Consider the following 118778-nt stretch of genomic DNA (forward strand, 5'->3'; position numbering starts at 1 on the left):
AATCCTACCGACAATCCGCAATCAATTGCAGGCTTATTAATGTTCTGTTGGCACCAATGCAAAAAGTTAAAAGAGAAATAATAATCCTTATACGCGGGATGAGGCACATAATGCTCGAAACAGATGTCTCGTGCCCAGACGAGCGCGATTATCTGATATAACTTTCGAATTATTTTCTTGAGAATTTTTAATAGTCGTATTAATTTTATATTTATATATGTGTGTGTGTGCTTCTTCAGAATAGATAGAAAAGAAAGATAAAGTGAATATCAAAGATTGTTATACTTATGACATATTGTACGCATTGATTTCCTCTTTTACTCTTTTCTTTGTTTTCCTTTGTCTTTATCCATCATAAAATTTGCTTTTCTCTTATTTTTAGTGGTTCACATTACCAAATGAACAAACATCGCAAAAACAAAGCAGATGAGTATTTTTGACATAAACTAGAAAATCAATTTGTTTGACACTATATCGATTGATTTCATTGCAATCTAATCGATCATGATCAGATAATAGAAAATTGTTGAAAAGACAAAATTAATTGATAGGACAAATATAATCGTTTTTTGTAGGTTCAATTTTTCCTACAAAAAACGATTACATATATATATATATATATATATATATATATATATATATATATATACTTTCTATTTAACAATGCTTGGAAAATATAATTTTTCTAATTTAAGAATTAAAGATAGCAGCTTTGATTATAAAAATAAATACGATCTCTTAACGACAATTTGTCAAGTTAAACATAAAAGTTAATTGTATTGTGTTACATAAACATGATGATGACAAAAATTTCTTATAATATACCTCTTTGTGCTAATAAATCAAAATAATTCTTTTTACAAGAGAAACACGTAAAGATATTCAAAAATTAAATTATCTAAAGATTAAAATATTAATAGATATAATTATTATAATATACCACATATGGCATTTTCATATAATAATTTATCATCCTCGATTATATGATTTATTTTCATATCGTTATTTTTGGGGAGTCAAAGTACACAGCATTATTTTTTTCAGTTATATACGCTTCAGGGAAGACGCGCGTTTATAAACAACTAGGGGGAAAAAAAAGTTAATGTGTTTTCAGACTAATATATTTTTATTAGAATCTCAAACTACGCTGTGAGCGTTATTTGGACCGCATGAAGTCGAGTGTATTACGTGACCGAATTACGAAATCACCAAACAGTTTGCGTCGCGCGTCCCCGACGTGTAGTCGAATCGCGCGATTGGCGTTTGTCGCGTCTCTCCCGGCTAAATTCCTCGAAGGAGAATCGTGTGTCGACAGACGATCGTTCCGATACATCAAGTGGGCCATACGATCGTTCAGTTCTACGTGCACATATTTCGATATTGATTACGTTTTGCAATGCTGTCGGCCAGCTGACAATGAGGAATTTTTCTATATCGCGCGAATGCGCGAAGTCAGGCGCGTCACGTGACGAAATTTCGAAATCGTCAGTCGCCAGTTCGCGTAGCACGTCCCCGGTATGTAGTCGAATCGCGCGATTGTCGCGCGTCTCGTTTATCCCTCCCGGGCGAGCTCCGCGTACGAACGCCAAAGAAAAAGCGTCGAAAGCGTCGGAGCTGATGCTCGCCCCGATCCGTTAAGTGGTCCGTGCGATCGCGATCTAACTAACGCGTATTTCGATACTTCATCGCATCTCGATTACGTCGCACGGCGCAAGGAATCTGCATCGCCTAGCCACGTGAAGTTAGACGCGTCGTTATGTGACCGAGTGTGACCGTTGTCAGTTTACGTCGCAGGCCGGTGTGTAGTCGAACGCGAGCGCGTTGTGTCCTCGCGTGTTTTTCTCCGAATTTCGCGTGCAAACGATGAGCATCGCGAATCTAGCATCGGGCCATGCCGTATGTATTTACTCGCTTATCGCGATTGGCCGTGTCTTCCGAAATTCGCTGTCGCTCCTCGCTTCTTCGAACGCGCGCCTTTTCCTTATCTCGTAACGGTCGCTCATTCGGTGATCGTGTGTGTTATCTAGCATTGAAGAACATCGAGGAGAGTATCGAAGGATTCTTACAATGGGTTCATCAAAAAAGACAGATCATTTACCTGTGATGTATTTATATGACGGCCACTATTGTTTGCTACGAAGACACTTAAACTTTTCAAACTTTACTTTGTACTGATGCAAGTACAAACGTTATGTGTGATAAATCGGGAGTGTTGAATAGAATATCTTTAAGTAGTGCGTTGATTTATTCGCGTCCTATCAGATTTGTTTACGTACGTTATTCGCGAATGTATCGAGAGTGAAATAAAAATTATGGGCGATTGCCTTTCAATAGATTATCAGTCAAAGTTCGTCGAAATAGGGTATTAAAGGGAATGTCGTATTATATTTCACGAGTGTAATCGTGTCTTTAAAAAGTGTCAAGAGAAGCTTGGAATCGCCATATGACGTATGAGATTAATCGAGAGAAGTGATTTCTGTTCATCCGGAGATAAAGGGGTGAGTGTGATTACTTTTTAATTATTTCTTAATTTTTCCATTGCATAATATCAAATTTGCCCAATGCAGAAAAGATAAAAATTCTTCTTATCGCTTTTTAAATCTCTTGTAATTAATACGTGAATAATGAATAAAATGTTTTCAAGTCTTAAATTATGTGGAAAAGATTGAGAATCTCTAGATAAGCGATATGAAAAATTTTTTTAATTATTTTTAAAATTTGTGTATGTGAAAAATAATAAGAGGCTGTTGTTGTTTAGAATTTTTACGAATTGTACGTAAATAACGGAAATAGTCAATCTATTAAGCAAATTAAAATTTCAGGTGCCTATATTTTTAAATAATAATGATAATCGTGTAATTAATTCTACAAAGGGTAAATTTGTATCTAATTTGTATTTACTTAGGACACAATCCAGGCAGGCATGAATAGTGGCAATCAGTTTCGATTAATTCGAATAGATTGATTAGTGAAATTAGTTATACAATTCTAGACGCGCATTGATCGCATTTACGAAATCCGTCAATAGTTTGTCAAATTATCGCTCGGTTTTTAGGCTCGTATCAAATTTCCGTTGTCAAAATAATACGATACTATTCAAGCTTCCATATACGTTTAAAAAGTGTTTGGAAAATTGATGGAAGACTTTAATCGATAAAAAACTCACATGAAAATCAAATGGGCAAAATTTCAGATTTTCGATTAAGTATAGATTAAATTTAAATTAATTCATCATATGCGTGAAAGAGTTTGTATGCAGATATCACCTGTTATCTTCCAATTTTATTTAGCATATTTTTAAAAATATCAGTAAAATAGTAGTATAAGATTTTTTCTGAAATACACATTTTTTACACGTATATTATTTGCACATTATTCAATGTCAGTGGGATATTAATTTTTACACATATTTTTGACGTACTGAACAACATAGAGAAAAAATGATAAAACAAAAAGGTATTTTCGCAGTTTAAAAGAACATTTTTCTAAACGATTGCAATACAATCATAAAAATAAAAATTGAATGATTATTAGCCAATAAAAACATCACTTTTTTCGAAAAAAAAAATATATATATATCTGTGGTTAATAAATGCGATCGCTATGAAAATAATTTTAGCGAGAGAAGAAAGACGTGCAACGCACGATCTCCGGATCGTGACTAAAAACGGCGATGCGAGACGAGCTTCTTTAGCTGGAGGCGGATCGAGATCGAAGTTCCCGCGATGATCAGCTGTACTTATTTTCACGGTCGCCCACGTGTATCGATCGCGCAAGATAACCTAATCTATCTTGTCTTATATGCACTAGATTAGAGATTGATGCATAAGCGATATACTATTATCGATGAAACATTAATAACTGCTTCTTACTTATTAGAAATTGATAATGAGTATACAGGGTGTCCCGAAATTAAATGTCAAAAATTTAGGAGCATGTAGGGGATTGATAAACTAAGAAAAAAATCCTTTAGACATTTAGTCGATTTTCTTTATTTCGAATAAAATCACAAAAAAAAGAAACAATAAATTTTCATCAAAGAACTTAAAACGACACTAAAATTATTAAATTTATCGAAAAATCATAAAATAAAAATTGTAGAGCATGGAATTGAGAAAATAGAGTGAGTTAAAATCCTGCTAAAATTAGAAGATTTATCTCGCGTTGTCGCATTTTTATTTACAATAATTTTATTTTATTTTAGGGAGATTTTAATTCACTTTCTTTTCTTAATTTCATGTTTTACAATTTTTATCTCTTATGATATTTTTCGATAAATCTAATAACTTTAGTGTTGTTTTGAGTTCTTTCGTGAAAATTTTTTGCTTCTTTTTTTGCAATTTTTTTCGAAAAGAAGCAAAAACCATCAAATCTTTAAAAGATTTTTTTTTTTTATCGATCCTCTACACTCTCCTGAAATTTTGGCATTTAATTTCAAGATATCTTGTATAGTCATTTCATTTTTTTTTTTCCTTTAAAGTTTTCTAGAAAACTCTTTGTTTTCCGATCGCTTCTAAATTGGAAATTATCGATATTTTCGCGCGCAGAAGGATGAACTTTAAATTTATAAAAAACTTTATTAAAGAACTAATAATTAAATTTATATTATACGCCTTATATAATATAAAATGAAAAAATTATAAATTTCATAAAATTTAATTCGATGGTAATTAATAATTAGTGACGTTGTGCAATTGCATATTTACTACAGCCGACTACAGATGTAAAGATAACTTTAGGTCTCGATTTTATGCCGCAGGCACAGAAAGAAATCGAATTCCGCGAAATTATCGTCCCGTAGCCTTTCGCATGGTTATACAAATGCATACGCGTATATATGTATGTGATTAAAGTGTATTGCCGATGCACCATCAGTGCCACTTATATTGATCCCTGTAAAAAATCTAGGAAAAATATCGGTATAATTTCCTTTTGCATTCACGTTATATTATAACCGCATCCGGCACAAACCAGTCCGGCATGACTGTCACGGGTAATCTGGTCATTAGTGTGCAGCGTGTATATTTTGATACCACTATCGTAGATGCAAACTAGGACAAGATTCACTTTCAAGAGAATATCAAATTATTACAAGTCGGTGAAAATAGCATAAAATAGGTCACGATATTCTAAACAGTTTAATAAAATGTAGCGAATACATTTATTTTCTATTTTAGAATTTTTTTTATCTTGTAATGAAAATCCGTATTAATTGATAATAATCTTGACAGCGTATGATGCAAAATTTAATTTAAACAGCGTATGTGAAAATTAGCGGTACGATATTCATGAGACACGCACGTATCAGGGGATCTTGGTATTTCGGGGAAATATCATTTTTTTAATCGCGCAATAATCAACAAAGTTGCACGAAGGGGCGGTGCGACGCTTTATGCAAATTTCGGGGAATACGATCGTATCGCAAGTTTTCGGGAAATACAATGGCGCCGATCACGCGATCTTGACATCTTACCGCTTTGACGCGACTGCTCGTTAATCAGGAAGGGCTTCTCGATAAACTTCGCGATTATCGTGATTGCCGGTATGAGCCGGACCGGACTGGCCGCCCCGAGGCTGATGTACGTGCGTTTAATACGCATCATGGCAGAGTTCGACGCACGTATCACAGGTGTGCCACAATGTGTCACAATAAATTACTGGCTTCGATACTCTTGGAAAAAAATGTTTATGCCAATAAGTATGTAATATAATCGATATTAAGATGGCACTAAAATCTTGAGAAACTTGTATTTACATATGTAGATTTCAAAAAAAAAAATAATAATACTACAATTATATTAAATAAATTATATTTTAATTATATATTATAATGATTATAAACATATTTGTCACATGGAAACTTTCATCAAAGCGTAGATTATTTTAATTTTATTATATATTTGAAATATCGCTTCATTTTTGTGGCATATATTGTAAATTACGTGGATGATAAATAAATAATTCGTTACAAGGACCAGATGTCCTGACCGTTTCGTACAGTCTGCCTTTCGTAATGGATTTTCTAGTTTCGATATTAACCTTTGATTACGAAAGCGCATATTATACGGATGCCCGATTCTGAGCATTCATAATTTACAACGGAAATCGCAACTCTGTGAAGGCGAGGATTATAATTACTCCAATAAACTAAAAAATTTTGAGTGAACGAATCATGTACATTATGTATTGTTTTTATTGCCTTCTTATTTTATATGATATTAATATACGAAGTTTATAAAGATCATACAAAATATTATATTAAATTCTATTAACACATCGATTTTGTTAACAAATATTATTTCTAAATATGTATTAGAGACTTCTTTAGCAGATGCGAAATTTTATTAGGAACTCGCATGCAAAATTTAAAATCAATCCGTCGATCATAGCACGAGTTTTTATGGTTCCGTGCATTAAAATACAAATCTGCAAATATTTACATAACTAAAAAAAAAAATTTAAGATGAAAATTTTTATTTAATTACTTAATATATAATATTATGATATACTATAATATTGTATTAATATATATGTAAAAAAAATAAAAAGTTCTTATCAAGTCGTTGCGCTGTAAAAAAATTTATAAAATGTACTTATTTATCGAGAATTCAAACGGTTATGCCCCTTTAAGATTTCGGAGCACTTGTCAAATTCGGCTTATACATACAATGTATTTCTTGGAATGCATATTATCGAAATATTTGCGATGAAATTCAGTTCTCACGGAGTAGGAATATTTAATAAAAACGCGAACAGAAAACTCTCATAGTAATTGCAACGTATCTTTTCCGCGGCGTACATAGTTATCTTTAAAAGCCATCCTGTGGTTTCTTGCTCGAGTTCCCGCGTCTTGTAAGGGTTCTCTTTTCTCGGGCGAATTGCAGCCGGCGCTGTTCAAAGCCGCGTTTTCACATCTTGGCGGCGGCAATTTCTACAGCACAACGTCACTCTCTTCTCGGCTATTATGAGTTCTTATTCGTGGCTCCGATACTGCTTGCCACTTTCCTTTTTCTTCGTTCTCTCGGACTCATCGTCCAATGAATGAAATGAATACTTGCCTCCGAAATTAAAAGCGAGATACCTATATAATTGATTGATGAGCAAAGCAATTGCTGCTATTCATGCCGTCTAAAACTTTGCGATATTTCTTGTTTTTATTTGTTATTATTATTAATAATTTTATCATCATCGAAAGAATAATTTATTATAATATAATGTATAATGATACATTTGAGCACAATAGAAGGTAATAATTATTTTAAGGAAAATAGTTTTATAATATTAATATTATATAAAAATAATGCAGAATTATATTGAAGATAACGAATTGATAAGCAATATTAAATATATAAGATGTGTTTTTTGAAAGATGTCTGAAATCGCAAAAAGTAAAAAATAAAAATATTGTCTTTTTTTCGATAAAACATTTTTTTATTTCGCGCCTTAACTGCCGTCTCAAGTTCTCTCGCGTTACTCGATCGACTCTAGCAACACTGTGAGCAGGTACTGAGAACCAAGCTCGGCATGATGCAGGTCATTTCCCGGTCAATGACCGCTTGTAGGGTTACACCGGACAAAAACCTTCGTTCCCTTCGTAATCCAGACTGTGCCACAAAGTGGCTATCCCTACCAGACAGCAACATAGAAAGTTTTGTCCTTGCAGCTTCCCACAGAGTACATGATCACCTCGATAGATCCACTTATAACTTAATATTTCACTTTCTCACATTAAAAGATGTTATTATATGCGTATTTTAGGATCATTTATTTCTTTATTCTTCTTGATTTTTGTCTACATTTGAACTCAAAAAAGATCTATATAAATATGTAAAAAGATATTTTTTAACTGCTCAAAATTCTCTTTGAGAACATTTTATTTTTAAATAACACATATAATGATAATGATTTTTCATAATTGAAATTGTTTTTAAATCTCGATTTTTTGATTTGACAATTTAGCGAGATATTTCTAAAGTTATTATGTTCATGAAATGGAATTGCAGCATTAAAATATGATTTCAAAATAGCAACATTGTGCGACGTCAAATTCGTGGACAAAAATTTTTCTGGCACTGTTAGTTAATTCCATTTATGACTTATACAGGGTGATCTTCTCTTAATGGAAACTTTTATAGTCAAGAATTTCCGTGTTGCCTGAGAGTCTCGGTCGAGCCGGTTTTTTAAATCCAATGTCCAATCCTATGACAAGAAGATTGTTCTCCGGTGAAAAAAAAAAAGAAACGAAAAGAAAGTAGTTTCCAATGCAACCCGCCGTGTAAACCTTTCAAACTACGTTCCCTATAATTATATAATTAAAGATGTTTCGATCCCCCAATAGAATTCCACTCGTAACATTGTTGTGATAGAAATGAATCTTGCTCCGGAATCATGATCATCTTATTTTTCCGACGGTTAAAAAGAAATTTTAAGTGAGATAAAAAAAAAATGATTATTCATGCCTCAAAAAATCGGCCCTTGTCGCAATTCATGGCTTTAATCCTGCATCAAGAATAAGAGACTTCACAGATATGATCTGCCGAGTAGCGAAGCGAATTGAGAGAGGAGGAAATCTTAGCGGGACCTTGGCCCGAAATTATGTCGAGGAATGCAATCTCCTAACCTCGCGCAACTCTCAGAAAGAAATTACAATTCAATGTGCGCTCGGCAAGAAAGGTTTCTCAGGATGCGCTAATAAAACCGTGCGAACAAAACCATGTATTTCACCGTCCTTTCCACGATTATTTGGTTTTTTTTTTTTTAATTGCATTATTGCCGACGTTATCATTTTTCGGCTTTACTATTATTTACAATAAATTCTAATAGATTGCTTGTCAATTTTCTTTATTTGCAATAAATTCTAATAATAAAATGCTTGTCAATTTTTGCCGCAACTATATTATAATGATTTAGATTGTTATAACATTGATTTATCGACAAGTTTCAGATAGAATAAATAGATCAAATTAAATTTTTGTCTCCTTCGAAGAATAAATAGAGTTTTGATAAAAAATTCTGATAGTTGAGTAAACGAATGAAACAATTTTATGTTTTGGCAGAATGGCTTGAGTCTGCTTTACACTAAACCGATAAGAAAAAAAGCTTGATAATAAGGCCGTATGTATGTACACGAGCCAGATTAGGGCTTATCGCGATACTTATATGAACATAATGAAGACCAGTAGCTTCAGTCGTCTAATCTTAAAAATATATAATAAATAAATACACAACATTGTTTATTTTGATTAATAATACTTTATCCATAAATAATACGCGACATTATCCACACTTACAAGAATCTAGTATCTAGTTCTAATTATTTACTATGTAGAAAATTATGAGAAAAGAAGAACTTTACTCCGCGATTATCGTAATTCCGAACATCCCGAGAAAGAAGTTTCATCGTAGAGGCCGTAAATCTCTCTTTCTTTCTCTTGTAACGACGAAAGTCATCAAACATCGCGTAAATGGTGAGGATCCCTGCGAACAACGCCGCAAGGCTCTCTTCTCTTTCGACAAACATGGTCGCGATTATGGTCGCCATTATGGTCGCGAGGAACAACATGAGGTCAACGTCCTTTTCGTAAACAGATCGCTTACGCTCAAGGCCGCCAGCGTAGTACGCGATACATACACTTAAGATTTTTGCACATATATATATATTTCTGCGCGTACTTCGTGCAAGTTTGCCCGCAACGGTTTTGCTACTAGCTAGAATATTTTGTATTGTTTGTATGAATTTTCAATTTATAATTATTATATAAGAGTTTCTTGTGATACAACTCTTTTTTTTTTATCTAATATTAATTGAGATTTATAGCTATATGATATTCCATTTAACTAATGAAGATTAGTAGAATTGAATTTAAATTTAGTAATTTCGATTAATTTTCCTAGCTTGCGATATTCTGTCAAATTTTTAACACAATATACGTGGGCAAATCAAATATAAACTTTTTCCAAAAAAATTATTTATTCCATCGAAATATTTCCAACGCATACCCAAATTATTTTTCTATATATTTTCCACTAAAATCTAAACATCTTTGCCATCGGATTGGCAATTTTTTTATTCTTATATCATAACAAGTAATGGGATGTATCTAAAGCTAATTACACACGAAAGAATTCGTGCGTTCCATTATTTTTAGGACACGAAATTTTGAAAAACTGCCGGTGACAAAAATGCTTAGATTTTAGTGGAAATTATGTAGAAAAATAACTTGAATGTGCGCTAAAAATATTTTGAAAAAATAAAATGTCTTGGAAAAAATCCGATTTATATTTGACTTGCCCACGTGTAAGGATAAACGAGCGCTATAAAGACTTCTTGACACGTTGTGATTTTGCACTTGCTTATACAGCAAATATCATTCTGATTGCATAGTTAATAATGATCTTGTAATGATAACAAGAGAATTAATATCGCGACGCTTGCTAATTAATAACGCACGACTGATTATGAAAGAACGTTTTCGCGCATCTTTAAGCACCGAGATTCGCGACTTACACGCGACTTTTCGCGGAGATGCTGCATCAGCGGCTTAGTATCGAAAGCGACAATGCTCTGCGGCAATTGTATAATATAAATGTCACGGTTTTATGCTCATCCTGCGCACCGCACACCGGAGATCCCTGTGATAAACGGGCCACATAAAGCCGCATAAAGCGCAAGTCGTTAATGATAACCATTGCTTGATTGCTTCCTCGTGGTCGTCAGAAAGAGCTATTCGAGTTTAACCCCAAAGAAGATCTTGTGTAAGTGCGACTCATCAATTACAGCGACATGTGAACATTTATAAGTTATTAATATATCTTGAGTTAATCCTACTTCCTCTTTAATTGCGTGAATATTATGTTTATAAAATTTTAACAAGGAAAGATTTTTTTGTAATTTTATCCAAAATCTGTGGAAGCATATATGATTTATAATCTCCAAAATTTAGGATAAACTTTTTGTTTTCCAGAAACAAAATGTAATAAGGAGTTAATGCGAGACATTTTTTTCGCGCGTGCATAACAATCTGAGAAAAAGCGTTGAAATTTTTTTTTTTTTTTTACGATTATTCTTTATATCAAATTCTGTAACTTTTCTTATACATGCTTTTGCAAATTTTATTTCATCATTAATTTCGCGTTTTTTCGTGACTTGTATTTTTTTTTTCACGAAGATGCGACGGTGTCTGTATGACGAAATTTTTTTGACGACTGACCACTATTTTTCAAACGAGCCTCGCAATTGTACTGAGCAGTTATTCGTATATTGCAATTCCTAGAAGGTCCACACCGCATTCAAATTGCATTCGTCCATCTCACCGGCAATAAATTTCTTTACAGAGAACGATTGCATATCGTTAGAGGCAGCCGCACGGGTACTTTATATTCATCGCGACAGACGGAAATACGGTATTATTAAAGTTATATTGCGTCGGCAAAATAATGTCGGGTCGGTAAATAATTTCGGAGCGAAATGTTTTAATGACCGTGTCGGTGCAACCGGTCTTGCGCCAAGATCGCGCATAGCCGGCCGGAACAGAAATCTGCGAATTATTGCTCCTTTTTCCGTAAAAATCGCTGAATCATATTTGCTGTCATGAAAACAGACACAGAATTGACTAACAATACGTGAATATCGTTGCATAGAAATTTACATATTCAAAATCTAAACGCCTGTCTATATTTATCGCTTCTAGTTTATAGCAATTAAGCCTTTTTTATTTATAATTAAATAAATGTGTACGCAAATTATAATTTATATAGAATATAAATGAACGATGAGGCCTCTTTCAAAAATATAATACTAATTTCTTATGTCGTCATACACCTTAAACACGCATGGCATGATGATATCAGTCGCGCGATTTAGTCAGCGACAGAAGATTCCTTTCTCTCTCGCGCAGAGGTATCAATTCGCAGTTTTTTCTCATCTTCGTTATCCGATATCTTTTCTCGTGGAGCATGTTGTTATCCTTCGCTGCTGCCTTCTACGGTCTTCCTTTTATTGGCCGCTTATCTTCGTCCGATGATGAATCACCGCAGCCAACAACGACGTTGTTACGAGTAAGGGAGGGAGGTAGGGGTGGGGGAGGGGGAAGAGAAAGAGAGGAAGAGTTAGGGAGAAGAGCGTGCAAGATAGCCGGGAAGCGCGGAGAGAGGATCGCGGTGATGCTGCGCTTGTGCGTATACATGTACGTACGTACATGTATAAGTCATGAAATGGCCGTCGTGTAACGAGAGATAGAGAAGGAAAAGAGGAAGGTTGGCGAGGAAGATAGAAGGGTGGGCAGAAGGGAGAGGGAGAGGAAAAAAGCAGTGGGGAAGAGACGCTCGATCCATGGTGTTGACCGGGCTTTGAACCCTGCTCCCACTGGAGTACTACGTCGTAGTACGGAGCTCGTTCGGATTAGAGTTGGTCCCGTCTCTCTTCTCTTGGTTTACCGCACTATGAACCCTACGTCCTTCCTTACGCTTTCCCCCCCCCCACTCCTCTCTGTACCGCGTCGTCGGAAACCTTTTTCGCTCCGTCGTGCGCATCACTTTAAGACAATGAAATAATGAATCGAAAATCGGGAATATTTTTATTAAATTATGAAATATTATGTTATATATTTATAAAATATTTTGGATCTAGCATTTGTTTTTCATTAGCAATAATCTAAACGTAATTCTCCGATAATTGTTAACATTGAATTTGTACACTTTCAATCAAGCATTTAACTATACAAATGCTCTCCACGTTGCATAGAAAATTTATAAATATATATATATATATATATATACATAGAATATCTCCCAGGGTTACCGCACTACCTAACGATAAATTCTTGAGATCATTTTAAGATGATTTTTCCTCAGCAAAAATATCGAGATCAATAATTTTCGTAAGCAATTAAAAAAAAAGAGCTTTTTGCAAACTGAACTTTAAAAAGAATTAAAGTTTCATTCTTTAGTTAATTTTACATATAGTTTATTTTAATAGAAATATATATATATATATATATATATATATATATATTTTGTATATATTTCTATAGCATTTATCTTTGAATGAAATTGCAGAAGATCCTGGAGGGTATTATGTGTACATTAATTCTAATATCATTGCGAAGAAAACGCATTCGCATCAGGTGTTTCCTTCTGCAGCTTCCGATGCGATCATGCGCTCAAAAAAATTGCGCGTCCCATGTCTATATTCTCTCGCGAAAGATAGGTCATCCTCGTGGCGGGAGGAAGGTGAGAGACTCCCTCCTCCTCCTCCTCCTCCTCCTCCTTACTAATCCATTTGGTACGTTGAACCTCTCCTTCCCGCGGGCGTTCGACGAAAGCGCAAAAAGCGCTTATCGCGCGGATCGGAACAATCACGCTCTGCTCGTGGACGTAACTCGTTCGCCCGTTGGAACGATTTCTGCCGAGTCACGGGTGCATGTCGCGCGATGCACGCACGGCCATGTATGCGTGTTTCGCAGCGGTTCAGTGTTCGGTCAGCTCCTCGTCTTGCGCATCCACGAAGACGAGAGACGAAGAGAGAAGGAAAGAGAGAGAGAGAGAGAAGGTGCTACCGCAGGCAACTACCGCTCTTCTGTTCTTACCTTAAAGACGCCGATAGTAGGGGATGGGGATGCATCTCCCATGGGCAGGCATGATTGGGGAGATGGGGTGCGAGGAGTGGGGGGGGGGTTGTATATATGGACAGGCGGGCAGGGAAGGTGGAGGACCGTTGCACTGACCGGGCTTTGAACCCGCTATGTAGTAAACAACAGGTACGTTGCACCCGTACCGCAATTTGTAAGAGCCCGGCAGATCTTGCCTCCCTCCTCCTCCCCCGCCTCCTCTCTCTCACTCTCTCTCTCTCTCTCTCTCTCTTTTGGGAAGTCTGAAAATAATGCCGAAAACAACTTCGAATAACGGTCCACGAAACTCCTCTCTTCAGTTTCTCGTTTCCTGATTCGGGCAAATAAATGGGCTCGGATTGGTTGACACGGCTCCAGGACGCGGGAATCGGAATCGATATCGCGGAACATAAGCACCGATGACGCGAATTTCGTATAAAAATTTGCTGGACTTGGACTGGGTCAAAATTCCACGCATTGGGCATGAAAGACTTGTTTACTTAATTAATTCATCAAACTTGACGCCTATCAGCTTGTTGTGTACATATGCACGTTAGGATTTACACATGGACTTTAAGTGTGTATTTGTATATTCGCTTGATGAATATTTCATTATAAATGAGAGACAAAATATTTATTATCTTCTAAAAAAAGCAGTATCTGTTTAGATAAATTATTAGACTCCTTCTAAAATGTACTTTCATGCGGTTTGAAATTCGTATCAATTTCGATAGGCTCGGCTAATGTTTCGCAGTACTCGTCTACCAGGAAGTAGACTATCGGTCTAAAAACGGGGCCAAACGGTATCTACATATAGCGCGATGACTTCCTTTGCAAGGTTGCCAAATTTGGATAATTATATGATTCTCGTGGAATGATATAATATAATTCTAGTTATATATAATAATATAATACATTCCGATATGTTGTGATATCGCTCAGTCCAAATTTTCCGTTCCCAAATATATATATATATATATATATATATATATATATATATATATATATATAACATTTCACACTTGATTGCTCCCTTTTTTAACATTCAAACGAGAGTCCTCTCCGTAAATCTACGAAACTATACAGTTCACGAAAAGACATTAGAGCGATATTATAACACCTGCCAAATTAATAGTCGTAACAGCTCTGTCGGTCGTTTTAACGCGTCGACAGTATCGATGATGAAAAAATTCCCAATTAAAAAATTAAGACTAAGTGCAAATTCTCAGATTTTAATACGTTCATACAATAATTATATATATTTGATCGTATTAAAATTATTTTTAATTATGACACAAGATTCTCTGATTATCCAACACCTCAAGAATCAGGAAGAGAACTGTTAGTTACCGACATACTTAGTTTCCTTACTAACCACTGTGAGCGCAGATGTTCGTAAACAATTACATTTTCGAATGAGAAATTGTTGAGCTAGATTCAAATAAAAATGAAACATATTTTCTGTTAAAAAATTAAGGGTCCAGGAAAAGAACGCAATTTATAATTCATAAAATCCGTTTGATAAAAATAAAATCTAAACATATAAAATAAATCCAAACGAATTATCAATTTATCATCGCGAATTTTTTTCTTAGAAACTCGTGAAATGTCAACTTCTTTGTATTTTCTTAGTGTTCCGGATCTATTTCCAATTATTATCAGCAGTACATCTAAATAGGCATCATCCTGCTTTTCTCACAGAATATTACAGAATTACCACATTTTAAAACCACAGGAAGATCCAAATTACCAGTCAAGGTTCTTGCAACGGCTCTCTAAAAGTCCTTAGCAACAGTCGGAACGACAGTTGTACTAGTTATGCTTGGATATTTATATTGTGGTTCAAAACTGAAGTAAATAATCATTTTAAAATTTTCAGACAATTCCGGGACTTTATTATTGTATTATTTAGATTTATATCCTGTATTAATTTCCTTCGATCATGTGCTATCCGTGTTCCGCACAATAAACCGGAAATCTCTTGCAATACTGCGTTTACCGAGGATGCAGTTCGCTTCGGTGTGATGAGCGCTCCCCTCTTATAACGAATCTAATATTCCTACATTTTTATTGTGAGCACGCGTGAGTCACTGGATGTAATAATGACGAGGCATTACCGTGGCGATAAGTAAAAAGGATCACTCTGTCTAACCGCTCATTTATTTCTCGTGACGGGAAATGCAGCTGAGTGCACGCTGCAATTTCCGCGCACTTTTACGAATGCCTACCGTTGAATTGAAGTTCATGCATCAATTCCCGATTAAGATTCGGTAACGGAATTATATTCTATATTTTCGATAAAGATTAAATATTTTTATTAATCATGTGTTACATTTGTTTTTAATTTACTAAGATACACAAATAATATAAAAGCTATAAAAATAATGAAAATAATATTGTTTAGATTAAAGCTTTTATTTCCGAACTTTTGTATAGCAAACGAATATGATGGAAAATATTTTTCGGCGGCAATCCGTATGACTGTACTCTCATTGAGAGAAAGCAGAGGGATCTGTCTGATTCATTCAAAAATCGGTGGCGACATGTGAGCGTATGGTCTAAAAATATTACCGTGGGCCGAGGTGCGCCTAGCAACAGAGGCTGCATAGAAACATAACTACAGTGAACGCGCGGGTTTCTACGTCGTGCCGCAACGAGGACACGGGACGCGAAAAAAAAAGAAGTCGCGGAGATACAGACATCGCGATCCATGTGGTATCCTCGGCCGCGATTCCTGCAATTAATCGTCTTGTATATTGTCTTTCCATCTCCCATTTATTAAAATCTATTACGAATAATATATATATTGGAATATAGAATTTAATTTCCTTGAAAAAATCTGGAGAAAATGTCTTTTTTTAGATTTATAATTTTCTAATTTATAAATTACTAAATATTTCATTAAAATTTAAATCAATTCAAAATAACATTGGTTTTTTGAAAAAAATCAATCGATTTATCACATAATATTATTGTCGACTCTAATATTATATAATATGACATTGCATAACGTTGCACTAATGCTAAAATTGGCTCACATCATTATAAAATTGTAAAAAAAAAAAAACATCACGCGAGTCGCCGATCGAGATGCAAATTGATCGTCCAATTAGGATCGCGCGCGTTGAAATCGTGGATAACACTTGTATGCAACGTATCGAGATTTTTCGTATTATCAACGACCTCCAGTCAGTTTGCGTTAATTTACTTGCAAATTCGGTGGCGGGAGGTGCAAGTTGTTTTACCTTGCACTGACGCTCGTACGTGCCGTCTTGAACGTCGACAGGCAGCGTTCTCGCAAACAAAACGTTCGAACTCGCTAATTGCATTCGCGGCGCAACTGCAATATATCATCATAATTGATGTAAGCGATAGTTCTTATTGTTCGATCATACTCAAATATTTTGCAGTGGCATGCGCGAAATGTTTTAAGTCTCATCATTTTAACACATTTGAATCATTCCTTCTGTATATATAAATAAGTTTAAAAATATAAAAGATTTAAATTTTGAAACTTACATGCACTTGAATTCGCATCTTTATTTGTAAAATATTCTATTAGTTTTAGATAAGGGGTTTGTAGATAAAAAAGTAAATTTTTAGAATTCATTTTTTATATGCTTCATAACGGAAGAGATATATTTAACGCGCGCATATATCCACTTGTCGTCTATATTACTATCTGCAGAGGAAAGTGATTGCGTTAATACACAATTCATATTTTTTCACGGTTGATGTAAGATATTTTATATATATATATATATATATATATATATATATATATATATATATATATATATATAATTTATTTTTTCTCCGCGCACGCCTTGTCAGGCGAATTCGACCGTTACAACCGCAAAATTGGTCCTTGGCCAGCAACTGAAGGGAAGTGAAACAAAATCACTTACCGGCGAGCACCTGTCTTGAATTGTCGGGAACAAGCTGTTTTAGTGCATCCCTGATCGCGCAGCTGCACTTGCCATGATTTTCCTTAATCACTGAATTCTGCAAGGTTTTTGTATCTCTTGGTGGTAAGTAACCAAGGGACAGAAACATGTGGCCATTAATTTTCTAGATTCCTTGTTGCAAAAGTCAAAATGCTTTTTTTTTTTCTTTGAATCTCTACGAATAGTGTAAAAAAAGAATAATTTAAAAAACTTAAAAATAATTTAAATAAATGAAAGTGTTTATATATTAAGATAATAATTTGTAATAAAAGATGATATACAAGTCGTGCGTAAAAAGATATTTGAACAAAATCATTTTTAAACAGAGCTTGGAAGGAAAAATTACATTTTGAAAATTGTAAAAATAGTATTTAAAAAAATTGTTATTAATTGTAAATGTAACTTAAAAAATTATTTGGGCAGGGATGTGGGAAGAGAAAATAAACATTACTTTATAGATAGATCCTTTTTTTAATAAACAATTGGAGACAATTCACTTATGTTAGTTAGTTAGTTTTTTAGACTCTCTTATAGTTACAATTTTTTTATATAATTATACATTATATATATTTATATATATCTCTATATAATATTGTCGTTACACATATATCATTTTATATCGCGGAGTATCGACTGAATGTGAGACATGATTCACTGGGTATTCTTTCTCTTTTTCTGCTCTCTCTCTTCTCATTTCATTCTTCTCTTCTTTATTTCATCCTTTCATTCTTTGCAAGACGCATACATACAACACACAAACTCACGGATACACTCACTCACAAAGTACCACAAATCATCGATTCTTATCCGTGATTTTTAATTTTTATATTTTATAACGTGACAAATTTTCAAATATTCGTCACAACTCCTTGCTCTACTCGCATATACATACATATCATTTAATTATCATATATAAGAAGTACACGCTAAGTTATGTTTACTGAGATCATACTAATACATCACAGGGTTACATAGACACAAGATTTTTCTCTCTTTATTATTTTTTTTTTTCTGAGTTTCCTTCACACAGCAGGCACTAAGCGTCGCGACTTTCTCAGATCTTATGAGATTCCAAAATTGCTAGGTCTTCTCTGTTTTTAATTCGGCGATGGCATCTTCATATACAAAAGATCTTTCATTTGATTTTTAATTTCAATATATTATCGAAAATAACATTGTTCGCTAGAATTAAAATGTAACTACACTGATTACAAAGACTATTTTTTTTTCCACTTTTCTGCGAAATGAAAAATATCAAATAAGTCACACACATCTCATGTACCATTGCCACATTAACTTACTTTCTTTCTTTTAGTTGTTATGTTTATGCCGAAATCGCAAAGTGCCATATCTGCCACGAACATATAATCAATGATAATTATTATTCAACTTTCGACTGCCATATGAATTTTGTGAAATTCTGAACTTTTTGTTCCATACGAAGGGAAATAAATATTGCGATCAATGCGTATTTTTAAATTTGATTTATGAAGAGAGAGAGGGAGAGAGGAGAGGAAAGAGAGAGAGAAAGAGAGAGATTTATATTTTTCAACTCTTTCTCCCATATATTCGATGTTATGATGCGGACTTCGAAAAAATGTATAGCTTGTAACCACCAGTCGTATTTTTGGGCTATAATCTCAAAAAGGGAATGGCGAGTGGGAAAATATCAGGAGGAGCAAGATACGGTAGTGTATTTTATGAGGACCGTTTTAATGGGATATTGATAAACAAAAAGTTTGTATATAACAAACAGCTACCATTATAAAAATCATTTAAGAATACACACATAACGCTAATATTACGTTTTATAAGTTCGTTGACGACGAACGAAGTAAACGTTTACTTTACAATACGCACTCAAATTTATCAGTTATGAAACCGCTTAATCTCAATGTAAAAAAAAAAGAATTTTTTCTTCATAATTAAGTATTGATAACAAAAATGAAAATCTATAATTTATTAACCTCTCGTTGGATACTTAAAATTTGATTTTCAGATAGCTTCTTTCTTTTTATTAACTTATATTTATTATATATACTCTACCAAATATTTTTTGTTATATATATATTTATTATATATTATCATATAATAAAATGTATATATAAAATTTGATAGTATATATATATATATATATATATATGTATATATGAAAGAAGAAATACATTTTGTCATTATATTACGATATGGCCAACAAAAAGTTAATGCTATTACGATTAATTTATCATTCTTGTTAGAAATATTACAGGAGAATCTTGAAGTACCTTTTTTAAGATTAGAGAAAGTTAAATATCTAAAAATTTTCCTATTGGCTTTATATTTAACCAAATGTGGACAAATGTTTGAAATTATAAATTTTTATGTAAATTATTACATTTGTCTAAACTAATTGAAATGTAAAAAATAATAATAAGACTGAAAAGTTGTTGTCTAAATAAATTTTCAAGAGTATATCGCAGCAGAAAAACAAGCAATTCAATTTAATTGTGCAAAAATATTAAATATTTTTTTGTACCGGTATTTTAATTTATAAAAAAATAAAAGATGTAACTAAAGAATATTTTTCTTTTTAAAGCTGCGATTTTATGACGATTATGTCTCTCGCATTATTTGCCAGAAATAAGCGCGATATAGGATAAAGAAAGGAAAGGGAGAAAGGAGATGATGGATCTTTTTTTTTAGTGGGTAAAGAAGAAAAAAATCGTAGGGTGATTTGGCATCGGCTGTACTTTCTTAAAATCGTACAGGAGATCAATGCTTAAACTTGGGTAACGAACTACAGCTAAATCATGTTATCTTCTTTCTTAAAGCTGGTCGTCGCATTCTGATATGGATTCGCAACTGCCCTTTTGAGCTTCTCCTCATATTTTCACAAAATCATGTCCAAATTGAGAAAACTCGAAATATATATTTATGAGAATTAATTTGGAAATTTTAAGTCGCTTCGATATTGCGCGCGTTTCAAGAATGCTGTATCGAAAATGGCGCAATATCTATTGCGAAGATCTGCTTTCTAATAAGATTCTAAAATTCCCCCAGTTATTTAGCAAAAGGAAATCCGTCGCTGAATACTTGGGGAAATTGAAACATAGCAGTCACGAGTCCCAAAAATCCGTGGCCCAGCTCAGACATCCGATTCTTTCGATCCAATGAATACGCGCGATATACTCTGCTCTATATCTTAGAAGCTAATAAACTAATCCTTATGAATAATCGAAACTTGCGTGTATTTTCGTAGCTCTTCTCTCTTTCTTATAGTGTTTTTTTTTTTTTTTTGTGTGTAACGACATCGTTTAAAGATTTTTCTATGAATGTCTTAGAAAAACAAACGTAGAATATATTACATTAATTAATTTGGAGACAAATCATTACTCTATCTACAATCTAATTTTTATATTCTTTTTAATATTACTTATTTTTATCCTAATACAAAAGAAGATATGACATGTTTCATAAAAAAATAACGACGAGAGTTATACTCTCTCTTCTTCTTCCATCCACAAGCGCGCTCTCTCTTTCGCCTTTCTTCTATTTATCTAATCTTTCTGTCTTCCTCGTCTCGCGCCTTTCCTCGTTGTTACTATTGTTCTCGTGAACCTCGCGATATTACAAAGCAGTGAATTACAGACAAAGATGTACGTGATGAAAAATGATGTTATTTGCTATTTCTTAATTTTTTTATTCATTTTTTTTTCTTTTTAATTCATCTATCTCTCGATCTGTTTCGCCTGCTCATGGTAGATAAAACTATATGAATGGCACAGCCAACGCAAACCTCGCGTCTTCTGTCGGAATTTCTTTTTTCACTATTCCTTTCGACGATGATGTTTTCCGCTTCTGGTATTGTTTCACATCCCACAAACGAAATGTAAGAAGACGGCAAGGTTTGAACAAGAAAGCTGAAAGATTTTAGCTGCGTATCTGACCCGCGTTGCGGGCGATCTTCTCCGGTGGCTCTATCATACTCTTTGTAGTGCCATTCAAGCCGCGCTTACGACTCTTCATAAAGTCTGGAACAGGCAATGGAAAAACATATCTTTATATAGACCGACTACAAATATGATGAAAAAATAATTGAGTAGAAAATATAGAAATTTATTGCCGTTTTAATAACATTCTCTTTCCGGGAATATTTCAATTAGATAGACGTATAAAAAAATTTTTTTTAATATATCCTACTTTAAAATAATTTTGTAATTAGAATAATCTTATCACAATATGCTAATACACAATTTGAATTAAATAAATATTATTTATTAATATATATATATATATATATATATATATATATATATATGTGTGTGTGTGTGTGTTTATATTATATTAACTTTTATTTGTATTACATCTAAGAATGAGATAATGTATCTTAAAAGACATCTGGTGAATAACGCAAGCAATTCACGGTTTATCTTCGACTTTGATTTCTTATATGTAATCGCATGCAATGCCAGACTTGACCTTATGCACAATCCGGCTTGCTAACGACTGTATATGCATGCGAAATCTTTCCTCTGATAACCTTGGGAATATAATATCGACACACCGCGTCGCTAATTATATCAGTCGAAGATAAGAGCGTGAGATCAGGATTTTATATTGTTTTTTATTAGTTTTATTAGTTGTTCTACGTAGTTGTAATTTTCAGACAAATATTTTCATTGCCACGAAACAAATATTAAATTATTTTTTTTTCGTGAAATCTCGTAATAAATGTTCAAGAAATAAAAACGCTTGAAAGATATGAATTAAATTTTAACGGTATATAAAATTCTAAAATTTATATGTTTTGCATATAAAAATTCACGTAAAAAAATGTGCGTTTGTGAATCGTGATTCTTGTGATCAAATTTGAATAAAATAAAAATATGGTTATGTCGAAGCAAATTCGCTCGTGACTCATAAATCGATACGCTGGTACGATGTATCACAAAAGTATAAAAGCCACTCTCTCTCAGACCCCTTTGGAATAGCATTTGGCAAATTTTTCCACGGTGAAATTAGGTGCATCTGTCCAATTTTCTATTCGAACTTTTGTAGGGTCGTCTGCCAAGCCACGTGACAAAAATTACAAAAATCACACGATACCTAGCATTCACTATTTCATTCTTTTTTTACTGCGAAATTATTCGTCTATTGTATTATAGTTCTTTTTTATCTATTATTGCGTGCATTTCATCAGAGACACATGTTTATTTATTATATGTTATCGCACCTTTCTCAAAATTAAAATCCAGAAAAATATATTTTTTAATCAGTAATTTAAAATATATCGCGAAATTTTTAAAATCCGAAAACTGCAGAATAAAAATAAAATTGGACCAATAGATATAAGATTTAATAATTATTTCCCGATGCTTTTTATCCTCTAATTTAAATACCTACGAGACTACATATGCGGGTCCTAAATCCTGATTTTAAATGCCGACCCTCTTGCAACGATCCGTCTGCCGCCCCTAGGGTTCATAGTAGTCAGGGGCATGCGATTGCGTGCACAGCTGATGCCCCCCACGCGTGCAAACGCTCGACGTACACGCGTCACGCGGAATACAAAGGGTCTGAAAAGGGGGGCGGATGGGGACTGTGAGAGAGGAAAAGCATGGGGGTGCACTCGGGGCCAGCAACCCCATATGGATTTCAACAGCTGACCGCGCGGCTCATTAATAAAGTACGTTAGAAATATCGTTCGGCGCCCCCATAACTGTATCCGTAAAGCAAAATACGTTACGAACTTGTTACTACCCCCGCGAAGCAAGGAATTGAGTAGCGTAGATAAACCCAATCGGTTTCTCATCCATTCTACACGTGTGTACAGGATGTTCCGGAAGTGTAACTTCCTCTCAGACAGATAACAGAAGACGAATTGTTGAAAAATGTTTGAGTATCGGGGTATTCTCTCATGTATAAAAAAAAAAATAATTTATTATTAAATATTATTGTATATCAGATTTTGATAAGAATTGAAAAAAAAAAGAAAAAAAATGAGATGAAATAAAAATTCGATGTAAATCGATCGCGCGTCTTTTCGTCGACTTGCAACAAACTGTGCAGTATCGCTTTTCGCGTTGTAGTAAAAATATAAACAAAAACGTTGCATGTTGTGGCACGACGTGAAATGCGTGTTTACACGCATGTGTATACGCGTGCGCGACACATGACGAGTCACATCCAGAAATAGTCGCGTCGCGTGGGTGGTGTGCATGGCCGAATAATAAATAGGAGAAAAAAAAAAGAGAATTAGACTTTGTGAGATTTACAATATTTACAAGACGGCTATATTGCACTGCATTACGAGCGCGCACCGAAAATGCATCAAAATCGAAACTTCAAAAAATATTCGAAACCGCTTGTTAATTTCAATCTTCGTCATAAGAATTGTTATCGCGTTAATGGAACAAAAATTAAAGCAATTATATATATATATATATATATAAGGGCATAATATTAACATTGTAAAATTTTGAATATTGCAGTTTCACGTATTATAATTCACAATTCGGAGTTGCATATATCTGTTCTGGTTCTTTTTCTTTTTTTTTTCTTTTATAAAATTGCCGACAACGCTTATCTCTCAATCACATTATGTGACTCAATTATGTGTTGACTCAATCTCTTCTCATCTTCGCACAATCGATTAATCATTATCAAACAAATTTCCAGACAAAGAATGACGATTAAGCAGGAATTTAGCATTGCAAATCGTTCGCGATACACGTCGCTCGCACGTAAATATATAAAGTAGTGCCAACAGTGATAATTTTGCGCACGAGAATGATAGCACGTGTACAATTGAATCGTATATGCAATTATGATTAGCATATTGTTTTTTTCCGTCTCAGACTTCTTCGCAAATATTATTACAAGCGCATTATGTCAGGGTTCTTTTGGAAAAATAATAAACTGTTTATTTCGAAGAAAAAACATATAAGCCAAAATTTAGCTAATTTATTTAAAGATAAAATTGAGAGGACTGAAATATTCTGAACACTGCACGAATTTATATACATATACATATACGAATTTATATACATATACATATACGAGGAGTTCTTTGTTCATCTCGCATATAGTCGCGGTTAGTCGCGTTATCTCAAAATTCGGCTTGCGCCACTGCTATCGTAAACATGTAATGCAATATTATTTTGATTGTGTCATCGTTTACAGCGCAGACAAGCGATTTTGCTTATCTGTAGAGGAAAAAAGAAAATATATTTATTGCTAACGCGTCTCTCCTTTCAACGTTATCGTAATACGCGATAATGCACTTTCGATAATTCACCTTTGCAGAATTTATTGATAGATTTTTTATTGATGTATATCATTGAAAAAGGAAAAAATACTTGTGCATTTATACAGAACTCAAGAATTGAAAATGATACATACTACAAGAAATAAATATTATAAAATAGTAGAAAAAAAATTAAAGTCAGTTTAGCTGATTACTGTGTCAAATATAAGATGAATATATGATAAATACAAATATATATATATATATATATATATATATATGTAACGTGTTATGAAAAAATTATTGAAAATATTTCTAAATCAATTATTGTATTAATTCTATTTTTTATTCTAGATATATGTATATTGATTGAAATTTATATATTGTAAGCGTTATAGTTGTAGCCAGCAGAAAATAACACTGATAACAATTTGAAATATATGGGCGATACGAAGCGTAATTTGCTGTTATTATCAGGTGCTGACGTAATTATATACGAATTGCGGCAATCTTACACAGACGAATTGGATTGACCTAGGCAATGCGCTTCCTGTATAAATATATAAAATTAGCAAATTAATCGCGATAAATCCTCTCCGAAGGAGTCTGTAATCTTTCCGACACGGAATCATTTCCGCAATTCGCAGAATTCATATAATAAGTACGACGTAAAATCATGACGTTTGTATCGAAAGCAATAAATCGCAGTTTCCGGCATCTATCATTCTCGGGAAAAAAATTCGCAATGATAAGATAACACATGCCTTTATTGTCCCCGTTAAATTAAAAAAATATTTCTATAAAGTACATTCTATGATTCATGGAATCGGAGGAATGAAATCGCTCTCTCGCTTTCTCGTGATTCAACGCAAAACAGATTACGATGAAATACATAATTAATTAAAGTGAACAGATACAGATGACAACGATATTTGGCTCACGCACGAGGTCCAATTCGAAAACAATATAAATTACTTCCCGTCGAATACATCCCACGTGTATATACAATACAGGTGTAAACAAACTTTATCGTGCTTGAACGTACGTCGTGCCTCCGCAGCGGCAGATACGCGCTGATGAGTAGATTAGAATCGTTAAAAACTAAGATATACGCCGTGCAATCGTGCGGAACACGCCGCGCGTTTCGCGACGTGAATCGCGAAACACGTGATTTCATCGGCGGGATAATCAGCAGAGAGCGACCAATCAGGTGAATCGTCGTTGTCGACGATAACGGCAGCCGCGTTAATTTCGTACGCGAACGCGTGCGCGCGATCAAACAATTCCAAAAACAAACATCGCCCGGTTGCATAATCGACAGAAATCCATCGCCCCGCAGACGATACCGCCTCGCGAGGCGTAAATAATTTTTATCAGTACTTTCGCGCGATATCGGGCCTTTTTTTTTTCTTCTTCCAGAACGTTTCACAACATCGAAATTAAAGCGTCGAGTGGAACTATAATGATGAGGAGTTGCTGGTAAATTGTCGGAAGTCGAACAAAAACATGCATGATTGCCGGAAATAATTGGGAAGAATGAATATCGAAACAGGATGTTTACTCAAATTTTGTAAAAAAATTCGCTGATCTACCAAGTATTTTTGTTCAAAACTCCAGGAGGGAGTATTTTTAAAGAGAATATTTTCAAGATTTTTACAATTTCCTAAAATTAGTTTTTTAATTATGCTTTTCGTTAAAATGTAAAGAAAAAACACAAAGCCACTTAAGTGTTACATTTATAAATGTATTGAAAAAAAAATTGAATAGTTTCGTTAAGATAAAAATTCTTAATGTGTATAACATTTTCAATATTTTGTTAAGACACTCAATATATAAACAGAGATATTTCACAATTTGACTTAGCGGATTACCTATTGCTCATAGTAGAATTGCAACAGCAAAGTTATCAAAAAAATAACTTTTTTTTTTTTCAAACTTTCTAGGTTGCAAATTTCATGAGAATTCCCTGATTTCTCGAGGTACAAAAAAATCGCTGAGAACTCGAGGTTTTCCATGTTTTTCCAGAGAGTAGAAATCTTATATCGAAAGCAACGACTCGTCGCACGTTTGACAAGCTTATTTAACACGCGGACTAAATATATACGCGGGAACTTACCGGTGATCGTGGCTTGCTTTCTCGTGATGGAGGGTAGAACGGGGGTGGTCGGCTCTACCGCGCACCTCTTCCTCTTGGCGTTCGCGTCCAACAGCTGATTAGGCATAGTAGCCTCGCCGATCTCGGGCACCCTGGGCTCTTGCGGCGGCGTTCTCTCGGCCGTCGGCGTGGCGCACAACGGCGTCTCCATTTGCTCGACGATCCTCGTAGTCGTCGTCGTCGTCGTCGTAGTCATCGTACTTATCATCGTCGTCAGCAACGTTGTCGTTGGCGACGTCGCGACGGTGGTTGTCGGAGACGCGTCGTCGACGCGCAATTTACGCGGCGTGCCGGGCGCGTGTTTTCTCAGATAAGGCATCCCGCGCAGAGCGTAGGGCTCGGGCACGACGTCGTTCTCCGTCACCTGTTCCCACTCGTAGCGCGAGTTCTCCCGCGGTATTCCCAGCTTAAATTCGAAGCCCCATCGATCGGCGTCGAGGAGCGATTGGGTGTGCAACTCGCGCTCGGCGAGGGCACGGGCCGCCGCGTGGTCCACCGGCCCGAAGAGATCGCGTCGGACGCGGGCGAGCGCGGCCCTGCTCGGTGCCGCTCGTCCACTACTACCACCACCACCGCCGCCGCCGCCGCCGCCGCCGCCGCCGCCGCCGCCGCCGCCACCACCGCCGCCTAGATTCCTGCTTATTTCCGTCATCATCACCGGGTTCAGCACTCGTGCGCTCATATTTCGTCGCGATCCACAACGGCAAACGCTGGCGCGCCGTTTCTCTCTCTCTCTCTCTCACTACGTACGCACGCAAAAACAATCAACACCAAAATCCGGGCGTGGAGAAATTTCAAAAGCAAGAACGCGCGCCCGAGCGCACGCACACACGCACATATACGCACTGTCTTTTACTATTTTTTTCTTTTCTTCCTTTATGTCTCTCGCTTTCTCTTTCTCTCTCCGTGTTTCTCAGCGCGCTATCGATTTGCGACGCGAGCTACGCGATCGTTCCTCTTCTAGCAATGGCCGTGACGCATTGGGGATGACGATGACTCCTTCCAGGAATCGTTGCCGTCGCGGGACGTTGAAATCGCGGGGCTACGCAGCGTGGACGGGATATATGGCAACACCGCGATCCGTGGCGCGACCCACCGAATTTCGAATAATGGCCGCGTTGCTGCTGAGCGTTCACCAGATCTCCCGCTTCGAGCATGGATTCACAGATTTGACGTTGCGGTGGTCGCGCGACGTACGTCCACGCTCGTCGAGAAGGTAGATGACGACGACGACGACGATGATGATATTCGGGGTCGGCTTCTGTGGGAAAGAGATTGTATCGCAGGACGACGCAGTGCGACGGCAAACAGCAGCCGCGCTTGGCAACACGATGGGCACGGTTACTATGTGCAAGACAGAGATAGCGGCGGCGAAAACAAACTCCCCCTCGCGCGCGCGATTCTCGCTGCACCGAGACGAAACTGTCCTTCAAAGTCACTGTGGAGACGCTCCTCGCGTCCCGACGCAAAAAATACGCTCTAGTCACACTATCGACACAATCGCCCTGCGACACGACGATTCCTCCGGCATAGTCTGTGGGAGAACGACGATCCGGCAACGTTGCGTGACCGCACTTGCGCGTGAGTATCCGAGCGACGGCGAGAGAGCGTGTTACGTGTCCCGCGCGAATTTCGTGGTCCACCGTTGGCAATCGTCTTGCTTCGCGGAATCTCCGCTCTTTGTTCCTTCTCTCTCTCTCTCTCTCTCTCTCTATATATATATATATATATATATATCGTACTCACACACGACACAGTATTGATGCGTATATCCGAGACGCGATAACGCAATCGGTCGTCTTGGCGCGAGAAAATTCCATAGAAAACTGTTATTGCACACGGCCCGCAGCAATATGTCGATCCGCGGTGGGGGGATCGCCGAGCTCGCCTTTGACACCGCGTAAATAGTCACGTAAATACGCGCCTCGCGCCGTTTCCCGCCAAACGCGCGACTGTCAAGGCACGCGCGTGGCCCACCCGGGTCCGGAAGGACGTGCGGGGTACGATTGCGCAGTTACGTTTCGATGCCGAACACGGCGATACGTGCGCGAGTTGCGGCCACACGGAGTTGCGCAAAGACGCGTAGTAATCACGAAAAGCGCTCTCTAGCGACTGAAGCGTACTTATTCGAGTGCGAGAGACCGAGCCTCCCGCGAGCTCGGCGTTTTTCGTCGTCGCTCGGCTCGGCTCGGCCGGCCGATCGCTCCCCCGCGCCCTCATCGCCGTCCAGACCAATCACGCGACGAGCGGAGAAACGAAATAACCGCCATTCGCGATGTATAGTCCCCTCAACGTGACTGCGGCTACGCTCGAGCTCGAAGCTTGCCGGAGCCAGGAGCGTGTTGCGGAAAGATATGGTACAGTTATCGGTCCCTACCAAGGTAGACGAAGAGGGGAAGAGCATGGCCGAGAGAATGCCAATTCTCGCAACTTCTCTGGAGACGTGCTCCAATATTCCAGGTTCCAGACTCGAGGGACGAAATTTCAAGAGTCCGCGTCTCTCATTGGCTCACATACCTGAGAAAATGATAATTGCACGGTAGGAACACAAATAGATATTTAGTTATTGCGACAATCTTTCTTTATGAAAATATATCAGCGGAATTTATTTCCGCGTCACGGAAATATCCGATTCATTTCTTGATTATTCCAAAATTTCTTATGAAATTTCTTTAGAATTTTTTATGTATGTGTATTTTCGCTCATATATTTCTCACTCGTTAGTCTTATGATACGATTAACGAGACCAACTTAGGATCGAAAACACGCATTGTCGAATTAATTTAATTGTGGCCTTAATTCGTCGCTTTAATTGTCCTTCACGCGTTCGTGATGCCACGGATGGCAGCCGCGAAAAGAGAACGGCGCGTTCTCCGGTTAACGGCGGAAAGTGGGCAGAGGGGGTGGGGCGCGGTGGAAGATGAAAAATAAATAAGTCCAGTCTCTCCAAAACAACGCGCGCAATCTTATCGCGTGCGTATATTCGGTGGATTTTCATGTTTGCACGACGCGACGCGTTACGCATCGTAAACTTATTTACATACTGCACGGATTATCGCTGACGTTTTTTACATGGCGATGGAGATTCTAATAATTTGAAAGTTGTATTGAATTGGTCCAAAACGTAAAAAGATAGACATTATCTTAAGGATGTTTTGGCTGGTACTAGAGTAGCATAAAATGAAAAAAAAAAGAAATGTCAGAATTAAAAGAAAAGAAAAACATTTTTTTTTTACGTTTTTATACTATTTGAAAAATCAAATAAATAATCCGGATTATAAAAATTATTAAAGTATTACAAAATAATATGATTTTTAAATCTTTGTAAAAGAAAATGATTGTAATTAATATTTTTTCTAATTTATAACCAAATTTTTTAGTCGTCAAAAATCACTATTCAAAACTTTAAATTTAAATTCAAATTTAAATAATTTTCAAACCGTTAAGAAAATTATGTTCAAGTTTTGTACAGATGTTTAGAGGAAATAGGAAAAGAGTCTAAGAAATTTTCATGCATTTGTATCAATCATTTTGACATGTAACACACACACATCCTTGATTTATTTTTTCATTTTTATATCTCGCTACAACAGAAAATATACGCACGAGAAAAAAAAATAAGACGCGCAATTTTTGATATGTCATTATATTTATATGATAATAATACATTCACTATCGAGATTAATCACGATCCATTTTAATGATTTTAATAAATGTTTTCATCATATATATGTAATATGTCAGCGTTGATTTAAGTTTAATATACTTTTAAAATTTTAAATCGATCAAAAGAGTCTGACACTCACGCAGGGGAAAGGGCGATAGGTGCATTAAATGACTTTTCGAAGTAATCTGAATTATAGGAAAAAATCTAGGTGAAGAAATCGGAAAATTTTCATTCATAAAACGTTGCGCAAAGATTCTCAAGATTTTTCGCGCGAGACAACGCAATAACGTATCGTTCAATTTTACGCACGAAGCTACAGTGTACTCCGCAACGATCGCGCGTCGTAGCATCGAGTGCGATGACACACCATCAACGAGACAAATCGAGACCTTTTTTCATTGATAATTGTCAATTTACTCCGTTGTGCTCGTCTCGCGCGCGGCACGCGAGGGGGACCTACGGGAAATAACAGCATCGCGCAACTCACGACGAGCGAAGCGTAGATAAACGTTCTCAGAGACCAATTGGAGAGAGCGTTTGCCACGCGGCATTCTTTCTCTCTGTCTCTCTTTCTCCCTTAATCGCCTTGGTGTGTGTAAGTTCGATTGGCACGCCGCCATAACATGGCGCGGGTATTTCGAATATTCAAACTGCCATCCTTTCCCACGCAAATCTCACAGCTCGATGAATAATTAAATCGCGGATTATCTATTGTACTATTTATACATGTACTTTCAAGAATTCATAGTTTGTAAAGTAACTTTGCATTTTATACATGGGTTAAAAATAGCGCAAATTTTTTTTTTACACGCACAATATTTATTATTATTGTCTTTAATTATGATTCCAAATGAGCGACATTATGTGTGTATGTGTGTGATGCGTAAGAGAAAATTCAGTGTCGGTGCAGCACGTTGCGCTCTGGGAAACGAAAATCCCACGCAGCATCCAGGAAGTGGTGAGGGGTGGTACCGGATGCATTTCAATGAGGGGAGACGAGAGCAAACGAGTTCACGTAAAACAATTCTTTCTGCTTTTGGCAAAGAGAGAGAGAAAAAGAGACCACCGGTCTCTCTTTCATTGTCCACCGCAGGAGTGCATTTCAGCGAGGTGTCTGGTTGCACAGGTTGCGCTTTGTAACCCGTAATAAAGCAAAGGATCTGTTATATACTTTCTTTCTGCCATATTTGTGACAAAATGGTTGACCAATTCATCAATGAATTTATATCAAACAATTAAAAAGGCTTTTATATAGAGAAAAAATTATTTAAATTGAGACGCGATGCAAAAGACAATACAATAATTAATCAGCTGATTGCTTTATTATGTTTCCATTGTTTATATTTGGCTTTTCCTTGATGAAATATTATTTAAAATTCTACCATTGCACTATTTCATGCGTTATATTGGATATTGACAAAGCTTTTATTTATGCAAAAAATATCTTAAAAAATTGCTCGTACCATTATGCAAATAATTACTGACGATTAAAAAAAAATAAACATGTGTCTCGCGTTATGGATGTATTTATAAGACGGTCAGATTATTTCCGAAGGAAATTGATGTTTATTCGCGGGCGAGGCGCGCGACCGGAAGACGCGCGGCTGCATCTGCATCGCGTGTTTGCCAGTAAAAGAGTCACCTGTTTCATCATTTTGCTATCAAAGCCAGGCTTACCCTGAGACCGGAGCGTTATCTCATCGCGTACGCGAGTGGTAACAGGGACGAAGCTGCATAGACGCGATAAATCACTTTTATCAAGCTCAAGGTGGTGTAGTGGATCGAGATCGAGGTTGAGAACGGGTGCATTGTTTTGCAGAAGAGCTACTTTTCTTCGAGACACGTCGGTGTCTGGCGAAATGGAAATCTTGTGCCAAACAAGGATAAATCAATCAGTTTTTGCACAAATGCCAGAAATCGAAATGTTAAAACTTTAAGAATCGAATAATTGATTAAATCTCTTTTAGCTTTAATTTATATTTATGGAAACGTTTCGGAAATATATTTAATATTTAAAAATACACATGATACTACAACACACACACACACACACACACATTCACACTTTCGTAGAGCTTTCAAAGAATGGACGCTTCTTGTTCTGAGTGTCTGACATTATTATCCGTTGGCATTCGCAGAAGGTTCTTTATCGGAAAGATTCTCAATGCTTGGTCAGAACAATGTGTGTGGTATATATCGTACAGCAATATCCTTTGTCGTCGTCGCGATTGTGCCCACTTCCGTGGGAATTCGCGGAACGGAAGTGCAATTTCTGGCTGGTACCGCGTCGTGTCCAGCTTCCATGGTAGCAGCGCGAAAAAAAGCGATCCTTAAAGAAGCGATGCCAGGTGCAACGCGCTCTCTTGCATTTCTCATGATGAATTTAATTCGACGAAATCGTGATACTCGTGGTATTAGTCTCTCTCAGACAGCGAGAGTGTTTTACGGAGAAGATACAGTCGATAAAAGACGACAAGTTGCAGTCATAAGATTTGTAGTGTTCAAGCTGACGTGATAAGCGAGTTGTTCTGATAACGTCAGAAAAGAAAATTATAAATATTACTATTAAAGTTATAAATTAAGATTACTATTAAAGTTATACATTATTAAAATTTATATTATTAAAAAATACAATGCTGAATCATCAATTCAATTTTAAAGATTAAAATGCCTGTCGACAAACATTACAGAATATATTCATCCATTCTGAACAGATGTTTCATGTTGGCGTAATATAATATAATTAGGCCGCGCACAATTTACGTAAACTTCAAGCGCACAATCCTCTGCTTTTTGTTAAGCATGTTATAAAAATAGGAAAGAAGGCGAAAGGAATATATTATAATACACATTTTTTTTAAATAAATATTATAGAAATATATTAGCTATCTTTACATTTGTCTATATACGAACGGTTGTCTATATACTATATATGAACGATGCGGATTATTTACTCCATTATTATAAATATCAATTGAGTATAATCAGTATATTGCACGTTCGTTTCTATAAATATTAAATTGAATAAAATCACATAGGGTACTTTAAATTAATATAGTTGAGTAGAATTAGTCGAATCTTAATTAGACGAATCATGCGTAATTTAATCGTTTTTCAGATATTAATAAAATTCGTTAATTAAAATAAAGAATTTTGCTTTGGTTTCTTCGAGATATGTTGGTATCATGCCTCTTCTGACTAGAATTTATAAATTAAAAATAATTCATTTCAGTTAATAAATTGACAGTTTGAGAATGTAGTTTTATCACATTTGTTTTAGGACACATTACATTCGCCGCTTTCTCGCTCTTTGTATAAAAATCTAAAGCTTACTAATCTTACTCTAAATTTTAGAGAAAAAAATTTGCAAGTAACTTTTAACTAATTGAAGATAAATTACAAATGTTGAAATTAAATATTTATATAATTTTTTTGCACGAGGAGCAATTTCGATCACTGCGATTGTCTTTGCTACTATCTATTATATCGAATATTATTTTATGATTCTTCTAACTTAGCTCTTTTCGTGGGATTTTCATTTATCGGTTCGTCATTTCTTCTCGAATTTTTCTCTGTTTCTTCTATCCGTTTTTCGTGCTCGTTCCTTTTCTGTTCTTCGTCAATTAAATTTGTGGGATCAGAAATTTCCTTTTCGTATTCGTCTGGTTTTACCCACTTGAAACGACCAGATAATGGTATCTCATGCTTAAAATCAAAGTTCCATTTTTTCATGTCCTGTACATCAACAAATATGAAAATTTTTAATCACTTTAATTGACATTTAATCTATTTTGTGTGGAATTAATTTATCGAGATATAATTATTTAATAGATTAGAAATAATTTTAATAAACGAATATTTGGATTAAACTTATTGCAGAAAAATCGTTCGTTTCTTACCTCTTCTGATCTTTGTCGACTCTCTTCTATAATACGATTGTAAAAGTTCTGTTCCTCGCCGTCGCTGTCATTTTCATCTGCAAAAAGTTTTCTACGCGTGCTCCGTAAACCATTTACCGATGTATTGACATGTTCCTCCATCATCAGTCGGGCTCTTGAAAAGTTAAATTTTTAAAAGAATGATAAATGATAAATAATAAATTATAAATTTTCAAATTTTTTTTCGTACATTTATTAAAATCATTGCTCACATATTGAAAAACTTTCTCTTTTTTGATGGTTTTATAAATTTTGATTATATTTATGCAAAAAAACAATTTTTATCTTGTATAACTATAACTAGATTGAACTAGTTTTTTTATGAATTTTGATTTTTTTATCAAATACAGATTAATCTCATAAATTAAAGTTGAAAAATTAATTTATATATTAATTTTTCAACTTTAATTTATGAGATTAATCTGTTTCTTGTTCTTTTGTTTACATTTTTTATCTGTTCATGCAATGCACTAAATATATAAGAATCGTCGTAAATCTAAATTATTGTATTAGAAATATGCAAATATTTTTTTTTAAATTTCTCTCTTGTTTTTTTCTCGTGTCACATATTATTTTTATGTGATGCATTATTTTAATTTTGGAAGAGTATATATGTTTTTATACTGTAATATATTATTTGCTTATAAATAAACTATACAAGGCAATTAATTGTAAATATGTAAATATGTAACATTTTTTGTATACTTCAATTAGTTGAAATTATAAAAAAAAAAAAAATTTATCAACAAACCTACCTGTTCTCTAGCAAAATGGTTAGATTAATTGAATATGAAACTACTAGCTAGAGATGTCTACCGTCGAATTGAGCAAGTAATCTTGTTCATAAATTTTTTCAAGTAAATACCTATATATAAGGATACATATTTACATAAAGTTATATATGTTATGATATTTTTCGTTTCGATCATAACAAGTATATTTAAAATATGAAAAAAGAATTTTATTGTTATTTCAGTTGTGATTGCAATGCATTTCTATTTTGTTTGTTGATAATTCCAAGAAAGTTATTCTACATGCCACACACACACACGCACACAATCAGAAGTTTAATAATATTCTTCTGCGTAAAGCTGTTAAACTACCAGGAAAGTTCTTTGTAGAATAACAGTACTCGATATTAATCATCGCTATGCGGCGTGTTGTGCGTTGTACTATACGTTTTGTAAATAAGATGGCACGCATCAAGAATCGAGCTTTCGCGCGAGGTAGACTTTATCTATACGTGCAAACAGTAAAAGAGAGAGAAGAGAGAGGGAAAGAGGAAAGCAGCATTGTCGGTCAATATGCCGTTGGACGGATGTATTGGAATGCATTATACTTCCGGCACATATCGAAAGCTATTTGTTATTTTCGTGTACGTTCTTGGAAATCTTTTGCTATCTTGTCATTAGATATTTTGCATGATGACGATTTTAAAATTGCCTGTTCAATGTACGAATATTACAATATTTTGCATATAACTGAAGATCTTATTCTTAAATCATTTTTAATTAATGTTTTGAAAATATTTTGAAAAAATTGAAAATTATGCATCACAAACTTATAAAAAACTTTGTAATGAATATTTCTTAATTTTTATGAATATATTAAATTATTAAAAAAAAGTTTTTTTAATGATTCGTAAATTACACAGGCTTGCATATCATTTTTTTTTTGCGGTCTGGAAAAATAAGTAGTTTTCTATAGTTTTTTTATGCGTTGAATTCTAATCCGTAAGATAAAACGGCTTATCACGTCAGGACTTCGAGACAAATGGAATTAAAACGTCCAAAACCGCGTTTTTTACGATTTTTGAAAATTTGTAGTTGATCTCGATGTGCAAGAAACTTTAAACAGAGCTCAAATAAAAACTCGAATATTGTAATTTAATATAAAAATATTGAATCTTTTACCGTAGATACCATCGAACTTAAGGCGCGCTTTGTTTTTAAATATAGTCGCATTGTGTCAAATGGAATTGCAAATTACAATGGAATTGTCCCAGGCAATCCGATTGTAATTTTCACTTGAGCCCTGTGTGAAGTTTCTTGCACATCGAATTCGGCTACTACAAATTTTAAAAAATGATAAAAAAACGCATTTTTTGATGTTTCAACTCTATTTTTCTCAGAAACCTGACGTGATTAGTCATTGATTTGCCTTATGAATTTGGATTCAGCGTGATTAAAAAATAGGAAACTTCATTTTTTCAGACCGCAGAATTATACAGACCTGTATTATATATGTATAATTAAAAATCAGTGCACTATATTGTACAAACATTTATAATACATTAAAGAGAATATATTCAGAGAGAGGAGAGAGTAATATCTTAATTTATTTCTGCATTGCATAAAAGATAATTTTGGTGGTTCTACTTTAATAGGCACGCGTTTTCTCTCTCTCTCTCTCTCTCTCTCTCTCTCTCTCTCTTTCTCTTTCTTAATGAGCATCGCGCAGAGGCATTTCCTGAAACCAATAAGAATCAAACCCAACACAGATACCCAAAAGTACCAGAATCGAAGATAAGATTTTTTTCTCTTTTACGTTCGTCCTTTAATGATCACGAATCGAATCTCGTGCTTTTTACGCGAATTTCTTAACATAAACTGGTTTGATCGGTCGGCTTTCCGCAGGCATTAACAAGCGAATTTCGCGAATTCGCGTAATTATTATGGTGCACTTTGCAGATAATACAGTCAAGTGTATTAATTCCGCCGATTATACGTAGACAATATTAGAATAAAAAAACGAAACATGATGCATCTCGCTGCACACACCGGGCGGGTTAATATACTCGAAATGTGGTACGTGCTTTCCTCTCCCGATATTTCGGCCATGCTTACGCGTACGCGGATCGAGAAGATAAATGGTTGCTGTGGTCCACACATCAAAGTGCGAGATGACCCGTAAAAGAGAGAAGGAGAGAGAGGGAGAGAGAGAAATGAACAAAAACGAGTACGCATTGTTGAAATCATTCGAATGGCGTCATGTCGCGATCATCCGATTCTTGGCATAATATATTGCCGCATCATATTATCTCGAAAATCGCAATCGTCCGAGAACAGTATTTTTTTTTGCAACTGCCACATACTTTTAACGATCGTCCAATTATTGCGGATTTATCGCTGGCATAAATTGCGCGCGTTTATTTGGTCGTCTTAAGTTGACAACAGCGATTTATTTAGAGCACTGCATGTCTGTCCAGTGGATTCTAACTATCATATTGGAAGTACTTTGAATTGATATCTTGCGTAGCTTCAACAATGCATGAAATTATTTATTTTCCTTAGAAACCTAATTTTCCATTTTTTTTTTAAACGCAGAAAAAAATTACTTTGTTATAATTTCTAAAATTATTATAATTTTTTACAACATATATTATCCAAATAGCTGTATGGATTGAAAATCTCTATTATAGAGGATTGTTTCTCCGCACATTCCGTTTATACGCCTATAGTTTATCAAACAGGTAGTACGGGTTTACACGGAGGTGCACGCCTTTCCCTGACCCACTTACTCATTCAACTATTCCCGACAAATATCGGATTGCACGTTTAATTTCTCTCTTTCATCATATTCTCTATTATCACGCGAGACACAAATATTACGTTTTGTCAAATTGTACGCGACAAATGATCTACTTTAAATTGAGGAATTGAGGATTTTATAATTGAAAAAAATGCAATGTAAAAAATTTATATACAATAAACACTGTGTGCGATATAATATAATGTCATAATTTTTGCAAGTTTGTATTTTTCATATTTGAACATGTTTTGCTAATCTTGTTGATTTTGTCGATCTAAGGCCCTGTCAGAATCCTCTAATAACAACAAGATATATATTTATCGAAAGAAAGAGGAAGTACGGATTAATGAAAAAAAGTAATTAAAAAACAAAGGAAATTATGCCACACCCGTTGAAATAAATTCAGGTCCCATCTGTTTAAACGTTCATCTACTCACTTCTTTGTGGTGCTTCTCGTATGGTCTCTCGCGAATATATGCACGCGTACGTATGCATGCGTATGTGTACGAACGATGATAAGGTATCGACTTTATCTGGTATTAATTACACAGACGAGCGCACTCAATCGAGATCACTTTTGTTGCACTTGGTAATTGCACACGCTGATTTATCTCGTCTTAGCACGTGCCTCTCGTCTTTCCGTTTAATGTCGACTTCAACCGGTCGCCGCAGTTCGTGCAGTTACACCCGATCGATAAACACGTTTCCATCGGGGGTGTGGAATTCAATGGGGTAGTTTGGTGCGCGCGCATATTCTCTGACGAGAATTGTCAGTGGCCTTTCGTGCGGGATCATCACTGATATCAACGTCGATTAAACGAACTTAATTGGGAAACTCATGTTTGAATGACAGGTTTTTCAGATAATCAAATTATGCATATTATTAGGGATAATTTTTAGGGAAAATGTATAAAGTCATCTCTAAAAATAATTTCATCATTCTTGTTTTAATAGGATTCTTCTTGTTCGTCTATGAATCAGCCGGTGCTTTAATACATAAATAGTTTCGATAGACTCTAGGCCCTGGGAAATCGCGATTTGTTTTGCACAAGGACGTATAATTTATCGACGTCATCGATTTTACAAAAGAATCCTCGTTAACATTGATCGTTGCTATCACGGAGTAGAAAATGGAATGACGACACGAATGTACTCTTTATATTGACTTTCGCAAAACACGGTATTATAAAATCGGCGAAGGTCGCGTTATTTCTGTAAAAAACGCAGCGTCGATTACATATATTTCTACAAGGTCCGTCCCCAATATGCGTAAATACCGATATTTTTTGAACATTATTTTAAAACGGATCTAAATTAATATGAAGTCACAACTTTTTAACTTATGTTATTATATTCTTTAGATTTATTTTAAAAGGCTTAATTTTTTTAAACATATGTTTAGCATTGGTCTACTTTCTAATGTGAAAATCGGAATCGAAATGTGAAAAAGATTTTTTATATAGAAGGCAGTAATAATTTATAGCTTATTTTTCACATTTTCCAATAAATTACTTGAAACTCACTCAATTATTAATATCCAAAATATCCAAAGGTGTAAGTAATATCATTCTCCCTGCAACAATATTTATCCGTATTTTTGGAAACGCGCGATATGTGAGTGAAGAAGTTGATTAACTTGTGAGGAAGAGCGCGCTATAGCACTCGCGAATGCACTCGGGATGCAACTAATCCCAAGGTAGGACACTAGTCACTTGCTGCATCTCAGTTGCAGCTGACTAGCCTAGATTCGCTTAGACTCCGCATACGAAGAGCCACGAGAAGCACGACAGTGCAAATTATACGCATGCGCGAGACAACCCGTTAACCGCATATTTTATTCGCGCGGTCGTTCATCCCGTGAGGCGAATTTATATCGGCCGATAATGAACGGATGATATCCTTCCGTCAAAATAACCCCCAGCGTTCCGCGAACTTTATTGCTCTCGCGAGACAAAGAGGAGGATTAGCGAGAAACTTGCTTGCGGACCACCTCTGAGAGGCGCGACGGCAATTATCGTGCGCGTATTTCCGGACTAATGTCTCCTTTCGTCTAGAATCATCTAGAATGGAACGTAATTAACGATGCACGTCCGGAATGAGTCGCTCGATGCCATAACGATAACGCATTAATTAATAGCGCCGCGCCGTTATCGTTAGCCTCAAGCTCAAGGCCCAAGGTTACAGTTTTCCGAGAAGCATTTGACGGATCGCATTTTATGATCGACGAGAGTAATGTGATCGCGTTCCGCTATATATCGGCTCGTAAAATTCGATATGTGTTCGATATCTCGATCGAAGGGGGAGAGAGAGAGAGAGAGAGAGAGGGAGAGAAAGAGATTGACTCATTGTATCATATTGAAACGCAGTTCGATATGATAAGATGTGTAACCGCGAGGAAGCTACGTTGCTTGAGTGACAAATGACCTATCCGCAATTTAATCAAAATAAAACAAGAAGTTGCCAATTAAGCTAATATAACATCTGCGTATTTTACTTGTTAATATTTTATCTACATATAACTCTAGTATAAATTAATATTTTTTATTCGAAAGTTTTGAAATTTAAAAATACTTTTAAATTTTTTAATTGATTTAAAAGTATTTTTAAATTTCAAACCTTTCGAATAAAAAATAAAAATTTTGTAAAAAAATACTTTTCCTGAAAGCTCAAGAATTAAACGTTAACAAATTTATAAATATATATCAGTTTGATTGCTATGCTTTGAGAAGTATTTTTTTTTTTTTTTGCGAGATACATAAGTAGAGCAAAATGATGGGAAGTGCGACGGTGAGGAATTCTCACACGCACGCACACATCGACGCTCGTACAATCGTACAATCGTCTCCGAAACGCAACTTCGGAAACGTTCTTCGATACTTTCTCGTTTCCTTGGACTCGGCATTTCCTTACGGCCGCCGACGACCTCTTTAACGGCCCAAGGGGCAACCGCCGTTTCGTACCGTTTCGAAGGCGGTGTTCCGTATCGTGACTGCGGTTGAGAAAACACGAGCAACTAAATCGCACGAAAGTTTTTTTCTCGACTCGAAGCCCGCACCTCTCGAACATCGAACGGCGGAACGTTTTTCGCGCCCGGTACTTGGTCCCCGTCCCCGACTCGCTTCTTGACTCTGGTCTTTAACCTGTCAGCAGGAATTTTTTTCCCTTCCTCAATTAAACTCGCGTCGTTCCAACAAAACGCAAAATTACCAATTATTTTTCTCGATGATTGATCACTGACTTGTAGCCTCTTCTATTTTTTTTCTCTGGCGACACAAATTCACGCCGAAAAGTTATGTAACCTTATAATATCGAATGACGACACAGAAGGACAGCATAATTGGATAATCAATTAAAAATGAATTCTAACGTATTTAATATCACTAATGTTTGTATATTACTTTTTAGTATTTTAGATTATTCTTAATTGGTCAAAGTACTTTAACTCACTACGCACTCATAAGAATGTTATATCTTAATCTTATATGATAAATAAAAAAATAAGTTTAAATTAACCTAACTTCACGCCCGATTTTGACAGCTCGCGGTTTCAATCGTCGAGTGTGCGATATATCGAGATGACATCTGCTGATGTGATGCATTGTTTTTCTTTTTCTTGCGACATTTTCGAGTTTCTGCGTGATAGCCTTGCAAATATTTTTTCGATTATTGCAAATGCAATATATACATACGACAATCGATAAGAGTACGAAATAATATTTATTATCGCTTCAGCATCCTTTTGTTAATCATTGTGAATCTTTTCTTCCTCTTTTCAATCTTATTATGCAAATAATTCCTTTTCCCTCGCATTGCGAATAAGAAGTATGAAACATCGTCGTTTCTTCTATCGTTCATCGCTCATTGGAAAATTTGCATATGAAACTGTTATTGTATTAAAAAATAATTAGATCAACTTTTATTAAGGAAACATACAGGGGTACATAAATGAAAGAAATTAATAATGGATCACATTTCATGATTGATAAGTGATGTTTCTTTTTGCTATTGTAAAATACGATAATAACAGCAAAAATAAGATCAGAATGCAAAAAGTTTGATTAGGGAAACGAATCGTTAACATGGGCAAGATTCGAAAAATCCGACTTGCGCAGTCGCGCGTAACGCGGTTCTTTCGTTCTGCGCCTCGACACCTGTGCAAAAGAAGATTCCCCTTCAAAGTAAATTCCCTCATCCCTGCTTGCCAAAAGAGATCGTCTGAAAGAACAGAGAGGGTTTGACTGGAGTGCCTATGCCCGGTAATTATTCCGCTTGAGTTACCGGGCAAACGGATGGGCTCTTAGCGCCCCAAAGAAATTTCTACCGGACAGTCCCCTCGTAACGAAGAAGCCATTTGCATCTCTTAACGCGAAAAAAGATTTCCGATCCTATTATAGATAGAGTTAATCTGCTATTAAATTATACAGTTAATGCAGTGAAACTTTGCACGATCCAAAACACTGCCTAGCAATTAATATTAGTTTTGACAATTAAATGACATTTTCTTGCATTATTTTTTTCACAATGCATGCATCAATGTGATGTATGTAGGCAATGTTGCAACTAATTTTAATACTTGTATTATTTTATATCTCTCTAATAAAATCCAGTAATTCTTGCTTAAATTATTTTATCGTATTTTCAAAGAAAAGTTTTTTTTTTTTTATTTTCGTTTACGAATAGATTAGCCTTATATTTGACTTATTTAATTTAACATCACGTGTGCCTAACACAAGAGTATTTCTAACAAATGACAGTTCCTCACATTTTTATCATTTCTTCACATTTCGTGTTAATAAACTGCTAGTAAGTTCTGTTGAAAAAAAAATTCAATTTTTTTTCATGGCATTTTTTTACTTTTTTTTATATGATATATAATGAGAGATTTTATTTTGATTCGCGTAAAAAATAATGTACATAATATCAATTAATACAATATTAATTAAAAGGAGATTGTGCGGCAGTCAATAATGTTATCAGAAGCTATTTTACCTTGCGCGCGTTCTTGACTTCGTTTCTTATCGCGGGTCGTAAAAATTGCATACTCGTAGCACTCGAATGCCGACATTTATTAACCTATCGCTAATGCGTTTCAGATTTACTCGATAGCACGCGACCACATTCGTTTCGCATTCTACCGACGCAATAATCATCGATATTAAATTCTTTGCATTTCTGACGAATAAAAAATTAAATTTTCATATTTAATACAACATTTTTTAAGCTTTTTCTTCAATTTTTTTCTGTAAAAAATCATAAGCATATTAATTTTGATGTCGCAGGAGTCGGACGTACCCTTCTTCTTTGACAGCCAACCAACTCCGAGCGATTCTTATGAATGGGATACATATTCATTCATTTTCAGCGATGCACGTGTTACCTTCCACGGATCCGACATATGCTAAAATCTTTCGCGCCAACTGTCACTTCCTGCATAAATTCACGGACCTTGAAATGTATTCTTCGCGAAAAGAAATCATTCCGGTCACGCTCTGCTCGAAAAGACTCGCGCGAGGGACAGGTTGCCATTACAGGTTATAGGAAGCGAGTCTTTGATTCCTTTCTGGAAAATTGTTATGGATAGTAGACGCGTTAAGTTGTATTAACGATCCGTGATTCCTGCATATCTTGAAAAGTGTCGAGAAATATTCTCTGTAGAAACTGTAGAAGGAAAATGAAAAGATAAGGGGAGAACAATAAGGATACGAACAAATAAACAAAATTTTTTCTTATTAGAAAATATGCATAGGTATGCTTATCTAGTGTAAAATGTCTGGTCTGGTCTTAAAGAAACGATTCCTTGAACAGTCATGTGGCCTCTTTACGAAGGGTGCATGCGTTTAACGAATCTCCCCATTAATGTCTGAGACTGCTCAGATTCGAAGTTTGCCTGCGGTGTCACCCCACCGTGCTTTCTACTGTGGTTTAAATCAGTATAAAAAAAGCAGCCCTCCAATCCAGCGGGAATATTTCCTGTCGGATGTTTTCATCCGGCAGACGCGACGTTTCGAGGGGCGGGACGGAGCCAGGCGAGAAAAGTCAAAGCGGTTTCACATGCGGCCAATCTGTCTCTGCTGCAAGCTGCAGCCATTTATAAGTACGCGAAGGGAGATTACGGGATAGATGAAATGTTTGGAATGTTCAGAAAAAATCTGTACTGTATTGGGTGTTAGGATGTTTTGGCTGTACAAGTAGTAGCAAAAATTTTCAAAAATAAAAAGAAAACATATTTCTTACGTTATTATATTTGAAAAATCAAATAAATAAATCGGATTATAAAAAAATTAAAATATCACAAAATAATATAGTTTTTAACATTTTCGCAAAAGAAAAATCGCGTTGTAATTAATATTTTTTCTAATTTATGATACAAACTTTTGATGAGCATTCTCTGAAATCAATTGCAAAAAAACAAAAAAAGACAAATAATTTAGAGAGAGAATATTTTTTTACAATTTTTAAATAATTCTAATATTTATTAGAATTTAATATATGTGAAAATTTTTATTTTGTTGGCAATATTTTTCTCTTGTCAAATTTGTCAATAAGTGTTACAATACGCGATTTTCCAAAAGAATCAATACTAACTCTAAACTTAAATAATGTTAAGAGAATTGTGCTCAAGTTTTGCATAGATCAGAAGAAATAGAATCTAAGAAGTTTTCATGCTTTTGTCAATGTTTTAATATAAGACATCCTTAAAGAAGGTTTCTTTTTTGTATAGTAACACAAAGAAAAGAAAAAAAATTAAATGACTCAAATTATACTTAATTATTAATTAATAATTATGCTAATATTATAGTAACAAGATAATCTTAATGGGTTATATTGTAGTTGAGACAAATAATATCTTCTACGTAATTATTCTTACGATTTAAACGCTAATTTAGCTAGTTTTTCGAATAGATAGAATACTTGCTTTGTTAAAACGTCGTGTTCCGTAAACAAGAATTATTAAAGAGTCTTTCACCTCACTATTTATATCTCATGCAAGAATGCGAGCAATAAATTATCATAGGTTCGCCAAGGTGGTTTCCTTGGTGCTCCCTTGTTCCGATGTTCATGATCGTTATCTTTCGGCCGGTTAATTATCTCGAGAACTCTTTAATAATTAACGTTACGACTTGTAATACAATTGCGATCTACATTATATCGGCGGCGGCTCATCATAATTTCTTTATCACGTGAAACGTGTTTGCGAATATATTCTTCCTCCTGATTCGATGTTATTTCTTTTTTCTCCTATGATATTTATCGATATTTATGCATTTTTTGGATTTACGAAAACATCTAATTTGAAATTCGATTTTTCTATGGCCGTGATTTTGCTTGGAGGAACACGTTTTTTATATCAGCTAGGCGAAATTTATGACGACTCGTTCGGTCGGTGTCCTCTCGCGCATTTTTATTCAGGATCTCGGGCTATCAATTTTTTCCCTGGAAACCACCTACATATCCACCGCCCCCTTAGATCTCTTGCCACTAGACAAAAATAGATTCAATGTAGGTCGCAGACACAATCGCGGAAATCCGTCTAGTATTTGTTTCGCTTTCGCGCAACGCTCGTTCATTTGGGGCAGGTCAGTGTGACGCATGTTCGTCCCACGCTCTAAAGAGATCATCGGCGACAATTCTTTTGTAGTTTTCAGCAAGACCGATAATTGTGTGAAACCACATTTTTTTTCGTTTTTCGACTTTTGTTGCATTTTTCACATATACATTTTTAGCATACGAATTTTTATATCTATCGAACTTATATCTGTCAAAAATAATATAAAAGCAATAACTTTATAAGGACATTGTTTAGAAAAATAATTTTATTTTATTCATAGTTAGATAACAATTCTGATTATACAATTGTAATTTGAATATTTTAGAGGAAAGGAATGTACGGTGACGAAAGCGTCGCGTGCATCCGATATGTTTTACAGATACGCGAGCGCAATACTTAGCACATTTACTTCAGATTGTCAAATATTTGTTTTCGCACCGTCTAAAATTTCAACGATCGGTGTAGATATTGGATGTTATGTCGAGTTTTTATTAGGAATAATAATTTTATTTGCAATGTATAAAATTATCAATTTACTTATATATATATATATATATATATATATATATATATATATATATATATATATATATAAAACGAGACACATCGTTAAATGCAGAAACGAAAAATAATTTCCTACGCTTTGAATAAGAAAAAAGAAAAATCTCACTTTTTGTTTTTTTTTCGCTTTATGTTCCTTTTTTATTCGTGTTTACGTACACATAAGAGACATAGCAAAACGCTAATTATCATTCCTGTTTCCAACCGAGAATATTCACGGAGAGTACTGTATGCCGTATACCAAAGCTTTTAATTACTCATAATTACATGGATACATATTCAAGGAATTCGCATTTATACCAAGCAACGGGATATACTTGATACGATTTAGATCAAGATTAAATGTGAATTATTTCTCTCTTCTTTGTATCTTTGAATTATATTAATACTAATCTTTATAATAGTTTGTTTCGCTAAGTAATTGCCGTAATTTGTAACGAAAGAAATATTTCTTAGTAGATAAGAAGTATTTACTTAATGTAAGTGTAAAATTCTTTTACTAGTTATTCAAATCGCTTTTTTATTACTTCTGTTTCTGCACTTAAATCATTATTTATTATTCTGTAATTAATTAAATTTCTTATGTTATTATATTTGACGGTTGATTAATATATGCGTGATAATATTAGCATGAAAATTGCACAATTAAAAAATCGATTTTTTTTAAAGATTATATTTTATTAGATTATTTTTTAAATATTATACATTTATATATATGAGATTAAATATTTTTACTTTTCCGTCATTATAGTGGTTTTAATCAGTCCGCCATCTATTAAAAATTAAAATATTATCTAACAATATCTGTTGGAATTATAAATCCTTTTTTATCGCAAATATCCCTTATCAGCGCAATTATTGCGAAACACGCAAGTGTGGAATCCCCGGGCATTGTTCTATCGACGATGTGTCCGTTGGATGTATACGGTTCTCGATACCAAGGAGAGAAAGCATAAAAGATTAAAGCCTGTGGGTGCATTCAATTTGGCCAGGAATTTAAAACCCTGGCATACAATTACCTCTTTTCTCGGGAGAAATTCAAAACCCGCACCGCGAATCCGAGGAGCTCAGGAAAGAAGGCCCGTAACGTTACACTGTTAAATCTCGTATGTAACGCTAGTCACGTGTATCCCCCTTTTCCTCTCTTCTTCTCAGCTCCTCCGCTCTCTCCTCTCTATTATGAGTTACCGGATGCGAGAGAGTGACCGCAAGATCTCTCCGTAGGATCTATGCAATATATTTTGCTTCACGCTAGTACGCTACGATGTCTAGTTTCATCACGCGCATAGCGGAAGCTATGCACAATCAGTCCTTGTAATTCGAGATATCGGCCGGATACATGTCACGATGTACGACACATATGTATTATGTTCTATCTAGATATATTACGTAACCAATCAGAAAGGTATGTGCAAATTTATATAGCTGAAAAATGCGATATATATTTTTCTTCTTTCTACAGTTATTAAGGGAGCATACCCGTTCGAACTCTCAAGAAATGAAGATTTTCTTCTAAATTTTTTTTCAACGACTTGATAAAAACTTTTTGTTTTTTTTTACTATATTAATACAATATTGTTAAGTACTAAAAAAAAAAAAAAAATTATTTGTGTATGTAATAATATTGTAAAAAAAATGTTTACCAAATCGTTGCGCTGCAAAAAATCTAGAAAATGTACTCATTTTTTGAGAGTTTGAATGGGTATGCTCCTTTAAATCATTCGAACAGTTTCATCTTCTATTTTATGAACACATACATGTGCGACACATTTATTTGATCCCTTTAAATCGATCGACAAGCACATTTTTGAGCAAAAATTATTCTCGGCAAATTTGACAATTCTCTTTTTCCCCTTTTTTTCAGAAATATTTCTTTGTCAAAATACGTATTATTAAAAAATTTACTGATATTAGGAATTTAAATCTCGCCGATCTTGATTAGCATTATAATATACAACTAATGTTTCGACAAAATTTTTTCGCAGATTAATCTGGAGGATAAATGCGTCAAATTGCACTCATATTTAAATAGAGAATTAATAGCTAGGATCAGACACACAATGGAATATTTCACGTTACGATTTAGGTCGAAAAAGATAAAAGTTTAGCCAGAGTAATTTTAAATATGTGAGGCACTTGTAATTTCTTTTCAGATAATTTTTTAACAGAAAAAATGATCATCTTTCGAATTATACTCCAATTAATAATACAACTTTTCTAAAAAAAAAAAAATAGCAGATTTTGTCACAATACAAAGAATTCTTATCATTATTCTTACAACTATTTTGTATTCAAAATCTTTGCAAATTTGATTTTAGCTCACCTGTGCTTTGTCACCAACATAATGCCGTCATAAATAAGCCGCAAAGCCACGAAACGCGACGCGATTGTAAGACTGCCAGAAATTTTGCTGTGCAAATATTATCGGTTACTCGACGATATCGACTTATTAGAACAACCCCACACGGGATGGAAGAACTGTTCGTCGCAAGTTTATCGCGTCGACTGAGGCTTTTCATGGTTCTCGTCAGCGAGGTACGAAACAACGCTAAGCACTCTGTTCGACGTACGATCGCTCTTCCACGTTTTAAAGGGACTCGTGCACCGAACTGCATTCCGTCGCGGTTAATCCATCTACGTATATCTATTTATAAGCCGAACACTCACCGCCCTGTGGTTTTTGACTCGGGTGCACGCACGCACTCACGGCCACGCATCGCGGAGAAGTTCCGAGCGTCGCGCATCGATTTTATTTATAGAATGAAACGCAGGACGGGCATATTGGCTGCAGGAGGGCATCGCAGAGAGAGAGAGAGAGAGAGAGAGAGACATTGGGGTGTTGTGTGCTAGGCAGCGAGGGGATACCATACGAGCTTTAAAAAGGAAGTCTATTTCCGGAAAAAGGGGGAAACTGTCGAATTTGGCGACAGTAGAGCGACTCGCGACGTTGAAAACGTGCTCGTCAATTTAAAGAGATCAAGTAGACATGCCATGTGCGCGCAGGAGATGATTTGTAGAATAGAAAGCATAAAAAGCTGTCTCTCAAATCACTTAATAACTGTAGAAAAAAGAAGAATGTATAATTTCTTGGCTATATGAATTCGTGGAAAAACTTAAATTATATCTTAGAAACTTCTTCTTTTAAATCAACTTTGAATTTAAATTCAATTGCGTGAACTTCAAGTTTCAATTGTGACTGCCTGCACGGCATTACAAAGAGTGCTCTCGTGATATATATATATATATATATATATATATATATATATATTTTTTTTTTAAGTCGCCAGTAAACCGGATGCGATATATACCGTGCGCTACGAGTCCATATAAGTACGTTAACCCGCTTGGCAACAAATTTCTAACTGTTCCTTTTTTTCTCCAGCGGCAGCACTTCCTTCGTCTTTGTGATAATTTTAAAACGCGTTCCCTTCCTCTCATTTCGTTCGCTCGCCAAGACCGTTATCTCGATGTGCTGTACTTTCAGGGAATAATCGAAAATGTATCCAAAACGAAAACCTACCATCGGTCGTTCATTTTCATCAGGCAATAAACCTCGCTTGAGACACAATCTTGAAATTTAACTCATTTGTCCAAATTGTAGTATTGTTGTTATCGAAATACTTTCGACGAACTCTTTGTACAAAATCTGCTCTTTCCTCAATTTCTATTTTCTTACGTATCATAGAGTCATATATTATTAACATAGAGATTTTTCTATTTAATTTATTCCTTTGTAAATGTTTTATTGAAATTTGTTCTATTGAATTTGCTTGATGAAAAGAATTTCGTCAGTTCAATTTATTACAAGATTTATTCTCAATTGCATATTTAATGGGTTTTATAAAAGTTGTACATACACAACGCTCATATATGAAATTTATTAAATATGTAATTGAGAATAAATTGCGATACTTACGATATGCTGAATCACATGAAACAATTCATCAAAGTTGATAAAAAGATAGACGAATTTTTTATGACATTACTTTAATATATTCATCATCGCCGTATGTGTATATCGTAGCGTGCTCTTAATTGCTACTAATGGAGATTCTTTTAGCGAGCGTTGAAGAAAGTAAATCAAAGCTCTCGACGCACAAAGGGAAGAAGTTTAGTAGGCGCGCGATGATTTCCCGGATAGTCGCGGAGGCGGTGGTACGGAACGGCCGAAACACAAACGTGCACTCGTTTTTTCGCTCTTTATACTCCGACTGGAAGTGATTTCACGCTTCGAAGGACCTCTTTTCGACCTCGAGACAGGATCTAGGCGAGGCATCCTGCCGGCGATCCTCTTTCTTCACAAGCCTTATTTTGCCGTTCGCTATTTAACTTTAATAATTTCTCTCTCGACCTTCGCCACTAATTCACATTTTGATTATCGCATTTATTTTATCCTTTTTTTATCATTTTAAGATATATTAAGTTAGACTTATATTTCTTAATGTTTTTTTTTTTCCTTTGACATACGCCGCCATCCATAAAAGGAAAAATACTTAAATAAAAGTAGATTACAAATAAATGTAAACAAAATATATTGTAGAAATCTAGATAGTGAAGAATAAAAATGCGTTTTATATAGTATTTATTACGGAATGTAGGCATATACATATATTGATAATGAAAGGGAAGAAAAGGCAAAGGTGCATAAAATGAATATGGCCAATGGTGGTTCAAGGAGATCGCGGTTATAACAGCAGATGAATAATAATTTGCATCGACTCGCTTATTGGAAAGCAAATCTGAAAATAGTCTCGCCGTCCTTTCTGTTGGGATCAAATTCGCAACGATTCTCAAGGAGCTGAGAGACAGGACGGAGGACATTGGCTCGCGATTCGTAATCCTGGTCGACTCGATACGGTTAGTTTTTGCGGTGTTTTGGTCTACCGGTCAAGTGAATTGATGGAGAAGTCTCTCCGTGATACATCTTGGGATGTCAATGCATGATGTAAACATTCTTACCAATAATCATAATTCATGAGAATCAGCCTTTGATGCAAGGAAATAGAATATATTGAACTGAAATTTCATCAGGAAATGTATTAAAAGAATATTTTTTTACTTCTTATATTATTGATTTAAATTTGCCTCATTTTTATTATTTATTTCTCTATGTAATTTTACTATAAAAAAATCTAAAAAAAAATTTTCAAAGTATGAACAGCTTTTTTCATATTCGTAAAGCATTTTTGCAAATAAAATCTCTATACATTTATCATTACCTATTTAACATAAGATCGAAAGTTTTAATCACAAGTGCAATATAAGCATATAATGCGGTACTCAAACATTTGCTTAATCAATGTCTAATCGCAAATCGTTAGGTATAAATAAATCGTGAATTATCAATAGTCATGGAATGGATAACAAGAAAGAATAGTTCCTTCTTTAAACAGCCGAGTGGCTTATATTGCCAGCACTCGAATGATATGCAAGTACCACTGATATTTATAATATCTTTATCGTGACTTAATTTAACTGTCAATGGGATTATTGTCGGCTTAATGATGAGCGAAACGTGGTAGAAATCGAAGAAAATTGAAATTGCAAGGCCACGTTGCGTCCCTTGTTCGTCTTAGCAATGCATTTTCGCGACGATTTTCACAAAAAAAAAAAAAAACCAAAGATGATTAACGATAATAATCATTTTAATCAGATAATGTTTATGCAAGTACAAAAATTTGGATGATTTTTTATTAAAACTTTACTAAAACTTTCAATAAAATTACCGACATGAGTGCTTTTTTATAAAAGTAATTGCGAATATATTTTAAGAAAGTTATTTTTGGGTAAAGTGTCTGAAGAATTTCAATAGTGAATATTTTCATTAAAAAGACATTTTAAAATTGCATAAAATTTTTAATTTTTATAATAAAATTCTTTAATTTTTATAATAAATTTCTTTAATAATTTTTATAATTTTATTTTACGCCTAGGATATTTCAATTATCAAGTTCGAAGTCTTAATAGAAATTAAAATGTATAATTTTAAGATTTTTATTTTTGTACAAGACAAATTTAAAAACTATTAATTTTTTTTTTATATTACGAAACCTTTATTTTAAAATGCCGATAAATATAAACGCAATGTTAAAAATTTGCAAATGCCAAAGATATGGGCTTATGACATTCGCGTGGCGAGCTAGACCAAACGGACATTTGAACCAGTTTTCGCGAAAATCAAATTTAGAAGGGGTGAAAAGAGAGGGCCTCTCGATATGAATGTCCTTTAATTACAACGGCTGGCTGGACCCTTTTGGGACGCGCGTGTTTACAGGGTATTAGTTAATATACGGAGGACACGCGAAGGGGGGGCGCGGATGGGGCGCGTGCTACCGTTAAAAAGTGAAATGCTACTGGGCGAGTTCATTTTGGCCATTGTGGACATCATTTGGTGGTCTTCGATCGCGGACGTTCACCCTTCTCATTTAGGGCCGCCTCGATCCACCGGAAAGATCGTAATTTATCGCCGCTGCCGACACGCGCTTTCTTGCCACTCGTTTGTCTGGATGCGAGTGACAGTTAAAGTTTTTCACGGGAAAGAACGAACCGTTGAAGTATTCAGCATTGGTCAAATGCGGTGGGTACAATTTGCGAAAGTTTAAAAAAAAAAAGCAATATACGAGAATCATTACTGGTAATTTATCATATGATTATTGTAATACATGACATTTTCAAGATGGATGAGATTGAGTGAAGTTGTTGCGTTCTTCTCTAGCTAGGTCTTTTTATTATAAATTGAATCAGAAAATGTACAAGAGGTTTTTTTTTCATTAGTAGTTCTCTTACTAATTGTAAGTTGCATGTCTTTTCAAAATCTTTAAAAAAATTTTCTAAAAAAAGAAAAGACCTTCATATATATATATACGTACGAAATGCATTATTGTTCGAGCCTTTGCTCGCTCCATCAGTGTTAGATACGCTAAAATATTTCGATTATTAAAAATCCAAATCTAAAAAATGATTGATAGAACTTTGTACGTATTGAAAGAACAACTTGATAGATCGTCTGACTGCCGATCGCAAGCGATTTGTCAAAATTGATTCGTCCGGAACTTTGTTGCGATCAGGTGTTGTCCCGATGTAAACTGGTTCTACAGCTAATTCAATCAATTAAACCTATATGGGGCGTGTTACACGTGTATCGGTGATAGATATCCATTAAACCTACATTCAATCGCGCACCTGGAGATATTCTGCTATCGGTTGAATGGCAGCTTCGACTTTCAAAGGTATAACATATTTTATGAACAACTTATCACAGTGATTTGGATAATATTCATTATCTACAATTTGAAAACTATATTTGTATATTTACGCAGTCGTAATGGATTAAAATGAAAAAATCATAATTCATAATTTCAATTGTTAATTAAAAGAAACATTACTTGGAACTTCTTGAAAAATATACATATATGTACAAAGTACAATTCGCAGCAATTTCAGTGATTTGCCGTTAATCGCTCGGGGGAGCGATCTAATCGAATATCCGTTGCAATATGTAATGTCCGAAAATCCATTTATGCAGCAATGTTTCGTCGATACTCGATTTAACGCAAGTATGGTTTCGAGAGAGGCATCGCATTAGTTACCATGAAAATGACCAGCTAGGATGACAGCCATTAAAACCATGAACCAGCTGCTTCCCTTTCGAATAGTTCCCCTATGTTCGGAAGACCCCATGGTGCATCACGCATTATAATTAACCATATAGCGATCGCGCCGAGTCACCCCCATGCATCGTATCGTAAGATAAGTAAACTACCCACCTACACGGGGTAGTTGAAAACGTTGCTACGTTTTGTTATTATAGGTTTTAGAATCATATTGCTTTGCTGCATAAATATACGTCTTTATTAAAGAATAATAGCGATTTATTATATATCGAAGATTTATATTTTGCATTATATCTTTATTATATTTATATTTTGTATATATATTTTTATTTTATAGATTTATACCCTCTCTCTCTGTCTCTCTCTTTTTGTATAACAATAATTTTTTTTTCTTTTTTTTAAATTAGAGTTAAATTTCTAATATTTTTTATTTTTTTATGTCATTTAGATATTTTTGTCATATTTATAATTTTGTCGTAATTAAATTTGAAACGGATATTATGTAGATTATGTGCACATGTAGGGATAGTCATTTTTGTATCACCCTGTAGTTCACCCCCATACATGTATCAGGACCACCCTAGCACGTGTCCAGGTGGATGTTACAAATGTTCGTTACAAAATGCGATTCGTGCTGCTCAGCTGTCTAATTTTCGATGATTTTGACTCGTTCTCCACGTGTCGATTCCCTGAGAATGTCGATGGAACATCAGATAATGTCGATTTGCCTGCCGCTGTCTAACGTTTATGTAACGTATTATTAATTTAAGACTTGAGGCAGTGAGGCAAACATAATAACGGCAATAACTGATGCGAAATAACTACTGTTTTATTTGATTAAATTTTTACTCGTTGAATTAGTTCTATAATACTAGCTGAATTAATCAGAAGATATATATATGCAAGATACCGTAATCATGCAAAAAATTGTAAATTCTATATTTCAATACATCGAGTAAATAGAGAACGTGAAAAATAGATCACATAATAGAATTACATAACCATTTTTAATTAGCGAGAGATATATATTATCACAATTATCAGTTTTATTTTTTAAAATTATAGCACATGTGTCTTGGTATAATATAATATAACATTTTTAAAACATTTTCTAATATATGATATTCTTAACTTATATAGCAAGGGTAAGAAAAAAAAATAAGAACAATAGATAGAAATGAAAGCACGATAGTTTATTATTCGCTTAAATGACTAGATGACTAGAGGGGGTGTCCTAATTCTAAAACGAAATGTACATAGGACTTTCTTCCGTCTCTCTCGTGCGACGACGAGATTGCGAAGAGATGCGAGTTGATGTTTATAATCAATTAGTCTTTGGAGGCGCTGCATTGTTGTTTCCTCGAGGAACCAACTGTTTCAAGCTTTCGATGGATCGCCGCCGTCGCGAAAATATTTTTAAAATTTTTGCGCGGAGTTTGTTAAAAACCGTGTCGATAAATCGCGAGCTACCGCGAAAGACACCTTCGATCGGCTCGCTGAAGACAATGATTCATTAATTGTAAAAATTTTAATATGGCGATTCTTGCGACAATGAATCCATCCACAAAAACCTCCAATAAATCACTTGACAAATTATTTACAAGAATTAATTAATATGTCCGTAACAATTAATCCTACGGAGAATTACTCTAATAATTGATCAATGATAATAGTGCTTGAAGGACGCGAAAGAGAATAAATATATAAGATTCAATAGCGTAGATAATGTCTTTTCTACTAAAACGATTATTAAAATGTCATACACACGCGCAGCTTTCTCTCTCTCTCTCTCTCTCTCTCTTTTCCTCTCTTTCATGCTTATATTTAATTATATTTAATATTTCTCGATGATCATTCTGTGCAATATATGTTTTAAATTTTTTCTCTCTGTAATCTTGAAAAAAATTATTGCAATAATATTTTATATAAGAGCATTTTTATAATAATAATATATTAATTCTTTAAACATTTCTCTTCTTAAAAGAAAGAGCTAATTGCTTGCGAGAGATTCGCCGTTTGACGGCACGTTTAAGTTAACATGGTGATTTTTTCGCCACCGCAGCAAAATAAGAGAAAACTGCACGTGTGCAGTAGGGGGTCTAAGGATATACGATCGTTTCTGATTCGACGTCATATTCTACGCGGTCTTCGTTATCGCCGCAGTCGTGGTAGTCGTCTTCGTTGTTTTCGACGAATCGACATTTTGTTGCTTCGTCACGTCCATCGAAGTCGTCAAAGGCTTTTTATTCGCGTCGCACATTTTTCGAGCTCGCCAGTAATCTGTAACGAAAATAAATGATAACAAAATTAAAAGGTATTGAATGTAAACAACGTGTTATTGAAACGTCGCGTCACGAGAAGTCGTAACAATAATAGTATAAAAACTGTATAAAAACAAAACTTCGAGACACAAAAGCATTCGTTCTATTCATTCGATACACTTCACGCGTCGTGAATAGATAGGTCCTTTGCGAAAGGATCACGTAAGAATATTCCGTAACGAATATATTTTTAACATTCCGTGGCGGTATATGAAGTTTAGTGGATCGATCGGGTCATCTCTCATTGCGACGTCGCGTAACCTGTATAGGAGCATCGTGCGAGAGAGAAGCACGAAATTTCCACAACAAAGACTATACACACAGGAATCGTCTTAGGGGCACCCTACTTTCGATCAGGTAACCACCTGAGCATCCTACCCTCACTTCTTTTTATTTCGATTTTTCCCTCTTTTCTTCACTGACTACTGACAGGTGCGATTTTATGTTAACGGTACCAGTTCAGAGAGTGAAAAAAAAAAAAAAAATCTTGTTCTCTATCGCTTCGATAAAAACGCGAGGAATATAAGACGACACACATTTCGTTCTGTGAAATAAATAATAAAATGTGTGAAGAAAAGCGATCGAACTGCTTCTACCACATTTATATATATACAGTGGATAAGGATAATACAAGATATAGTGAAACTATATCTTTTATTTTATTTTATTTTATTTTATTTTTTTTTTTTGTAACTTGTTATGTCTATCTTTTGCTCATTTATTCTCTCAGCATCTTATTCTAAGTTTTTGATGATGTTGAAATTGTAATTACATTTTTTTTTTTTTTTGTACTAAAGGAACCTCTTTTCTGTTTATAAATATAAATAAATAACTTTTGTAGCCATAATTTTTTTGATCAATTTGAAAATAATTTTTTTTTAAGCATCGCGATTTAATCGATCATTCTTATCCGTCGAAGCATTAAAGAATATTAGCGTTCGCGAAATGACATAACGAATCGGTGCGCGACTTGATCCGACAAATCGATGAAAGAAAGGTCGAAAAAAAAATCCACGCAATGGCCATATGTCGAGGACATGATCCTTTCTCTCCGTACTTCTCTCTTTTTGGCAATGGTTCGCCATATGGCGCGCGAAACCAAGCTCTTCCTCGATCAGTGTTCATTCTCTTTCTCTCTCTCTTTTCTCTGTCTCCTTTTCTTTGATCGCGTTCACAATTTCGGTTGTCAACATCTGTTTCCACGCCTCAACGTGCCACGAAGTAGATCCTAGATGCGTCGTAGAAGGCTCGACGCTTACCTGTCCATATGTCTCAAACGAGATTTCGTTTCCCTTTGTTCGCGGATCCGAACGGTCCTTCGTCTGACGCGTTTTTCACCCAAACGAAGGATCTTTTTCGAATCGCTCTCCAAGACGTCTCTGATTTTGCGGGAGAACCAGGCGAACGGAAGAGAGTCTGCCTTAAGTCGCGATCGAAAGGATCCTTTGTCGATTTCTCGTCGCGAGGATCGAGAACGTCAAAGGTTTTCTATTCCACGACGCGGAAAATAATATCGTGATCCATACCTCTCGTTTCTACGATACGATCACCGCGCTTATTTTTCCTCCCGTTAATCGTAAAAGAAAATAGAACGTTTTTTATCGTTTTCTCGTTACTCTTGTGATATGGGCCGAATAGGTATAAAAGACGAAAATCCAAATTTTTCTTTATTTAATTTTTTATTTTGTTTATTCTGTATAGATGTAAAATATTTTGGTTAAGTGTAACCTAAACGTATTTTATCTTGGATTAAGGGGGCATATCCGTTCGAAAACTCTTGGAAGATAAGTTCATTTTCTAGATTTTTTTGCAGCGCAACGATTTGATAAAAACTTTTTATATTTTTACAATATTAATAAAATTATTATATTATAATATTATTAAATATTATTAAGTACTTAAATACAAATTTTCAGCTAAAAAAAAAATGTTTCTTTTTTTTAAGTTATGCGAATATTTGCAGATTTATATTTTCATAATTTAAAGAAAACTTTTTTTAAGCTGAAAATTTTTATTTAAATAATAATATTGTATTAATATTATAAAAAAAATTAAAAATTTTTATTAAGTCGTTGCGCTGCAAAAAAATATACTCATTTTTCGAGATTTCAAACGAGTATACACTTCTTTAAATACAAGAGATAAAACATGCGAGCCAACAATATTAAAAAGTAACTTTTTTACGGCAATAGTAAATTATTAAAATGAAAAAGAAGTGTCGTACCTTATATCTCGTTAAATTAGTAAACGTAACTTTCATTAGACTATGAAAATGTTAAACAAAGGAGTTAGTGCAATTAATGTATCCAATTCTTGTCATATCAAATGCAACTTGTTCCAACAGGTGTGACGCGCGACCTTCGAAAGGCCTCACGCGACACGGTATCGCGTGTTCGCGGAGTCTGATTTAATCGTGGGAAAAGACGTTCCAGTCGTCATGGGCCTGTAGCAAGGGCTAACAGGTGTTGGTGGAAAAAGAGGTGCTGGTTGCACCGTCCCGCTCCGTTGAATTTTTGAGGGTCGTCGCGTTCCAGTCCAAGAAGTCACCGTGCGGGGGATTATCAGTGCAAATAGGCACAGGATCTCTCTCGAAGTTGAGAAAATTAATCTTTTCCCCTCGCGCGCGCTACGATTATCTCGCACACGTGTTTCAATCTATCGACCATTTTTTTAGCCTGCGAACCACTCTGAATGTCTACATATGATTTCAAAACGGATATTAGCCATTATACATTTTTTATGATATATATATATATATATATATATATATATATATATAAATTATTTTTATAAAAGAGTTATAAAAAAAAGTATAAAAATTATTTTATAAAATTATTTCATAAAAGAATAAAAACTTTTTGAAAATTATTATCCCGAATGAGGAATATAAAATGCATACAAAGCGACGTACGTTATCGGTTCATTTCGCATGCAGTGGCTGCAAAGTTTTGCACTTGGTCGAAAAAAATATAATATCCATTGTGCACTAAAATTCATGCGATTACATTGGAGGAGGAAGTAGAAATGTGTCATGCCGGGAGAATCCAAGGAATGCTATCGCGGCTTTCTCTTACTCCTTGGAAATCGGGGCTCTTCGGTAACTCACGACTGAACCCTTACAGGTACTTTACGTCAGTCGCCTTAAACCCGTGACTCATAGTCGTGATTCATTCTCGATCACGACGTTCCTTCCCTAACCGCGTTATTACATCGCGTAGAATGTGACTAGCAACTGAAGTTTCTCACGCGATCACACCCACACGTGTTCCCTTATCTTTCTTGATAACGCAAGTATTTTTTTTTCGTAGATATTGGATAGATGTTGCGCAGGAATTAGTGGATGTTTCGTCGAATACGACGGAGAATTGTGAGAAAAATTAAGCTGCAACTCCAATTTTTTAAATAAAAAAAATACTATAATTGTTTATTATAATTTTTTAATTTAATAAAATTTATTAAAATATAATTAAATATAGCAGTTGGATAAATTTTTTTTTTAAATATATATTTTATTAAATTATCTGAGGAACCATTCATGAAGATTGCAAAAATTATTTATTTATATTTTGTAATAATTTCAAAAAATACTGAATCTCATTTTCTTTTTTTTTAATTCATAGCTAAACCACATTATTGTTGCAACGTAGCAAACAACAGGCTTACATTCACGATTTCGTATTAAACGATGATCTCATAGAGATATAAAGTTTATAGAAATTAATTTATATATATCGCATAAATAAAATTTCTAGAAAAAAAAAACTTTTTAAAAAGGCCAACATGAATTTCTAGTCGGAAAAATCTCTAGTTTAGACTGCCTAGATTATCCCTGCGAGGGTCCCGTTTACGACGCGTGCTCCTAGCGTAAGAAACGAATAGCCTAACAGGATGAAAGGTTCTCCGAAAGAACGCGTAAGACGGTAGCCGGGAGTACTCAGACGAGGGATATATAGAAGCTGGAGGAGGAGAAAAGGCGGAAGATGCGACGAACTTAGAATAAGAAAACAGGTCGAAGCCACGCGACCAGGCCGCGCCTGCGCATTCGACTTCCCTTTCTTCGGCGCGGCTTTCCCGCCAAAAAGTCGCGGCTCTATGACGCCACGCTGAGCGACAGACATTCGCCGCTACTTTGCAATCTCGTTACAGCGTCATCCAATGAGCTAAATGGTAGATGATTAATTGCCGAAGAGGTTAATTTTAATCTTTGCTTTTTTTCATTGCAAGCCACACGTTTGTGTGTATATCAGGTAAAAAATTACTATGTGATACTAGAGTTACGAATACAATTCGGTTGCATAATTTAATTTCCATTTCAAGGAACATTACAGCGGCATGCCATATTGAGTTATGTGTAAGAGATATTTTTAGCTCGGCCACGCGCATTAAAACCAAGACGGTACCAACCAAAAGATTCGTGAAAAAATCCACCTTTGGCGCGTGATACATGCATTCCGATAAATTTTTACGTATCGTCCGTTCACAGGGAAATATTTACCGAACACGATTCTCGTAACTCATACCCTCTTTCGTGCACACATCGCGTCCATGTACGTTTAATTTCTGTTAAGTTTATCAGTAAAATTCGCGTTGATATTTCGCGAGAGAAATGTTGCTCACCGTGAATGCTGGTCTGCCTTGAATACGGATTATTCCGCTTTTTGTTAGTAGTCGACGACTCGCTCTTCTCGTTGTTTCGCCTCTGATAATTATTCTCCTTGTCCTCAGAACAGGGATCCACTCCCCATCTCTTGGCGAACTTGCTTCTCTCCGTGTCTAGCGCTTCCTGGAACATTTCCATGGTGTCCCGCGGGTCCGGCTTGCCAAAGAGACAGCGTGGTACTCGCGAGGCCATGGTAGTCGAGCTGGGTAACACCGTGTAATAGATTTCGCAACAGATCGAAGCTGCCAGCATCTCGGGTTCCTCTTGTGTATTTCACCGGGTGCGTAATTCGAGTTATGCAGATTCCCGGCAACTTGCGTTTTCCAATTCGAGATACTTCGCGCTCCCCTCACTTTTTGAGGAGAAGTAGAGAATACGATATTAAGGAATGTCGATTCTTCTTGTGTCTTCCGTTCCTCGGAAGAACAGAAGAATCTTGGATGACGTAAATGGCGCCGCGTCGGTCAACTTTTCTGTGAAGTTTCCTCCTCCGATTCTTCGATGGTCACTCTTCTCGCGCGACGTCGGCCCAAAACCAACCGACCAACCTTGATCTTCACTGTACGACGGTCAGACTCGTTCTGGTAGGATCGTTCGGGACGATGGAGCCAGTCGACTCAGATCCGTTTGAGCAAAACCACGAGGTCCGGTAGTCCCCACTACCGGGTGTTCAAATTCAAATCTGATTGGTGCGCCGCGCGGGTTGCGCAGTAAAAATGGCGCGAATATGCTCTAGCAACATCCTCGTTGCACGCACGCTGACATCCGCACGCGCGTTCTCTCTCTGGTACGTGCGCTCTCCACGTGTACCCTCACCATCGTGTTCTCAAGCTCGAAACCGTCCAACGGATTATGCTAAGCGATCTCTCGGCCTTGTGGTAGGAAAGAGCGCGCGCGCGCGCCATCAAGCGTACCTTCTGTCTTTTTTTCTAAGTAGTGCGATGTATAGAAAGATCACGATCGTGGTTCGAGCGTGTCACGATGCGATTCAAACTACTCTCTCTTTCTCTTTCTCAAATCTCTCTGTTTTCCTTCATTTAATTTCCTTCCGGATTACGCTGCATCTGATCGAGCGAAGTTTCAAGTGTGCGAAAATAATTTTTATTATTTTATTGCTAATTGTTTTATCTGCAAATTTACATCAATTTGCCTCTTTAAATAATCTCTTACATGCATAGAAAATAATTTAAATTTTTATATACCTATATTTTTAATCGGCTTTTTGATGCACATGCTAAAATGTGTTACTATTTTTTATTTTAAATTTAATTACTTTTTGATTAAATATTAGATACAATTTGAAACTATATATGTAAAGCCAATATATAATAAGTTTATCATGTTTCTATTAAAAATTTATTTTTTGGAGAAAGTTGAGATTATATTTTGGAAAGTTTCATAGAGGAACAGAGAAATGATTTAGATCGCGTAAGCGTGCACACCAATGAGACTGCAGGACAATTCACCCAATTGTTGTTGGCACGATTCTGCCTCGAGCATTTTTGCGGGAAGTCGGGTGTTCTGTAGCAAGAAGAAAAAACGGTCGTCCGAGCAGGTGGAGCAGCCGGAGAATGAGAGGGAGAGACCAGAGTGGAAGCAAGTCCCGGGCAGAAAATCGCTCTTCGAGTCGCCGCTATCGATATTTCTCGAGCACATAGAATTTTCGGATAGACGTGACTTACGAATAGACGAACGTAATATAAACTATAATCAACAAAGCATCTTTTCATAAAATCAAGCATCTTGCTTTTTATTTTATGTTATATTAAATTTATTTTATAAATTTAATATAACATAAAATTAATTATAAATGTATGTTATATTAAATTTATTTATTGAATCGCCTTTTAATTCATCATATTACGATTTAGTATCTTAATTGTGATTTTTTTTTTATTTTATTGCGTTTTTATACATTCTCCGTGAACAGCAGATATTATGTAACAGGTCAATGTAATTCAATGCAATGGGGCCGCCTATTCTATACAGGGTATTCAGATTGTATAACTCAGGGAGATCAAGGTCTCACCTTTGACTCACACGCGTAAATTTTAGTTTCTTTGAAATCTTTTTTCATCAAAAAATCGATGAGATTGCGATTTGACTCAATTTCATGGAAAAACGAAACCGATGTCGTAAATGTCATCAGTCAACCAAATTCGTATGTTCTCGACAAGACCAGTTTCTCTTGCGCTTTCTTAAGCTTCTCCAAGATACTGAAAAGTCTCAAGGAAGATTATTGCTAAAATAATTTTATACTCGCGATAGATTTTCTTTATTTTAAAAATGCGTTGAATAAAACGTATATAAATATATAAAGTTTTAAGCGATGTACGTACTTGCGTCTGTATGCAAGTTCGAGAGTGGGCGAGACAAGGGCGATATGCGGATGAATGCTGGAGTGCGAGGGGCAGGAGGGGACAGCAGAAACATAAATGTGCCACTGCGTGCCACGTATATATATGAAATAAAGCGTGACGCACGCTGCCGCGAGATTCAGAGAGGTGCAATTATAGGCATCTCGCGCGATACCGGGTGAATTGTAACGCAAGTTGGGTCGAGTCACGCTTCGCTATATCACGGCTTGCCGTACGACGGGGGGAAATTCGACCGTTACAGAAATGCATTGCGGCGCAATGCGTGGAGCGTGTGCGTGCACACGCTCATCGCGCGTCCTCTCGCGTACACTCACCACGGACAGGTGAACACCATGATGACCAGCTATAGCCAGCGCCCGTAACGATCATTAAGTTTGTGATTGCTTCTTGAGATTTTTCCACCGTAATATCCACGCTCGTTCGGTTATTATTGCTGATTATTACTGCGTTTTGCCCCGTAATTGCTTTCAAACATGATATCGAGTACAGTTTGCGAGATTACCGTCGACTATCAGTTCATATGTGGAATATATTTTGTTATAAAAAATGCACATGTGATTTATAAACACGTGATTTAGAAAGTTGAGCAATTTGCTTTTTAAATCTTTATATCATGTAGATATAAATGGATAAATCTCGACGTTATTCTCCAACTTAAATCATTTCCCTCGCTCTTGTTTCGAAACCGTCGGATCTCCGAGGAAATGTCGACTTCCTTCTCGTTTAAACACGGGAACATCGATATCCGTGGGGGATTTCGAGCGCCCGCGCTCCCCATCGGTCTCCCATTTCCGGTCCTGGTCAAGCAGACCGGAACACGCGCGGGGACTCCGAGTATACCGTGACGTCAGGGCATCGTTCAAAATTAGGGAGGAACTTATCTGCAGGGGTTCTACGCCAGGATGTAGTTAATGCCGCGACTTTAACTCGTACTAAAGACGATTACTGACCCGATCATTTTTCACGGTTATGAGCAATCTAATAGAGGACATGATCATGAAGTACGCGAACCGATTTTTGAAAATGCCAGACGTTCTATTACCGTTGTATCATTGGTTTCTTAATTTTATTCTTTCTTGATATTTTCATGCGAAAAACTCTCATTCTCTTTTTGATAAAAATCTGAAAAATGAGAAAGAGAAAGAGTTCATAAATTATAATGTTATATTTTTTTAATTAATTTTTTTTATAATAGCATTTATATTTATATATATGTATATTTATAATATTTACATTCAACAACGTTTATAGCACTAGTTTACAAATTTCACACTTTTTTAGTGCCAGAAATGGGAACAACTTTTTTTAACGCGTTTTTTAGAGCGTTGAATCCAAATCCGTAAAGCAAAATCTATGTCCTATCAGATTTTCGAGAAAATGGAGTTGAAATTCCTAAAAAACGCGTTTTTATTATTTTCGAAAATTTATAGCAGACAAACTCGATGTGCAAGAGACTTCTTAAACACTCAAATGAAAGAACATTATACTTCAATATAAAAATATCGAACCTTTTATCGCAGATACAATCGAACCTCAGGCGCGCTTTTTTTAGGTGTAATCGCACTGTGTCAAGTAGAACGATTATCCCATGTAGTCCGATTGCAGATAAAAGATTCGATGATTTTATATTAAAGTATAATGTTTAAGCTTTTATTTGAGCTCTGTCTAAAGTCTCTTACACATCGGGTTTGTCTGCTACAAATTTTCAAGGTTTCAAGGATTTTTTAAAGGTTTCAACCCCATTTTTCTTAAAAATGACCTGAAATTTTTTGATGACAGATTTGTGCATAACGTTTAAAAAATACTCTTGAAACAGTCTCAAATGCTCTGGCACAAAATCTTGTAAACTAGGTGTAATTAACAGCATTTATATATTAAGAAATATAATTTTTTTTATTTTTAGAATTCATTGATGTTTTTCTTTCCCACGCATTCTCGAACTAATATTCACCTATACATGTTTCTATTTGCAGGTATAATTGCTACAGAAGAAAACGTGAAAAGATGATCGACAGCTGATACTGGTAAGGAGGAAGAAAGAGAGCGGAGAAACATCGATCGGAGCGAGCCAAGAAGTCGCGAAGAATAAGGTAAGAAAATTTGAAACTCTACCCTTTGGCCATCGGCGCGAGCACCTGGGCAGCATATGTGCCAAATATAAAAGGACGAACGCATCTCGGGCCGATCATTCTCTCTCCCTCTCTCCCTCTCCCTCTCTCTCTCTCTGTCTCTGTCTCTCCGCAAATTTTGTGTCCGCTCGGAAGGTCTCGAAAATTTTGCTGAATCATCGATGCGTCTCGTGCGGCTTTTTTCCAGCGTCGAAATTAACGGGAGCGCACCGCGTGTCGATCGACGATCAGTCAGCTGTTGGCTGTGATTGTTGCTAACCGCGGATTAATCCTTTAGATAACGTCAGATAACGTACATGAAAGCGATAGATTCATAAAATCTTGCGTTCAAATTCTTATCAGTGTTAGGACTGTAACATCACAAGATGTTTAATTTGCTTGCTTTTTTCTTTTAATATTATATACATATATATATATATATATATATATATATATATATAAAGTTTATGAAATTTAATATTATTTAATATTAAACTTAATAATAATGTTAAGTTTTTTTATTAAACCTAATAATATTAATTCTTTATTCTTTGCTTAAAAAATACAATTTTTATTTTAATAGATTTTCACTAATAAAAATGGAATAGATTTTCAAAATTAAAAGAGAATTAGTGCGCAAAGGAAAGAATGTCCTTAATGTGAAAAGAAGCATTACTCTTAGTATTAACTAAACAAAGATTTTTGTCAATCTTCTATCTCGTATGCTGCACGTGTGCACCTAGACTCGTTTAGGAAGAAAAATCGTGCAGGAAAGAGCAAGACGAGGGGCAGAAGCTGGACAATAGGGTTCGTGTTTGCAACCACCTGTACTCACAGGTAGACGAAAGCGTGTGCGAGGAAACAAGGCCGTCTTTTCCACGCGCACCTTTATATCAGACGACGAAAACAAACAGAAGCTGTCGCGTGGGTTTCTCGTGGCTGCTTTTGCGTAGAAATTTGATATTCGGCCAGTGTTTCATCATCTGCTCTCCACAAAATGCCCGGTGCGCGCGTCACAATCGATTATATCTCTTCATTTCTTTCATAAATGTCTCGACGAGTCTTTGGAATGAGAATTTTCTCGCGTTGTCCGAGGACGTGATAGAGTTTAACTAACGTTCTAGACGTCTGTACATCATCGCGTTTGTCATAAACATTGGAGATAAGTGAAAGGTATATACGCAAACAGCTGCTATTGGATTGCAGATGCTCTGGAAATTTTGAAATTCCAACCACGTCGTAAACAGCCATTAGTTTATGACTGTATCCGCACGAAGCTTCGTCTTTTGCGTGCTCAAGAAATCATCATTTTTGAAGGAGTTACTCTGACGAAAAGAAAATTTTACATCCATAATTAAATTAATACAAATAAATCAAATCAATAGATTAATTAAATAATACATTAATATATTAATAACACATTAATAAATTTTAAATTAGACAGCAGAAGGCAAAATTAGTTCTCTCTTTTTCTTTCGTATATAATTTATATTCTTTTTCAAAAAGAAACATTTATCCTTCGCTTATTGATCTCTTTAATTATATTATAAATTATTCAAAACATTATTCAGATCATATCATTTCGATAATATTTAGTGTTTATATAAGAGTCAACGAGACATTATTTTTGCACCAAAAAAAAATCAATAAAATCAAGTCGCTTTATCTCGTGTTTTTAGAAATGCAATTAATTTAGTTAAACTTACACTTTATAATACTTTTATTTTTATCCGTTTTGTCTAACACAGTTAACTGATACATCGGCTGATTACCGTATATATATCAGGTTAAAATGATCGCGGGTAATTGAACGAGTTTATTAACGGCGCAAAAATCGTGCGTGCACCGGAGCGAAGGAAACATTTAACGCAGGATGTTGCTTTATACTTTGTATCCCGTATGCATGTAGCGCTCTTTATTCCTCTGACGCGATGCCGCACGATGCAGAAAAGAACGTGGAAAAATTGTCGGTTAGAAATTAGCCTTTCTGAGCGAGCGAGAATGCGTAGTGACATGAGCGACGATGCTCAAGGTTGGCGCCGCAATTTCAGTCAATTTGGACAGACCTCCTACGGTATAAACCGCATTTACGTTACGATCCCTGTAATTTGCACGCTTTTTATGGATATCGAATTAATAATTGGCGTTTTTTGGAGAAAAAAAGGCCAATTATTAATTCGATACGTGATGCGAACATTCTTTGGTAGCTCTTCGTACTCGAAATATGAACAAAGATTGGTTGCATCCCGTTTTTCTAATTATAGGAGGAACTATTCTAATAGGACGAACTATTGTTAAAAATAATCAAATTTTAGTGTTTTAAATATGCATATATTATTCAACGGGAGGAGCAAAAATTTAATTATGACAATACATTTTTATGAAATTAAAATAAAAAATCATGATAAATCTTAAAAAAATAATGACTTATATTTTGGAAAAGAGATATTGGTGATAAAATAATCTAATACGAGTCTTTTTTTATATAGTTCTTAGATTTTAATGAATGTGAATGATAATTGTGCGGTTTTTACGAGTCCCGTTTAACTCAAACAGATATGTTAGGGGTGAACTTCGGGAAGTTAGATTCGTGTGGTAGAGGAAAGAAAAAAAACGTACCGACAAGATTTGAACAATGCGGGAGGAAGGCGTGACGGCGAGCTTTACGAATCTCCGCCGATCCAGCTGCTCGTACCTACATTTACCGTCGACCTTTCGAAGCCTCCACCTCCGCGCGATAGTTCGTTCAGATAGTCTGAATGCCGGCAAATCTACCGACGAGCTGCCCCCGTTGGAGAGGGTGGAACAGCTGTTTCGTTCAATAAGAGGAGATCCTGAATCGTGAATATTTAAAGATTTAAGTATTCTGCGTTCTACACGCTTTCAATGAGCTTTTTAGCGGTAGTTGCTGGAGATAATGAAAAATACGGTGGGGGATTAGATTATCTTATAAATTCTTTTTTTTAATATTCAAACCAATTAGAGATTAAAAAGGTAATAAAAAAATAAAAAACTTTGGGTAAAAATTCGTAATTGTTTTTTTTTTTTTTTACTATCTCAAAGTGGATTTTTTACCTCATTAATTACTCAGAATGTTCATTTTTAAAAATTTATAGCAAAAATTTAATTTTGATGCTTATTTATTAACTTTCGATGCACGGCTTTGAAAACTGAGCATCAAATTTACTAAAATTAGGATTCCATGTTTTGTGTTATTTTCACATCTGGTCCACAAAATAATAAAAATAACTATAGTTTAATTCGTTTTAAAATATTTGAACTTAATTGATTAAACAAATACGAAATAGTAATCAACACAGCTATTTTCCATTGAAATTTATTACTGATGAGAAGATCTTCTATAGTTGAGAATTGGGATGAGATTGGATTAAAATCATTTCAAACAATAGTATTGAAAAACAAATGTTATTGCAAAATTTGTTGGAGTCGAAAATTAAACATCTATGTTTAAAATATCAGTAGAAACCTTGCTTATATAATGGAAGTTTTGTAAAAGTTGTGTAAAAAGATATGTAAAAATTATGTAAAATTTTTTGGTAATTTTCATAAAGTTTTGGCAAGTAAATTTGAAAAGAAGTTAAAATTTATAAATGCTAGAAGAAATCCCACCAGGCAGCGTAAACAGGATAGCCAGATAGCTGAAAGTAGATGAAACAGATTGTAAAACAGATGCGGGATGTTTCATAGCTTGATGGATCGCAGATCTCGGGCCACACCATAATTCATTAAAATTAAAATTCGTGCCTTACAAAGAACTCATTATGAGAATTACTTAAAGAAGACTTTCATAACTTTACAAACGGAAACAGGCACTGGAATTTAATAATAAAACATTAATTTGCGATTCTCTGATTTCTTATATTTTTTTAAGTGTTTCTTCAATTATTTTTTTGCGCGTTAAAAAAAAGGACAACGAGAATTCGAAAAGCCATAAGATTCATAAGGTTAACGTTCCCAATACACGCCAGATGTCGGGAATAATTAAAATGCTGTCACGAAAGATCCCTGTTCCTCTCATCATTTTGGCGTAACCATGCTCTCGTATTTCTACGGTCGAAACAGGAACAGGAAGAACACGTCCCCTTGAGTGAGAAAAAAAACTATGGGTTGTTTCAAGGAGGAACCATCTTGTCGTGTGGGCACAAAGTAATTCGATCTTCTCGGACAGTTTTACGGCTTCTATCGACATTAATTGATAGTTTGAAAGATGTGCAAATTAAAAAGATACATAGTTAGGATAAAGTATTAATAGATGAAAAAAGAATTCGAATTATTGTCGCAATATTTTTTATGAGTATTTACTATATAAAAGGAGATGGACTAGATTAAATCGGCGTTTAATTTTACTAATATTTCTAAGAAATTATCAAATTTTTTTATGCGTGTTCGAAGTTAAATAAAATATTTTAAATATCATTTAAGAGACTATGTAATACGCAATTTCTTGACTGGATTAGAGAAAAACAAACCTCGGACGAATTTTTTTTTTTCGCCTCGTTGAACCGCGCGTGCGCTTGCAACAGCGCGCAATTACAACGTGTGTGCATTTTAAAGATAGGAGCGGTAAAAAAAAACCTCGGAATAATCATTGTTATAGATAAGTCTCACAGGCTCCTGGGAACGCGATTCCCGCCAATTTGTCGACGGGTGCTCGAGGCGGTGTAACGGCCGTTGGTCCGAGATGCCTCGAAAGTGGCAGGTGCAACTCTGGCCAAACTTCATTAAACACAATCCCATCTGCGCCCTCATACTTCCAAGACGTCTCGTGGCCGCTGTAACTTTTCGAGGACGATAGAGAGAGATGAGAAGAAAGGAGCCTTAGCAACTCGCTTAGCAAGAGCTTGGCATACATATATATGTTCTCTTTTTTCCTCTCTTTTTTTTTTTTCATCTTTGCTTGTGAGACAAGGCAGATTGACTGGTCCAATAGAGCTGTTTAAAACTATACGCTCTGCGTGACAATGACTGAGAACTGTGACAGGTGCCTGTCTTTGCGAAACGGAAAAAATATATTCTAAGAAAAAAAGAAACGCATTTGTGAATCCGACGACATATTTATAAATAATTTTAAATATCGCGCAATAGAATAAAAAGTTTTTAACGTTTTCCGCGTTTATTAAAAGTAGCATTTGTGGACATTGAAAAATATTAGAAAATTTTCTATTTTATTGCAGAATTAAACTTAGAATTAAATCTATGAGTGTATTCAGAAATGTATTCTCACTTCTCCCTTATCACGTTAAAAGGGAAGGAATTTATTTATCATTGAGCAGAAATTCCTTCAGAAAAATTTGGGAAGTATGATGAGTATGCGTTTTTTGAATTAGCAAGCAAATGTCGTTGGTATTTCAAAGGAATAAGGAAGGAATCGTTTATCGTCGGTTAAACAAACAAATTGTTCCTCGGAACGAAGAGCAAGCCACGTGGCTGGTCCTTCTGGCACGCGCGCCTAGTTTTTTAGACCCTTGAGATTTATTGGTTTTAGGATGCTCTTTAATCAGCAAGGAAAAAGATCGGCTGGAACTTGAAGTAAACAACGTTCATTTAGTGCCTGCATAATTCTCGGTTAACATTAATTCGGTTTATGGTTAATAACGCACGTCACAATTATCAGCCAATTAAGCGTGATAAAATTAAAGGCGTAACGTAGTAACGAAATATTAAATATATATTTTATTGTATTTTTTAATAATTGAATTGTATATTTATATAATTTTGCAAACAGTAAAGATATTTTTCCATAATCCAAGATTTCAGGCACGCCCGAAAAAATACTATTATAAATATCTTTAAAATTACATTGCAATATTTTTTGTCACAATATTTAGCGTAGCTATTCATCGATGACAAACATATCTTACGTAATGTGCGATTGGTAGAATGCAATAAAGATAACATTTGTGCTATTTCGCGAAAGATTTTTTCAAGACCCTCTGTCTATTCTTTTGTAAATTTTTGCGTTTTAAATGGATATTTTCCACAGTCTATTGTCCGCGCGATGTCGTAAAAAAGACACAGCTTGAATGAGATACATAATAGACTTTACAGGGTCTTTAAACTTTAAAGGGACACGGCACTCGAACAGCTGATGCTTCTTAAAGTACTCAGGTATTCTGTCTAATAAATTTGGGACATTTTAAAAAACGTAAATCAAGTAAATGTCGGAAAATGCTGGTTGAAAAAGTATGCAAATTTAATAAAAAATATTCTATATTTCTGTACATGTTAATTGTTTTTATGACGTTATTATTATTGACAACAATATAAACATTGTTTTCTCTTATGTTTGATATTATCAGGCTGATATACAAACGGCTCATTTCTCAGGTAGTTCTCACGGTAAAAAAAAAAACGATTGTATCCCCCGCACGCTTTACACGATAATAAACATTCCTGTAGATTAATTAACGCGGATAATCGTGAATTTTATTGTAGCATCTGTTGTAAGTGATATCCAGGTGCTAAACGAAGGGTGTGCCTATGTGCCTATTGATACTTTTTTGCCGGAATCGGTATGAAATACGATCGTCTTCCGGTCTCGTATGAGTGATAAATAATTTTTATTGTTACAAGAATATATCAAATGTTCGCTATACAAATTGATAAAATATTTGAATACAGTATAATATTTGAACAATATCGTGCAATATTTGCTTCGAATTGATTGAACTAAAATCAATATACACGAAAGATATGCTTTACAGAATGCATTCCGGTTGATCAACATTCACACGATTGCGCAGATGGCGCCGTTAATGTTACAATTTTACCAAATAACGAGGTAATCGGGATGGGCGTAACCGTGACGGATACAGGGGCGATCAAAACCTCGAGCTATTTGTTAAACCTACGTAATTAAAGAGCATTTTTTCCCAACGCCATATGCAACGCTTATTGGCTCATCATGCGAGAATCGGCAATCGTTAATTCAATCCGCAGATAACAGGCGATGGAAATACTCCAAATATAAGATAGAGCACAATATTTTTTTTTTTTTGTAATAATATTTGTTCTCTTTAAGCTTTAAGTGATCGATGAGACGCATAACTTGTTGTTTTTACAATTTTAGCGTCAACACAATTAACATTCTCTACGATATTTTTAAAATATGTGAGCGCCATTTCTTTAAAAATATTTTTTTGCAAGACAAGAAATAGTTAGCAGTATTTTTAGAATCTTTTACGGAATTTGTCTTTCTCAAGCGACATTTGCGAATAATTAGTATAAGGATAAGAACGATACCAATAAATACTGCACCAACGATCGCACCGATATTAACATTTGTTTCAGCGATGCAATCTGTTCCTGAAACAACATTTTACCGCTACATTCAAAATGTCTAATTAAAAACATAATAGTTAATGAAAGCATTGTACAGTCTTTTGAATGTTACACTTGCGACATATTAATGATATTATTCATATACGCAACACACCTGTTTTCGAGCAATTCTGGATGCATTTATTGAACGCAGTTAAACGGATATTAGAGATGACAACTTCTATTTGATCCCCAATGTTTATTGTGGTGTTTACTTTGCATATAAATATTTCGACTATTATATTATTTATCGAAGCAGAAAATAATTGCAAATGTCTGTCTGCTGTGTCTCTTGGCATTCTTTTCTCTGTCAAATATTGAAAAAAATTTTTATGATTTATCCAAATATATATATATATATATATATATATATATATATATATATATATAAAATAACGAAAGATTAGAATACATAACATATAATTAAATATTAAATAATTATATTATGTCATAATCAATGATCTATATCAATTTTTGCAGATTTTTAAAGTGCAGTTGACATACTTTGTGCTCGCGGGAAATCATTGTCATCCAAATGCACATTAATAGAGATGAAATCGTGAAAGAATTTTGTTTCATTATAAGCGTAATTAAAAATAATTCTATTTTCTTTATCGTTGCCGTCTACTTGACTCTCGATAGATTCCTCCCAATTCAACGTTATCTTGGCTATCTTTTCATCGCAGATACTTGTTGTCTGTGCATTCGTCGGAACTGTCAACGTGGCATTGCTTATCTAAAAATATAATGCTGCATTTGATTATTCGGTAAAATAATGATTAAACATATGTCACTAAGGTTATTCTATCTAAAACATCAATTAAACAAGAAATTAAACAAGAATGTAATTTTTTTATTTTTTCTACGACGAACGTTTCTGTGACTCGTTTCTTCATAAATATAACAGTATGTCTTTTCGATAAATATCCCTAATCCCTCCAACCATGCCCTTTGTGTCCCACGCGTTTCTAAATAAAACAAGTCGTAACGTGCGTTTTTCAACATATAATTGTTGTAAAAAAATATTTAAATAAATAATTTCTAAATTTTCTTTACATTAATTTTTAGTCGAAGGATATAAAGATATTATAATAATTTTTGAAGAATTTTTCAAAGCTATTAACATACTAAATAAAAACGAAAGGGCAGGGATTAGGAATATTTATCGAAAAGACATATTGTTAGAGGGATTAAGTTGCGAAAAAAACGTTGCAGGAATTAGGGATATTAATACTTTACTTGAAAACGTTTCATTGCGTATCGCAAATTGATTCGAATCATCATGTTAGTAAAAATGCACGCTACTTTGGTTTCAATATCTCTAACAATATAATCCAATTCGAGAGCGATATATATCATATAATGCATTGTCATATTTTCTGTGCATTTTGGAGTAGACATGGGGGTTGAAATCGTCGATGATTCTTTCGCCAAAGTTGTTTCGGTTATCGTATCATTTATCGTTGTTGTTATAATCGTCGTTCTATTTGTTTCCATTGTGGTTGCACTCGTCGCTTCTGATGTAACAATTGACGGAATGATCGATGTTATGTCAGTCGGTATTTCGGATTCGGACGTCGTCCCATTTGTTACGAGCGTCGTTGAAATTGTTGGAAATACCGTAGTAATCGTAATTGGCATAGTTTTTGATGTATCCGTTATTTCTTTAGTATTTGTTATGGTTGAATCTGAAGATATCATGTCAGTTGACGATAGTTGCGTGCTCGTCATGCATTTCTGTGTTGTAAGTGGTGTTGACAGGATTGTAGGCGGCATTGGCGGCCTTGTGGAATGTGTCGGCATTTGCCTTGTTGGCATTGTAGTAGTTTTATCTGCAGTAATCGTTTCAGACGATGAAATCGATTTTGTAGACGATACTCCATCTGTAAAATTTCCGAAGGATGTAGTAGACGATAAAGTAGTTCCTATTGTAGAGATGTTACTGCTCGAGTAGATCGTTGTACCTGTCGAAATTGTTATATCATTTATTTCATTTCGTTCTCTACAGCTCGTGCACGTATGTATAATAATTTTATAGTTATTGTTAAATTAAAGTTTGATATTTTTATTTATCTGGATTGTGCACGCAAGATTAGACAATTAATATTTTGTCGATATTTGCTTATCGTATCTAACTGACGGGGAAAATAATTTTATGAAAAAAATGGAAGTAAAAAATACAGAAAAATTTCCTGTTAATGTTAATATTTGATGAATATTTTATATTAAAAATAATTTTTCTCGCGGATTAACAAAAAAAAATTATTCTATAATTAAACAAAAAGAAATTACTTATTTATCGATTTACTCGTTATAGATTTTTTTTGTATCTTCTCATCTGAAAGTGAAACTAATCAGGGAGTTATCAATTATTATAAAATTGTCTCATCATTTAGAAATGAATATTGTTAAAAGGATATAAGAACAAAGTTACCTAACTGTAGATTAATAAAGCTTCAATCGCTACTATAAAGATCACTATGCCAATCAATATCACATATGTTTTCTTCATATCTTATTTTCAATTTTCTTCAAGAATCACCGTACATACGTTTTGTTGCTTTTTTGTTTGCTCGCTACGATTAATTGCAACTACACACGCGATTTAACAAATTAATGACAAGTACAATATAATAGTAATTAGAAGAAAAAAAAGAGACTATCGAAAACATGCAAGCAGTGGCAGAAATTGTCTATTTATTACGATCGTCGTTGATCACGAAAAGCAATAATGATTAGTTCGTCTCGTAGAAGAGAAAAATGATGCAGTCAAGCGCACGGTAGTGGTTAATATAGACAACGAATATGACCCTTCTTCCCTCAGTCAATCGGCTTTTATATGCATTATCATTTCCTTTTCTGCCAAATGCGAGATAAGATATCTCTAAATCTCGTTTTTCTCCCTAATCGGTTCGCCATATTCTAAATGTCGTCATTTAGCCAAAGATAATAATTTATGAGCTTTTTATATTTAACGTTTTTCATATTTAACATTCTCATATTTTTATAATCTCAACCTTTCAAAACAAATTTAAATGCCGAAATACATTCTTTAATTAATTTCGCATTTAATCGCATGTATTTAAAATGAACGGCATTTTCAGTTACATTGCATATTGTTGCACAATGTATAATTATATATTAAATAACATAGCAAATACAATGGAATAATTAACGGATCACGCACGAATGCCCTTTCCTCTGCACGGCCGGACATTATTGTCCGGTTTTTCATTTCTGCCATACATTATACCTTCTTTGTTAGCGACTCGTGCCGGTGCGTGCTTCAATCGGGACCAGTGAAATAAAGCGGAGCTCCTTCTACCCCCATGTTGAGCCACCCCTTTCCCGATTTCGGTGACTCGCGAGCGATTGCGGTTTCAATTATTAGCTCGACATGCGGCACGCGTAGGTGGACAAAGCATTGGAATGGATGGAGTATTGTCGTGACGAAAATCGCATTTGACTTGGTTGCGCAACGCACCCCGTGGTCATTAATCGCGCATTAAGCCCACGCCGATCGTTAGTCTCGTTCTCTATCGCCATGCTATTCTTTCAGCTGCCTAATTTGCGGTTTCGCCCAACTTTCTCGTCCATCAATTTATTGTACCGCTTGAGCAATACTAGATTTACTTTTGAAAGTTATCGCTGCAGATTTTTTAACAAATGACTTTAGCATATTGAAATGTTGCTTTCACTTATTGTGATTCACTTGTCAAGTAAAAAATTATAATTTCTTTTTATATATGTAAATTTTCCTTTAAATTTTTTAAATCATGAAATATCTCTTTATATTTTTTTTAACCTAACATTTTTCTTAGAAACGATAGATATAATATTTTATATATTTTTGCATAAAACTTTATTTTATTTCAGAGAAAAACTTAAATAACAACATTTCAAAAATTGAAAAAGAAAGCCTCGACAGAGAAGAGCTGTATTATTCGAGTTTTGTTTGATTTAGATAAATTTACGTTATTTTTGCAGTCTCCAAATAAACTTTTCCAAAGTAAACATCCGTTTGAATTGTGTCTACATTGTGCGCTGTAGCAGAATCCAGATCCAGTATGTCTTTTTTATTTTTATTTTTAATATGGATTTCTTTATCAGTATTTTTATCGGGAAATTCGTGCCGCGATAAACTGTTGTAAAACTTTGAACAGTCGCAGATAATATAGAAATGCGTGGAAACCATAAAATATATAGAAAGCTACAATTATTGACGATTGAATACTTTCTTTTAGCGATCCTACTATGCTTTTTTGAACTAGCGACGATTAATTTCGATTTGACGAAAAAATTTTTAGTTACCTTCGTAGAAATTATCATTTTGCGAAAATGATTATTTATCTTTAGGATTTTTTGATAATTAAACAATCTAAATTGCAATAAATCGGATTTTTCGGATTGTTTAGAGCTTTTTTGGTATATGCGAATAGAGAAATAAAGAGAGAAAGAGAGAGAATATAGATAAAATAAAGTAACATTAGATATGATACATTGTGGAAAGAGAATAAAGAAAAACCGGTTATTTCCGTTTCGAATTTTTTTTCGGTATATTTCTTGTCATGCTAGAAAATATATCTTTGGCTTCTTTCCTCTCGCAAATTCAATTATATATCATAATAAATTATATCGTCTATCGAAAAACAGGCGATGGAGCCAAACATTAAAAAAGTTTCAAAAAACGAAATACATCGTCGTTTCGGTGCATCTGCTCGTTTACGAAACCCTTCGAATTTTATCGAACGATCTTCGCTCAGCGAAATCATCGAGCAATGCTTTCTTTTTTTTTTCTATGGCTAGATCGTCGTTATCGTGATTAAGTTTTAAGGATCTATTCAAGCTATCTAATTTATCGAAAATATACACCAAATTGATGATTGAACTTTCCATTGCAAACGCGTTAGAGGAAAACATCTGCTGTACTGCGAAACCCTTCGACGTTTATCGGTTAATCGTCACAAGGAAATTGTTAAAAATAATATTGAGAGATGATCTAGCGACCCCGCGGAGTGACACAACGCCGAGATTTCGATAGATCAAAGCCAGAGATCGATTTTGTTCAATCGACCATCTGCTACGTCAAAGGGTTGTTTGTGGCAAACCCTTCTTGGACCTTTACGTGCGAGTGGTTACCCACAATGCACGGCGAAAGGTGCACTAACAATACGAATAAACGGGTACATTGATTGTTTCATTTGTCAATATCGAATATTCACGAATACCGTTCAGTTAAAATAATTATTGACACTTTGCAGTCCAAAATTATTTCAAAAACTGCCGATGGGTTACTTGTAATAATTAATTTCCGTCATGCGTCATATTAATCACACGGTTGGAGAAGAAAAGAGTATATAAATGAAAGTTTCAATACAATAAGAGTATATTTTATTTTTTAAGAGTTTGTGGGAGAAACAAACTATAAATTTAATGTTTTTAACTTTAAAATTAATTTTCGTTGCTGAATATTTGCACGGATCTCTTTAATTATAGATTTTGCGATAATTTTTATGAGTAATAATAATAAAATTAAGTAATAGATTGTTGTATATTATGGCAAATTTATTTTTATATAGAAAGGCAGTAGGTTCGTTGTCGTGCACATCTGCCCGAGCAGAATCGAATCGTGATTTTTCTATGAGAACCGGAAGTGACCGAATTAACAGTTGCATGTTAGCTCGATAATATATGTGAGTACGCGTAACACGTAAAAATTCCCACAAAAATTTATATTGGGCAAGCGTTTCCAACTCGCGCGCGCACACAGTTTCCCATAGAACACCCCCAACTATAAATAATGTATGTCGATTTGCTTTGCTTCATAGCAATTTCACGCGGTGCCGTGACACACCGAGACGAGACAACTGGACAAAAGAGGGATTTACATAAATTCCTTTCATACGATTCAGTGTGATCCGAGATTGACGCTTCTGATGAATAAATTTTCTAAAATCTTTTTTATAGGAAGCTGAAGAAATCGTGACAAGGAAATTGATACCTAGATTCGTAAAAGAGATTTACGAGTAAATATCTCGCATGGTCATCTCTGCGCGATTTTATCACATATATTTTGCCATGTGTAAATCCGCAAACAAATCTATCTATTCTTAGTAAAAGAAATTAAATTCATGAGTAGAGAGAATCGGAGAAAAGATTATATACTGCACAGGGAATAACTCGCATATCGAATATATGTAAAATTATAACATTTCATGCCGCGTGTTATCTGCAATGTTATCTGGCGTGAAATATAGTGAAAAATGTATCATATAACATCATTATGTCATATTTTCATTTCGTCATTTTTTTATCTGATATATTTTTCATTTTGCATATTAATTATTGACATATTACAAAAGAAAACATTTACAGTGATTATTTAAAAAAAAGTTTCTAAAATTTTTCTTTTTAATATTGATATCTTATTTTAGGTATATCAATCAAATTCATTTACATACATATTATAAAAAATTTTAAAATTATAAAATTATAGATAATTATAGAATTAAAGATAATTTGAAGATGATAATACTTTAAATTACCTTTAATTCTATAATTATCTTTAATTTTGAAATTTTTTATTTTAATACTACTTGATTTTAATACTACACTTTCCTTCACTGTTTAATGACTTACTTGCCTCAGGCAAAAGAGAGTACGTATATTATGCGCATTGCCGAGTTTTGTTCAACTCGATATATAATTATGCGAGAATTAACTCGAATATTAACTCAATTTATCCTTTCGTCGCGCGCGCGTCGGTTCGTCGCGAATTAACATACAGCTCATGAGCCGATATGCGGTGTGTAAATTGTGCGAAAACTTTCGCGAGGGACACCTGCAAAGACGCAACGCGAAACGGAGAGTATATACGGATATATGCGTAAAATTTATGTTGCGTGAAGCAACCGTCGTCCTCGCAAAAGAGCACTTTTTCCTCCTCGTGAGAAACGGTTGCGATGGCGATCGTCCGTAACGCGTCAAAGCGCAAAAAGTTTTACGAGATAATTGTGATATTCGTAAATAAGGGGTAGGTATGCGAGCGAACGCTTTGATGCAGCAAAGGACTTGAGAAGGAGAATGGATAGAACTTTGTTATCAAGTCTGATTATGGAATTATATGCACATTGCGAAAAGTGTAATCGTAATTAGAAAAAAAATATGTTGGACATTTTTATCTGAAAAAATATTATAAGCAATTTCCCCTTAATTATACGCGCTATAAATTATGATATAATTTGATATGATTTTTTTCAACTTATTAGTATTGTTATTATTTTTTGCAGTATATATTGATATTATTTATTTCGGATAATTTGCTATTTATGCTTTATATACGAATTGGCGAATTGCGCTTTGTAATTTGTACTGCCGATTTCCATAATAACATAATGATATTCAACGTTTTTTATTCAACGTACCTTCTATCGAAAATGCATTCACGATTTCGTAATCGCGATCCGAGTGAACGGTCATCGACGCCTATGTGTTTCATAAACGTTAAAATTTCCGTTGGAGCATTGTAGGAAACGGTCGACAGAATCCTTTGAAAGTATTTCCTTTCGGAGGTATCCACTTCCGGATTAAGAACCCATCGTCACGAAATCGATCTGGGAGGGGCGCACGCGCTTCCTGCGTTAGTGGTATGGTTTCCCATAAACGTACAGTCATTGATATTGATTAGATACATTTGAGTAATTGGCACGATATAAGAAAAAAACTTTAACTAAATTTAAAAGAAAAAATTTAATATTTTAATTTTAATAAGCATAAAAAACATATTTTTTGTATTGATCATTGTTTATATTATTATTATTATCTTCTAGTTACTGCGAGAAAGAAGGAGAGAGAGAAAGATTTTTTTATTGTCTTTAATTTATATTTTAATGTGCAAAAGGAAAGAAGGAGATGTATATATTTCGCCTGTTTTTTTTTCCATGATAGCGTTTTATCTTGTAACTTCCTCTCGGAGATTTGTGAATCGATCCGGCTTATCACATGTATAGGAATGACAACGACATCATGACTCACGATAACACGTCAATTTTCATCGACGCAATTACACGAGGAGTATAATATATTTTATCGGATATTAATACGCTATTCGGTTATACAAATGTTATCCGAATGTCGTTTCGTTTGCAACGCGTGAAAAATTGCATACATATATCGACGTCGATAAATCGAGTCTGCATTAGATTTTCCGTTTCAGCTGTGCCAGAAAATTTGTTGATCCTTATTATTCTTAATTGCATATGAACAATATATGAGAAAAAAGGAGTTTTACGATTTTATTTAATTTGATTTAATTTAATTTTATTTTAAAATAAATAATAATAAATTTATTTTTTTATAAATTTATTTATTTTAAAAATTTATTTATTTATAAATTTATTTATTTTAAAATAAAATATAATAAAAGAAAAATCTAATTCAACACGAAAATGAAGTAAATATAATCTCGAAAAAATTATATTTACTTCATTTTCGTGTTGAATTAGATTTTTCTTTTACTGATACGTTTATGAAAGTTGTTTCTATTTAATAGAATTATATTTTCCATAACATCCGCAATGTATATCGATTTACGAAAAGAACAGAATGTGATCGTCGTTTAAGGGTCTTCTTTATGTAACCATGACCCGTCACTTCCATGCTGGGGGCACGTAAACCATATGGTTCATGGTGATCGATCATGCACGCGATCATTTTGGCATTCAAGCTATCGAATTTGCGAAATTTAAACTTTGCACGCGCGAGTAATTTTTTGCTACACTTGAACAGCTTCGTGAGAAACTAACTTTACGTTTTGGCTTTGTTATTTTTGACGTACTTTTAGATTTATTTTACTAATAACTTTTAAATATATCATTAAAATGAGTATATGTTTCACAAAAGCACTGCGTGTGTATATGTGGTGATATATATTACAAATATTTCACACTAAAAAAAAGAAATAATACGATCGCATTAATTTAATATTAAGTAAATTTTTTTATTATTTAAAATATAATAACAAATAAATACAATAAATAAAATAAATAAATAAATAAATAAATAAATTAAAATAAAATACAAAATATAAAGCATGGTAAAATATAATAATATTGTAAAATATAAAATAGATTATATTTTTCATTTAATTTATCATTTTCTGAAAGCTATTATCACACATTTCGAGCAAGATAATCTTTATAAAATAAATTTAATTAAAGAAAGACAAATTAATTGCATAATCTTGGCTGATTTTATTGTTTATTAATACATTGATACATTTGTTAATCAAGTATAGACAATGAGAGTGGAAAAGGACTATGGGGTGCGTAGCGTTTGTCAATTAGTGTTCAATTATAATTAATTTGCAAAAATTAACTCACGGCATACGTTACATAAAAACGGTTCTTATTTTGACTGGAAACCTAAAGTCGAGTTTTGCGAAAAATTGCGTTTGCGTAGTAAAATTGCGGTTGCATAATTTGTGAATTCGTTCGAGGTGTTCGAGCACATTGTTCATTGTGTGACAAGCTGCACCTGCAGTTTTACGATTGCTAAAAGCGGAAGAACTCCCCCAAGTACATGCTTCACCTGTGCTTTTCTGTCCTCGGACGTGTGCAGGATACGATAAAAGGACAATGGATGGGTATGTTAAAAACGGCATTTATCTGCATAAAGATCGATGCTCAAAGACTCGATGCGTTTAAAATGCTTCACGCAGTTTACGATCCGTCACCAGTGATTATAATCCACTTAATTTATATTAAAAATAAAAATATGAATGACATACACTCATTATATAGAGTGAGTATTTTTAATGTTAACAGGCAAATATTGTACATAGACAAAAAAAAAAACTAAAATGCATTTTGTAGCTTGAAGTTTCAGCTTTAACACACTATCGGTAGTTTTTAATTTTTAATTTTTTTTATCTTTCTTGTTCTGTGTTTTAAAAAAAGAATACATTATTTTGTTCTTTAAAATTACGTATTTTTGATACTCTAAATAAAATTTTTGGTACTCTAAATAAAAATTATTGAGAGACCAAAGATATTTATTTTAATTCGCCCAATCTGAAAATGTAATAAAAAATATGGATTTCTATTCTCATCTGAATTTAAATAGACATCTCAAACCAAGATCACCATTATATGTTCCCCTTTAAATTATACTACAATTTTTATTAAAAAAATTTTTTGTAAAATTGCATATTTTCGAAATATTTGCCTGTTAGTATTAAAAAGACTCACTCTCTATATATAAATTAAATATTTCATAAAAAATTAATATTATGTTATTACCTTGTACATTATTTTTTATGGCAAATTTAATTGTGGAAGCAGTTTTCTCATTTTTGCCAGCAGTTTTTCGCAAATTTATCTGGAATGATTCATGTATAATTTTATATTATTGTATTTTATTTTTTAACAATTTTTTAGATATAATTCGGAAATGATTTACTAAAAAAGTAACATTCAGAAATTATTTTATCAATAAAGTATTCCACCAACAGGAGATATACGTGGATCGTTGCCTTCACTGCATTACCTTCTTTTGATTACACTGATGCTTTGCTTATGCGCTCTTTGATAAAGGTACCTCTCTACCTTATCCATGTATCTTGCATTTGATATAAGATGTCACTACACATCATTTTCTTGATACATATATATATATATATATATATATATATATATAATTTATTAATTTGTATTTATATATATTGTAAAATAATAGATATGCGCATGATATATTTTTCCATTTTTTAATTAAGAAAAAATAAAGACGTATAAATTTAATAAAGTATTGTGAATATCAAGATTTTTATTTTAATTTATTAAGAATGATTTCATATATGAAAAACAATTTTAATAATTCAACTTCCGCTCGTTGTATGTGTGTGTAATAAATTTCTTTTGTAAGATAGTGAAAAGTCAGTTTAATCGCAGTATCTGATACTGCAATGACAATACCTGATATAGTATTTCCTACACGGCATTATCTTTCGAAAGTTTCCTTTATCGAGTGAAAGTCACCGTTAATTCGACGAAAAACTGTCCTTTATTCCAACTCTCAACATGTTACATGAACACACATAATTCAATTTATTATTAGAAATATACAATATATATGCATATAAGATTAATAACACATATTATACAATTTTTTTTATTATAATTTATAAATATTATAACGTTAGTTAATTAATCGTTTTAATTACAATTTCAAATTATTATGTGTGGAATTATGTGCGTTTTAATTTAAATTTTTAATTATTAATAAATAAATTTGCGCGTTAGGAGGAAAATAAATTTTCGAGTAGAGATCGCAGTGTTTTTACCAAGGTTTTACGTTCTCCATTGTAGAATATCGCAAGACTACTTGTGTAAATTACATATAGACGCGAAGAGTGTATAGATATCAAGGTGGAAGACTCTCGCCGGTACTCACTACCACTGATAAATTTATCATTCGTGTCTATTTACAACTGAATCAATAATCAATGTCTTAGATGCACCTCGCGTGTAGACGCAATCGTGCACCCGCATCGCGAAAACATGATTCCAAGGCACTTTACGTTACCCCGTTTATTTCAACTTTCATATGGGATCGCGTTTTGTGACAACTATTCTGAAAAAAATATTACTCTTTTTATAAAATATAAAACTAAGAATATCTTGTTTTATCAATCTTTTGACAAATTGAAAGAGTATTTACCTCTGAATCGTGTTCAACAAGCATTGGATTATTTGGGGAAAGTAAATAGAATTTTAAGTCAATAACAGAATGATTTTCGGTACATTTGTATTATTCTCTTCCTTTTCAAAGAGAAGGTGAAGCTATTTGTAACACAATTGAAGGGATTACAAATTATTGAATATCCGAAACAAATATTTCAATTTAGGAGTTAAGATATGGACGTATAAAATCGCGCTATTTTTTTTTTTTCTTTTTTTCTTTATAAACTAAACATAACATTGGCAATATTACACTTCAACAAAAAACGTTATTCATCGTTATTGACAAATTATTAGAGTCTGCGAAAAAGTAAAAAGTAGCTAAATACTATTTAAATTCTACTGCGATTGTATAAGTCTTGTATTTCGATATATACGCATTATTAACTTAATGATTATTTATCTCGTCGTTGATTGAAAAGCGATAGATAAATGGAACACGAGTCATATACACGTCCGACATTAAGATGGCGACCTGCATGATCGAGTGGGATTACATGTGTCATATATGTATGAATACATATAGACATATGTATATATATATATAATTAACTATATATATATATATATTATATATATATATATTTTTTTTATTTTTTTTCTGTATATATGCGCAGTATACATACATATAAATATTCGTTGAGTGGCTTCATCTCGATTAAATTGAAAGCCTAGCGAAAGCGGAAAAAATAATATCTCGAAATATAAGAATTAATCCACTTTTGTTTATTATTTGTCGCATATAATATCGCGATTTAATCATCATAATTTTATCATTTGATGTACCGTATAAATTATACATACAACATTACATTATCTTACTCACACAAAATTTCACAAATACGTGTGTTTTTCCGTATTTCGTGATGTAATTTATTGTACCGACTTATTGTAGAAATATCACGCTTGATTAAATTGCATTGGAAATATCTCGTATTTACATTCGATGTGATTATCGGCAATACAAAACTGGAACGTTTTCATTTTTACATGCAAATCATTGTTTTTGAACAGCAGCCGCATACATATTTTGCACAATACAATGAAAAATTATCTGATTGTAATAATAATTAATATTCTGCAAATAATATACACTGCGCAAAATGCATCGCCAGAGTTTCACGTTAAAAACAAACATTTTATAAATTAAATTTGAACATGTAACATGAATCATTTTTCGCATTATATTTCCGTTATTCCAAACATTCCTGCATTGGAATGTACGCAGAAAAAATTCTTAAATATAACATTTTAGATCTCATATCATTTCGGATCAAGGACATTATTTTCATAAACTATTTTCATAAACATCTAACTAAAAGCTTTGAATTATGGATTATGGTAATAAAGTCTGTCAGTTTACTGCGTGCATCTGACACATAACTTCCGGCTGTAAAAAAATAAAATATATTGTAGCTTTATGAATAAAAATCTATGAAAAGAATACATATAAATAAATAACATTAGCTTTCTTTCGAAAATTAGCATTTATTTTTTTTTAATTAATATTAATTTTTAAAAAATTTCATTTATATTTTAACTTATTTATGCGTAAAAATGTGAATCTTTCTTTTTAAATATTTTACTTGAGAGTTCTTGAAATACACAAAAATGAATTGGTTTTTATGATTCTTGTACGTTCTGCGAAAAAAATGTATGCATATACGTGTGAGTGAAATTATTAATAGAATTCTGTCCTAATTTTTGTCACAAATTATAAACCATGTATAACGTGGGTATTAAATGAAACTTTTAATTTTTTTGCGAATGCGTTATTAAGACTATTGAAAAAAATTATTTCGACGTATTGTCATCATGTCATAAAATCATTTATCGAAAAAACATTACTTTTCTTCTCTACATGAGCATTTGAAAAATTGATTAAAGGCAGATGCGTCTGTTATTAGAACGTTTCCGTGCAGTGCAAAACATTACGCTTGCTCGAAATGATAAACGATGTGTACGAGCAATGTCGTTAATCATTCATGATTACAGTACGGAGAGACATTTCGTGGTGTGCGTATAAGCTATTTTGCATAGAATTATACATGGATGTCCTTAATTTTCATAAAAAAATAAGAAAATTCCGACTCTTGTTTGCCTACTGTTAATTTAAAAAGATAAATTCGCGCGTTTGAGAATATATTTTTTGCTTATTTACAAACGACATGTGTTTGATCGTTCTTCTTTCTCGTAAGGCCTGGTTAGAAATTCGTCTTTTTATTTCTATTTCAAAAGAAAAATTTAGAGTGCAAAGTGAATACAAAATTCACAAAAACCTAATTATTAGCCTAATTATTCGTTTATTCACGAAAAGATACATTTTGCAAATAATATGTAGTTTAAAGAAATTGACGAGTTATTACCCTACGGAGTAGTGTATCCGCAAAAACTTTTTGGCTACAAAAATGTCATCAACATCACGACTATTGTTTTTTCTAAGGAGCAGTGTATCTCGAAAGACATATTGATTTTTTATTTTCTTATATTAAGAAGTTAGGAAAGAATCATACGAATATTGGTCGGTCCTTTTATTATGAAGTTTCAGTATGAATCATATCTCAAAAGATAAATTTAATTATATGCTACTAGAAAGAAGCATTGTAAATAATGATTCTTTTATTATGGAGTGCATCTTGACAAAATCCATACAATTTTGAGTTGGGAGCCAGAAATTAAAAGAATGCCGAGAATAATGGAAGTATCATGTCTCGAAAAACATGTCCAGTTATATGAAATGTGGATTTCAGAAAACAGAGGAGTATCGGGAAAAGTGAGCTTTTACTATGGAACAGAATATATCTCGAAGGATATGTTGAGCTTATCCAGAAATTAAGAGAATGTCACGAATGATGGTCCTTTTATAATGGCAGCAACACATCTCGAAAAACACGTTCAGAGCTGGTGAAATTCAGGAGACGGGAGAGCGTTGTCAGAGATTTTCTTTACTAGGGAGCGGTATACTTCGAGAACTATATCCAGTTACAAGTTTGTGAGATCCAGGAGTCAGTAGCCTCTATTGTCACATCTTTCCTACATCGAACTCGCCCTAAGAACGCGATATTCGCTATGTAGCTTCGCGCACATCTCACTATCATCACTTGTTTCTTCGTCATTCGTTTTCATAGAGAAATTATTGCCATGGACCGAATGACTTTGAGAATCACAGGAAACACTCTGATTAATTCGCGTCGTTAATTAGCATTCAATATTCAGCCGACAATATTATTTTATGAGTATTTTCAGGATGTGAATTCGCAAATTTATATGATACTAAATAATTAATTAAATAAAATAGAAAGGATACAGATAATTGTATGAAATTATTACGAACTTTTTGACGAAATATTTATTTAACGTATATTATTTGCCAGGATAGATTATTCGAGAAAAATACAAAATATATATATATATAAAAATATATTTTCATACTCGTATAAACATTTGTCATCATCGTCACTGAAACAGTTTGCCGTCAGATTTAAATTCCAGACTACAATATTTAGATTTAAGCTCGAATGCATCGCTATGAGCGAGATTGACAATGAATAAGCTTATAATGGATATATTATAGTTGAAACAAATTTTTAGTTAGGTTTATTTAGTAAAGCTGACAATCTCTCATTTTTTATGTGCAAGGTGATTGGTAAGGATTCGAAAGTCGCATAATATGTTCCCAAGGAAGCAGATAAACGGGCTTCCGTCTTGCGAAGCACGGAAACCGCGACAATCTTAAAAAATGTAATGATATCGTGAGAGGATGTTATAGAAGAACGAGAATGAGTTGAACTAAATTCGGCCAGTGTATAAGTAATAAAATTATTATTTATTAATTATATATTAATTATATATTAATATATTATTATATATATATATATATATATATATATATTATATTATATTATATTATTATATTATATATATTATTATATATTATATATATTATTATATATTAATTATATACTTCGTGTGTGAGAGAGTAGTAAACCGATTAAATCTATACACATCTAACGAAACCTTGAACACTGATTTGGAAAAGAAACGTCGAATATATTATTGGACAAGTTTGCTTGAGATTTTTGTTTCCAGAGAATTTATTGAAATATTTGATTAAATTTTCATACTAAATCTCTTAATTTTATCATTTATTCAATCGATAATTCGCTTTTTCATTTACGGATGCAGAAGAGTCTTTGAGTAAAATTGAAAAAAAGTATAAATTAAAATTTAATAATCAATTTACGATTTATAATCTTTTAATTATATCGTGATATCACTTGTACGTATATATATACTTTTCCCCAGATATATCTAATGTATCGCACATGCGTTGCTCACTATGACGCACTAACGGGTAACAGAAATATAGTCCGGTCAAGGAAGGAGATGATGGAGGCGTGGTGACGTGGAGGAAAACGGTTTCGAGAGGAGAGACACGTGTGTTATCGAGTAAGAAACGAGGGAGAGAAAAAGAGAGCACGATAATGCGGACTTGTATAGGAGGTCGAGGCCGAGCGCAAAATTTAGATGTGAATGTGACGACGAAAAAGATTCAAGCACAAATACGAGGAAAAGCATGTTTGCCTAATTCTTCTTTATCCTAATTCTATTACTGTAATTTTTTAGAAGTGATATTGATAAATGTTTGATATTGATAAATCTCAATTTTATTGATAAAAATGCCTGTGAAATCTAATAACAGTGAAAACAGAACATTATTGTTGTAATTGTGAAATTTCTTATGTCACAAAATTTTTTGCAGAAAAAATAAAGAACAAGTATGAGATCACGATATCTCACTAAATGTCAAGGATGTTTTGGGTGTATATTCATAGTAATAAAAAATTGTCAAAATTTAAGAAAAAAAACATTTCTTGCGTTTATACTGTTTGAAAAATGAAATAAATAAATCCATAAGAGTATAAAAAAGTTAAAGTATCACAAAATAATGTGGCGTTTGACATTTTCGTAGAAGGAAATAGTGGTAATTAATATTTTTTCTAATTTATGATAAAAACTTTTGATCTTGAATATTTCTTGAAATCAATTGCAAAAAAAACAAAAAAAAAATGAGTAATTCGCGGAAAGGGAGAGAGAGAGAGAGAGAGAGAGAGAGAGATAATATTTTTATTTTAACACAAGGGGTCGTATGATAAATTGATGATTTGTTTTTCGCCTAACGAATTACGATGTCTTTTTCTTATGCAGCATTGATTTTTAAAGAATTTCTTTCTTGTTGCGTCATTAATGCTTTTATTGTTTTATTAGATTATACGATTTACCGATCATGGAAAACTTTATTCTTTTTTTCTAGTCCGCTTCTTTTTTTCTTTTTCCGATTTTTCATCGTCCTCACTCGAAGTTCTTTTCTTAATGAACAGTCCAGGGCCATTTGAAAGGTAAACCTTCGAGCAAAACGACTTTCAGAGCCTGCAGTAATGTACTTTCACATTTGCGAGACCAAGGCATTGAATCGTTGGAAACTCGTTTCGTGTTACAAGAGAGCGAGAGAGAAAGAGAGAAAGAGAATGTAAGAATAAGCGACAGGAGAAAAACGAGAGAGAGAAAGAGAGAGAGAGAGAGAGAGTAAGGTAAGAAAGTAGGAATACACGGAGGAGAGGCACCAAGTCGTGTTTTTCACGATAGTGTGCATCAGCGATTTGTAAATTTGCTAGTGAGAATTTTCCGTCGAAAGCAAATCGCTCTCGATTATCCGCGTCAAAGAGTGGGAATAACTTTCGGAATTTTCACGACTATAAACGAAAAATCGTTACAGTTTAAGGGACATGTCGAATTTACCGGCGAAATCGCACGATTCTGTGCGCGTTTGTTCGCCAATACCGGTACAAGTCGCTACGTTCCTGGCTGCACTTTGGGAACTGTGGCCGCTGCAATGCAACTCTGCCAGCACTCTGATATTTAGAGAGCGATCTGTATTCACGTCCCCGTACATAGGACACCCAGTACGGTGACCCAGTGACACGTGGAAAATCTTAGCGTCGTATCGCGTAATTACTGCTGGCCGAATAGAATTGTCTAATTGCGATCGAAAGTTTCTAGACGAATGCGCAACGATGAGTTGTGAGCTAATTTTGACGATGATCGAGCGAGATGACAGCGGTTGCATCGGTATATAATAATGCTCTTTTTTTCAACTCAAAAGAATCACTCGTATCGTGACTAATATCGATGCGCGACAATCATATAAAATAGCTGATATTGATAAGTCTCAACTTTATTGATAAAAATGCCTATGACATTTAATAACAATAGAAATAATTGAACATTGTTGTTGTAATTGTGAAACTTCTTATGTCACAAAATCTTTTGCGGAGAAAATAAAGAACAAATATGAGATCACGATATCTCACGTTAAATGTCATTGAAGATGTTTTAACTGTACAATAGCAGCAAAAACCTGTTGAAATTTAAAAAAATTAAATAAACATTTCTTGCATTTATATTGTTTGAAAAATCATATAAATAAATCCGGATTATAAAAAAAGTTTAAGTATCATAAAATAATATAGTTTTTGATATCTTTGTAAAAGAAAATAATTTTATTAGTTAATATTTTTTCTAATTTATGACAAAAACTTTTAATCTCGAATATTTCCTGAAATCAATTACAATAAAGTCAAAATTTTTTTTGTAAAAATATTTATTAGGATTTTCTTAATATACATATATGAAAATTTTTATTTTGTTGGCAATGTTTTTTCCTTGTCAAATTTGTCGAGAAAAGAGCTATAATGCATGATTTTCCATAAGAATTAATAGTAACTTTAAATTTAATTAATTTTCAAACCGTTAAGAGAATTATGTTTTTGCACAGATATTCAGAAAATAATAGGACAGTCTACGAAAATAATAAAATAGTCTACGAAATTTTCATGCTTTTGTCAATGTTTCGACATATGATACATCCATCTTTAAGTGCGCACACGCGTTGATTGATGAAAAATATTTCAAATTGACGTAAAAGATTTTTATATATTAAAAATTTGAAAAAAGCGGGAAGGAAGGAAGGATAAAAATCAGTAATGAAAGTTAGAAGTGAAGAATGTCACTGCATGAGAAGTTTCTTAATAGCCAACAGTAAACATGATATCAAAAAAAAAAAAAACAAAAGAAAAGAAAAACGTTAAAATGAAATTCTGGCTTATCGCATTCAAATTGAATTTGGTGAAACTTTATTATTTCCAACGTCTGTTAAAAGCAGTTATGATAACAGTTATGATAGCAAACCATTTAGAAATAAATTGTTATAAGTCATATTAATTAATGTTATTATTTATTATTTTATTTAAATCAAATTATTTTAAATCAAAATATTTCATTTAAATTAAATTGTTTATTAATGTTTAGAGTTAGTTGTAAGAAAGTCCTGATTCACGCAAGTATAAAGTAACTTTCTCAGAATGATTGCTGGCTCCTTGAGATCCATGGAAAAGAGTCAGTCTTCACACTTTTCTATATTTATTCCTTATTAAAAAATCGGAAAAAAATAGAAGTTTTGGAAAATCTAACTCATATTTTATTCTTGTCTGTTTTATTTGATGCATTGAAATCGTGCAATAAAATAAAGAGATATTAAAATATCATCTCTGTAGCTTGATACATAGACACTTTTCAATTCATCGAATTTTTCCACATCGAATTTGACTGAAAATCGCTATCGTGGCCAAGTAATTTTTTAAAAAAACGGCTTTCGCTTATCATCTAAAATTATATTCGTGGGTGGAGCTGAAAGTACACGGCATGGTTTTGCATGTACCGAATTAGAAGTATTTCGCGCCGGCTGTCTTTATATTGGCATTGACGCGAATCGCGTTCTCTCGAAGATCCGGTTTCACTTGGCTCACGCAGAGACGGGAAGATATTCCGCGACGAGCGCGCGAGTTGTGTGTGCGTGTGTGTGATTCAAGATTTCTTATTATATTATCATTTCTCGCTAACGCGGCGACAAATATGCGCGTAATTGACAATGAGATGCAAAATTATGTCAATGCCGAAAAGAAATTTCATATATATTTTCTCAAACATACATCACGATTGTAACTATAGAGAAATTAAATAATAATTTTTTTTTAAAGTAATTCTTGTCATAGAATGTTCTAAAATCATACGATGTTTCTTTAATGAAAAATTATTTATATTATTTAGAGTCGATTTTTTCTTAGGAATGATATCGAGAAAGATTATTATTTCTTATTGCAATTTTCCAATATTATATAACTTTGTAATTAAATTTCGTATCAAAATTTCTCTCTCTCACTCTTGCTAAATTCCACATAAAATGAACAAAAAAATTCAATTTTTTGTTCATCTGGTTCTTCGAAGTTTAGTTCGTACAAACTTTCCTTTTTCTCTCAATCAAATATAATTCGAAAATTATAAATCTCTTAATATTTTCGTTAAAAAAGAATTAAAGAATCTTGTTTAAAGAGAATTTTTCATTAGAAAGAATATATCCGATGATTTTGAAATTTCTATTATAGATAAATAACAAATTATACATATATAAAAAAATATCTGTCTAAAAGTATGTATTATACAAGCTGTATTAATATTCAATATATTTTAAAATTCTATACATAACATTTACATATTTATTAATTTATTGGCACATCACATATGTACATACATACATTCTTTATTTTGTTTTTTATGCAAATGGATATATTTTCGAATTTTTTGATTTCTATTAATTAATCATTTATCACATAAAAAAGTTTTTTTGGAAAGAAATTCAAGAGAGAGCGTCATTTTTCGCATTATTATAAATCGCGTCATCAGAGCAGGGTTAAAAAAATAGACGTGTCTGTTATATTTAGCTTAAACATATTTTTGCGGCCCGGCAGAATTGAAGAGAGACCCGCAGTTATTTTCCGGTACATTTTATTATTTAAATTGTGCTTTTATCATGGCACGTTTGTGAAAGTGTTTATAGGGCGCTTGAAATTTTACTCATTTTTGCTCCGATTTCACAAAACGCGATTATAAATCGCCGATTTAACTTCAGTGTAAGATCCATTGTTTTCGTATTTTTTCGTAGGGAAGCAGTTTGGTGCAACGCGAAAGGAGAATGAGAAACCACCGACGGTGGAAACTGTTACGATCGTGCTCCATATAATGATGTGGAAGCTAACGTTACGAAGAATCGGCCACGTTGATGAGTAAACTATACGTGCGCGAATATCGAGGTAAAGTTCATGGTTTTTATAAATCAAATATTTCTTGTTTATTTAACGCCATTTATAAGACAGAAGTTTAACTTTCGAATTAGTATTTTAGCCGAGAAATAACTTATTATGATCGTGAAATATTTTCTTGTTCAAGAAAATATAAAGCAAAGAATTTTCAATTTTTAAAACGCGTAAAAATGAAAAGTCGCGGTAAGTGATAAAATGCGAATCATTAAAGCGATAATAGATAATGTACGAATGCGCAACGTAATTCTCCGCGAGTTTCTCTTTTATTATCTTTATGTGCTTTATATCTATCACGACTAAGAGAACACAATGTATAAAGATGAGATAAATTAAAATTATCTCCATAAGATATATGAAAAATTTGTGTATGCTACATGACTTGTACTCGTAAGTTCAACAACCTCAACTCTTTCTCTAAAACAAAATTGATAGATCTATTTAAATACATATTGGTTGCCTAGAATTAAATTTACATAATTCATGAATATAATACAATAAAAAAAATTTTGTTTACTCACGAGATAAATTTCTGTAAATATTGCTAGAGAATCAGATCAGTCTGTCATTGTCAAGAGATTTAACGAAGAAAAGATTTATCGAACGATGAGGAAAAAATCCCTAAATCGTTTTACGCGCTTTTCGATCGAGACATCACGGAATAAATGCGTTCGTAAAAAAATCATTTTTTAATTTCACAGATGACGCCGGTGCAATTTTATCGCGGCCAGGGTGCTACAGTCGCCAGCTGTTTTTGACGTTCGACCGGCACTGGGCTCGGCGAGCCGAGTGGCGGCGAAGATTACCGAAGCTTTCCGTCACGCGGCAGTTGAGTCTGAACTGAAGGCGGTCGCGCATGGCAGTGTGTGGTGGAGCGCGGTTCACAACGGATCGACAATGATAGTAACCGCATCGCGGCAATAGCACACCAACAACAAGAGGGAGGAGGTAGAGGAGAGCGAAAAGGACAGAGGCAGATAGAAGCGAAGATACACGATCGTAAAAGTCTGCCGAGATAGCTCGCGCCGCCTCGAAAATAGAACAACGTATCGCCGCAACGTATCGTGAATACAGCAACGTACGAAACGAACATTGACAACGACACACGCGAACGGTACCGCTTGCGTGAAACATGTACATGGAAATAATTCGGGATCGTGTAGAGTGGAAAGTTTAAGGAAAGTAGTGGTGCGTGCAGGTCGGTGGCGATAGTAGTCTGCAGTAGCAGCGTTCACGACGACGGCGACGACGACGACGACGATATAGATACGTGATAGTGGTGGTGGTGTTGATGGTGGATAGTAAACGGTAAGAGTAGTAGTGACAGTGCGGAGGCGCTTCGATGACCGTACTTCGGTGTTGGTTCGCGCAGTGGTAGAGGCAGAGAAGAGGAGAAGCGCTGTGTGTTGGCCCAGTGGTGGTGTGCGCGCGTGTTGGTTCGACACGCACTTGGTCGGCGGGGCCGCGTCTCGTCGCCGTCGTCGCCGTCTCGCTCCGTCCTGTTGTCGCGCGTCGTCATCGGGCGGCGCGGTCGTCGTCTCGCTCAGCGGCGACTCCCGTTCCCGCACCCTCCGTCACCGTCGTCGCTGTCGCTCCTCTCTCAGTCGCTCTCGCCGGAGGCCACCGCACCGAAGGCGTCCGTGCGACGAGCCAGGCAAAGCCGCTACGCAAGATGGCTGTGTGTCGCTGACGAGGGGCCGACAAACCGGACAGGGGTGGACAGACAGCCCGTGGATATAAGCGGAACATGCGGCTACGCGATCGTCGGGCCCGTCCCTGAAGAGAGAGACACTGGCCAAGAAGCGAGAGGTGAGTTTCTCCTGCTCTCTCTGTGCCTGCGTCGCATCTCGCTATCCTTCTCTCTCGCAACATGGGATTTTTTTTTTACGCATTTTCGATGGTTTCCGGTCGCTCGCGTATTTCGTTCTTCCCGTCTGCTATCGAATCTCGCGACGAAAATCGTTATGGGAGGGGGTGACACTTTCGGAGCTTTCCCGACAATGGTGTTTCGTGACAGGATGACAGAGGAGACGTCCGGTTCAATGTGCGTGTTTCCTCGTACGTTCACGCTAGGCGACGAGCTGATGAGCGAGCGAGCGAGCGAACCATACGTGGACTCTACCATTACCGCGAGCAGAAATGCACTTACGCGTCGGCTCGCGTATACATCGGGGCTATGAAAAGTGTGAAAACAAGTCGACAGATATCCCTCCAGAATATCTTCTTCAATGACGTAGTTTGTGTGCTCCAATCTTCAAAACTTTACGATAACAACCTATCCGTAATATCTATCTCTATTTCTCTCCTCGCGCGTTTCATGTAGATATCCGTGTCACTTAGCTCTCTCTCTCTCTCTCTCTCTCTCTCGAGCTAAAAACTTGCTCATCATTGGGTATATTCCACGACGACGTGGAATTTTACACGCTCGTATATCTCGCGCAAAGTTTTCGCGTATCGATAACGACCTGGCCGGTGCATCTCCTCTCCTTTATCTCCCTTTGCTCTTGCCCTCGTACATTCTCTCTCTCTCTCTCTCTCTCTCTCTTTCTCCCGTCTGTGTGGCTGGCTGTCTATCGGTGCCTACACTTTGTCGGTCCGCACTTTCCCCCGTGCCAGGCTCCGTTCTGTCGATTGAATGGCTCTTCTCTATACTCGTGTACAATACAATTCGCGGAATAAGAGCCTTGCTGGAAACATCTGTCGCGCGGTCGACCTAACCTAACCTCCAAAATTCCCACGAAAGCCGTCGTCGTCGTCGCCGCGGCAATAGACGTGCGCGCGCGACCGACGTGTCCGGGTGGTTGGCATTCTCCGACGCATTTGATGTGCGTCTTATTTTCGAGTCTCGTCCGCGAGCAAGTCGGTCCGTCCGAAACGTCTTTGACGTCGCGCGTCACGCATTATCCGGAAAAGGGGAAGCGGATATCGTTGCAGCTTTTCGCGTCATATTTCGTAATGTGTATTATTTCGCAATTCCACGAATTTGTGGAAACTCTGGACCCGAGAACCCTTCCGGAGTAAACGCGAATCCCTCATCGCGCGAAAGGGATTCTGACGTTTATTTATAGGCGAGCAAAAAAGCGTGATAAATGCAGCAAACATATGGCATCGTCGCGAGACGTACGCTCTTTGCGAAATGACCAGCTGACAGATAGGATCTTCCTGCGAGTGGATCGATTCGACATAACCTACAAATTGCGAATGTCGCTCGCCGAATGACGAAGGCAATCCTATACATCGCAAATGCCGAAATGGACGTAACAGCCTTAGGAAATTTCTGTTATTGGTAACACGAATTATTTTCGCTTTTATCGCTCTACTTATGCTAGTTCTCTTTTTGCTGTATTACTTGACAGATAAACGGCATTTTTTTTTTTAACGGTGTAATCTTCCTCACGTGGAAATGTACTGGCGAATATTTTGAGTACGGAATGTTACCTTTTTTTTCAAATGACAGTATTAAATTTTTAATTACTACATTATCTTTCATTCTCTTTCATTAGCTTTCATTCGACGGATTTTTTTTTTATCACGTATAAATTATATATATATATATATATATATATATATATATATATATATATATATAAAGGTTCTTTTACATTACAATTTTTTACATAAATATTAACGCTTCACCGCAATATCGATGGTAAGCATGAATAATCTAGTCATAAAGCGCTAGAGAATGCCGTTAAAGCTTATTTAGACTCTTACACAAATATGATTAGAGCCAGGTTTGCCTTGGCTCTGCTTTAAAACGCGAACCGTTATCTGACATTCTGACATTTCTGACATATTCACTTTCATTTTATTCAATTATATGAGACTGCGAGATTTTAATCGCATGTAACTGATCGTCCGCATTACGTGCCAACAGGACATTAAGTCTTGCGCAAAATTACAATTACAATTATTCCGAGTGAATTGAATCCTTTGAAATCCGTTCGGGCGTCACGTCCTTCAGAAAATCTTTCGATGCATCGGCAAAAATAATGCCCTTTATCGCTTTATATCTTAAATCTCGAAACAGCTGTCGCCTGCAAGACGACGCAAGAGTCACGTCGAGCCGCGTCGCGGAAGCCTTTCGGAATCGCGATTTCGCGTCACGCTATTGCCCGCGATTGTCGGCGCGACGTAGTCGTTGTCTTCGTCGAGTCTGTCCGTCGACGGTTGTTAAATCGAGTTCACGCACACGTATGCATGTATATACACGCATAACACGAGTGTCGGATTAGAACGTACGTAGTGGAACTTTAAAGTTTTTTTAGTTATCTTTCGCAAAGATATGCTTTTATCGAAATATACATGATTACATATATACATAATATTTATTCCGTATTTTTAGTCTTTTTCTGCGCTTAATTTTGTCGCTGGTATTCGTACAATTGAATAACTCCAAGATTAAATTCCTACTGCAATCTGCAATACCAATGAAGAGAGAGAGAGAGAGAGAGACTGCTTTTCGATATATTTGACAGATTTTATATATATATATATATATATATATATATATATATATATATATATATACAGGGTGTTTCTAAATAAGGGCGAATGATTTTAGGAGATGATTCTTTGTCGACAATTAAGAGGGATCTTTTATATAAACATATGTTCCTATATTTCTCCCTGAGGAATTATATCCTTCTAAATAGGGAGGTGAAAATTAATTTTTTTTTCAAATTTTAGATAAATTAGAAAAATGAAATTTGATGGATGTTTTCTATTGGTAGAAAGGATACTTATTAATATTTTTTAAATTTTCCTATATCGTTATAAGGGGATAAAATTAACAAGCCTATTAAATTTTTTATTAAAACTTTTTAATGGGCCGAAATATGATCATCTAAAAATATGTTGTAGAAAGCTTGATTCTATTAGAAACTTTTTTATTTTTTTCGTAAAATTAATAGTTTTCAAGAAAAATAATAAAATACATTATTATGCGTACCACCAGTTAGGTTTAAAATTAATCTGAGAAGTTGAATTTTAGAATAAAAGAGCAAGTAAAACAAAATTATAGCAAATGTTGGAAAAAAAGGAACAAAAACAATAATTTAAGAAAGTAATTTTATCTCCTTTGGAGAAGTGTAACTTCTCAAGGAGAGACATAGGAGTATATACTTATATATTCCAGATTATTAATTTTCGAAATCGAAAGAATCGTCTAAAATTTTTCGCACTTATTCAAAAACATCCTGTATAAGTATATATATATATATATATATTAAGAAGAGCGTGTTGATTTTTGGGCACACCCTATATATGTGCGCGCGACTGGGTAGTTTCCATCGGGCACGAGCATCAGTGTGGGCTTCGGCCATGCGGGTATCTCCCTTATACCTGGGCATTAACATGGTGAGCCCGTCGGCCCTTCGTTTTCGAGCGATAGGCATTGTACTGGACGCAAACTGTGGGGTTTCAGTTGAGGGTTTCGGCGGTGAGCGCTGGAACGCGTCGGGGAGTGCCCTAGCCGTAATTAGTAATTTTGCGAAGAGGCAGGCAGGCCCCTGAATTCGGTAAGAGCTTATCGATTCGCTCGCTTTCGCAGCTACATTTCAGCGTACAATTTTGGCAGCTCGACGCTTCGCGGCAATTGTTGTCTCTCCTATGTCACGCGGAAAAAATGCGTTTGTTTATATCTGAGAGAGAGAGAGAGAGAGAGAGAGAGAGAAAGACGGTTTCTTTGTTGCAAAATGCCGGTTATAAATAGTAGGCGACGAAGAGAAAACATCGCGGAGTCTTTTTATTTAATACGAATCATTGCTTTTATTGCCTTGTTCGAGCTATACAAAATTTAATAAATATGTTTGCTGTAAATCGTGTAAAAAACGATAAATGTGCGCAAACAAATGTACTTATCTCTCGACTCAACGATCTGTAATGACTCGTTATATTCCTCTATTCGTTCATTGGCACGTTTTGCAACGCGAGCTCCGGGACAAATTTCAGATATAAGAAGATAATATAACGATTTCACCATCTCGTACGCGAGATACGACAAGCTTAAGCGTGGAATTGGAGAGTGTGCCACATTTTAGAAATATTAGCGATGCTTGGAATAGCTGTTATCGTGTTTCTGAGCGAACGTATTTTGCCAACGGTTCATTTGAATGGTACATTAAACTCCGTCGCTTGAAAAATGCAAATGACAGCACAGTTCCTTATTTTTTGAAAATTTTATACGCGGATTTCTCTCGCGTAAGCTGTTTATTCAATACGATGTGAATTTTAATATTCTTGTTAGCATCATTCGAGCGATTGGTAGCCGTTCATTTATTTTGCATGCGCTTGTTAATTTCCATAGTCAATAACGTCACGATAACGTTGATGGTCATGATTCATATATAATGAGAAAACTCTCCAGTTCTAAAATCCTTAATCCTAAAGAAAGACAAAAAACTGTGAATTTGTATACTGAGAAAAAAAGTTGTTAACTTGATTAAATTAATTACCGTTCAATTAATTACTATTCTTTAAATTAAAATATTTAAGTATTTAAGTCAAATATGACATATTAAATCTTTAACAATTTTTTTTTGTCAGTGTAATTCCAAATTATTTTTGCATGATGGAAAACATATTTTTATTTTTGCAATGCAGGACTATAGTTATTCGACCGTCTCTATCCGAGGCCATTACTTGAAATTGCGAGTAATAGACTAATAGTCAATATCAATATAATACTAAACTATTTGAATGTCTATCGATTTATTTAATACGAAAATGAATAAGAAAAAGTTCCTAAAAAAATTGACAGTATTACATTTTATGGCTATTATATTTGAAATACTGTGTATTATACATTTTTTTTATTACTTTGCAAGACGTTTAGATTAGATTCCAATATCTCTGAGCAGTTCTCTAATTATTTCAAAATAAACCGAATACTCTGGTAATATTCAGATGATAATCGGGCATCAGGTTATTAGTGTCGACATGATATCATATATTTGAATATTAAGAGCACTATATGAATCAAGGAACAAATTGAAATTTGAAGTTAAAAATGTTTTAGCTTTTAGTTTTTCTAATTTTGAAGTTAATGAAGATTATTCCCGAAATGATATATTTATTCGATAAAAAATGGAGAAATAATGAAACGATAAAACAATATACGGTCTGTAGTTATTCGATTAGACATGTTTAGGTTGACTTGGTTTTTCGCCTTGGATATGTTTTTTATTACTTTTTTCTCCTTTTTTGAACGAATCTTGCTATAAGTATACACGTCGCGTTGTACACGTGCAGGCATTTCAGGACATACGTTGCTTGTGTGTCCGTTAGGGCATTTTTGTGCGGCTGTTCTCCTTCGTGGAGGTACGCGGTATACATGTATGAGTGCGTCGAATACATATATACGCATGCATTCGTGCTCGAGTACGTTGCACCGGCTGCTAGGCGCTGACACGTCACATCGCCGAAGCAATTCATTATCCTACGAATTTTAACTAAAATAAGATATCTGTTAAAATTGGCGAATTTTCAAGCATCGCATTAATTGTACCAATTCGAATCTTGTTTTAATATTATGGAAAGTATGCGTATTTTTATGAAAGAAATATTAATGCGAGATTTTCATTTTAATCCTAGTTTAATTATGTTCAATTTAATCGTGTCACATTTTAATACGTGCTAAAAATCTTCATCCGAGCGTTCATTAATTATTTATTCATGAAAATTAATGCCGAATAATTATTGTATCGATTTTTTATATTCAGAGATTTTGTTTTATGCTAAAGGACACTCTGTAGGTATGCTACCTTTTTTACGCGAAAGCGCGAATTCCGATATTTCATTGCGTGCCTTAAATTTCGATTTACGAAAAAGCGTATAATTCTTCAGACGGGGATGAGATAGCGCGAAATTGTATTCTGGGATGTGTAGTGGTAAATTGGATCCTCGTATCCTTGACGGGGTCGTGTACAAGCTTGCCGGAAGAAAAGATATCATTTTCGGGTCCGTAATGATACGCACGCCCCATGTTTCCCTCATAATATTCTACATTATTTCATGCCTGGTCCTGCAGGCCATTATTAACGCACGGAGGATTTTTCTTAGCTTCCCATTCGCAATTTGTCTGGTCCGTGGCGTTTCTTCGCTCAAAATCATCGCGATAAATCGTGAAACGAATACCTTCTCCCGTTATAAAGAGAGACACGACTCGTCCTTCCAACGTCCGAAGGAGTTTGATCGATATAAATATCGTCCAACGGTTCTAGAACCGGAGTTTCATCAAAGAATCGCGCAATGTTTGCTTTTTATCGATTACATATACGGGAGAGAATGAAAAACGGAAGCGATTCCACGCGCTATAGGATGTCCCTCGATTTTTTTGTAAAAAAAAAAAAAAAAGAAAAAAGAAATATAAATAACATTTTCGAGAGTCGTGCCCGTTATCTCTTGATTGTCATCGCTCGAACAAGAAATGAATGTTTTTGACAAGAGTGACGTAATAAGTATATAAACATGTGTTAATCCGTGGAACAATTACTTAATCGCTCATTGATTTGTCGGTGCTTGTTCTGTTTCCACGAAAAGAAATTGCTGCACGTTTGTTTGCACGCATTTTGCGTATATAATATAATAATAACAAGCGGATTTATTTCACGCAATCGCACGTTTATTTAAGCAAGGGTGCGGGGTTTACGTAAAAATTGTAATTATATAGATCCGCGAGAAATACATATCGATGAATGCGATGATGGCGAATCTTAACTGATACATAAGCGGGGCATGAAAATCGCGTTGCGATGTCTCTTTGTTCGCAAAACAAATGTGGTTTTGATTTTAAACGTAACGCCGCTTTTCCAAAATAGACTCATTGAACGAATATTTGAATGTTTTTGGTTTTTTCGTTTTACGACACTTCAATCGATTCTTGAAATGTTTTTAAAGATTGAAAAAAGGAGAAGAGAGAAAATTACACAGGTCAACAAAAAAAAACAATTGTTGTCAAGTAACTCTATCAGTGTAGGTGTTTCTTATAGACTTTCAGCCATAAAACCAATGCCGCAAACCAAGTTGCTCCATCACGACAGCTTTTAAAGTTATTTTGAATTTTAAAATGAAAAAATCACTTATTTCTCATCATAAAATAACTTTAAAACCTGTTGTGAAGCAATTTGATTTGCGACATTGTTTTTTGTGACCGAAAATCTATAAGAAATCATTCTTAAAATTATTTGATAAATTTTTTTTTTTTTAGGCTAATGATAAAAAAATTTTGACAAGTAATTTTAATCAAAGTAAGTGTTTCTTATAGATTTTTGATCACAAAAATGCCGCTGTAAATTATTCTATCACTTTAGGTTTTAAAGTTATTTTGAATTTTAATATGGGAAATCAGCGATTTTTTATTTTAAAATTCAAAATAACTTTAAAACTTGATGCGATGGACCAATTTGGTTTACAGCATTGTTTTCTGTGATCGAAAATCTATAAGAAACACTTACTCTGATTAGAGTTACTTGACAAAAATTTTTTTTTGGTCGGCCTGCGCCACTAATTATTCAGTGTATTTATGAAGAAAGATCGAGTGCAAAGTCTTCTAACGATATAATTGAAGATTCCATCTCTAAAGTTTCGTGTGCATTTTTCAGAGAAAAAGCAATTATACATATTTGCCAAGTTTTCCAACCAACGCGTAATTTCCATTTCTTAGAGACGAATTTAAGACGGCTCGCGGCAATACAGTCTTGGACCGTGGCAATGATACGCCTTTACTAGAACACCCGGTGAAACCGCGGAGAAGAATTACGTTACGCGGTTACATTTGCATTAGGCGCGATTATTTACGGTGCACCATTCGCAAAGGATTAATTCGCTCAGTCGATTGTTGGCGATGTCGTTTTATGCGGCGCGACACAAATGAAGCTTAACGTGCGAACGTCCAATTTGTCGGCGAATTTTTGCGCACGTAGAGGATTGCCCGTTATAAATACGGGACGTCGGACGTTTATGGTCGCGATACTAGGATTCTAATTTACGACGATCGGCGCGTAAGACTCCCTTAGTGCGGGGAATTAACATAATAATCTCGCATCAAAAGCGGCGCGACGTCTCATTTACGTCACGTGTCATCGATAATTAGTTCGCCCGCCCGGAGTTCCGATGATATTTGCGCGACTATCGATACTTTTTTGTCGCACGACTCTCACACACGTATCGACACGTACCGCTTGGTACCGCTTTAAAAGTAAGTCTCGCCGCAGATGCGTCGTGCAGTATATTGATTACGTGCTATCAGTGTATATGGGGTAGATGCATCAGTGAATGACCGGTCACCGATGCATGACCGCTCAATCTAGCTTACTCTCTTGTATGGTCACGGGCGAGATAATACACAATTCCATCTTGTCGTATGATACGTACGAAAAGCGAATAAGTCTTCTTATCGTTTTTTGTCATCAATGTCGTCGAAAAAATCCCGCGGATTTTTCTCAGACGAAATATAAAAGTTTGTATACACGTGTAACATGTACACATATATTATACGCATGCCTCGAATATCGTATGAGGTGTATTCTTCCGCTGATTTTGTAACTTTTTATATTAAGCGTCTGCTACGCAATTGCCTGTGGCAGCAATGAATAGAATAATGAAATTATTAAGATCGAATCTAATAATTTTTCTGTTATGAATCGAAACGATGGTTTTTCTTAATGACAAAAATATTTTTCTAAAGATAAGTTTAAATATTTTTTAAATTTTTTCAACACTTTTCTCTCTTTATGATATTTATTGAAGTGTATTAGAAATTCGAAGCTTTTATAGGGTAGCTTCAATGCATTTAGCATTATTAAATACGCGTTCTTGTAACGATTTTCGAAATTAAAAATATAATTAAAATATATCGTAAATCTTGCCAGCATGTCCAGTGAGGAAATTATGCATTATTTCCGTTTCGTTTGTGTTTATTTAGCCGTTTATAAAATGCATTCAGTGGCTGCATATAGAGTACTTAGAAAAATGTGCAAAATATAATAAACTCGAAAACAAAAATGAACTCTCTGCAATTTCTTAGCAAGAATTCAAAACGTGCGATACGTACATAATAACTTTAGTTTTATTTATTATTGAAAATTAAAAATATTTTTCGAACTCGTCTGAATTATCAGATAATTTAAAATAAATTCTCTAATAATAGAATAGAATTTTTTAAATTAAATTAATCTTAGAGTTGTGTGATCAATGTATGCTTATTGCCGCTTCATTATTGTACTTTTACATTACTCTATACATACGATCGTAAGTCTGTCACGACAATTGATGCGATTGGCCACTTGGAATTTGCTGTTACTTGGCTATCTCGCAATTTGCCACGAAAGTTTTGGCGAGTAAGCTCGGATTTCCCCGTTCATCAATCGATCGGCTTGACTCATCGCGCGAAATATAAGCGCGCGATGCACATACCTATGTATGTACTTACTCGCACGAACATATACAGTACATATACGGATTACTTGTGCGGGGGCCGGCCGCTACAGAGTGACGCAAAGTTTTGTTAATTTTATTCCAGGCTGAGTCATCGCGCGACGTGACCTAACAAATTACTCCGAAACAGTTATCCCGCCGCTACTTATTTTCGCTGAAACGGATTACTGCGATTTCACTCGATTCACAATCATCAGAGTTTCTTACTTTGTTATATATATTTGCTACAATTTTCGGAAAATATGTGGATAAGATATATTTTTATTACATTAGGATATTATTTTTGTATTTTATATATTCTACATTTATTAATTATTTATTACATTTGAAGAAAGAGAATTATGCAAAATTGTTGACACGATTAAACAGATTTCCAACGAAAATCAAGGTATCCTTCGAAAAACATGGAAAACCTGGAGTTTTCATGGAATTTTTTTGTACTTGGAGAAATCAGGGAGCTCTCATAGAATTTTATTAGGACTCAGAATTCAATTTGTAAAAAAAATTCTCTTTTTGATAATTTTACTCTTACAATTTTACTGTAAGCAGTAGATAATCCGTCAATAAGCCACGTTGTAAATTATGTATTTAAAATATATTATACATACATACATATATATATATATATATATATATATTTTTTTTTTATAAACAGAATATTTTAGCAAAATATTGAATATGCAGTTTATATTCTTTATTTTAATTTTTAATGATAAAAAATGAAAATGTTATACAAGTTAAAAATTTTTATCATAAAGAAATTATTTAGTTTTTTTTTTTTTTGATAAATCTAATTCTTGAAACTTAAATAGCTTCGTGTGTCTCTTTCGTATGAATGAAAAGCATTAGAAAAGGCATGCAATAAAAGAACTTATTTTAGAAAATAAAAATTCTTTAAAATATTCTCTTTACCTGGAATTTTGAACAAAAATACCTAGGAGATCAGAGAATTTTTTACAAAATTTGAGTGTGTCTCTTTCGTATGAATGAAAAGCATTAGAAAAGGCATGCAATAAAAGAACTTATTTTAGAAAATAAAAATTCTTTAAAATATTCTCTTTACCTGGAATTTTGAACAAAAATACCTAGGAGATCAGAGAATTTTTTTACAAAATTTGAGTGTTTCTCTTTCGTATGAATGAAAAGCATTAGAAAACGCGTGCAATAAAAGAACTTATTTTAGAAAATAAAAATTCTTTAAAATATTCTCTTTACTTGGAATTTTGAACAAAAATAGAGGATCAGAGAATTTTTTTACAAAATTTGAGTAGACATTCTGGAAATTGCATGAAAATATTACTTTTACTACTACTTATTAAGAGATCGTATTTGTTATGTTCAACGAAATTTTTAATATCAACTTTTTTAATTATGATTAGAGAATATGAGGAGTATAAAGTATATGTTTTCTCGCAACCGATGACGAGCTCATCGCCATTCTTGGGTCAAAGTGCGGTATTTTTTTTTTTTTTACGGCCTGTCAAGTGACCGACACGGTCGTGCTACTTGTTTTTGCACCAGTTTGTTAAGATCCGACGGGTGTCGAGTCGGTTAACTTAAACGTAACTGTACCTCGTGATACCGTGGATCGTTCGTAATGCCGACCAGTACTATTTCTGATAGTCAGCACTATAATTAGAGCACGTCGCGCACGTTAGATAAATGACAGCGAGAACGATAGAGAAGGATAAAGAGATTGAGATGCGTGCTGATATGATGGATAGATAGCAGGAAGAAGGGAAGACTCGAGGAGGCTTGAAATCGCGATGTTTCCGAGACACTCGGGATAACATCGGGATAAAACATCGATCGGATGTTTTCGTTCACCCCGGTATTATTCGATCGGCAACTCTAGCTATGAGTCACAAATCCATTGTGTAATATTGCGTACTTAGTTGCGATTTGAGAGAATTACGTGAACTTACACAGCATGTTGATAGCAAAGGAGAAAATACCTATAAATATCGGCGATATCAGACAGAATTAAAGAACTTTGAGATTGGAGAATTTGTATGTGTGATACATCTTTCTTTAATGTTTCATATATTGAAACGATTAATATTGAAAATTAAACGCTAAAAATAGTTGTGAAAGTCTTGATATATTATATATTATGTATTTATTTTTATATTATCTATTTTTTATTTTTTGTGAGACATTTTGCATGGTAATCCTCATTTTTGTATTTCTAGCTATAATAATTTTTAATATAAGACACGCGTCTCATGTTGAAATTTAGGACGTGAGATAGATTGAAGAACTACGGATCCCTGAAATAGTCCCAAAATCGATGGATTGTTTCGAAACATTTAATATAACCGAATGATAAGAACGGCGCAGCAACGAACGACAAGAGTTCTCAGCCACGGCAGCTGAGACTGGAGAAAAGAAAAGACCGTTCTCCCAAGACGGTTCAATCGGTAATCCTAAGAAAATTGTTTGTTTTCAAGTCAAATTTATTGAAAAATTTAGTGAAAAAAGAAAAACGAAAAGCGGCCACTTGCATTTACATGATAACATCTGGTGACAGCTTTTTTGAAAATCACTGACTTAAACTGACGTGGACAAGAAGATGGCGCTAAAATATTCATGATCATTGGCCTTACTTTTTGTGTTCTCTGCGATATTTTTTGTCGCTATGGCAATTTTGTACATTGTTGGCGAGGTACGTTACAAATATCCTTAATTAATAGCATCATTATTCGAATATTTAAAGCATTGATCACATTTTAACTTTTAATGACGACTTGTCAATTATCTCTTTTCAATGATTAGATTTTTATTTTCAAAATTTTAAAATATATCAAAGTATGATAATAAATATAATAATGCTGATAACAATATTAAATATAATAATACTTAAAAAATGTAAAGGTAATGAAAAAAAAGATTAGATCTCTATTTGCAAAATTTTATAATAAAAGAGTAATAATAGTAATAAAATAAATATAAAAGTGAATAAAATATTAAATCACACACACGTATAAAAGCTCAATCGTTGTTAATGAAATCGTACCTTTTTGATTATAGGGAATGTATGACATGTTCATCCAAACACAGCAGACGAGTAGCGTCAACGGCAGCAGCAGCAGCAGCAGCAGCAGCAGCAGCAGTAACAACACCGTTCACCACCACAGCAAGAAACGCAAGTTGGACTACAACGTGAGCCAGCCGGTAATCCAGCACGCATTGGTCCAATCGACCAGCGACTACCAATTGGACAATACCGGTCTGCAACAACGATACTCCGTGAACGGTGCTAATACCGCATTTAGCTCGCTGCACAACAATAATGCGCTGCAGAAGAGTAGTCCGAACCAGCAGACCTTGGTACGAGCCTCGACGATCAAGCTCTTAGACACGTACCAACGCTGTGGCCAGAAGGTGAGAATCTCTACGTTCCTTCTATGTTGCCGCATTTTTAATCGTTCAAATAGTCTGCTCTTCATGTTCAACACCGTGTTCAGCGCTGAATTCAGTCCTATAATATTCTACTTTATCCAATAATATAGAGATTATATTCAACGTCTAATTATGAAGCTAAATGGAATAATATATTATGCAATCAAAGACTCGCACTTTCGAGCTTAATTATTATACTTATTCTAGAAATGTTTTTTTTTATATTACATGATCCCTGTTTCGTATATTCGTCCTTAAAATATTTATTTAACGACAATATTTAACGTTAAATGCGCGACTTTTGTTTGTTTTTCTTCTTTCAGTATCGCGCGTAATCAGCAGAATGAACAAACAATCGTGGCAATGTTTCAGTGTCATTTGTTTGCAAGTTTCGAGTTTTACCATAGCTTGTTGTTGTTTCGGCATCGCTCGTATTCTCTTGAGCCAGCTGTTATAAGCACACACGTGTAATTACGAGAGCGCGAACAATCACGTCTCTCTCAGCAAATAGTTACAATTTTTTTTTTCTTAACGTTATGCAGACAGGCAGGAAGAACTTTCTTTCACGGTCTTGTCATACGTGTTGTTGTCCTTAGTGCTCCGGCGAATAAAACTTAACGACTAACCGCTTATTGCCATAACGGCGCAGGCTCGAGAGTTAGATTGTTTGACTCCGAGACTACATTTGGCAACGAGTCGTGATACTTCTCACTTCGCAACTGATGGCCTTCTCTTACTACGGACGAAAGGGAAAGAGACATCTAATTTGTAGCAAGAATATAATATACAGTTTGCTCACTTGTCTCATATATTGCAAGCTTTTCGCAATGGATCTTTCGACTATATTTATTGATAATAATTGCACATATCATGACGATCGCTTGCTGTATATAAAATTAACTTTCATTTAATTAGGAGTCAAACATTATTCCATCGTTCCGTTTTCTCGCAGCTTGGTGTGAATTTGTTTCCAATGTGCGTGGCATGAGTTGGTTTAAATTACGCTTAACAACGGTGTCGCCTAACTTTCTATCTCTCTCTGTGCTAACATCTTATCTTATAATTGTCCCCTCGGTTCGCCTCGCGCCTTGACGTCTTATCTGCCATCGAAATTTCCAAATTGCATTTTCGCGTTGACTGTTACTCGACGTTGATTCGATAACATCGGACGGCTTGCAGTTGCACGCTATAATGGCTGATTCATTGCGTTCGTCTCCTGACATTCTCGTTCCACCGTTCGCGATATACAAACGTCTCGTAATATGCTGTCGCTACATCGCGCGATTTTTGCCGTCTCAATCATTGCAATCGAGCAATCACATCTTCGAGTTTGTGAATCGACGCACATTCAACTAATTTGGCGTTCGTTCCTTTTAAACAGCCAAGGCACGACCGAATCTTTCGGTACATTTGATTCGCGACACTTTGTAGCGATTGATAATAAACGTTTATCGTGAATTTTCGAAACCTTCGAATTTGATATCATTGCTGTGCATATCTAAAGTTTAACAAGCTTCTAATTATACAGAAGATATCTCAATTACCTCGACGCTCATTAATTTTTCTATTCTAGGAGCAACGACGTATGTGCACTTAACGTCATAGGAAAAATGACGTCTATTATCGGGAACTTATAGATACTACTACAAACAAATGCGCGATATATTCATGGCTTACATGTATCTATACGTGTATCCTCTCGCGTATAACTTGCGCGATCGATTCGAGAATCGCCAACTGATAAAATGCTGTTTGGCAAAAAAGAGCGTTTGTCGTTGGAGATTAGCATGCAGAATTCAAAGATACAGTGTCGGGGTTTGAGATAGAGAATTTGTATACATCTGACGGAGTGAGAATTTTTTAACATCCCGAAGAGCGATTGCATCATTGATGATCCAAAGAGAATTTTCACGCGAATAATCCGATTTCTCAAAGTTGTAAAGATTCCCTCTTTTCTTTCTCTTGCTCGGTCATTCTTTCCCTCTATTTTTCATCCGAATGATTCGGTCGGCTTATTAACGATACATCGACGAGAGTACGCGTGCATTCAAACTGCGCACCGGCGTATAAGGATAATTACAGAGCGTGATGATCATGTTTCGGTTGTCTATCGTTGCACCGGGGGTGTCACGAGCGCCGGCCGGCGGCGTAGATAACGTTTCCGTATGGCGTAGTTAACTATCGATTGCTTTCAAGGCTCCCATTACATATTTCATGCCGACCATCGTGTACGGACACGCGCGTGATTCTGTTGGCGAAAGTCGCAATTTCGGTGACTATGCACGACGATGGGGATTAATTAGCTGAGGCGATTCGCGGGAGGCGAGGGTGCGCTTCCTCGGCTTCCGCGATCGATGTACGATTCTCTCGTCGATGATCGACGAGCGAGCGTTGATTCGCAGCTGGCGCTGTTTTATAGCGCGCAAGGATATAACGTTTGCACTATAAGTATCCTCATCCGTTAATTAATCTCCAATGATGCGCGAATCATGCAATCGGCGATCGAAGCTCTCCTTTGCATCAATAGCAAGTGTGGAAAATTTCTGGGATTTCCGTTGCATAGGTAGTACCTACTACGTATGTGCGCGTCGAGCTGTGCGTTGTATTGTAACTATGCCGAGAGATCTTGATTCATCGCTATTATTGTTCGTCGTTCTCTCCCGCCCAACTCGAAGTTCTCCGTATTTGACGACGATCTCTTAACGTCCAAAAATTTTTGTATAAGGTGTATTCCTCCTACAGAGAAAAACTTGGTCGAGGGAGGGTAATGGTGACGGCCTGGCAGTCCACTCCGCCAACGCGACGAATGCGGTGAGTAGTCTATTGTCGCAACACCATACCCAACTGCAACAACAGCAGCTGCAACAACAACAGCAGCAGCAGCAGCAGCAACAGCACAACAAGCAGACGAGCATGACGGCGCATAGCAAGCAAGTGGCCAATGCGGCCAATGGGAACGGTGGCAGCAATCCCCAGGGTGACGGGGATTATCATTTGGTGCAGCATGAAGTCCTTTACTCCATGACCAATCAGTACGAAGTTCTCGAGTTTCTTGGCAGGGGTACTTTTGGACAGGTAAGAACAAACGTTTGTAATATTGTCTAAATATGTGGAGTTATAAAGTTGTATGTAGCAGTTATTATATTACCTAGCAGTTATACGAAGATAAATTGGTTTTTTGCAGGTTGTAAAATGTTGGAAAAAAGGAACGAACGAAATAGTAGCTATCAAAATTCTAAAGAACCATCCATCGTACGCGCGCCAAGGTCAGATTGAGGTGGGTAATTAAAAAAAAAAAGATACATTATATAGAGGCAAACAAAAGCAGTTGCGCCCCGTTTCATACGGAAATAATTTATCGCACTTACAGGTCTCCATCCTGTCTCGACTTAGTCAGGAAAATGCGGATGAGTTCAATTTCGTGCGCGCCTATGAGTGCTTCCAACATAAGTCACACACCTGCTTGGTATTTGAAATGTTGGAGCAGAACCTCTACGATTTCTTGAAGCAGAATAAATTCTCACCTCTACCCCTCAAATACATCAGGCCCATTCTCCAACAAGTATTGACCGCGCTGTTAAAATTAAAGGTACGCCTTACAATCGTACTTACATTTACTATTGCTCGATTGATGATGAGGATTAGTAAATGCTTAATAACCCTTTATCTTTACAGCAATTAGGATTGATACATGCTGATTTGAAACCGGAGAACATTATGTTAGTGGATCCAATGCGTCAACCGTATCGAGTGAAGGTCATCGATTTTGGATCAGCTTCGCATGTGTCTAAAGCCGTCTGTAACACCTACCTGCAGTCGCGATACTACCGCGCGCCCGAGATCATACTGGGACTTCCATATTGTGAAGCGATAGATATGTGGTCGCTGGGGTGTGTAGTTGCAGAATTGTTTTTGGGATGGCCTTTATACCCGGGCAGTTCCGAGTATGATCAAATTCGATATATAAGTCAAACGCAGGGCCTACCGACGGAGCATATGTTAAACAACGCCAGCAAAACAACAAAATTCTTTTATCGGGACATGGACAGTGTGTATCTTGACGCGTGGAATAATAATTTTTTTTTTAATAGCGAACATAAGTTTTTCACAAAATTCATATATTTTTAGGCACATATCCATTTTGGAGATTAAAAACACCCGAAGAACACGAAGCGGAGACTGGTATCAAATCCAAGGAAGCGAGAAAATATATTTTTAATTGCCTTGATGATATCGGTCAGGTTAATGTACCGACTGATTTAGATGGCGGTCAACTCTTGCCAGAAAAAGCGGACAGAAGAGAGTTCATTGACCTCTTAAAGAGAATGCTTACAATGGACCAGGTAGTAATATCTAATTGATGCTTTTGATTAAAGAGTGAAATTCTTTCATATATAAAAACGTAATGCAGTACTCTTCTTACACCTCTTATGTGTTTGGGTTAAAGGAGCGCCGTATAACACCCGGCGAGGCACTGAACCACGCGTTTGTCACTCTGTCACACTTAGTCGATTACGCGCATTGTAACAACGTCAAAGCTTCCGTCCAGATGATGGAGGTTTGTAGGCGCGCGGGAGACTTTACTGGGAGTCCTTCACATCAGGGTCCGCCGGCGCCTCAAGCACCTCCACCAACATCTTTAGTAGCCAATTTTGTACCTACCACGAATGGCAGTGCGGTGACTCTTACCTTCAACAATCAATTGACTAATCAAGTGCAACGATTAGTCAGAGAGCATCGCACCGCGCAAACAGGATACGACAATCTAGTATGTTTATATATTCTATTTTGTTTTTAATTATATAACATTTTATTTAAAAAAATGGATACCTATAATTTATACCTGTCTCCATTTTAGTATCAAATATATAGTAACAGCAGTAGACGGGCAACACAGTACAGCGGGTCGTCTAGCGGATCCAATAGCGGGCGAAATGGTGTGCACGACTTTCCGCACCAACTGGTGCCTAGTATATTATGTCCACCGCCCGGATATCAGACGATGCCCAGTCCTGCAAAGCACGTAGTTGTTGCTCAGGTAAAAAAATAGTGACACTATTATATATGAATAGTGTTTGTTATTAGAATGATTAACCATTGATAATGAATTCGCTTTTTATAGCCACCGCAACCGCAACAGGCCCCTTTGCAGATTCAACCGTCGATTATATCGCAGCAAGCCGTGGCCGCGGCAGCTGCAGCTGCTCAACAACAATACGCTGCGGTTCCCGTGTCTATGGTCGAAACTGGTCGACAAATGCTGCTTACTGTAAGTAAAATAATTATCTTTATTTCCGAATGGTCGTATAATAGTCTGATATGCTGATATACGTTCATGATCATGTCATGATCATAGAATGCTGTACAGACATCTTGGCCTGGTGGAAGTCGTCAAATGGCTGCGATTGTACCATCGTGGCAGCAATTGCCGCCGCAGCATGCAGCCATTCAACAACCACTGCTGAGCGATGCCGGTGATTGGGGAAGGCCTCTTATCGTCGATAGTTCTGCTATTCTACAGGTAGCACTTGTCAATAAACTGTGATATTTAGTAAAAAGTTATATGAGGTTCATTCTGCGTCTGGCTTGCATCAGCTTTTCTTTCTTTTTTTATCCGTGATATGTTATTTATTATTTTCATCTATTACGCAATTCTTGCATTTCACGTACAATGTAAAGCCAGAAAATTCAGATTTTGATGTTCAGTTTTTAACTGATCTCCCTTGTTTTGGGGAAGGATCAGCGGCCGGTATTTCCAGTCACGGAAGTTTACAATGCTAGTGCACTCGTCGAGCATCCTTCGCAGAGCTGGGGCAAGCGTACTGTCACTAAACATCATCATCATGTTACGGTACCACAGCAGACTCAGCATAGACACGAACATAAAAAAGAAACGCAACAATTGAGTCCGGTGAAGAAGAGAGTTAAAGAAAGCACACCACCTAGTAGCATGCGACGACATTCGCCAACGACATCGAGCAGCCATTGGCAGGAGCAGCCAGTGCAATCCCATCATCATAGTAGCAAGCACAGTAGTAGTCACAATGTGGAGCATCAACCTATTGCATCCGTGCGACAGCAGACTATTACAATTGATGACACGCCTTCACCAGCCGTTTCCGTTATCACAATTAGTGATAGTGAAGATGAGGCGCCTGGAAAATGGTGAGTGTACCACAAATAGTAGTATAGACTGCATCCAGTATATTAAAAAGTAGTATATCAGAAATTTGATAAAACATGATGCACCTGTTTCTAATAATTTTGTAGAATTCAGATTTAGATATTGTAGATGTTGATAATCATATTTGAAAAAAATAAAACAATCAGTTTTTTTTTTTCTGTATCTGTATCTGTAGCATAGAAATTTGCATTTACTGCAATTATATCCAATCTGCCAATCTACCAATCAAACTGATGAATTGTGGCAAATCAAAATAAAATTAAGGAAATTATAGAATATATTGAAATTAAACAGAAAAAAATGGATTGAAAATGCATTTTCTGCTTCTTTAACATCGTGAACTGATTATTGTTTTTTGTAAAAAAATATATAGTTAAGCACGCTTATTTGTTAGCGCATTATCAGTTGGTAGTAGAATCACGCATGATATCGTTGACAGCTGCGGAGACCGTCAGTGCAGCGCCTGTCAAAGTTTGGCAACTCGCTTGTCGGGCGACGGACGTCCTGTCCGTGAAGAAGTCATACGAAGGTATATTAATGTAATGTGCCGTTAAGGAGTGTTGTATGATTAACGATAATTAATTAAGTTTTATTGAGAATACGCAGTTAACAAATTGAATGTCACGAGGGATGAAATTGATCCTATTTTCATTGAATTTATTTTGTTATTAAGTTTTTATTCAAAATCGATTTTCTCTTTGGATATGTGCTTTACTTTGGAGATCTTGAAGAATTAATTCAGTCTTCATAAATTTTAGAAATTTTTTGTAAAATTAAATGTGTTTATTACATTTATTTATTGTGTATATTATAAATTTTCTAAAATTGTCATTACACACATATATATATACACGTACATTTTATTTTGGAAACAATAATACTTTCGATGTACTTGGTATTACGGGTGTACTTAGGAATCTGGTTTCGGAGCTTGGCGTGAAACAATTATCGACTAAGCCTACAAAGCCAATGTCTCTTAATAACAAATATTGTCGAAAGTTAGCATGTAATATTTCACACGGATGCAATGTTAACTTGCCAGTGATTAAAGCACCCAATGATGACATCTCGAAAATTTTGAATAAAGAAATCTCTTTTGCTTAAACTTACAGCACTCAATCAACGCCGCGCGTTGTACAAATGCAGCAGTCAACACATATAAGCAGTCAACACACGAACGGGCACGTTTCGCATAGCAATAGTTCGTCACATCGAGCGCAACGCAAGAATGTCATCAGCTGTGTCACTGTTGGCGACAGCGACGGCGAAGCTAGTCCAAGCCGTACACATGCTCATTTGTATCAACATCTACCGCAGCACTCACAGCATCAGCAGACCACGCAGTTGATCAAACACGAGCCGCAGCAGCAACATCACGTTAGCAGGTGAGTATTTATTACAATGAAGATGCAGTGAGAAAAATTTTTAAAACTTCTTAAAATTTTTTTAGTCTACTTTTATATATATTTTTAATGTTAATAATAATAAAAAAACAAATTTCTATAAAAATAAGAAATACGAAAATGGCAAAGAGACTGAGTCAGAGTTTTGCGGTTTATATTTTGAAAATTATGCAATACATTAAAAGAAGCTTCTTTAGCCACGGTTTTGAATAGACAATATTATTACTATGATGTTTGTAATATATTATTTATGACATGTATTATTAATAAATATTGGATTAACTTTTCTTGTTATTATTTGCAGCAGTAGCTCAGGATACTCTTCTCAGTCACAAAAAAAGCGGCTATTGGCGAAGGTACAATCCGAATGCAACATGGTGAATGTTGCGACGAAACCGGAACCTGGTGTCGAGTATCTTGCTCCACATCCGTGTCACGCGCCAGCTTGTAAAGAGCCACCGACTTATCAGGTTAATTAACATTTCTATTCAATCAATTTTATTTTTAATTTGTTTCTATTCTTTTATGTGCAATTTTATCGAAATTGTGGAACTATTTCGTTCATTTATTTCACGAAATGTCCGACGAAGGAAGGGAGGGAGGGAAGGAGAGGAGGCCTGGCTCACGTGTATGCTATCAGGATCTTTTTTTGTTTTTTTTAGTAATTTTCTTTGGTTAATATTTTTTCTAGGATGACGTCTATGACATGCATGACCACTTCTTGCAGTATGTGACTACGAGTAGTGCGCATCCTCATCTCCAAGAGCAGCATATCGTGTATACGACTGGCACGGATAAACGAGTATCCTGGCCCGGAAAACGTGCCGAGTACAAGCATGAATACGTTCAACCACCGGCTGCACACTCTCGAGACCATCAAAAGTGGGTAGTGGCCAATCCTGTGCATCAATATAGGTGAGAATTTTTCTTCAGCATGGTTGTTATTCCGTATTTTTAATCAAAACACGTGATTATGAGATGAAATCTCTTGAATGGTTTATGCGATACTATTAGACAGTTCTCGTTTGAGCAATTGATGTGTAGCATGTATACAAGCTTGTTTTTCAAAACAAAATATTAGAAAATCGACAATAATAAGCATTCAATATGCGATTTCGTGAATTGTCCGCGACTCTATAGAATGAAATCTTTCATAAATTAGTTTTTTCTCTTTCGAAAAAATTGGAAGAGGAATTTGCGAATTTGTTGAAAATGCATCTTCTTAAATCTTTAAATCATTTACATATTGCAGTAAGGAAAGGAAGCGTATGAACCATAAAAGGAGAGATGAATTTTGTTTTGTTATTTATAGGCAGAGTCAAGTAGTAGGTACGACAGCCCATCCGGGTCATACCCACAGTCATCACGGACATCCGGCTCATCTGAGCCCAGGCGGCAGTGGTGGCGGCAGAAGTCCCGCAGGTGGACCAGTGATAGGAAGTGCCCAACATTTGGGACAACCTCTCTATCAAGAATACGCTCATGTTCGCTCGAGAGCTCATGCGGTGCCGCCTCCAGTGTATGTTACCGCCGCGCCCTCGCAGGCTGCTACTGCTATCCAGCAGCAACAAGTGCCCACCTATCAAGGATTCACACCCGGGTGAGTAACTAGGAAACTAGTTAGATGCATGTCTTTTTTATTATCTATACTATCTTTATTCTAGTTAGTCAATAGTTAATTATTAGCTCTAATAACTATTTAAATATTTATAATTAATAATTTATAATTAATAAAATTAACTATATAATTATTAATTGAACAATTAATAAATTAATAGTTGAACTATTTTCCATTTCCTGATTTATTCTCAAAAGTATATGTTCATGAATCGGCCAATCTATGTATTATAAGAAAAATTTACCATTTCTTTTTTAGAACTTTGTGAAGACTTTCTAATGTGCGTTATCCCGTTTTTTACAGCTCGTCTCCATTAACGTTGTATGATTCTAGTCGAGCGTTGCCACCGCCAGCTCATCACAGCTCGGCCAGACCATTACTGGCAAGTCACGCAGCACATCCGTTGCCTGCGCATATGCAGCCTACAGCTGTTTATGGATTGGCCCCGCTATCGCCAGCCAAACATCAATATCAACCTTCCAGTTTATGGTTCACCGAATAAATTAGTTGGTATTGAGTTGTGGATAAGAATCGTACGAGCGAACGTAATAAGTAATCGCATGAATTTTCTGGGAACTTACGAGCCGCTTGTGCCAATCAGTGAATGCGTAATCGATTAAATGTAATGGAGAAAAAGGTATGTCGTGCACATTTTTTACATTTTTGTGCACTTGGCCAGTAAATGGAACGGGGTGGGAGCGTCCGAACTGTTAACAATTTGTGAATACGAATCGATATTATGCATACACTTATACAGGAATTTATGGATCGAGCAAGTTTGCCGAATGAAAAACAGCAGAGAGCAGTAGAGATATGTTTAAAGATAAAATTTTTGACAATCCGTCCTATATATATATATATATATATATATATGTGTGTATATATATGTATATATATATGTATATATGTATATATATATGTATATATGTATATATGTATGTATGTATGTATGTATGTATGTATGTATGTATATATATATATATATATATATATATATATATATATATACACATATATACATACATATATATAAGCAGCGCCACTCCCTTCCGACTCCCACTCTCTCATAGAAAGCGAAACGCTAAGAGATCAATGTAATTAGATCTCTTTATATATGTTTATTATGCCTCTTATGTGTTTGAAACAATCCAATCGCGTCTCATTGTGACAATTTCATAAGGCAGAAA

General features: G+C 35.0%; 4 protein-coding genes across 8 annotated transcripts; 1 reads left to right on the forward strand and 3 right to left on the reverse strand.

Moving 5' to 3' along the window:
- Positions 1 to 18005: 18005 nt before the first annotated feature.
- LOC126849361 (histone-lysine N-methyltransferase SETD1A-like) lies at positions 18006 to 29056 on the reverse strand. Its single transcript, XM_050591119.1, has 2 exons — positions 26896 to 29056; positions 18006 to 21564 (listed from the first exon to the last, which is right to left on the reverse strand). The coding sequence occupies exons 1-2, from the start codon at positions 27614 to 27616 to the stop codon at positions 21464 to 21466; spliced, it is 822 nt and encodes a 273-aa protein (XP_050447076.1). The 5' UTR covers positions 27617 to 29056; the 3' UTR covers positions 18006 to 21463.
- A 97-nt stretch (positions 29057 to 29153) lies between these two features.
- Positions 29154 to 118500, forward strand: LOC126849344 (homeodomain-interacting protein kinase 2). Of its 2 annotated transcripts, none has more exons than XM_050591078.1 (23): positions 29154 to 29473; positions 65126 to 65242; positions 93395 to 93542; positions 94250 to 95357; positions 107224 to 107404; positions 107515 to 107649; positions 108015 to 108368; positions 111129 to 111461; positions 111571 to 111663; positions 111757 to 111975; positions 112062 to 112434; positions 112515 to 112732; positions 112834 to 113154; positions 113245 to 113424; positions 113509 to 113655; positions 113743 to 113907; positions 114130 to 114551; positions 115010 to 115099; positions 115683 to 115955; positions 116278 to 116443; positions 116665 to 116888; positions 117286 to 117573; positions 117895 to 118500. In XM_050591078.1, the coding sequence occupies exons 6-23, from the start codon at positions 107623 to 107625 to the stop codon at positions 118091 to 118093; spliced, it is 4092 nt and encodes a 1363-aa protein (XP_050447035.1). In that variant the 5' UTR covers positions 29154 to 29473; positions 65126 to 65242; positions 93395 to 93542; positions 94250 to 95357; positions 107224 to 107404; positions 107515 to 107622; the 3' UTR covers positions 118094 to 118500. The 2 variants fall into 2 exon arrangements, with proteins under 2 accessions (XP_050447035.1, XP_050447036.1); XM_050591079.1 differs by having other exon boundaries at positions 29155 to 29473; positions 112515 to 112729; positions 117895 to 118499.
- Positions 33481 to 48887, reverse strand: LOC126849368 (uncharacterized). Of its 4 annotated transcripts, none has more exons than XM_050591142.1 (3): positions 48504 to 48887; positions 34501 to 34654; positions 33481 to 34336 (listed from the first exon to the last, which is right to left on the reverse strand). In XM_050591142.1, exons 1-3 carry the CDS (start codon positions 48521 to 48523, stop codon positions 34100 to 34102), a joined length of 411 nt encoding a protein of 136 aa, XP_050447099.1. In that variant the 5' UTR covers positions 48524 to 48887; the 3' UTR covers positions 33481 to 34099. The 4 variants fall into 4 exon arrangements, with proteins under 4 accessions (XP_050447099.1, XP_050447101.1, XP_050447102.1 ...); XM_050591144.1 differs by lacking the exon at positions 48504 to 48887 and adding an exon at positions 39594 to 39757; XM_050591145.1 differs by lacking the exon at positions 48504 to 48887 and adding an exon at positions 38459 to 39563.
- LOC126849367 (uncharacterized) lies at positions 55855 to 61366 on the reverse strand. The gene is made up of 2 exons (XM_050591141.1): positions 60732 to 61366; positions 55855 to 56073 (listed from the first exon to the last, which is right to left on the reverse strand). Exons 1-2 carry the CDS (start codon positions 61024 to 61026, stop codon positions 55931 to 55933), a joined length of 438 nt encoding a protein of 145 aa, XP_050447098.1. The 5' UTR covers positions 61027 to 61366; the 3' UTR covers positions 55855 to 55930.
- Positions 118501 to 118778: the final 278 nt, after the last annotated feature.

The sequence above is a fragment of the Cataglyphis hispanica genome, chromosome 4, assembly GCF_021464435.1.
Source record: "Cataglyphis hispanica isolate Lineage 1 chromosome 4, ULB_Chis1_1.0, whole genome shotgun sequence".
Classification (NCBI taxonomy): domain Eukaryota; kingdom Metazoa; phylum Arthropoda; class Insecta; order Hymenoptera; family Formicidae; genus Cataglyphis; species Cataglyphis hispanica.

Bases quoted from the DNA above. Each gene is read 5' to 3' on its own strand.
- LOC126849361 (XM_050591119.1), bottom strand. From the start codon at position 27,616: ATGAGCGCACGAGTGCTGAACCCGGTGATGATGACGGAAATAAGCAGG. The intron at 21,565-26,895 runs GTAAGTTCCCGC...TGCCTGTTCCAG, and splicing joins AAAGCAAGCCACGATCACCG to ACTTTATGAAGAGTCGTAAG.
- LOC126849368 (XM_050591142.1), bottom strand. From the start codon at position 48,523: ATGTTGGTGACAAAGCACAG. The intron at 34,655-48,503 runs GTGAGCTAAAAT...TAACTTTTCAAG, and splicing joins ATGTTGGTGACAAAGCACAG to AGCCCGACTGATGATGGAGG. The intron at 34,337-34,500 runs GTAAGAAACGAA...GTTGATGTACAG, and splicing joins GTCGACAAAGATCAGAAGAG to GACATGAAAAAATGGAACTT.
- LOC126849367 (XM_050591141.1), bottom strand. From the start codon at position 61,026: ATGCTGGCAGCTTCGATCTGTTGCGAAATCTATTACACGGTGTTACCC. The intron at 56,074-60,731 runs GTGAGCAACATT...TTTTCGTTACAG, and splicing joins AAGGCAGACCAGCATTCACG to ATTACTGGCGAGCTCGAAAA.
- LOC126849344 (XM_050591078.1), top strand. From the start codon at position 107,623: ATGGCAATTTTGTACATTGTTGGCGAG. The intron at 108,369-111,128 runs GTGAGAATCTCT...TTCCTCCTACAG, and splicing joins ACCAACGCTGTGGCCAGAAG to AGAAAAACTTGGTCGAGGGA. The intron at 116,444-116,664 runs GTTAATTAACAT...TATTTTTTCTAG, and splicing joins AAGAGCCACCGACTTATCAG to GATGACGTCTATGACATGCA.